This window comes from Moschus berezovskii, chromosome 11 (assembly GCF_049115385.1).
Source record: "Moschus berezovskii isolate FMDL1 chromosome 11, NW_MosBer_1.0, whole genome shotgun sequence".
Taxonomy (NCBI): Eukaryota; Metazoa; Chordata; class Mammalia; order Artiodactyla; family Moschidae; genus Moschus; species Moschus berezovskii.
In genome coordinates this window covers 38,611,868-38,756,046 of record NC_142470.1, presented here as the reverse complement: position 1 = coordinate 38,756,046, position 144,179 = coordinate 38,611,868, and the positions used below count along the sequence as shown (strand labels likewise).

The following is a 144,179-nucleotide window of genomic DNA, read 5'->3' as shown; positions in this document are numbered from 1 at the left end:
TGGGTAGGCCAGGTCACCTCTCTGGGGCATTGAGGCTGGCCACTCCCTCAGCATTGCCCTAAGAGAAGGATGTGTGGCCTTTGGTCTCTGACTCCAACTGCCCTCCTGATGGACACATTATGTCCTCAAGGTAAACTAATGGCCACAGATGGGCACCTAAGCACACCTGAGAGCCTTAACTCGCCTTGTGATGACTGTGGTCTGATTTGATTGTTTATCTTTCTTATTTGTTGCCAAGGACCACCCACACCTGGCTCTGAGTAGGTGATTAATAATTGGTTGCTTCTGGCTTTGTTTTTCATAGGCTTATGGGGAGTTGTGATTACTGAAGACTGCATGTTCCAGAGCCCATACTCCACAACAAGAGAAGCCACTGCAATTAGGAACCAGTGTACCAAATCTAGAGAGTAGCCCCTGCTCAACACAGCTAGAGACAGTCTGAGCATAGCAACGAAGACTCAGCACAGCCAAAAATAAATAAACTTTTTAAAATAAAAAATGAGAATAGTGAGTATGGAAATGAATAGTGAGAACCATGCACATGACTGGGGTGGCCCTGATAAGAGTGTGAGAACAGCATCAAAGATGGAATCCTGGGAGCACCCGTATGTAATGACGGGCAGAGGAGAGGAGTAGTACAGAAACACAGAGAATCAGGAGAGCAGTGTCACAGGGCAAAGGCCACACATTTCAAGATGTTCAAATAGTAGATATCTAGTGAGATACTCCCCGGAGAAGGCAATGGCAACCCACTCCAGTTTTCTTGCCTGGAGAATCCCAGGGACGGAGGAGCCTGTTGGGCTGCCGTCTATGGGGTCACACAGAGTTGGACACGACTGACGCGACTTAGCAGTAGCAGCATAGGTTAGCAATTCTGAAACTACTCTCTGGGTACTTAGGATTGAGCAAATAAGTAACCTGGAGTCAGGTTTCTCACTGGAGAAAGAAGTTGCCGATATGGAAAGGAGGGAAATTAGAATAAACTCTATGGTGCTGGGTTGGAATTGGAGGTTCAGTATGAACTCAAATTTTAAATATATATATATATAGAGTGTATATATATATATATATATACATACACACACACACATATATATATTTTGAGAGATATATACAGAAGCATTGATAGATGTACTATTTTTTTCTTAGTTCTGACTACTGAGAGCATCTAAGAGTATTAACACCCTAGTAGTAACAAGCATACCCAACACTCAGCTCCTGATTTCTAAATACCAGACTCCACCTAAAGGAACCAGGGCTCTTGGAGAAATGGCCAGTTTCAGGGGTGGTTCAGGGAAGGTACAAGATGAACCTAGAACATCTTGTGACAGAAAATAAAGAAGCGCTCAGATGATGGTAGGGACATGTCCCAGGAAGACAGAAACCAGTCTAAAGAGTTTCCCAAGGCCAAATTTAAAACAATGTGAGCATCAGAATGATAGTAACAGAGTATAACTCACCAAGTAAAACAATAGTCTGTGAGTCTACAATTATTTAAATAAACAATAAACAAACAGGAGGGAAAAACTCTTCTTCAGAGTTGAGCGCCAGCTAACAAATGTAGAAGGGTAGAATTAGAAAATCACCGTTGGCAGGCCAGGTCCATCGAGGGGTCTAATAGGTGACTGATGAGAAAGGCTATTTATATAGTCTCAGAGCATCAGCCTGGAAGACACTCATTAATTATACAGGGAAGGGACTTCCCTGTGCTCCAAAGGCCAAGATTCTGCACTCTCAATGCACGGGGCCTGGATTTGATCCCTGGTCAGGGAACTAGATCCACATACTGCAACTAGGAGTATGCATGCCACAGCTAAAGAATCTTGTGTGCTGTAAATAAGACCTGGAAAAGACAAATAAATAAACAATAAAGATAAATATTTTAAAAAATTATACAGGGAAAATACATGCAGTTTACAGGGGGAAATCTGTCACCATTTTGACCAGCTAATTCAAGTTAACATCACCAGTAATGGAATAAATAGGTGTCCCACAGCACCTGATATGATCCGCTGAGAAGGATACAATATCACTTTTGGGTATTCTTACCAAAAATGCATAACCTGAATCTAATCCTGAGAGAATATCAGAGTCACCCAAATGTAGGTTCACATTCTGCAAAATAACTGACCAAGCTCTTCATGAATGTCGAGATCATGAAAGACATAGACTGAGGGCTGGTTCAGATTAAAGGAAACCAAAGAGACACGACCACGAAACGCGGTGTGTGGCTGGCTTGGATCCTGGACCAGAGAACAACTGTTTTCTGTCACTATGAAGGTCATCACTGAGCCTTCCCTGGTGGCTCAGTAGTTAAGACTCTGTGCTTCCAATGCAGGGGGTGCAGGTTCAATCCCTGGTCAGGGAACTCATTTAATTAAAAAAAAATAAAGCATGAAGAATTATCTAGCAAAGTTAGTAGAATTAGTGGGCATTTACTGTATGGTGCTTGCATGCACACTCAGTTGTGTCCAATTCTTTTGCAACCCCATGGACTGTAGCGGGCCAGGCTCCTCTGTCCATGGGATTTCCCCAGACAAGATATAATACCGGAGTGGTTGCCACTTCCTTCTTCAGGTGATCTTCCCGGCACAGGGATGGAACCCGCATCTCCTGTGACTCTTGCATTGGCAGGAGGATTCTTTTACCCCAGAGCCACCTGGGTCATTATTAAAGAGGGTGTCTGGTGGGGATCACGAGTTGCCCCTTAACTAGAGGCATCAGAAAGTTCTAGGACAGGAATTTTCAAACATTTGTGTGTGTAAGAATCACCTGGAGATTTTGTTCAGTGCAAGTTCTGCTGCATGTCTGGGTGGGGCTCAGATCCTCTGTTTCTGACAACTCCCAGGTGATGCTCACGATGCCTTTCTGCTGACCCAGGGACCACCCTTTGGGTTGCAATGAGGTGGTTACAGCTGAGATTAAGACCAGGCCTTCTCGAGCCTGGCTGCACTTCAGGACCACCATGAAGAAGCGGATTTTATTGATCCTCCCAGTGATTCTGACTGGCAGCCAGGATTAGACCTTCACAGCCTCACCTGTATCTGTCTTCTCCTATCCACTGTCTCAAGTTCAGACCGGAACTCTGAATACGGCCAGGGCTGCCAAGCTGAATTTGCTGCTGCTCCTCTACTCTGTCCTGTTCCCAGAAGCCAGGTGAATCTTGCTGCTCCTTCACAGTCCAAACACTTTCATACAGGTGAGGTGCAACTCCCCACCCAGAGATCAAGCCCTCTGAGATGTGTGGCCGAAACCCACTGTACCCCGCTGCTCACCACCCTCCCCCTCAACACTCTGCCCCCAGAAAGCAGCGTCCCCATCCTGCAACCCAGGTTCCCTTCACACACACAGCACCTGTCTTGTTTCAGTCCAGTCTCCAGGTAAGAGGAACCATCTCTCAGTACCTTGCTCCAGGAGGCCTGTGCTGTGATGTCAGTCTGGCTGGGTCCACCCGGGTGCTCGCTTCCCCCAGGAGAGAGAGCTGGCTGAGAGCCTGGTGACTCGGACTCACTCACAGCAGGGGACGAAGGGTCTCTGTGGCGGGAATACAGGTCATCCTGCTCCTACTCATACAGGCAGGGCTCTGCAGCCTGCGTCCATGGGGAATCACAGGGAGGGGACAACTTGGGTGTTGCCCTGAAATTCTAGCCTGGCACCCAACTCCCCATTCACCTGTTCCCCTCCCACCCACTCTTTTCCTTTCCTCCTCCAGCCCAGCAGGTGGCTAGGATCTGAGGGACCTAGAGGAAAATAGGTCACAGGGAGGTGCCACCTAGGTTGTCCCCTCTGGGGAGGGTTTGGCCTAGGAGAGAAGATGTATTTGTCAGGTGTTGAAAAACAAATTTGAGATGGGGGGTGGGAGACCTGAATGCCATGAGACCACCTCCTTCTCCCCTTCCCCTTGGCTCCAAGGCAAGGGCCAGGGCTGGGCCGCCACTTCTCTGGTCCTCACATTCCTAAGGAAGAACTTTCTCTCAATCCAGCACCCGCTGCTGCCCCACGCACCCTGAGGCTGATGTAGCCGATCACTGTTAGGCTTCATAATCAAGGGGATTAGGGGACTGGGAGTGCCGCAGTTTCCAGGAGAATCATAGCTGGAATCTGAGGGAGTAGCAACCACTCTCGGCTCAGACAGGTTCAAGGTCAAGGCCCCAAAGTCTTCTGAGAATAAAGCTCATCCCCACCTCTGACTCCCATCTCAGGCTGTTCCCCTCTCCCTCATGAATGTCCAGATGGAAACTCCCAGGAGAGGCTCATTCCACCCTCATGTAGGGAGAAGACCCTAACCACCTCCCATCAACTTTCTTGAAGCTTTGCACCCTTAGTCTCCCTTTGGACCAGGGAGTTTTCAGAGTCCCAGTCCCGCTGAGTTCTAGAGAGAGGGGCAGGAACCTGGATGCAAATATGAAGTAGATCCCCTAAGAGAGAGGTACCCCATTCCTGGATCTGGAGTGTCCTCCCCCCCACCCCGCCTCCACTATCCTGCAGAATGTCCTTGGGCTGCCCCAGGCAGGGTAACACTTGGCCCCCAATCATGCTTTCTGCCTCCAAGTCCTGGCTCCCAGGTGGCTGTAAGAACCTACTTTCCAGGCAGAGACTTTATCGGTTGTTTACAATAACCATAATCTTCCAATCCCCAATCAAGACCATGACTTGAGGGTAGCTCTGGGGTATAAAGGGCAAGTTGGATAGTAAAATATTGCAGTTTGTAATGATTAGAGGAATCAGGATTAGATTAGACATGACAAGAATTATGGAGGAAATAAGTCAAGCTATTTGAAATCGAGGTTGTCTCGGAAAATCCAAGCATCTCTCTACATGTATTCTTTTCTGTTTTCTAGTGAGACCCTCTGAAAATACTTGAACCTTTCTTCCCTTCACCACTCATTCCCGTTTTCCCCAACCTCTCACATCCATTGCATTCATCCCCAATCAACACACTACATGGTTTTTCCATGAGTCATCCTTTATTGCTGTTTGAAGTCATGAATTATTGGCACAAGACGCAGTGGGTTTCAAAGCAAATGACAGAAGGAAACACAGTTTGCAGGTGGGAAGACCCAACAGTGAAGAATCCCAGAGCAGCCATGACCCTGGCCTTGAGGGTTGGATCTTACTTGTAAGGACCCTACAGCCAAGACCTAGCCCAGTGGAGTCAGACTACCTGGCCCACAGGTGATCGAGCCACATCTCGGGGGAAGGGGTCCCCCAGTCCTCTCTCGAAGACCATCATTGTAGCCTTCTTGGAACCTTCTTCGAGCCTCCAAGTCTTTGCCACCAACAGCAGTGTGACAACCACAAGGACCGTCTCCCCTCTGAGATAGCCAACTTGCTCTCCTCACCTGTTCCTTTTACAGTGGAAGCTTCCCCTAACCAGGGCAGATAAAGGCCCCGGCAGGGGGAGGAGTGGGGAGGGGAGCAAGAGAGGGGGAGTTGGTTTCAGAGGGTGGGCCAAGTCCAGTGACCCCCTAAGGAGACGTGCCTGTCCCCTCCACCACGGTGGGTCCTCCCGCCAATATCTGAGGAGTGAGGCAAAGGGGGCTTCTCAGCAAGAGAGTTGCTGCCCGCCCTCCTCTGAGGAGGGCTCCTCCTCTATGAGCTCCAGGTCGAACTCATCTTCCAGGGACCCTCCCACCGGCAGAAGGCGGAACTTCTTCCCTTTAAGCGTGCATGTGCGATGCTCGAAGTCCAGGACGGCGTTGTGATCCTGGAGCACGTCGGTCCCAATGATGGCTTCCTCCGCACTCGCGTTGGCCACTAGGAAGGCTGCCTTCAGCTTCAGCTTGCCCAGGGACACCACTGTATCCCAGACGCCCAAGATCTTCATTTCGGCCCCGTTGGCCACTTTCACCACATTCTCAAAGGGCCGCAGCGTATCCAAGTCGCCATCGGTGACCTCCTCCCACAAGCTCGGGTGGACCACGGAGACCTGGGCCCCGGAGTCCACCAGGAACCTCACGGGCACTTTGCCAATTTTCCCCTTGAGGTAGTAGCCCTTACCCATGCTGTTGGCAAAGACGATCTCCTTGGGCTGGTGGCTGTGGGCAGCCTCGGGCCCCCCAAAGGTCTTCAGGAGGGTCTCTTTCACAGCCCCGTAGTTTCCCTGGTCCTCAGGACTGAGACCATTGAAGGCCCCCAGGGCGTCTCCCCTGAGGGACTCTTTCAGGAACCTCAGCTTGGTGATGTGGTCCCAGTGGTTGAGGTCGTTGATGACCTCAAAGCGATGCAGCCAGAGGTGTGGGGCCACACTGACTCCATCGAAAGGCTCTGGGACGAAGGCACGCTTCTGGCTCCTGGCTCCGCTCCCGGCCATCCCTCTGCTCCCTTCTGGAACTGCAGCAACAACCCACGGCCCGCAGAGAAAGCCACAGAGCAGTGTCAGCGCAATCACGCTGGAGAACAAGGCTTCTCTAAGCAGACTGTTGCTGGGTGCCCGCTGTTGGCAGGCTGGAGGGACCAGGCAAAGGCTGTCTGACGGACTGCTGGGTGCAGAGCTGTGGCCTGCTCACTCGGCACAGCCTTTTTGATACCCAGCCTGGGCCCCCAGGGCTCCGCATTCGCCTTTGTTCTGGGAGCTCCGCCCCTGCTCCTCCCACCCGCCCCCCTCCCTCCAGCATCCTGTTCGACGGGCAGGATCAGTGCCCCGCCCTTCTGCATCCATCAGCGGGACAGGCCGCGGGCAGCCCACGTTGCAAGGAAGGCCAGCCTGGGTCAGAGGGGGCCTCCTCGGGTACCCTCCCCAGCCAGTGTCCCAGAATAACAGATGAGGACAGGACGACGTTACGACATCCAGGTGTTTGTCATCAGCTAAAGGAAGGTGGTGTCAGGAACCAGATGCAGGGACCAGGGACCATCAGCTTCTAGACTGCTCTCGACTTCGAGTGACTCCCTTTGAGTGGTTAAGGGGAAGGAGCTTACATTTACTGTGTTTCTGCTCTGATTGAAGTGAGGGGCTGGGTGTTTCTCATGAGCTCTGAACCAAGTACAGAATCCCATAAGATTCTCTGGAGAGAGTCCCCAGAATCAAGAATGCCCATAGTTTATTTAAATGAGGGAACACATGCACACATTTTTCCGTGAGTGCAATTGCTACAGTAGCTTTCCCTGGTTGATCACACCTAATTTAGAGTCGTTCTGCCTTCTGGGAGTGGGTGCCAGCATCTGGAGTCAGGCTCCGACTCTAGCTCTGACTAGGCCCCTCCTCAGCTTCTCCTCTCTCACCTTCCAGAAGCCTTTATACGAGTCTGTTCCCCAGGTTCTTCAGACCACCTCTTCATCTGGACATTTGTGGAAAGAGCAGCCAGAGAATTCCACTCCTTTTTATTCCAAGACGGGGAAGCATCCTCTGTGTTGGCAGAGCCAGCAGTGAGAGTCTGGGTGGCTTTGGATGGAGGAGGCTGGCTGTGGGACCTCCTGCTGAGCTTGGAGTTGGGAGGGTGGAGGGCCGTCCCAGGGCACCCCATGGATACCCAGAAGACAGATCTGGGAGTTCATGGCTGGAGTCTGACTTGGGCTTGTGCAGGATGACTGGGGCTATTGGGTGCCCCACATTTATGACCCTGTTTAAATGTCACCCCTCCACAGAGCCCTCTACTCTGGTCTCACCAATGTGCCCACTCCCAGGTGACAACCACGGCAGTGTGCTGTGTGGTTCATTCCTAAGTCTGTGTTCTGCCCATGTACGACTGCCTCCAGGCCCAGTAGAAACTGACTCTGGGGCAAGTAGGCGCTCTTCACTGGGCTCCAAGCCTGCTGAGTGCTGTCACCAGACAGGAGAGATGAAGACAGGAGAGGAGCAAGAGCCAGCATCACACCTGTGGCTCTGGGCTGTTTTTCCTGGCCCAGAGCCTGTCTTTCACCAACTCCCTGTCCCACTGATCACCCGGTGCCTGGTTGAATTCCAGAGGACCCTGGCTCCAGTCCTGCCCCTGGTTGGTACCAGGGCCTCCGACTATGCCAGAAGACCCTTAGCCCCTGTGGCTGTGTCAGCCCCTTGCACCTGACACGGTGAGCCAGCACAGAGGCAGCTGGGTCAACACGTCTCATCACAGCTGCCTGGCTGAGGTGGGGCCATCGTGCCATTCCAGAAACCCAGAGGAGGGGGAAGTGGAGTCACTGGGCCGGTGGGTCTCCTAGAGGATTGCACAATGCAAAACCTGCACCCAGAGAAACGGCCCTGCACCCACAAGACCAGGAAGCCCCTTCTGCAAGTGGATGTTTGTGGATAGACTCCCAGTCCCTGGAACGGGTGTTGTTCTGTGGCCCAGGTAACTGACCTTAGTGACTTTGTGGCTCCCTGGTATTCATCACCTTGAACCCTTGGTCCCCTGGAAGTGGGAATGAGTTAGGAGGCTGGCTTGTGACCGAGGGAAGTAAGAAGTAAGGTGGTTTCTCAACTGACAACTAGCACTGCTGGATGCCCCCACTGTGGCCTTTCAGACCATCATGGCGGACAGTGAGGTCAGGTCTCCCTGTTGCCGTTGTCTGGAAATAGGAGGTCCCTGGGACCTGGGTCATGGCCCTCACTTGATTGGGTCTGGTGTTCACTTTGGCCAAATCATTCAATGTCTATCCCCCCAGTGAGCATCAGGACAACCTGCAGGACAGACCAGCCGTCGTATTCTACCATTCTGAAAAACAAGGAGCTTGAATGGCTAAATGGCTTTTCTCAGGCCCAAGCTGCCCAGGGCAAGTAAGGGCATTTTGCAAATAAAGGCAGGGTTGGGCTCAGAGAGGCATCCGGCTAGGTCCTGGGGCTTTGCTATTGATGGCCTCTGAAGGGGCAGTGATCTAGCGGGCAGTGAGAGCTGATGGCTAAATATTGGAGAATTTTCTGAGTTAGTCTTAAACCAACTGGTAGCTTGAAACCAGACCTGGTGGTAGCATTAATACCACAGAAATTGGCAAATTCTAAATCAAGCCCCCCTTTTTCTGGAAAGCCAGCTTGTCATCACATTCCTGCCTGCAGACCTTGGTCACTCTCTCTGACGCAGGCAAAGCACCACAGCCACTGGTTAATAAGCTTCTAGCATCTCCACTCCTGCCCAACCACTTGTGCCCAAGTCCCCTCTCTAGCCCCCCTTGCATCACACTCCCCCACAGCACTTATTCTTCTGGGTCCTTGGGCCTGAGGCCCTCCTCAGAGAACCCCTCCAGGCTAGCTGTCCACACAGTCCCACCTAGGGTCCCCAAGACAGAAGCACACAGGGGATCTCATGGTTACTAGGCGAGCTGGCAAGGATTGAGATTAGGGAGATTCTCTCGTGAAGATCAGGAAAATGGTGACCTCAGTTCTCCAGTTCCCTTCAGTCTTGGGAGAGGCCCGTCCCTGGGACACCTCAGAACCACTCAGGAACCTTGGGATTGCCGTGTCAGTGTTGAACTGATGCGCTAGCCCAGCTAGGGCAGGACAGGCGCCACTGCCTCCTCCCAGGACCCAGGAAATCGTGGTTAATTATTAACAAATATAGGTATTGGGGCGGGAACACCCTCATTATTACGCATTGGCATCTCCAAAGTGTGCTTGGAGGCAGGCACTTATCCCAACAGGAGGTAAATCAGGACAATAAACAGGAAGGGCTTACGGGGTCCCCACCCTCCACACCCCTCATTGAGATTTTGGGGCTCTGAGCTCTGCTGGCCCCACTCCCTGCCTCCCCTTTGCCATTTCAACCCTCCCCTGCCCTAGGGGTGGGGGGGTGGCGTGTGACGCATCATAAGCCCATGAAAAGGCCCATCGGGGGCCCCTGAGAATTGAAGCTCTTGGTGAGCTGTGGGGACACCCCAGAAGCTGCATGCCCCTTCTCTTTACTGTTTCTTCTGCCTGACCACTTCTGGGGCCCAGTGGGGCCCAGAGAGGAGCCCAACCCCTCAAGTTCTGAGATTAGGGGGCTCCTGGGGTGCAGGGTGGGCAGTGGGGGGGGGGCCTGGGAGGGGACCTGGGCATTCTCAGGAGGTCATTTTGAGCAAAGAGCCTAGAGACACCCTACAGATTCCAGGGCTCTGGGTGAGGCCCAGATGTAACACCAGGAGGGGCAGAAAAGGTGCCACCAGCCATTGCTGTGCCCATATAAGGGGCTCTGCAGCTCCTCTCCAGCTGCCTCTGGCCGGCGCCCTGTACTCCCAAGATCAAGATCACCCTGGGAACTGGATGGGGTGAGAGCAGACATGAATTTAACGAGTTTTCAAGGCAACAAAGAAGGCTGAGGGGAGACAGAAGGTGCACTCTCTCTAAGCGGGGACAGCTTCATGAGCATCCAACCTGTCCCAGGGACTCTGCTCTCAGAAAGGCCAGGGTTGGTCTGATGTGCTGCTGACTTTAAATTCCCAGTAGTTTGGAACAAGGAGCCCCACGCTTATTTTTTCCAGGCCCTATAAATTATGTAGCTGGTTGTGTCTCCAACCCATCTGATGGGACTTCACACACATGGACATATACACACATGTACATACACACACGCACACCCTTCTTACCACATATCACACATATATGCTGTCACTCAGTTGTATCCAACTCTTTGTGACACCACGGACTGAAGCCTGCCAGGCTCCTCTGTCCATAGGATTCTGCAGGCAAGAATACTGAAGTGTGTTTCCATTTCCTATTTCAGGGGATCTTCCCGATCCAGGGATCAAACCTGCTTCCCAGGTGGCAGTGGTGGTAAAGAACCCTCCTGCCAAGGCGGGAGACGTAAGAGACGCAGGTTTGCGCCCGGGGTTGGGAAGATTGCCTGCAGGAGGGCACAGCAACCCACTCCAGTATGGGTTGGAGTGCAAAGTCAGACATGACTGAAATGATTTAGCACACACAAACACACACGTAACCCACACACATACTACACACCCTCCTTACCACACATCACACAAGTATGCTCAGTCACTCAGTTGTGTCCGACTCTTTGCGACCCCGTGGACTGAAGCCTGCCAGGCTCCTCTGTCCAAGGGATTTTCCAGGCCAGAATACTGGAGTGGGTTGCTATTTCCTACTCCAGGGGATCTTCCTGACCCAGGGATGGAACCCACGTCTCTTGCTTCTCCTGCTTTACCACTAGCACCACCTGGGAAGCCCTCGCACATATACACATGTCCACAAAAACGCACCCCCACACACACTGTGCTCACGTCCTGTACATATAAAACCCACACCGAACACACAGTCACACCACACAGTTCTCAGTTCAAAACGACTAAGCAATTGTGTAACATGCATATAGAGCTCAGCTTCCACCTTTCATTTCACAGATTTCTTTGCACACACGTTTACAGTAAGTATTAAAACCATATTTATTGGAGGCACCTGCAGTTTATTAGCCCCTGGGCATACTTACTGGCCCAGAAAACTAGGCAGGTCCCATCACCGTGGCTTACATGCTAATGAAAACAGGATACAGCTGGTTAACAGCCTGGTTTTGAAGAGTTTAAGACCAACGTGTGTGTTCAGGCTGACCACTTGAAGCAGCCACAGTCACAGCCACACTTTTTCGAAAGTAGGTCACACCGCCGTCTGCCCCCACCCACTGCCCTCACTGTGCGGGGCCAAAGACACGATGCCCTCTATTCCTCCTACCTCCGGGCTCTCCCACCACAAGCAAACTCCCCCAGGCCTTCCTCGCTCCTTGCAGCTCCCACCTGGCCTGTTCCTCCCAAGGCCCTGTCCTAGGGTTGATGTGAATGTGGGGTTGGGGAGGGTTGATGGCACAGCTCCTGGGATGTGGGGACCCAGCTGCTTCCAGTGTCCTGCTTCAGTGGGTGGTGGCATCAGGTCCTCAAGCTGAAAAGAGGGGCAGAGCGGTGAACTGTGCATGAAAATCTAGTTAGGGATTCAGATCAGAATCCAAGGGCATCTGGGTGGGCTCTGACCAAAGCCAGGCATGTGGGGAAATCCACGGCACTGGCAGGTGCCTTAACCGCAAACCACAGCCCCTGGACTGCCAGTCCTGCTGTTCTGAGTGGGAATGCCACACCTGGCATTCACATCACCTGTGGCCAAAGGCGCAAGGGCAGGATAGCTTTTCCTTGTGTGTTTCCCACCCTGGGTCCTGGGCACAGCTCGGGGAGAGAGAGTATTCCTGCCCCGGGTCCCTGCCCCAGTTCTTCACTGTTCCAGAACCACCTTCTCCCATTTGCGTCCCCCTCGACACTCATCTACCACCTGGTTTAAAAGCCTTCCACCTTGGTCGGGGTTTCGTACATAGCAGAGCAGCTCCCTCGCTGCGATCTATTGAAAGTCAGCCCTCGACACAAGGGTATTTTTGTTTTTTGTTTTTTTTAAAAAAAGCCTTCTACCTGCATGCTGCCCAGCTCAACCCACCAGCTGAACTCCCCTTGTCAGCAGCCTGCAAGACCGTCACACTGGAGGGTCCCAGAGATATTTAGGGAGCAGTGATCCCAGGCCTAAAGCCACTGCCAGCCCTCCAGACCCAGGGTCAAGGCCAGGACCAACCAACAGTTGGTCAGAACAAGTTTCTGGCAGACTCCCTAGAAGTTCAATATGCCAAAACCAGTTCTTCCCCTGATTTTATCTTTCAGTCAACTATGAAGATTACTTAAGGTGTTTGGAAGGCTTCCCCACTCCCCTCCTCCCAACCCAGACCCTCCAAATTAGAGTCCTGCCTTCTTCCCAATTCCTGGTGCCCCCACCCTGGACCAAGCCCTCATCCCTTCCTTCTCTGATTTCTGCCACCCTCCCTAGGGGCAGGGGTTCTACCTGGTGACAGGGACTGGCTCCAAGGGAAGACCCCAGAAGAGCCCCCTCTTTCCCATCCCCATGGTCCCCTCCATTTAACTGAGGTTGGCAGCAGAACTCATCAGGTAATCCAAATAGCTCTGGAGACATGAACTCACTTTTAACAAATAGTCCAGAAATTTATGAAACATTCACAAAAATCAAAATATACAGATTGTAGTCTCCAAGTACAAGTGGGCTTCTAATGACATCAGGACACTCAACCTAAAGCTAGACATGTGGAGGACTTTTGTCCAACTTAAAATACCTCAAAGGCAGCTTTGAACTGATCCCAAAATAGTTTTAATTGCTGCTAATGATAACTGGTATCTTGAGGAATGCAAACATATAAAACAGCCTTGGCACAGGAGCTGCTGCTTTGGAATCCACTGCCAACTCAGCTTTGCTCCTGACTTACAGAAGACAGGGGACAAAAGGTGGCCCCTTCTGTCTGACGTGTCAAAGTGGTCTCTGCTTTACCATCCAGAAGAAGGAGGGGAAGGCAGAAAAGGGAAGATGGAAACACCAGGGGAGCCCTGACACGGATGGAAATCTCCAGGTTATTAGTAGCAGCAGTAATAGCCATTTATCGAGCACCAACCCTGGGCCACACACCATGCTGGCGGCTGTGAGTGTAAGGCTCTGAGTCTAGTCTGAAGCTAGATGGGAATGGGCAGTGCCGAAGAAGCTGGTTGATTCCATTCCAGACCTATTTCTTGAGGCTAAATCTGCTTCACGTTGGGTGATGAATCAGATCTGAGCCCTGCCCTCACAGAGTTCTCAGGTGAGTGGGGAAGAAAGACTCAGACACGGGGGACCTAATTCCGGAGAGAAGAGAATGGGAGGCGGGCAAGATGGTGGTCCAAGGAGCACTGGGCACCTCATCCCACCAGAAATCTACTAGTATTACCCAAGAGAAACAAAAAGTAAAGGGATGCTAGAGAGGAGAGAATGAGCTGAAACCAGGGAATGAGGGCAATCACACATCACAAGTTCAGATGGACTGCTGTTGCTCTCAGCTCACTCTGCAGGGATTTGGGGGCGAAGGCCCCCGAGCTAACACACAGACAGGAAGGCAGTTAGTCTCTAGATATAGCAACCCAATTGAAAATGTGTGTATGAACATGGAAAAAAGACTGGAAGAAAATACTAGCTTGGCCAAAAAGTTGGTTCAGGTTTTTTTAACATCTTATGGAAAAATCCAAACAACCTTCTGGGCCAACCCAATACGACAAAACAAGGACAGTACCTTTTTCTGGGTGATGGGATCCTGAGGACCTTAATTTTCTTCTATATTCATTCTGAGAATATATTCTCTGATTAAAAGATTATTTAAAAATAAACAAACTTGTTCTTGCAAGTTCTATAAGTTTGAAATTATTTTCAAGTAATAAAGTTTTTAACAGGGAGTACATGAGAAACCTGTTTCTTCCACTCAGTTTTGCTATGAATCTAAAACGGCTCTAAAAAATGGTCTATTCTTTTTTTTTTTAACTTTTAAAAGGTACTTAAATGACCAGCCTAGATAGCATATTAAAAAGCAGAGACATTACTTTGCCAGCAAAGGTCCGTCTAGTCAAGGCTATGGTTTTTCCCGTGGTCGTGTATGGATGTGAGAGTTGAACTGTGAAGAAAGCTGATCGCCGAAGAATTGATGCTTTTGAACTATGGTGCTGGTGAAGACTCTTGAGAATTCCTTGGACTGCAAGGAAATCCAACCAATCCATTCTAAAGGAGATCAGTCCTGGGTGTTCATTGGAAGGACTGATGCTAAAGCTGAAATTCCAATACTTTGGCCACCTCATGCGACGAGTTGACTCACTGGAAAAGAGTCTGATGCTAGGAGGGATTGGGGGCGGGAGGAGAAGGGGATGACGGAGAATGAGATGGCTGGATGGCATCACCGACTCGATGGACATGAGTTTGAGTGAACTCCGGGAGTTGGTGATGGACAGGGAGGCCTGGCGTGCTGTGATTAATGGGGTCGCAAAGAGTCGGACACGACTGAGCGACTGAACTGAAGTGAAGTGAAGTGAAAGTCACTCAGTCGTGTCCGACTCTTTGTGACCCCAGGGACTATACAGTCCGTGGAATTCTCCAGGCTAGGATACTGGTGGGTAGCCTTTCCCTTCTCCAGGGGATCTTCCCAACCCAGGAATCGAACCCAGGTCTCCTGCATTGCGGGCAGCTTTTTAACCAGCTGAGCCACAAGGGAAGAACTGAACTGAAAGAAGGGATAATAACATTCACAATAGTAATAACTGTTGAAACTAAATGATAGGTATGAGAGTTTGAGTTCCCCACAACTTTGGGGTGTGTCCAAAAATATAAGTAAAATTGTAACTAAACAAGGGACTTCCCTGGTGATCAGAGCTAAGACTCCATGCTCCCAATGCAGGGAGCCAGGGTTCGACCCCTCGTCAGGAAACTAGATTCCACACGCCTCAACTAAAAATCCTGCATGCCACAACTAAGACCTTGCACAACCAAAAATAAATAAATAAACTAAAGCTCTGTGCCAAGACCATCCCCAGCCTGGCCTACCCAATTCTAGACCCACTGCCCGGCGGTCTGTGTGTCACCCAGTCGTGGGCACTGGAGCCACTGGTGACCCAGAACAGGCAGGGTCGGTGTCCCTACTGGGCATCCTCTCCCCAGCCCCAAAGCAGAGGTTCTCAGCTAACTCCTGTCCGCAGCACCGCTGACACACGGGGCCCTAGGCTCCAGGCTCAACACACAATCCTGCTCCCCGTCGGCACCCAGCCCCCCAAACTCATGGCAACAACACTAGCCTTGACCCTCCTGCCAGGGCTGCCACCCAGCTTCCTGCAGGCTGCAGGCTCCTGTCCTGCACTCTTTCCTCATGGACTCTCCTCCTTCGTCTGAGTCAGCTGGCACCAGGCTCTCACATCCTAAAAGGAGCCCCTCGCTGGTCCAGCATCCCCCTTGGTTAGTGACCATTCCTCTCCTTCCTCCCCAGTCAGGTTCTAGAAGGGCTGGTCCACACTCGCAGGACCAAGGCCTGCACGTGCCCCACTGTGGGCACATGGGGCTCAAGGCCACCTGTGTCCCTCTGTCACCAAGCTGGTCTACCTCGCACAAGGCACCATACAGTCTAGAGCAACCTTGCTTCCCTCTGTTTCACTGTGTCCGTGCCACTCACTCCCCAAGCCCCTGGCTTCTGCCCCATCCTCCCGGGGCTGCACCCTTGCCAAGGGCATCAGTGGCTTCCCAATGGCCTCATCCCAGGAGCCCCTCAGGGACTCTGCTTTTCCTCCTAGGTCTCTCCTGCCCCATTGGTTCCTGGGACCCAAGTTTTTTGATCTGTGCCTCAAAGAGCACTCCCCTAGTCTTTCATGGCGCCTTTCTCCCCGAGGCTCCCTCCACCGCCCTTCCCCGTCATTCTACACTCTCCCCAGCCTGTACCCCTGACCTAACTCTCTGCTCCGCTGCCACGTGCACCCCACAAGTCCACTCTCAACAATAAACATATTGTCTTCCCAGACCTGCTCTGCCTCATGTGTTCTTTCTTTATCTGGGCAAAAGGCACCACCGTGGAGCCAGTTTCCCGAATCATTCATCCTCACCGCCCGCCTCCTCTGCTGGCTCCTCCTGAGTCCCTACCCCAACTCCTACACCCCCATCTCCATCCGCACCCCCATCCCAGGTCCATCTGCCCTCTACACGACCACTGCCCTACTTCAAGCCCGACTACTGTAATAGTTGTCCCATGGGTCTCCATCCCAGCTGTCCCCTCCCTGGTAATCTACTCTCCTGGGGATGCCAGAGTCCTGAGATGGAAGGCTACCCATGTCATTCTTCTGCCCCAAATTCCTCCATGGCTCCTCAGGCCAAAACCAAATCCTGACTCTCAGCAGGGCACGTGAGGCCCCTCCCTAGCTCATGGTCCACCTTCACCAAATGACTTGTAGTTCCCCAAGTGTGAGAGGCTTTTTCATGCCTTTTCACAAGACTCTCACTTGGCTGGGCAAGCCTTCCCCACAGCCCTATTCTCCTGGTGAACTCTAACTCTTCCTTCAGAAGTCAGCAAAGCTACTGCCACCTCCTGGAAGTCTTCCTTGATTTCCCTGACAAGACTTAAGGGCTCCCTCCTCTAAGCTCCCATCTCAGGGGCTATAGTCTTCATGCCATCTGCAAGCTTCCAGAAGCCAGGGACAGACCAGTTCCTAGTTGGAGCACCAGCACAATCTAAGCATGAAGGACGTGTTCTTTGAGGGTCTTTGCTCCTATCAGTCCTTCTGCTCATTCATCCTCTAGACCCTGCTCACCTTCCCTCATTTACCCGGAAGCACTACCCGCTCTCCCTCAACAATCACCTCTCCTCTGTGACTTTGCAAGTCAGGCTGGCAGTGCTGTCTTTACCAGGTAGACTGGTGTTACCAAACCTGTTACTGTGATCATAGTAAGGAAGACATTTTTCACCATACTCCAGCATACATATGCATTATAACATGAAAAACACATTGTATGTGCTGTGCTTAGTTGCTCAGTTGCGTGCACCCTTGCCAAGGGCATCAGTGGCTTCCCAGTGACCGCATCCCAGGAGCCCTTCAGGGAATCTGCTTTTCCTCCTAGGTCTCTCTTCCTAACCCCATGGACTATAGCCCACCAGGATCCTCTGTCCATGAGGATTCTCCAGGCAAGAATACTGGAGTGGGTTGCCATGCCCTCCTCCAGAGGATCATCCCAACCCAGGGATTGAACCCAGGTCTCCCACACTGCAGGCAGATTCTTTACCATCTGAGCCACCAGGGAAGCCCAAGTATACTAGAGTGGATAGCCTATCCCTTCTCCAGGGGAGCTTCTCAAGACAGGAATAGAACTGGGTCTCCTGAACTGCAGGCAGATTCTTAACCAGCTGAGCTACCAGGGAAGCCCATATATATATATATATATATATATATATATATATATATATATATATATATAAAAGCAAAATTCATTTACCATATGTGATACACTCATGTTTTCTATTTTACTCCACTTTTTCTTTTTTAAATGCTGGCAATGACACACTAAATTAAGCTCCCAACCATGAACTGGTCCCCTGCCCCCACCATTAAAATCTCTGCTGTAGCCAGAGAGGATCACTAAGGGTTTCCTGCAAGGGAGCAATATGATTAGAAGGGTGCGTTAGGACAGTGCTTCTCAAATGTATGAAAGTGAAGGCTCAATTTTGTGCATTTACAATCCATCCTATACTTTACTTTTAAAAAATACAATAAAAATGAATTATTAGAAAAACAAAAATATAAAAAATAACACAAGCCCCTACTGGCTGTAATAAAAAAATATATCCTTTGTAGACACTGTGGATGTCAGGAGTATGCTGGGAGGTAGATGCTCGGCTGGGACCAGAGATGTAAGGTGACTTTGCCAGGCCTGTTCGCCAGGCAATGCATTTGAGCCCTTGACATGTGCCACACCTGCACTGCCAACCTCTCTCCCAGGGCACTTCCAATTTGCACAGTCTGAAGGGCTTTGCTAAGGCGACAAGCACTGCTCTGCAGGCTCCTTGTCTATGGATCCACCCTGCTTACATTCGAATCCCAACTCAGCCACTAAGCAGCTGTGGGCCATGAACAAAGGACTTAGCCTCTCCCAACCTCTGTTTCCTCTTGGAATCATCCTGGAAGATTAATAAAACAAACTGTCCTATAGGGAGGGGCCCAGAACTGGAACCTGGTTGACACCCCTGCTTCTGACGCTCACGGTTAGGATTCTGCTGTCCTGGTCCCCTGTCTTTCTGAGTTAGCCTCATCCTTGCAGGTCCCTTCTCTGCCCCTCACTGATCAGTGCAGCCAAACCACCTCAGCTCCTTGCTTCCTCTCTGTCTCATGCTCTCAGAAGATGGCTTGCATCCTACAAGGCAGAGAGAATAGTAAGATCCAGGTTCTGTCCACTCCTGCTCCTTTCTCAGGGACTCTGTGCCCATCAGACTAATCCCTCCCCCTGAGTCTCACTCACCCACCCCTCCTCTCTACGTTGATGGAGCTTCTTTCCACCGATTATTCCCTCCCTCTTCCGAGCATCCTTCCAAAGAGTCAAGTCTCTGATCACTCCTCAGCCTAAGGAAATCTGCCCTGTGGTGTGCTGATAAATGTTAAACAGACCCGCTAGAGAAAATAATGCATGCATATATACACGTATATGAGTTTATTATACATTTTATTGACATAAAATATGTTTAGCAATTTATAAATAATAATAAAAATACCATATTCTTTATTGTCAACTGAATATAGCAAATGGAGTCTTACAGAATGCTTTCATTGATTTTTACCAAACCCTTGACTCCATAAACTGTGGTGTTGGAGAAGACTCTTGAGAGTCCCTTGTACTGCAAGGAGATCCAACCAGTTCATTCTAAAGGAGATCAATCCTGGGTGTTCATTGGAAGGACTGATGCTAAAGCTGAAACTGCAATACTTTGGCCACCTCATGCGACAGGTTGACTCACTAGAAAAGACTCTGATGCTGGGAAAGGTTGGGGGCAGGAGGAGAAGGGGACGCAGAGAATGAGATGGCTGGATGGCATCACTGACTCTGTGGACATGAGTTTGAGTGAACTCCGGGAGTTGGTGATGGACAGGGAGGCCTGACGTGCTGTGATTCATGGGGTTGCGGAGAGTCGGACACGACTGAGCGACTGAACTGAACTGACTCTATAAGCAACCTAAAATTATAATTGAAAAGTGAGTGTAGTTCCATCATGAATGGTGTTTGATAGCTTTGTTTGTGCTATCTAGTAAGAAAAAAGTGAAACAATAAAAATATATGTTGGAATTTCACTCATTTGTCTATGGTGGGACCAATTTCCTTACTGAATCAGATAATAGTTTTTGAATACTGGAAGAACATGTGTCCAAATTTTTTTGTGCCATTCATAATGTAGGGGCTATTGGCAAACCATACATTTAAATTTAATTTAATCTGCCTTGTTAACATTTCCTTTATAAATTTCTTATGTCTAGGTAGTCAACAATACAATAAATCAAGCTCTGATTTGTGGTATTTATGAATTTCATTGGTGCAAATATTCCCACCATGGCCAGTTTCAAGCTACCAATGGGATGTCACTGAATTCAGAGCTGGGAAGAAAAGCACAATAACACATTATATAGTATTTCCACAGACATAAGAGGTAAAAAGAAAAAGCATAAACAGTAAAACCTAGTAAAATTCTTAGGAGATGATGAGTTTTGAGTATTTATCTTTGTTTTTTAACATAACTTATTTCATTGTAATTTTATTTAGCTTCACTTTTTAATAATAGCTAGGTTTAACAACTGACTCACAAAGTTTCTAAAAATTTAGGAATTTAGCCCTTAGGAGCCGATCTGATCTGAACACATGTGGATCTGACCCCTCCCCCCAGCTCTGCCTTGAATGGGATCTCCAGAAAGTTCTCCCAGCCTGATGGCCCCTTCCAATGTATGTTTCAGGTCCTATCTTGTAAGCAAAACTGAACTAATTTTCTTGCTCTCAAACTTGCTCCACTCTAGGGCTACCATCTTGGTGAAGGGCTTCTCCATCCACTGAGGAACCCAGGCCAGAAACCACTGTGTGATTCAGTCTGATTAGCCCTCAAGGGTCAAGAGAAGCCCACAGAGAAAGGCATGACCCAGGATTTTAATTGGCACATAGAGAAAATTTGATAAATGGTGATGAAGGCAATGGGGAGCAATGAAATTCTTCCTTATCCAGAATTACAGGCCTTTCTGAAGGATCAATTTGAGAAATATAATGGAGAGATACAGAGTACAGGGTTAAGTGATGAAATCAGAAGTACAATTAACAAATGCTTAAGGCACGGTGATTCTGGGGATGATTAGGGAGGAGGACAGCTTAGGAAGGAATGCAGGAGTACCTGGTGACAACCTGGAAGGGATGACTGAGGGGGCTGCCCGGTTCCTGGCCTGGGTGTCTTGGAGGACAGTGGCAGAACTCTCTGGAGACTGAGAAGGAATGACTCTGTGGGGTGACTATGAACTCATCCTGGGGTGTTCTGGGTTTGAGGTCCATGTTCAACCAAATGGAAAAGTCCCTTTGTCAGTTGGATATCTGAATCTGGACTTCAGGAAAAAGTCATGATCGAAAGATGGAATTTGAGACCAGTATTTAGGAACCATCTCCCCTTGGAGAGAGGGAACTGGCTGGGAAGAGGACCCCGCCTCAGGCCTGGGGACACCAGGATTGGAGGGGTGGCCATGGGCCCGGAGACGGAGAAGCAGTGAGAGAGGCCGGAGGCCAAAAGCAGGGTGGGGGCCGGAGATACAGAAGGGACAATTCTGGGAGGAGGGCGCGCTTAGCGCTGGCCAAGGGTGGGAAGGATGGAAATTATTGCTGAGCATTTTAGCAACCTGGTGGCCCAGGGACATGGGTCGAAGGAAGGCCAGCTGGTGAGGACAAGGGCAGGGCAGCGGAGGGAAGGAGAAGGTTAGGAAGAGGGGATGCTGGCTCCCAGGAGCGTGGGGCCTGAGGGGGACAAATGAGGGCGGCATCCACAGCCCCGCTGGAAGGGTTAGCCTTGGGCGGGCAAGGAGCTGTGTCTCAGGAGGTGCGCAGGGGAACACCAAGGCGAGCCAGGAAGGCGGGGTGTCCGTCCAGATTCCCTGGGAAGCAGATGCTGAATGGAGTTAGGAGTGACGAGATTCAGTGGGGAGACACCTGTGAGAGAGAGGGATGGGAGCAGGAGGAGGCAGAGAAGGCTGGGAGCAGGCAGGAGACACCCCACCCCTGGGGAAGAAGCGGGGGCCCTCCCTGCCCTGCGGCCTCAGCACTGGCTACACCTTGGGCGCAGCTCCCCCCACAGCCCTCAGTCTCCCTCCCAGGACTGAGCAGTGTGCCTCCATGACGGCCACAGCAGGGGCTCCCCATCTCTCAGAGACGTGGGGTTGGGGTTGTTTGGCAGGTGTGGGGTGGAAAATGGCAGAGAGGGCTTGGGACAGTTCCAGGGGAGGAGACTAATGCTGGAGACCTGAGGTGTGGCTGTGTGTGGAGGCCTGGAGTCTGTAATCACTTCAGTCCCCCCACAGGGGAACGAGGATAGCAGGAGGCTGGCCTGTCCTGGACCAGATGTCTAGCCCAGTCAGAGGCAGTGGAAGGACAGAGGATCAGGGGGTGGCAGGTTGGGGGAAGAGGGTGCCTGGCGTGATGAAAGGGCCTGGGCCTCTGGGTACGGGAGGGGAGGATGGGCTAGGGCGGGTGCTGGGGAACTCTGTGAGGTTGAGGACGGGGTGATGGAGTCGTGGATAAAAAGTCTGTGAGGGAGAAGACTGGGATCAGAGCGTGGGGACTGTTTTAGAGCAGAGGTGGAACAGTTCTAGGTCATGACAGTGTTGGGTGGCAGAGGAGGGCACAGTGCCATGAAGCCAGGCTGCTCCCAGGATGTGGGGTTGTGGACTGACGGCACGTTTGCAGTCCTGTCACATCCCCCGTCAGCTGGTGACCCTGTAGCCCTGTGTCTGATGGCCCCCTGAGCCCCTGGAGCAGGGCTAACCCTAGGCACAGAGCAGGCCTAACTCTCAATGCTCCCCTCGGGGCGATTCCAGGCTAAGGCTTGACCCTCAGGCAGGGTCCACCCCAGCCAGAGGCCACGGAAGGTCAAACACCCCCATCCCTGAAGGGCAGAGCTCCCTCAGACGAGACACTAGGGGCCCAAGAGGAATATAAGCGAGCATTAACAGAGGACCTGACTGCCTCCAGGCACTCAGGGAAGGCTTTCCACGTTTGAGATCTGAGGAAAAAAAGGGGTGCCCTAGGTGAAGTGGGGGGATCAAGAGGAGGCTCACAGAAAGGCCCCACTGGCCCAGCAGGAGCCCAACCTGCAAAGTCCCCTTTTCTTCCCGTCACACTGCCTTCCTTCAGGGTTTTGAAGGGCCCTTGTTACCTTCCACCACAGGCCCCTTGCACGTGCTATTCCTCACCCTGGAAAGTTCCCCTGCCCCCTCCCCCTCCTTTAAGGAATTGCTGAAAGCACCCAGAATTACTTGAGGAAGGCTCTATAGCAGATACACTTGAATTTGCCTCACGCCTCACTCAGAGGCAGAGGCCAAGTCTGTGGTTTTTCTCCCCGGGGTGCCATGTCATCATTGGTAAAGTGTGGGCCTTGCTGAGTGATAAAGGGGAAAGGAGTGAAGCTTGAAGGAGACATGAGCCTGGAGGCCCCTCACTGTGACAAGCACAAAGTAGATGCCCCAAATTATTTGCTGAATAACTGATCAGTTGGGCCCAGCCTCAGTTCAGTTCAGACTTAACATTTATTTTTAAGATGGCAGAGTAGAAGGATGTGTGCTCATCTTCTCCTTCAAGAACTCCAAAATTATAGTTCACTGCTGAACAACCATCAACAGGAGAATGTTGCATTCCACCAAAAAAATATATCCCACATCCAAGGGCAAAGGAGAAGTCCCAGCAAGATGGTAGGAGCTGCAAAATCACATTTAGAATCAAACCCCATACCTGCCAGAGACACTCAGAGGGCTCAAACAAAACCTTATGCGCACCAGGAAACTCCACAGAGACTGAGCCAGACCTGCGTTTGAGTGTTTGAGTGTCTCCTGTGGAGGTACGGGTCAGCAGCGGCCTGCCTCTGGTGCAGGGGCTATGGGTACAGCAGACATGGGTGTGGCATAAGCCCTCTTGGAGGAGGTCGCCATCAACCCCACCACAGAGCCGCCAGAACTTACACAGGACTGGGGAAACAGACTCTTGGAGGGCACAAACAAAACCTTGTGCACACCAGGACCCAGGAGAAAGGAGCAGAGACTGACAAGACCCACAAGAGACTGACCCAGACTTGCCCATGAGTGTCCAGGAGTCTCCGGCAGAGGCGTGGGTCAGCTGTGGCCTGCTGCAGGGTTGGGGGCACTGAGTGCAGCAGTGCGTGCCTGGGACCTTCTGAAGGAGGTTGCCATTATCTTCATTACCGCCACCATAGTTTGGCCTCAGGTCAAACAACAGGGAGGGAACACAGCCCCGCCCATCAACAGAAAATTAGATTAAAGATTTACTGAGCACGGCCCCGCCCATCAGAACAAGACCCAGTTTCCCCCTCAGTCAGTCTCTCCCATCAGGAAGCTTCCATAAGCCTCTTATCCTTATCCGTCAGAGGGCAGACAGAATGAAAACCACAATCAAAGAAAGCTAACCAATCTTATCACGTGGACCACAGTCTTGTCTAACTCAATGAAACTATGAGCCATGCTGTGTAGGGCCACCCAAGATAGACAGGTCATGCTGGAGAGTTCTGGCAAAATGTGGTCCACTGGAGAAGGGAATGGCAAAGCACTTCAATATTTTTGCCTTAAGAACCCCATGAACAATATGAAAGGCAAAAAGATAGGACACTGGAAGATGAACTCCCTAGGTTGGGAGGTGCCCAATATGCTACTGGAGATCAGTGGAGAAATAACTCCAGGAAGAATGAAGAGATGGAGCCAAAGCAAAAACAACACCCAGTTGTGGATGTGACTGGTGATGGAAGCAAGGTCCGATGCTGTAAAGAACAATATTGCATAGGAACCTGGAATGTTAGGTCCATGAATCAAAGTAAATGGGAAGTGGTCAAACAGGGGATGGCAGGGCCTGGCCTCAGTGGCATATTTAATGTCCATGCTTCCCCACAAACAAAGAATTTCCCTTTGACTAGACTGAACCAGGGTCAGTAGATGACCTTGAGGCCAGAGCATATGTTGGTGCCTGTGTGCCTCAGGGCACAAGGGGTTATACCTGTCCTTGCTCAAAAATTACAGGAAGTTGCTAAATGGGCCAAAAGAAGAACCTGTACATTCTATGCCCCACCTCTAGCTGTTGCTTCATGAAAGGTCAAAACAAGCAAGATAAAATCTGTCCAATTCACAGCTCCAAAGAGACAGGAGTCAGAAATGTGACCCACCCGTCCCCATCTAACTCCACCATGTGGCCAGGGGCAGCCCAACCCAGGATAGACACCCCTGAGGCGGGCGCCCCAGCCTGTGCCAGGGTCCCGGGTCTCCATCCTTACACTCTGTTCTGGTCTCTCATGAGAGCCAGACCTGGTTTCATTTCTGGACAGTGGGCCTGGTTGCTTCCATCTTCTCTGACAGAGGGTCAGGGGTATGTCAAGGAGGACTGGGGGCCCACAATCCTCCAAGCCCTGCTCCCGGCCCACTGGCTTCTCAGAGGAGCTGTGGTGGTGCTTTTTCTTGGGAGCCAGGCCAGCCCCATGGCACGTTGTTCCCTCCAATCTGATCTTGAGGAGGCAGCGGTGTGCAGGGCAGCCTTCGCCCCTACTCCAGCCCCAAGAGGCCAGGCCCCAGCCAGGAGTCTCTCTGGGGCTTTGAGGCAGAGTGGGAGCCCTCAGGCAGGCCATGGGCCCAGAGCAGACTGATTCTTTCATAGAGAGGACAGAACAGAACCAAGACATACCCTCAGGTATGAAACACGTCCCTTCTGGAACTTGACACTGGGTCTTTGCCCAGAGGTGATTTTATATCATAATTTGTTGAATCTTCTCCAGAAGTACTTGAATGAATGACACTGACACTGTCAGGCTCCTTCAAAAACTTAGACATCTCTGGGTTAAGGAAACTTTTTACCAGCCTTCTTTCCTTTTTTCCAGAGACTCCCCCTCACCCCACCAGGGCGCAACCATGGCAGACAGACACCCTTCTCCCTCAGGTCTGGAGCATCCCAGAGAGGAAGATGGCATGAGGCCTCCTTTCCTCATGGACACCGGCTGCCTCCTCCCCACACTTCAAGCCCACTCTGCTCTGTCTGTCACTGTGCCCCATGTAAGGCACACATAGAGAGCCCTCCCCCAGATCAGGCTATGTGAAGTCATCTGAGGATAGAAAGTACTAGAATACAAAATACACACACACACAGTGAAGAAGCACAAACTGGACAAAAATATAGGAATTCGATTTCACTGAAATTTTTTAAATTGTGGGATTTCCCAGTGTCTCAAAAGAAAATTACAGCCCCTCCCCCCCAGACAAGCATATTTCAGTAAACAACATAAAAACACTGGCAACAAGCCCACTGTGGGTGGGAAATCACCAGCAAGGGGAACTCTCCTCCCCATGAAAGTTCTGTAATTGTTCCACAGGTGCCTTTCCTGCATCTCCAACCAGAGTGTAAGTTGTGTAAGATGCTGTCGAAAGAGCAACGGGGCCAAAGGGCAGGAACCTAAGTGGCTGTGTGACCTTGGCTGAGCTCCTTAGTGTCTCTGGGCTATCCTCTTTCCACCTGTAAAATAAAGGCTGGCCTTTAGAACTTCTGTTGCACTCACAGCGCCTGGCCCAGTACCACCTTGGAAGGGCTTTTAATAAATACAAATGGAAAGAAATGGTCCAACATGATTTATGAGTTAACATAACCCCAAATCTGAATTAAGATTTGGATGAAGGTATCATTTCCCAACAAATTCTTCAGGAAAGTTGGATAGAATTCATCTTTGGAGGATCATAAGAGATCTTCTCTTTTTTGACAACCAATTTTTCAGCCCCTGGGGTGAAGGGGAGAGAGGTTGAAATTAGTAGGAGTAACTCTGTGGGGGCAGTGGAGAGACTCATGTGACAGAGCCACTAAGCAGGGTCTTACTGTGTCACTGCACCACTGCAGGCTGGCTTGCACCTGTCCCTAGGTGGTGAGCCCCAGATGTGGATCACTGCCCTTGGTGGGTACATGATAACAATGCGTGTGTCTGCCCACTGACTGGATGCAAGTCCAGATGTCACCACCACTCTGGCCTAAGGAGGAAGCAGGGGAGGTACCCTGGACCCCATTTGCAGAAACACAGGAGAAACGAGGAGAGCCCTCCGCAGGACAGGTGTGCAGGCAGGTCCTGGGTCTTCTGTCCAGGCAGAGACCCCAGAACTCTGAGAGATGCTTGCTGTCACCCTCAGAGAACCCTCTTCCCCAGGAGTCCTGACTCTCCTCCCAGTACTCTCTCCCTATCTGTTCAGGACGCAGGGGGACATGGGAACCTAGGAGTCTCCTCAGGAGGATTGTCCTAGATTGGTTTCTGGGATGGTCACACGTGCCTCCCAGGACATTTGCCCTCAGGTTCCCTCTGCCCCAGAGGGGACACAACCCAGTTGGCTGGAATCCTTAGCACAGTATCTAGAATTCTTAGCCTAGAATCCTCAGTCAGTGGCCTCTGTCTCCCAGCTTATAACATGAAAGATAGGACCAACCCAACACACATTAATGAGAATTAAATGAGATAGTGTACCGAGAGCACTGGCCAACCCAGAGCTACAGCATATTTACCATGAAGATCACACAGAGCTGCACACCCCTCACAGATCAGACCAACAGCAGGAAGTCTGTCAGCCACGCTGCTAAAGGACTCCTGGTCAGGTCACGTGACGGACTGGGACAGGCCAGGAACATCACAAAAAAGGAAAACCTGCCCCCTCCCAGGACTGGCAGACTCTAGGACAGTGAGTGTCCACAGCTGCTGTAGAGGTTATGAAACCACACACTCATTGCACAGCTAAGGAAACATTCTCAGAGACCATGGGTGACATGCCAGAGGCCACACTACAAGTTTATGACTGCGTTTGGACAAGAGAACATGTGTTCCAGTGTCTTCTCAGCGTGGTCAGATTACCTTCTCGGATATTAACTTGTGTATAAATGGTTGTGTTCTTCCTCTCTCTTGCCATTCCAGGAAGGTCTTGGATCTGTCTTCTTTGAGCTTCAGGACCAGACACCTGATCCTGGGCACAGAAGCCTGACCTGGAGGCAGAGGCAGAGCCTCACAGGGCACTGGGGCCCAAGCGAGTGGACAGCCCATAGGAGGCTGCTTCCTGCGGCACCATAAGCCTCCTGGATTCCAGGGTGACCCTCACTGGGAAGGGCCCTAGAATGACCACAGTGGCATTTCCTCCCCGTCAGACCTGATGGGAGCTCAGGTGTGGAAATGAGTTGATCTCAGGAGGGTGGTGGATTGAGATTCACACTGTCTACACAAGGCACTGCTCAGTCCCCTTCACTACACGGTTCTCTCTGACCACATCACCCGTTTGTACAGCGCTTGACCAGGTGCCTTCACAACTGTCCATTCAGTCCCTGAGATTCTGCCCATTAACCAGAGGGAAAAAACTGGAGCTCGGTAAATGGACCGCACTTGCTCAGGTCACATAAGTAGTAAGAGAAGCAGGACAAAACCCAATTCTCCTGACCCCACGCCAGAGCTCTGACAACACGTCACTGCCTGCCCTGTCCTGCTGTTTGCATACAGTGGTCTCCTGGCCACTGGTTGAGCCCAATCTCAGAGAGCATACCTCATGTCACCTGGTTCCATGACCCAGGCCAGGCCTCTGTGGGAGAAACAGGCCTGTAGAAGGGCATCCAGGGGGCCCACCCTTCCTGGGGACCCCTGCCTTGGTGACTTGGTAGGATGCAATGATGACTTTCTAGAAACTCACCTGACACTGGTATGATGTCAGCTTGGGTGGAAGCCAAAGGCCTAGACATGGACAAAAACCCCTACAGGTGATTGGAAACCAAAAACGAAAAGTACAACTGGCCACCAAATATGAACAAATCTGTAAACCCACTAACAATTAAGAAATGCATGTTAGGGAAATTGCGTGGCAGTCCAGCAGATTCTCCACTTTCACTACCAAGGGCTTGGGTTCAGTCCCTGGTCAGGGAACTAAGAGCCCACAAGCCATGTGACATGGTCAGAAAAAAGCCTGTTAAAATCACATTCCTATTTTTGCTCTTACGTCTATTAGATTGGCAAAATTTTTTTCCTTCTATACTATTCATGAGAATAAAAACTGATACAACGTTTCTACATACACACACACACACACACACCCAAAGCCTTAAAAGTATTCATTTCCTAAATACAATAGGAATTTGAATTTTTCATGGAATGGAAAAAGAACATTAGTAAGCTATGTATACCTATGGCTGATTCATATTGCTGTTTGACAGAAAACAATAAAATTCTGTAAAGCAATTATCCTTCAATTTAAAAATAAATGAATTTTTTAAAAAAGAACATTGGTAAGAAAACTGGTCAAAGCCAAATAAAGTCTGGAGTTTAGTTAACAGTAGCATACCAGTGTTAACTGATTAGTTTCAACAAATATACTCTGGCTGGTAAGATACTAACATGAAGGACACTGGATGAAGGGAATATGGGAACTAGCTGTACTATCTTTGCAAATTTTCTGCAAATCTAAAATTATTTCAAAGTGAAAGCTTTTTTTTTTAAATGCTCACATTCTTTTACCCAGAATTTCACTTCTAAGATTTTATCTCAAAACTTATCAGAGATGCAGATGGACGTTTACGTACCAGATATTGCAATTGTGATAATCATAGAAATGTGGAAAAGAATACGCCCAAGAACAGCATGTTGAGTAAATAAGTTATGGTGCATCCAATGATGATAGAGTGTGGTCAGAAAGAATCACACTATAATAATACGTATTGACATTGAAAATGCTTATAATAGAAGGCAAAGTGAAAGAATTAGGATACAAGACTATGTATATTTTAAGCACAGTACAATTTTTAAATGATGTACATAAGCAAACACACCAATATATTCATGTTAAAGTCATACAACATCATGTTAATATATTCAGTTCAGTTCAGTTGCTCAGTCATGTCTGACTCTCCGCGACCCCATGAATCACAGCACGCCAGGCCTCCCTGTCCATCACCAACTCCCGGAGTTCACTCAAACTCATGTCCACAGAGTCGGTGATACCATCCAGCCATCTCATTCTCGGTCGTCCCCTTCTCCTCCCGCCCCCAACCTTTCCTAGCATCAGAGTCTTTTCCAGTGAGTCAACTCATCGCATGAGGTGACCAAAGTATTGCAGTTTCAGCTTTAGCATCAGTCCTTCCAATGAACACCCAGGATTGATCTCCTTTAGAATGGACTGGTTGGATCTCCTTGCAGTCCAAGGGACTCTCAAGAGTCTTCTCCAACACCACAGTTCAAAAGCATCAATTCTTTGGCGATCAGCTTTCTTCACAGTCCAACTCTCACATCCATACATGACCACTGGAAAAACCATAGCCTTGACTAGACGGACTTTTGTTGGCAAAATAATGTCTCTGCTTTTTAATATACTATCAAGGTTGGTCATAACTTTCCTTCCAAGGAGTAAGCGTCTTTTAATTTCATGGCTGCAATCAGCATCTGCAGTGATTTTGAAGCCCAAAAAAATAAAGTCTGACACTGTTTCCAATGTTTTTCCATCTATTTCCCATGAAGTGATGGGACCAGTTGCCATGATCTTTGTTTTCTGAATGTTGAGCTTCAAGCCAACCTTTTCACTCTCCTCTTTCACTTTCATCAAGAGACTTTTTAGTTCCTCTTCACTTTCTGCCGTAAGGGTAGTGTCATCTGCATATCTGAGGTTATTGATATTTCTCCCAGCAATCTTGATTCCAGCCTGTGCTTCTTCCAGCCCAGCGGTCCTCATGATGTACTTTGCAGAGAAGTTAAATAAGCAGGGTGACAATATACAGCCTTGACGTACTCCTTTTCCTATTTGGAACCAGTCTGTTGTTCCAGGTACAGTTCTGACTGTTGCTTCCTGACCTGCATACAGGTTTCTCAAGAGGCAGGTCAGGTGGTCTGGTATTCCCATCTCTTTCAGAATTTTCCACAGTTTATTGTGATCCACACAGTCAAAGGCTTTGGCATAGTCAATGAAGCAGAAATCGATGTTTTTCTGGAACTCTCTTGCTTTCTCCATGATCCAGCAGATGTTGGCCATTTGATCTCTGGTACCTCTGCCTTTTCTAAAACCTGCTTGAACATCTTGGAGTTCACGGTTCACATATTGCTGAAGCCTGGCTTGGAGAATTTTGAGCATGACTTTACTAGCGTGTGAGATGAGTGCAATTGTGCAGTCATTTGAGCATTCTTTGGCATTGCCTTTCTTTGGGATTGGAATGAAAACTGACCTTTTCCAGTCCTGTGGCCACTGCTGAGTTTTCCAAATTTGCTGGCATATTGAGTGCAGCACTTTCACAGCATCATCTTTCAAGATTTGAAATAGCTCAACTGAAATTCCATCACCTCCACTAGCTTTGTTCATAGTGATGCTTTCTAAGGCCCACTTGACTTCACATTCCAAGATGTCTGGCTCTAGGTCAGTGATCACGTTATCGTGACTATCTTGGTCGTGAAGATCTTTTTTGTACAGTTCTTCTGTGTATTCTTGCCACCTCTTCTTAATATCTTCTGCTTCTGTTAGGTCCATACCATTTCTGTCTTTTATTGAGCCCATCTTTGCATGAAATGTTCCCTTGGAATCTCTAATTTTCTTGAAGAGATCTCTTGTTTTTCCTATTCTGTTGTTTTCCTCTATTTCTTTGCATTGATCACTGAGGAAGGCTTTCTTATCTCTCCTTGCTATTCTTTGGAACTCTGCATTCAGATGCTTATATCTTTCCTTTTCTCCTTTGCTTTTCGCTTCTCTTCTTTTCACAGCTATTTGTAAGGCTTCCTCCGACAGCCATTTTGCTTTTTTGCATGTCTTTTCCATGGGGATGGTCTTGGTCCCTGTCTCCTGTACAATGTCACGAACCTCCGTCCAGAGTTCATCAGGCACTCTATCTATCAGATCTAGTCCCTTAAATCTATTTCTCACTTCCACTGTATAATCATAAGGGATTTGATTTAGGTCATATCTGAATGGTCTACTGGTTTTCCCTACTTTCTTCAATTTAAGTCTGAATTTGGCAATAATAGGTTATTAATATAGTTATTAATATAATTAGAGTGACCCTAAGCTGCTTCTTGGGCTTCTCTGGTAGCTCAACTAGCAAAGAATCTGCCTGCAATGCGGGAGACGTGGGTTCAATCCCTGGGTCAGGAAGAGCCCCTGGAGAAGGGAATGGCTACCAATTCCAGTATTCTGGCCTGGAGAATTCCACAGGCTGTATAGGATACAGGGTCACAAAGAGTCAGACACAACTGAGCAACTTTCACTTCACTTAAGCTGCTTCTTAAATACATTAATGTATATTATAAATTCTCTACAGTGAACGTATATTACATTTATAATCAGGGAAAAATGCTATCAAAAATCCCCCAACCCATGGCAGTTCCTCAAAAATTTAAACACAGTTACCAAATGACTGAGCAACTCCACTGTGAGATGTGTACTCAAGAGAACTGAAAACATATATCCACAAAAAATAACTTCTATGTGAATGTACACAGCAATATTACTTATAATAGCCAAAAAAATGGAAACAATCCACACACCCCTCATGACAAATGAAATGTGGTATATCCAGCCAATGGAATATTTTCCAGCAATAAGCAGAATGAATTACTGACACGTATAACATGGGTGAACCTTGAAAATATTGTGTTAAGTGAAAGACGCCAGACAAAAATGACACTGACTGTATGATTCTATTCACATGAAATGTCCAGAATAAGTAAATCCATAGCAACAGAAAGTAGGTTAGTGGCTGGCAGTGGGGCACAGGGAGTGACTGCTAATGGGTGAGGTGAAGAAAATGTTTTGGAATTAAATAGTGATGATAGTTCTGCTACTTTTTTTATACTAAAAACAACTAAATTATACACTTTAAAGGGTAAACATTGTGGTTTGTGGATTATTATATCTCAAAAAAAAGAGAGAGAGAAAGAAAAAGAAAAAAAATTCCCCTACCCAAATGTTACATTTCACTGCTTCTCATCAATTCAACAATTTATTTTCCTTACTTTTCAAAGAAAACTCAAGACAGTAGAGCCCAGCTGCCCCCAAAATGCCAAGCCTTTGTAGGCAGAGCAGGTGGCCATCTGTTTATGGGGTGAACGGAATTCTGAGAAAGTAACAAGAAATCACTCCCCATCAGATCCTTCCTTCCACCAGTTAGTCCTCGCGCCCTCCCCTGCCCCCTCTCTCCCTCTCGCCATCCCTCAGGCATGAGAACTACCCTGCCCAGGGAACCCCACAATAAGGAGCTAATCCTTCAAGTCACGCTTCGAGATGGACATTCTCTATTAAATCTCCCCTATAAAACACAAGTTTTCTGAGATTTTAAATGCACCACCTGTTTGGGAATTAACTGATGAGACCTCCCAACATACATACAGCTGGCTGAAAGGGAAGGCAACCCAGGAGAGAGAACTTTGCTAAGGGCTTGCCGAGGTTCACAGAAGCAGGGCCTCCTGGGATGGACAAGCCTTGGTGGGCACGAGGGCACTGGTGCTAGGAACCCTCGAAGAAGGAATGTGGACAAGGGCATCAAGGCAAATACACCACCTTCCCAGTCCTGAGCAGCTAAATGTGCTTCTCAACCTCCTCAGGCCTGGAGGCCTTAAAAGTGAAGAGGAGCAGAAAGGGCAGGCACAGCTGGTGGTGGGTCTCTCCCCCAGACCCTCCCCTCCCGTGGCCCCACGGAAGGCTCGGCACCTGAGGACACTTGGCGATCTCAGTACTTGTCTTCTCAGTTGGTCTCAATTGAGCTTCTTGTTTGGTTGGAAGGCCAAGTTCTCTCGCTGCTGCTGCTGCTAAGTCACTTCAGTCGTGTCCGACTCTGTGTGACCCCATAGACGGAAGCCCACCAGGCTCCCCCATCCCTGGGATTCTCCAGGCAAGAACACCGGAGTGGGTTGCCATTTCCTTCTCCAATGTGTGAAAGTGAAAAGTGAAAGTGAAGTCGCTCAGTCGTGTCCGACCCTCAGCGACCCCATGGACTGCAGCCCACCAGGCTCCTCCATCCATGGGATTTTCTAGGCAAGAGTACTGGAGTGGCTTGCCATTGCCTTCTCCAAGTTCTCTCGCAGCCTTCCCAAAAACATAACAGGGCCAAGAGTAAAGTAAAAAGAAAGAGTCAGTTTCAAAAAAAGCATACTTGAAAGTTTAAAAACTGGCCTGAGGACTTCCCTAGTGGCTCAGTGGTTAAGACTCTCCATTCCCACTGCAGTGGGCATGGGTTCCATCCCTAGTCAGGAAGCTAAGAGCTCGCAGGCTGTGTGGTACAGCCAAAACAAATTTTTGAATTAGAAAATTAATGAATAAAAAGTGGCCTGAGGTTTTTTCCACAGAGTGTACAGAATTTAGCAAAGAGCAGGTGAGTATATGGGCTGGAATTCTTGCGGAGGATGGGGCAGAGGTGGGAGGTCCTGGGCACCTAGTCTCTGGGGACACAATCATGAACAAGAGATTAAAAACCCTGCCATGATGGCAAGAACATGGAGAAACTGGAACCTTTGTACATTGCCAGTGGGAACGTAAGACGGTATGTCCTTTGTGGAAAATGGCATGGAGTTTCCTCAAACAATTAAACATAGAATCATGTGGCATATACATACCATGGAATGGAATATTATTCAGCCTTAAAAAGGAAGGAAATCTGACACATGCTACCACATGCCTGAACCTTAAAGACGTTATGCTAAATGAGATAAGCCAAACTCAAAAAGACAAACATTGTATGACTCCAATTATGAGGCACCAAGAATAGACAAATTCACAGAGACAGAGTAGAATGGTGACCGCCAGAATCTAGGGGGAGGGAAGATGGGAGTTATTGTTTAATGGGTGGAGAGATTCTGTTTAGGGATGATGAAAAAGTTCTGGAAATGGATGGTGGTGATAGTTGAGGAACAATGTGATTGTACTTTAACGCCACTGAACTGTACACTCAAAAAATGGTTAAAATGGCAAATTTTGTGTTCTGTATGCTTTATAATATTTATTTTTTAAAACCTGGCACATGGAACTCAGTTTCTAGAGGCACAACCTGGAGCAGAGCTCATTAACAAAGGGTAGCGCTAACTGTCCCCATCTCAGATCAGGGGCATAAACTACATCCGGGAGCTTCAGAATCTGGGTGGGGCAGTAGAAGAGGGTCGAGAGAGAGGAGGGCAGGCACAGGTCCCCACGTGTCCTCTTCACACAGAATATCTGTTTTCAATGTCAAGTCTGTTCAGATAAAACTCTGGGGGAAGCAAGGCCACCACATAGATTCATCAGTTGTAACAAATAAATGGATTCTGTAGGAAATGCTGGTGCTGGGGGAGCCTGTTGTATACGTGGAGTCAGGGCGTATACGGGAAAACTCTACCTTCCTCTTAAGTTTGTTGTGGACGTAAAACTGTTTCTTTATAAAAATGTCTTTCAGTTCAGTTCAGTCGCTCAGTCGTGTCCGACTCTTTCCGACCCCATGAATCACAGCACGCCAGGCCTCCCTGTCCATCACCAACTCCCAGAGTTCACTCAAACTCATGTCCATCGAGTCGGTGATGCCATCCAGCCATCCCATTCTCTGTCATCCCCATCTCCTCCCGCCCCCAATCCCTCCCAGCATCAGAGTTTTTTCCAGTGAGTCAACTCTTCGCATGAGGTGGCCAAAGTATTGGAGTTTCAGCTTTAGCAACAGTCCTTCCAGTGAACACCCAGGACTGATCTCCTTGAGAATGGACTGGTTGGATCTCCTTGCAGTCCAAGGGACTCTCAAGAGTCTTCTCCAGCACCACAGTTCAAAAGCACCACCACTGCTTAAAAACAGGTCTTTTTCCTAAACTACCGCCTTCTTTCTCTAAAATGATCACTAGTTGAGAGATGTTTCCTTGAAGAGTGAGCGGGCAGGGACCACTTGGCAGGAGGATCCCCTGAACCGGCGTTCCCAGACAGGCACTGGCTTTGTGGGGGGATCCCATGACGAGGCAGGGATCCGGGGAGCAGGAGACAGGACTGGCAGGGTGGGGCTCTCAGAGCCCTCAGGCCCCTCCCCTGGCTGGAGTAGTCAGTTATCAGACGTCTGGCTCCAGCTCCTCTGGAGGGCAGAGTTCCCGGCTGAGTCACCTCGGGTCTTGCCCAGGGTGAGGTATGGAAATGGCACCCAATTTTGGCTTTGGAAACCTTGGGTCCAAGTCGTGGCCCCGCCCTTTATAAGACACTTAAGGTCCCAGCCTGTTTGCTTAGCTGTAAAATGGGGATGACGGATACCAATACCACCTGTCTCCCGGGATACGATGTGCCACGACTGCCCTGGGAGGCGCCCAGGGGGCTTAGCATTTGGGGCCCTAGAGTTCAGGAAGAGGGTCTGTGGGTCCCTGCTGTGCTGGGGGGCCCTGGGGCACCCCTAGACCCTTGGACCTGCCAAGCCAGCCTGGCCAGTCCCAGCATTGATGGGATGCAGAAGGGGCCCTCATGCACGGCCACCATCCCCAAAGCCAGCAGCCAGGGAGAGCACCGGATTGACAAGACAGCAGCCCTGGGACACCTGAAAATGCTCCGGAACCAAGTCAGGGTTTCAGAAGCTAGCTGCAGAGGAAGGAGGCCCCAGCCTGCCATACCCCCGCCCAAGCCTTGCCCTGTACCGCCCAAACCCCTTCTCCACCTTCCACACTGGGCTTTGAGTTCTGGGAGGCAGGGACCCAAAGTGCTCACCTCTACCCCCCCAGCCCAGAGATCAGCAGATTAGTAATTGTGTGACAGACTGGGGGGGTGGGGGCGGTGACATCGCGTAGATGACAATCACAGAGGTTATCTGGTACACAACCCTTAGCAAGGCTGTGGCGTGGTTCTAAGGGCCTCACTTTCACTCACATAAACTTCACAAGAGTCCTAGCAGGCGTGTGCTATTGCCATGATCCATGTGTTTAATGAAGGGACCAAGGTGTAGAGAGTAACAGGCAGAGTGGCAGAAGCAGGACTTGAACCTGAGGCCTCAGTTTGCCCCTTGCTCCAAAGTGCCTGGGCCAAGTTGCTCTCTGCGGACTCCTCATCCATGGCAAAGAGGATCTGCAGGCCACCTGGAGAGGAATCTGCAGGCCCCGAGATGTCCCTGCAGGGAGGCCATCCCAAGGCTGCGCAAAGTTTTCATTGACCGGGAAGACACAACCTCCTCAGACAGAGCCTAGGCCTGCTTCCCTCTCACTGGGCCCACCCTCTGGACATACAGCTTTGTCCCCTCCTTCACTCTCAGGTGGCTCTCAAGTATTTGGACTCTTCCCCAAGCTGACGGTCCTGGGCTCAACACCCTGGGCTCCGAGGTGCCCAGACCCTCTCCATCCTGATGGCCCATCCCAGATATTTCCTTCTTGGTGTGCACTCCTGGTCTACAGGGAGCCTAGGCAAAATCAGCCTCTTCATGCCCCTCCACAAGCCCATCTCAGGCTCCCCCAGTACCTACTTGGATGACTAACTTCGTTGAACCCAAATATAAAATACTACCTTTTCCCTTACAAAATTCCTTCCTCTTTTTCCACCCGGATAAGGCTGTTTAAAACCCTCACTTTGTCACCCCAAAGCCATCTACCAGAGCTGTCATCTTTAGCTTAGAGCAGACCCTACCCAGTGGGTCTTTATTGATTTAAAATTGCTGAAAAGGACAAAAACTGAAAAGTTTTCAGTTTCCTTATCTGTGTTTAAATCTAGGACTAATAAACGGATCTGTCTCTGGATAGACTGCCTCTCCCTGGAAGTACTATTTCAGGGACATGAGTCAACCAAGATAGGGAAATGTGACAGGTGGACTTTGCTCTGGGGAAGCGGGTTCCATTACCATCTCCTCTACTGTTGGGAGCTTCATTTCATTCCATATGATGTTTGTTACTTTTTCTCCCCAGCCTGGGGACTATTCTCAAGGGAGGCAGAGTTGGGAGTAAATGGGAATTGGCAGATTTTTTTTTCCTCTGTGACATGAATACTCTGCCCATCCCCTCTAGCAGAGGGCCTGTCTTTGCCTTATTCCTCTTCTTGACTTCAGTAAGGAAGCAGACAGGCAACTTTTGTGCTGGTTGGGATTCCTGTACAATCTCTTCTAATTCTGGAGTTGGCTCCTTCTGGACATTCTCACATGCGTGTACCACACACCAAGTACCCCATACATGTGCAAAAACAGTGGGTTCATTGAAAATCTAAGCTCATGGGTCTTCTTTTGCTGATGCCCCTTCTTTTCCCTGTTAAAATCATTTGTGATTTCATCATCAGAATCTAATTTCCACTAGTTAGAGTGCTTAAGCTTAAGTGGTTTTTTTCTCTATCCTTCACATTATATTCCTAATTAAAAAAAAAAAGAAAAGAATTCCACTAAGCAGCATCTCAGAACCACCACCTGACCAAGCCCAAATTCATTTCAGGCCTTGGGGACACATCAGTGAATGACTTTGCAAACTCCTGAAATCTTTTCAAAGATTTGTGGTATTGTCATTTTAGTTTATTGTTATTCTCCCCATGGGGAGACATGGTATCATCATTTTATAGTCAAACAGCATTTGCAAATATCAATAATAGAATTGTATTATGCATGAATACTATGTATAATCTATTGTTAAGACAGAAACCTCAGACTTCCCTGGTGGTCCAGTGATTAAGAATCTGCCTGCCAGTGCAGGGGACACAGGTTTGATCCCTGGTCCAGCAACATTTCACATGCCACAGGGCAACCAAGCCCATGTGTCACAGCTACTGAGCTTGAGAGCCCTAAAGCCAGTGTTCTACAACAAGGGAAGCCACCGCAATGAGAAGCCTGCACACGGCCACGAAGAGTAGCCCCTACTCATCGCAACTAGAGAAAAGCCTGCACATAGCAATGAAGACCCAGCACAGGCAAAAATAGCAAATAAATAAGTAAGACAGAAACCTCCTAGGGGTGTGACAAACCACCAACTCCACTGCTTTCTACTCAAAGGTAGCTTTCTCAAATGGTGTGGAATAAGTGATCTTTGTCTCAGAAATAACCTGGCTTTTCTTTAAGCCCCCTTACCCTTTGGGGCACTCCTGCAGTCACTCAGGGTGACTCACAGAAGCAGATTTGGGAATAAGTGGCCAGTGAGCCTCAAAAGCAGAAACCTGGCTCTGTCTCAGTGAGTGAGCCGTCTTCAAGCAAAGTAGTGAAAAGGGTAGAACTCGGCCCCCCCACTGCTCCCTAAAAACTCATCCCAGCCCCAATCCCAGGAGTTTTGTCCCACCCTCTGGTCAATCCTAAAGGAAATAAACCCTGAACATTCATTGGAAGGACTGATGCTGAAACTGAAGCTCCAATACTTGGCCATCTGATGCCAAGAGCCAACTCACTGGAAAAGACCCTGATACTGGGAAAGATAGAAGATGAAAGGAGAAGGGGGCAGCAGAGGATGAGATGGTTAGATAGCATCACCAACTCAGCGGACATGAACTTGAGCAAACTCTGGGAGACAGTAGAGGACAGAGGAGCCTGGTCTGCTACAGTCCATGGGGCCACAGAGTCAGACATAACAGTGACTTAACAACAACTAGTCCTTCAGGCCACTCCATCAGGTCCTGCCCCACCCCATCCTCAGGGAAGTGTCCCATTCAGTCCCCTCTGTACACCTCCCTTCAGAATATCAGTGCGCCACAATTGTGTCAAGAAGCTTTCAGGATGGAAAGAGTTTATTCACAAATTCACACTGATGGAAAAAGGAACCTGACTAACAGTAATGGAGGGGGTTCAGACTAGGGCTGGATTGGGAGGGCTTGCCCATGAACCCAAGCTTACAGCATGCCTCAAACCCCTAACTAGCCCTGATCAGGGGCAGTTCAACAGAAATTAGGGGCACCTAATTTCCAGAATAACTGAGGTTCCCATGAATATGTTTTCTGAAAATTGAAACTTCAACAACCAAAACACTATTTTAACCACTTTAAAGTGGTTGCTCAAATGTGGCCCATAGTTTTCTAATGCTTTTAAAAAAATGCCCTTTTCCCACTGAGGTGGTCATCATTAGGAGCTTTCCCTAAGGAACAAGATAACCACAGGATTGTGGTTACTGTTTACTGTTTCTCTCTCCCTCCCCATGGCTTTCACTTTCCTGTTACCTACACATCCCTCTCTCTAGAAAAGACCTACCACCAACACCTTTCCGGGCAATTTATTTTCTTCTTCAGTGGGTTGAGAAATCAGATAGCCGCTTTTCTTAGAAAAGTGTACTAAGTAAATGTCAACAGACTTTGAGGCTCTCAGAGAGATAAAGCAATCAGCTTAAATGCAGGGGTTTTGAGGTAGTTACTCCTATGGGTTCTGTTTTCACTAACATCCAGTTCCAGAGGGAGAGGGGGCTCCAAGATTCACTGCACCTGGAATGTTCCCTGTGTATGGATGGATTTATCATCCATCCTCTGGCCAGTAAGAGCCATCACTTCTATCGTTGTTATTATGCTGCTTGCAGGAGCCCCATGTTTTGCTCTTATTCTATGTGTTATTTGTAGCCCTGTTGGTGAGGAGGGCTTCCTGGCTCTCACTAGTGGTAAAGAATCCGTCTGCCAATGCAGATGACTCAAGAGAAGTAGGTTTGATCCCTGGGTAGGGAAGACGCCCTGGAGGAGGAAATAGCAACCTGCTGTAGTATTCTTGCCGGGAAAATTCCATGGACAGAGGAGCCTGATGGGCTACAGTCCATGGGGTCGCAAAGAGTCCGACACAACTGAGCAACTGAGCCAGGTGAGCAGCACCATGAGCCCCAGAGGGGCTGGAAGCTTTGCCTCCACGAGGAGCCTCATCTAATGGATGAGACACACCGCCCTGTGACACTTGACACTGAGCTGGCATCTTGCTGTCAGGCGTCTGGAGTGCTTCATAGACTTCCACCTCTCAGCACTGACAAAGTATCTGTGCCCATGGCCACTTTATGGCACAACAAGGGCCCTGAAAGGAGACTCCACGGAGAGAGCAGAGCACTTGCCCAGTGGAACGCCACCAGGGGCACACGGCTGTCAGCGCCATCATCTGCCCGCTCGTGGAGGAACCGAAGGGCAACATTTGGAGAGGGTCCCCTGGCTGCGTTTGGAGTTGTTCTGAGCACTAATGATTTTACTCTGCATCTTTCACCCTGTTGGGTTGGGACCCATGACTGGGTTGTGAAATCAGTTTAAGGGGCTGCAACCAGCAATTTTCTTTAAAAAATAAACGGGACAGAAAATACCCAAATGGATCACACAGAGTGAATGTTATTTTTACAAAACTTTTGCTTCGGTTTTATATATCTGTTTGTAGGTGGAGGCAGTGACCTTGTGAACATCCTTCCTGAGACCCATCTTCCTGAGATCCATCCCTGCCACCCCCAGGCCCAACTGGGAAGCCAGTGGGAATCTGTTCAGAGCCCCACATCTGGCTTCACCTGGAAGGGATGGGAGTCAGGGAAGTCTTCTTGGAGGAGGCAGGGCTTACCATGGCACAAGCAGGAATAGAGAGGGGGTGGCAGGGCAGAAGGAAAGGTATTGGCAGTGGCCTATGGTAATGAGTGAGGCGAACTAGGCCTGGGAGAGACCTGAGAGTACAGCCTGCTCCCTTGGAGAGGTGGGAAAAGAAAGCCCATTTGATTTCAAAGACCCATTTTCTTTCCTTTTTAAAAAAATCACATACATATTTAATCAAGAAACTAATCCTGGAATGGCTTAAACTCTTACTAAAGCATAACTGGTTGATATCAAGGGCCTGAAGAAAGCCAGAGAATGTGCTGTCTGAGGATGCTGGTGGAGGATTAAGCTCTTCCATCAGCAGATGAGGAAAACCTTGAGACCTGTGAGGAAAGGAAGTGACCCACAGTGATTACCCATCCTCAAGTGAGAAGACTGATTTTATTTCCCAGCAGTCCTCAGCAACGGGATGGTTACATGAGAAATAAGCATTTCTGTTTTGAGGAAGGGAGTAAGCAGTGGATAGACCCACGCCTTCCCAGAGGTGAATGATTGTGAACTCGGCCCTCTCCTGCCTTCTGCATTCACTCTACGACCAGGCACATGGCTTGATCTCTCTCCTTCCCACCAGTGACTCCCTGAAAACACCACTGGTCCAGGCCTGGAGATCCACATACTTGCTTGGTGTTTCCACCAGAAGCCTCCATTCAACAATCCCAAGAAGAATTATAACTATCTCTGGCCCACTCCCCACCCCACTTCCTGTATTCCTGATTCTGGCTCATCCTCTACCTACTCAAGCCGCCATCCAGGTCAGCACCCTGTGAGTCACCCCGACTCCTTCCCCTCCCTCCTTGCTCCCCACCCAAGGTCATCATCCTGGCGACCTCTCCACTCTGCCTTGAATCTGTCCAGCTCAATCCCCTCCTGCCCTCACTATTGCAGCAGCCACTCACTGATCTCCCTGCGTCCTGCCATGGCCGCCTCCAGCCAAGTGGTTCTTAACCAAGATAAGCAACAGAATGACTTGGGGAGGTAGTCAAAATCTAGACTCTGACTCAGTACATCTGGCCAGATTGAACATGTATATTTTTGCAAAAGTGCTCCCAGATGATTCTGATCTGTACCCTTCATTAAGAAACACTGCCTCCTCCTCCTCCTTGTTATTAATAACAACAAAAACAACAATTAACGTTTTTGGGGGCACTGACAGGTACTTCCTTGTGTAATCTTCATGACAAGCTGGTGAGGTAAGAGCTATCACCTACTCCCATTTTACAGTTATTGACACTGAGGTACATAAGTCCCATGGCTGGTAAGGGGGATGACCAAACCATGACCCATCACTCCTAACCATTCTGCTCTCCACACTACTGTATAGTCTTGGTGGGAGGCTCCCTCCTTAAACCTCTTTAAAGACAGTTCTAGGAAAAGATGGCAGCTTGGGGACACACTCATGATTTCCGTTTCCATGCAACCTCCCACCAACAGCTTCTTAACTCTGAAAGAATTATCTTGATCAGTGTGGTAGTTCCATGGTGTACAGATATGAAAAAAACTCACTGAGATGTATGCTTAGAATTTGTGACTTCATGTTCATTACTCCTCAATAAAAACGGACCCTGGAAAAGTCACTTAAAAAAAAACAAACCACTAGCAAATGTGAAAGAGGAGGAAAATTGAATAAACAGAAGAAACTAGGCAGAAGCCGTCACAATGCTGGCAATTATGAAGAACTCTCTTGAAGAAAAACACATTTAAGAGCCAATTAAGGAAAGATCCCCAGGGCTAACCTACAAGAAATCACTAGAGAAGGCTTGGAGCAGGCAATGACTGAAGACAGGATTCCCTGCAAGATGAAGAATAAAAAGACAGGCTGACTTGTCTACAGTGGGGAGCATATAGCTGGGAGCTGTAGCAGCCACAGCAGCAAGGACACGGGGGCTCTGAGAGTTCACAGGAGTGTCCTTGGGCCAGAGAATGGGGGATGCCCCCAAGACAATAGCAGTGAGGGGCTCTTCCTAAAGAAACCTCATGTGATTTCTGTACCAGTAAGCAAGTCCAGCCTCATCAAACCCAGTTCCTGGTATATTTGGTGCTGATGAATACAAAGGGTCCCACTGGGGTCACCGTTGTTTCCAGCTCCCACGGCGCAGTCGAAGGGAGCAGGGCCTGACACAATGACGTTGAAGTCCATCCTAAAAGAGCAAAAATTCTGAGAGAAAAAAAAAAAGTGTGAAGTATACTTTATCACTAGCACCAATCAGATATATTGGGTTGGCCAAAAAGTTCACTTGGGTTTTTCTGTAACATCATACAAGAAAACCTAAATGAATTTTTTGGTCAACCCAATATTTAAAGAAAATGTGATCAGGACATATGGTACTGGTGTAGGACAAAACAATTCACCGGGACACACCAGAGAATCCTGGGGCAGACTCGGGTATATACATGGAGATCTACTGTAAGATGCAGGTGGTATTTCAGACCAGGGAGGGGCAAGGATAAATAGGATTATCTATCTATCCTTAGGGAAAAGCAAGTCAAATCTTTAACTCACAACTCAGGAAAATACAACAAATTCATCCAGATTTTAATGTAAAAAAAAAATCCCCAAAAGATGAAATTAAAAGTATTAAGAGAATTTATCTAAATCTATGATTCTGTAGCAGAGAAAGCCTCTCTGAGTTTGACACAAAGACAGAAACCAGGCCAGGCCTAGAGATCCGGAGACTCCATCAACAGTCCCTGCCCCTCCCCCCAGCCCCTCCTCTTTCTCCCCATTCCGGCTCATCCTCTGCCTGCTCCCTCTGCCCTCCATCAGCACCCTGTGAGCCAGCCCAGGCTCCTCTCCCTCCCTCTTCACTCCCTCACCAGGGTCGCCACATCTTGGCCACCTCTACTCTGGCTGTAACTGCACAACTCAGTTCCCTCCAGGCGGCCTCACTGTGGGCCGTGTCTTGCCACCTTGGTACCAGTGCAAGGGCCACCAATGGGCCTCCCTGCTCCCAGCCTTGGCCACCTCCACCTAGTGGCTTGGAAATCCTATACAGACTACCTCGATTGCATGGGCATTTTAGTTTTACAAATGCTTAAATAGTGAACAAAACTAAATGGCAAATGACGATCTAGGATAAAATATTTGTAATATAAAATAGACAAAGAGTTAATAGTCTGAATATACATTGAGTACTCTTTTCAATCAATAAGACAGAAAGAATAAACCACATTAAAATTTTTTTTAAAATGCGACCCCATGGACTGTAGCCCACCAGGCTCCCCTGTCCATGGAATTCTCCAGGCAAGAGTACTGGGAGTGGGTCGCCATTCCCTTCTCCAGGGGATCTTCTTGACCCAGGGATCGAACCCAGGTCTCTGGCATTGCAGGCAGATTCTTTATCATTTGAGCCACCAGGGAAGCCCCTAGTAACACTAAATAATAAAATACAAATGAAATTTAAAAAAAGAATATACCGATAGAAAACTAGATTGAGTATATAATCAAACAATTTGTCAAGAGAATCACCAATGACTAACTGGCCTGTAAAAAAAAAGTCCAAAACAAAGTCCAAGTAATAAAATAATAATAATAAGTAAAAATAAACAGTAACAATGAAACACTATTTTTGCTTGTCAAATCTGCAACTAAAAAAAATAATATCTAATGTTCGGAAAGATGTAGTGAAAGAGATAGTCTCACAGGACTACAGAGCCTAAGTTGATATAAACTTTCTGAAAGGCAACTGGGCAATGTATCAAAATCACTGAAAGTGTGCATATCCTTTGATCCAACAATTCTATTTAAAGACTATAACCTCAAGGACACGCACAGAGTCAGTATCATATATAGGCCACCTCAGGGACAATAATAAGGAATTGGTTAAATCGTGGTAGGTATATAGTGAAATGACAGAGTCATTAATTTATTGACAAGGAAAACTGTCAGCAATGTACTGCGGAGTATAAAAAGTAAGTCCCAGAACAGTATGTAACATATGAGTGCATGAACCCGCTTGTGTAACGGGATCTGTAATGTGTATTTACACCCATGTATGTACACAGATCTTAAAGGATATAACCAAAATAGCTTACAACATATATCTCTGACAAGCATTATTAATTATGATTTATTTTCTTCTTTGTGTTTCCTACTTCTTTTACAAGAAACACACCGGTGTGATACAGACCTCTCCCGTCACCTGGTCTAGAATTCCCATTTGGCTCTGAGGGCCCATATATGTAATATACAGCCCTCCTTATCTGCAAATCCAACAAGCCAAGGATTGAAAATATTCAGGGGGGGAACAAAATCCATAAAAATCAAAACTTGAAATTGTCCTCTCACTGGCACTCATTTACACAGCACATACACTGTAAGTGCTTACAGCTTACAACTTACAACTATTTACATAGTATTTCCATTGTATTAGTTACTGTAAGTACTCTAGAGATGCTTTAAAGCATACTGGAATTCCTGGAGGTCCACTGGTTAGGACTCCGTGTTTTCACTGTCGAGGCCTGGGTTCAATTCCTACTTGGGGAACTAAGATCTCACAAGCCACGCAGCGTGGCCAAAAAAAAAAAAAAAGGATGTGGGAAGATGTGCATAGGTTACACACAAATACTACACCATTTTATACAGGGGACTTGAGCATCCATGAATTTTGGTAACTCCAGGGATGAGGGGAGAGCTCCTGGAACCAAGGCCTGGACATGGAGGGACAACGCTGTATATTTCTGTGCTATTACAACTTCTCGAACTTAATGCTGTCTACTCAGTTCTCTTGACTGTGGGTACGGTCTGTGTCTTACATTTCTTCTGTGTTCTTCTCAGTGCCTGAAAGAAAAAGTGTGGGACTGTCAGTCGCTCAGTCATGTCGGACTCTTTGCGACCCCACAGACTGTAGCCCACCAGGCTCCTCTCTGTCCATGGAATTTTCCAGCAAGAATACTGGAATGGGTAGCTGTTCCTTTCTCCAGGGGGTCTTCTTGGGCCAGGGATCAAACCTGGGTCTTCCACAAGGCAGGCACATTCCTTACCGTCCAAGCCACGAGGGAGGCCCCTTCTCAGTACCTAGTACATAGCAAGTTTCCAGCAAACAGCCCAAGGATGAATATGTCATTTCTGTGTCAGTACCTCTTGGGCTGCTCAAGCATGGCCTGACTGGCTCCACAGGTGTAGCATCCAAGCCCAGTTCCCGGCCAGGCTTGAGGCTGTGTGTTGTGGGCCACCTGTCAATCTGGTCTTGTGAAGATGCCTATTGTTGCTGCTAATTACTGTTGAGTGACGGGGCTGTTTGTTTAAAGCAAAGGTTACTGCTCCCACACTCAGAGGCATAGCCAATCCTGTGGCATCCTATAATTAATAAGTATTCCCTATGGTGAAAAGTTGGCTTTGATCCAACAGATCCCTTCCCACTCCTTCCGCCATCCTCATCCTATTTACAGCTTCCCTTCTTGGCCGTTGGAGGCCTCGTCTGGATAAGCACCCCCTTTATCCAAACTATGGGCCTCGTCAGAATAGCCCAGCGTCCCTAGTGTCCCTAACCTGACTCACCAGCTCCTCCTTGTCCTCCTAGATGATAAAGTTTGCTCTCGTGTTTAAGCAAATCTACTTCCCAAGCAGTTCAGCCTTCCCAAGCAGTAAGCCCAGAGGTTGAAAGAGTCCTAAGAGACCGCTGGAGGAGTGACATGAGGAATTTTTTTCGCGTAAACTCAACAAGGAAATTTTCAAGGTTGTCCATAATTTCTGCCCTCAGTACTCATTTCAGTTAAATTCTCTGGAGAAAAAAAATACAAATGCCATTGGAAACAGAGGTGTCAGAGTCAAAGAGATGACCAGTTGACTGCTTTTCTTCTCTTTGTACAGATATAAACAATCCCTGGTGCTCCCAAGGTTCTGGAAGAAGCAGAGAGAGAAGGAAAGTCCTGGAGCACTTGCCATGAGCACTTGTGAGAGGCCAAGCTTAGATGCCACCATGGGAACCTTGAGCTAGTAGTTTACAGCCCCGTGCCTCAGTTCCTCATCTGTAAATGGGGCGATAACAGTGGAACTTGTTTCATAGACTTGTGGGGATTAAATGAGTTCATGGGTATAAACCACTTTAAAACAGTGGCAAGCTACAGGTGAACACGATGTTAAGTGTTTGCCACTGATAATGTCATGGTGACAGCCATGTGCTGGGCACCGTCTGCCCTTCCGTAGCCCAGGATTTCTCACCTCAACACTGCTGACATTTTAGGCTGGATAACTCTTTGTCATGAACAGCTGTCCTGTGCCTTCATTGAGAGGATGTTTAGCAGCATCCGTGGCCTCTCTCTATCCACTGGATGCCAGCAGCACACCCCACCTCACCCCCTCACCAAGTTGTGACAATGAAAAACATCCCCAAACATTGGCAAATATCCCCTGCTGGTGCCGGTGAGGGCAAAATGGCCCCCATTTGAGAACCACTGACATAGTCCTAGGGCTTCCCTGGTGGCTCGGCGGTAAAGAATCCACCTGCAATGCTGGAGACTCAGGTTCAATCCCTGGGTCAGGAAGATCCCCTGGAGTAGGAAATGGCAATCCACTCCAGTATTCTTGCCTGGGAAATCCCATGGACAGAGGAGCCTGGTGGGCTACAGTCCATGGTGTTGCAGAGTCAGACATGACTGAGTGACTAAACATTCATGACACAGTCCTATAAAAACCACTGCCAAAGAAAAGCCATACCACGTACTCTGGTCTCACACTTCTGTGCAGGTCCAGTGTGGATCCAGACCTGGAAGCCCCTCGTTGACGCCTCTTGTAGTCAGATGTAGGAGCTTCAGGTGGGGAAGTAAACAGTGGCCAACTTGTTTCTCTAGATGGTTACCCTCTTCTCTTCTTTCAGATAAACAGGAAGCTGGAGTCTGGGCCATCTCCTAGCAGGGAGGTACCCTCCCCCTTGAGAGATGAAGGGGGCACAGGGAGGAAAGGAGTCCAGGGGCTGACTTCTCTGGCAGCCTGTGGCTGTGGCCTTAGTTAAAAGGCACAGACATGGCTACCAAGGCTCCTGGGAGCATAGTCTAGCCCAGAGAGAAGGCCAGATTAGGAGGCAGAACTGAAGCCCTCACCACGGCAGAGAAAACACCCTTCCCTAGTGAAGTATCTGGGAACAAGAGGTGTAGCCCTTTCTCTTCTCAGGAAACAAGTGGCCTCTGCACTTGATTCTGAAAAGAAGCACATTGCTCTCTTCATAAAATAGGCTTCTAACCACTTAGCACTGTTGAAGTTTATTGTGCATTTATTTTGACCCAGCACTTGCAACTTCTACAAGCCCATCTATGGAGATACTAGCACAGGTGTACCGCATTCACATGGAGCTGTGGTATACTTAAGTTTAGGCTTGGGACCTGATGCCTGGTTCGAATTCCAGACATAGCACCACCAGATATGTGACCAAGAGAAAGTTAGTGACCTCTTTTGTGGCTTAGTCCCTTTATTTGTGAAGCAGGGGCAATAACAGGGCCTATACCTCAATGGGCTGTTATAAGGGTTGACTTCCCGTATGCTAAGAACACTATCTGTGATCAACAAATACTAGCTATTGTGATATTCATCGTGCCCTTGATTAGTAATAGCTAAAAATCTGAAAATTTATGAATCAACTGGTTAAAAACATGTGGCACATCCATTCTAGGAATACTGGGCATTACTGAAAGAAAGTTGAACTGTATCTATTTATATAATATAACATTTAACGATAAAGGTCAAATTGTTAAATAAAGAATCAAAAGAATTGCAGATAAGTTTCTGTAGCTTGAGATTATTTGTATAGAAAAAGAGCTATATAGAAATGGACAAGTCTTTATCTTCATGGGAAATTTCTAGAACACTCAAGAAGCTGTTAGCAGTAGTTATATCTAGGGAGTGGGAATAGATGACTGGGGAATTTTTGCTTTCTCCTGCAGTATTGTTAGAATTTCCTACTATGAGCCTGTATTTTTAAAAAAGTAATAGTTTTTTATTTTTTAAAGAAAGGATAAATATGTATCTACTTCTGTGGAAATATTTTCAAGATATATTGTGAAATCATCTTCACAAATGGCAAAATATGAATGGTACAAGCCACAGGAACAAATCTTAGTTCACAAATTCAGATGTACAAGAAATCAAACTTTAGTTTCTATAACTCAACAGTGTTTATGGTGTTTTCGTCCTGCCAACAGGAAGCTTAATGCTAGGTAAGTTTGAACACTGAGAAGTGCCAGACATGGGACACTAGAGGCAGCTGTGAAGCGGGTTGAGGCCAGATCGAGTAACCTCTGTTGCTCTGGGCCGCTATGGGCAGCCAGGACTCTTGGACTAGGCTGACTGTGTCCCCCCAGTTTGGCCTGCCATGAGACCATCACTCGCTGGGACCTCACTCCTGCCTGCCCAGGTGAGCAGCTAGAAGGCGGGGCAGGGCTCCGGACACCTCAGATCTGTCTCCCCTATGTCTCCTGCCCCCATCTGGTCTGCAGAGGGTAAGGCTGCAAAGAGTTGGGATCTTGCCACTAAGGTGAAATCATTCTTCCATCTTGTTTCTAACCAAAGCATTCATCTTGAGGAAGAGAATCCTTTTTCTTCCCTGAGCTACTCTACACATCCTAAAGTTTCCCTAAGTGTGTAAGCTATTTGACACACAAAAGCTAGAGACAACCGAGGGATGATTCCTTTTTCTAATCTGGACAGCTGACTCAAGAGGAAATCAGCTCCATGAATGTGAGAGTGGAAAGGGGGAAAATCCAGGGAGGAAAAAAGATTCCTTTCTCAAGTTTTATGCAAGCCACACATATGTGTAAATGCAAAGCAGAAAGTCTGAACATTTCCAGCAGATAATTAACCTACCAGTACCTACCAGGAATGTAAACTTTAAGACAGGGGTAGGGATGGAAAAGGAGCTTTAGCAGTATTATACTATGAATCTCTAAGCTGCTTGGATTTGTAGTGATTAAGCTATATTCAGTACTGTTTATATAATCTATTATTTTAAATAAATAATATCCATACATTTTTTTACCTTGAGGCTGGGGATGGAAGGTGATGAAGGTGACACCTGTCTGGCCCACTGGTGCCTTGGGAAGCTATTTGCATGATGGATTGAGGCGCCTGTTGGGAAATAACTCTTTCTAAAGGAAGGAGGAGATAGGTACAATGAGCTGACCCAGAGACAAAAGCTTTGCTCTGTGGAATGGAGGAGGTAATTCTAAGCTAGGATGGTAGTTGTGATTTAGATGTATCTGTGGAGCTGAAACTGATGGCTCTGTAAGGCAGCAGGGGTACCAGAAGCCCCATGGCCCTGCTCTGATATGAGAGAGCTGGCTGACTTCATGCCAACAGGACTGTCAATGGCTCTTAGCAGGTGCAGTGTGCCCGATGGGTGTGGTAATGTCAAGTAGATCTGATAGCTCCATGGGGTGTGGCAGGGGCAAAGGGAGGTTGCAGAGCCAGACAAAGGGAAAAGATAGTGGGAGTGGGGGTAGGGCGTTAAGCTAACCTTATCCATCAGCACATGGGAGACACACACCCTGAGGATCCACAAAATGATCATGGGGTGAGCGAGTAGGAACCAGACAGGACCTAGGCTCTCGCACTGGCAAGTAGGAGCATGGGTCAGAGACATTCGGCTGGGCTCAAATGACGTGATAAATGAACACGAGTCCAGGTGTGTGCACAGGTGGGGAGCACAGGCGATGGAGCCACAGTGTCTATACGGGAGAGGTCAGGGAAGGTCTCCTGAGTCAGCTGACACAGGTAGCTCAGAGTGGGTGGGAAGGGTGGAGGATGTGAGGAATCCTGTATGCAAAGGCCAGGAACTGTGAGGGAGTGAGCCGGGGTTTAGGGGAACTGAAAGCCGCTCGGGGTGAATACAGGGTAATGGTTACGAGGCCACAGAGTTTGTGTTCCATGGTAAGGAATTTGAACTTTATCCTACAGGCAGTGGTGACGCTCAGAAGGGCACTTTAAGCAGGGAAACGGGATGATCAAGTCACTAGAAAGCTTTCCACCACCACACTCCCACCACTCCTAGCGAACTCCCACCCAGTTGAGCAGTCTGAGTGTTCCTTCCTCCAGGAAGTTGCTCTTTGGCCACCCCTTGAACTTAGCCAACCCTCAATTAAAGCTTCTAGAGGTTCCCAAGCACCCCCCAATCTCTGAACAGTGTCATGCTTTCCTGAGTCCTCTATTTTTTTCTCTCCCCTCATACACTCACGGTATGCTGAAGGCAATGGATTGTGCCTTGTCTTTTCTATGTTGTATCCCCAGGATCCGGCACAATGCCTGACATGTGTGTACACAATATGAATTTAATGGGAAAACAAAAACTTGTATGGTTTCCAGCCTAAGGTGGAGTATGGGTTTGAAACGGAGGACAGGGGACCAGGGAGAGGGTTCTTGCAAAAGAAATGATGAGGGCCTGTCCAAGGCAGTAGTGGAAGAACTGGAGAGCAGGAAGTGACTGTGGAAATTTTTAGGGAGCAGAACCAATAGGCCTGGGTGATTAGAAGATAGAAGCAAGGGAACTGGATAATGGGGGAAGAGCTCCTGGTTAAGTGGTTAGGTGGACGAAGGATTAACCAAGACTGGCTATTCTGGAAGAGAAGGCAATGTGTGGAGGAAAATGATGAAATCTGCCAGTGACATGCCTATAAGCACACTGGTGAACAGGTACCAAGGGAAGCTGGAATCATAGAACTGGAGCCCAGGGCAGACAGCTGGACTATAGAGATTTGGAAGCTGACAGCCTGCAGGTGACGGTTAAAGACCAGGGAAGGGATAAGATCACCCAGGGAGTGAAGGAGCACATGAAACAAGACACCCACCTATTTAAGAGGTGGGCTGAGGGGGCGCTATGGAGAGGAAGTCAGACATGAGAGAGGGAGAGAGGAGAGAGAGTTGCAGCACAGCTGCTGGGGGAGAAGCGGCTCCAAGGACTAGCAAATAGGGTCCAACAGTATGGAGAAACTAAGTACCCAATCAGGCCCCTCATGCAGTTGAAGAAACATACCCAGGAAGGCTGACTGAGGTGCTGGAGCCCACAAGCCATCACTGCCCATGATCACACAGGTCAATGGCTGTTGTATTATGATCTCTGGACTCCTGAGGGTTGGGGGGCAGGGGGCGCAGGGGGAGTCCATAATAATACCAAGACTTTTTCTTTTTTAATAATAACAAGACTTTTGTGCAGTGTTCACTGTGTTGACATTTTTACTAACACAAAAGCAACAGGAGATAAAACTGCTGGGGCCTTAACACAAATCAACAGTCATCTTCTTCATTCCCAAGCACTTGTTTTAATAAAAAGGTCAACTTCACCTAAGAAAGTCTACAGTGGAGAAATAATTATTAATCTTATTAAAACATGACCCATGAGCACACATCTTGTTATGAGCCTGTGCACAGATCACTTGTGCTGAAGTACTGAATGCATTTATGTTATTGTTTGCATGGAGAGCTAAACTACCTGTTTTTGGGGGGGCACATCATTTTTATTAGAAAGAACAATTGACAAACTTTGATAATTCAGACTTGGGTACTGGAAGACGTGTTCTCAAAAATGAATGAAGTGAGCCTGTCAAATCAAGAAACCTCTAGTATTTTTTGCCGATAAAATTTGAGCTGTCAAGTGAAAACTATTGACAGAATGACCTTGACAGCTTCCCAATATCTAGACTTGGTGATGAAATTAGTGGCAATAATAACAAATGTGGTATTACAAACTAAAATGTGTCTACATTTGGAAGATTTGCATAAATCACTGAGCCATTATTTTCCAATGACCAACGCACGATGTTAGAAAATCAGGCATGAATAAAAGACCCATTCAATGCACAAGACAGACCAACAGACTTTAATATAGTTGCTGTTTAGTCATTAAGAAGTATCTGACTCTTTGCGACCCTATGAACTGTAGCCTGCCAGGCTCCTCTGTCCATGGGATTTTCCAGGCAAAAACAGTGGAGTGGATTGTCATTTCCTTCTCCAAGGCATCCTCCTGACCCAGGGATCGAACTTATGCCTCCTGCACTGCAGACGGATACTTTACTGCTGAGCCACAAGGAAGCCCTAATATAACTGAGTATGAGAAATTCACTGATATGGTTTCAGATCTCACACTGCAACTAACCTTTCAGAATATGCCACCTGTCCAATTCTGGTGACATATCAAAAATGATATCCACAGAGTAGGAAATAGCAACCCACTCCAGTATTCTTGCCTGGAAAATTACATGGGCGGAGGAACCTGGCAGACTACAGTCCAGGGGGTCACAAAAGAGTTGGCCATCAGTTAATGACTGAGCCCACACACACACAATGTATAAAATATAATTTTTACTGCTGTGTAAAGCAAATAAAGGTCTTTATCAAAATATTATGACTTCGAATAAAAAGATACCCACAAATATCTGAAAAGGCTCTTAAAATACTTTTACTTTTTCCAAATACAAATCTATATTAAGTTGAATTTCATTCATCTACTTCAAGGAAAGCAATATATCACTGAATACAAAAGCAGGCATGAGAATCCAGCTGTCTTCTATTAGGCTATTCGTTAAATAGATTTGCTGGGACTTCCTTGATGGTCCTGTGATCCATGCTTCCAATGAAGGGGGTGTGGGTTCGACCCCTGGTCTAGAAACTAAGATCCCACATACTACATGGAGCAGCCTGGGGGAAAAAAAAAAAAAGAGAGAGATTTGCAAAACTATAAAACAATACAACTGTTCTTTTTTCTTTTAGAAAATATATTTTTATAAGAAGTATGTTAACATGTAAAAGATTTGTTACTGTTATTTTAAAATAATAAACAACTAATTTTAAAGCCTCAGTTTTTAATAATTTTTTTCATATTTGTACTATGGTAAATATCTGTAGTTACAATCCACATAAACAAAAGTATTTAAAGTCCTCAATAATTTTGAAGAGCATAAAAAGGGTCCCAAGACCAAAACATTTGAGAACTGCAGATACAGACCACCTGGTTCCTGACTCCCAGTTCTTTGGGCTTGTTTCCAGCACACCTACCCCTGCTACTCACTTCTCCACGGAAAAAGAGTTATAAAACACCTAAAAATAAAATCAATAACAAAACCTAGCTGAAGAAGAGATAAGGAAGCAGGCAAAAGCTAAAGAGAGAATAAGATACTTTCCTTCCCTTCAATATAATGTTCCTTTAAGGCTACACACCAGAGCCTGGTAAGGCAGTCCTCCCAGGCGAGGCCGGGTTCACCCACAACCCCTCCATGCCACCTGCAGTAGCAGACAGACTGGGGACAGAGCGAAGACAGCAAGTTCATGTGTTTTATCTCCCTGACACTCAGAATCTGAATTGATACAGCGAATGATTAAGACAGGTGGGGCCATTTTTTATTAGTCACGATTTACCAGGGAGGAAGCAGAGGGCTGTACCTTGACTAATACCAGTAACTAAATCACAGGTGGGAGCAGCCGCCGCCAGGCTGCAATCCAGGTTTCCCTCCACGGGACACTCACTCTAAGATGTCTCCCATCCCCACTCAAGCCCAGAGGTCCACCATTAAGATGCATTATTTTACCTGTAAGTAAGGTCTTTTCCTATAAGTCACATAGAATTCTTTTTTAATCTTTTGTCCATTCTTTTGGGTAACTGGCCTTTTTAATAAGATGAAAATGATCCTTTGTATTATTTTTCAACTACAAAACTAGTTTAAAACTGATTAAAAAGTAAAACAATGAAATAGAAGACAAAAAAATAGAGATAACACAAAAGCTGGTTATTAGAAAATAGACCTCGAACAAAACTAATCGTAAACAAAAGGACTTCCCTGGCAGTCCAGTGGTTAAGATGTCATGCTTCCACTGCAGGGGGTGTGAGTTCCATCCCTGGGTGAGAAACTAAGACCCCATACGGGGCACACTGTGGCCAAAAAAAAAAAAATTATGGGAATGAAGAAAGAAGATTAAATACAGTATATATGGAAATTTTATGCTAATAGCTTTAAGGGTTTTTTTTTTTACTTTTTATAAAAAATTTTAAATGACCAAAACTGACTAGAGGAGAAGTTAACATTTTTAGTGATACTAATAGTAATAATATTCTGAAAGTGTCTTTTTAAAATGCAAACCCCTGGGACTTTCCTGGTGGTCCAGTGGCTAAGACTCCATGCTCCCAATGCAGGGGCCCTGGGTTTGATCCCTGGTCAGGGAACTTGATCCCACACACCACAACGAAGACCCAGTGCAGCCAGATAATTAAATAAAAACTTAAAAAAATAAAAATGCAAACCCCTCAGGGCAGAGTGCTAGTGAGTTGTTCCTCATCTTTCCTTTTGTGACAAAACAAGAGCTTTTGGAGCCTAGGCCTGTCTGTCTGGTTGGAAGGAAAGAGGGTACAGAGGAGGGGCTAGCATGGCTCTATGTTTAGCAACCCTGGTTAGCCTGGATTCAGATTATCCCAAGGCCGAAGGTGGCTGCCAGCACATCCCTGCTGACTTTCCCAAACCTAGCACGTCAAACACTTGAATCTCAGTTCCAGAAGGAAACAGAGTCTCAGTCCTGGTGGAAACAGAGACATCCCTGTCAATCTGGCTCTGCCCAGCTTCAAGGCCCTGGATCCAGGCCCCTTCCCTCCCGTCCCTTCTCCCTCTCTCCTTCCTCCCCCTCTTCCTCCCTCTCTTGCCTCCCTCCCCCCAACCCCATACCCTGCTGGGTGACAGAGTAGCTCAAGGTGTGGCTGCAGTCATATCAGGTGCTACACCACCTCTCCTCACTCCCAGCCAGAGGAGTTGTGACAAACAGGTGGAGTCCTGAGACCAAACCCTCAGCCTGTCTTGGCTCATTTCCCAAACTTATTTCTGAATCTGACGTCAGAATCAGACCAAGAAGAGGTCTGAGGGGTGTGGCACTATGTGAGGTAAAGGGAGATAGCTGCTGAGCTCTGACCCTGGTCATGGAAGTTACTGCAAGAGATCTACCATTTACACCTTGCTCTGTGGCTCATATGAATGTCCCATGTTACAGAAGCACTACTGTGTCTCAAATCTGTCAATGCAGCCAGATAAATAAAAATTAAATCTATTTAAACGTTGACCCTGGCTTGTGACTGCAGCCATGAAACTTGCTCCTTGGAAGAAAAGCTATGACAAACCTAGACAGCATATTAAAAAGCAGAGACATTACTTTGCCAACAAAGGTCCGTATAATCAAAAGCTATGGTTTTTCCAGTAGTCATGTATGGATGTGAGAGCTGGACCATAAAGAAGGCTGAGCACTGAAGAATTGATGTTTCTGAACTGTGGTGTTGGAGAAGACTCTTGAGAGTCCCTTGGATAGCAAGATCAAACCAGTCAATCCTAAAGGAAATCAGTCCTGAATATTCATTGGAAGGACTAAAGCTGAAGCTCCAATACTTTGACCACCTGATGCAAAGAACTGACTCACTGGAAAAGACACTGATGCTGGGAAAGGCTGAAGGCAGGAGAAGGGGACAACAGAGGATGAGATGGTTGGATAGCATGACCGACTCAATGGACGTTGAGTCTGAGCAAGCTCCGGGAGCTGCTTATAGACAGGGGAGCCTGGCGTGCTGCAGTCCATGGGGTCACAAAGAGTCGAACATGACTGAGCGACTGAATTGAAGTGTTACCCAGTCCATACCAGCTTGTGACTACTAGTACTATCTTAAGCAACAGACACTAGAAGCACCCCCTCTATGTGTGCACACATGTCTGTGTGTTTGTGTGTGGAGGGGTGAAAATACCTTGGATATTTTAATGAGAGAAAAGGTGACCCCTTCAGAAAAAGGATAGGGACGACTAGTGTACCCAACTAGCTGGGACCAGTTATTCTGAGTTGCTGACACTCTCTTCCACCCCCAGTGCAGATGAAGGCTATAAGAATGAAGTGTGATGGGGGAGGTACTGTGGCCAAGTTACGATGTCTCATTATGGTCTTATCCATGGGGGTGGGAATGGGGAGAAGGACACAGCACAGAGTTGAGTTTAGGCAGAAAGGGCTCCTTTGTGAACTCTGCTAATGATTTAGTCCTGCCCTGACTTGAGCCCCTGGCAGCCCCTAAGGCAGGTGCTTCAGTGGACTCCTTACCTTGCCAAAGTCTCAGGAGTGGGATGGGATGTGGAAGGCAGATACTCACTGTGACCTCCAACTTCTGCTGACTGCCTGGTCTGGAGTGACCAGCCCGTCCAGATAACAGATGACTGATGCAGCACTGACCCTGACCACACCCAAGGCCAGGAACTTGATCAGGCAGGTTCAAGGGCATTAATGGACATAGTGGGTTGGAAGAATTAAAATCTGGATCATATCAGATGTTTGGCAGTCCTTACCAAAGTCAGACTCTGGTGAGAATGTGAACAGGAATCCAGAATCAAAGACCTAAAAACTAACAAAAAACCTGCCAACCCACGGACATTTCCCAGTCCAGGTTGGTATTATGATTTGAAAGGTCCTAAGGACATGACTGAGCAACTGAACTGAACTGAACTGAAGGAAGGTCCCCAGGTTCCCCTTCCTATCTAGTGAAATGATGCCTAAAATTCACAAATGAGATCCCTCTTCCTTTCACTGCACTCCCTCTACTTTGGGCAGGCTGGGTGGAGTTGGGTAGAGCTGGGACCAGTGTTATTCTGAGTTGCTGACACTCTCTTCCACCCCCAGTGCAGATGAAGGCTCTGAGAATGAAGTGTGATGGGGCAGGTGCAAGAGTCGACAGAAGTAATAATGAGGAAGTAACTTTCTAATAATGCCTGCACCTGATTCTATTGACAATCTAGACTTTTAGGTCTCTCTCCCTAACCCCACCAAACACATCTGGGTTCACTCTTTGGAAACAGTGAGCTGCTTCTTCAAAGTACCCATCACTCCCTGCCACCCAAGACCTACGAGGTAGGATACTTTCAGGATAGGCTCTTTGTAGGCTCAAAGACTATGTATTAGTGATTAACTCAAAACCTCCCTCTGTGGTTTCCTCTGTATAAATGGTGACATAGTAGAAAGCCTGGTGTATTTTGATGTGATCTGTCAGACTCTTAGAAGTCCTCCTTCCAAAAATATCCTCCTTGCTCCAGACCCACCTGGCACCTAAAATTTCACCATTAGAGGTACTTAAAGTAATTCAGTAGGTCTCTTGGAAAACAAAAAGATTTCCTGATTCAGGGTAAGGGTGGGGGATTAGCGAGGAGAAGTCACGTAAGAACAAATCAGTGGTAGCCTCTGAATTCCTATGCACCACCTGAAGGGTTTAGAGGTAGCAATCCAGTGTGGGAAGAGGAGTTGGGGTGGGAAAGCAGGAGGGCTGTAGGGTCTATTCATTTTTCACAGTGAATACAGGGGTTTCAATTACATTATATATTTATTTGGGATGGCTTTGGCAAGGGACTGAGAAAGACCTGGGATGCTAAAGACTCCTCCATAAACCATCCTGTGATGCTAACACTGCAACAAAAGAAACAAGCAGAGCTCTAAGACCTTGGAAATCAAGACACAGGAGTCCTGGACTTGGGGTCGGGAGTGAGTGGGTAGGGTGAGAAGGGGGCACGGATGGAAGAGAACACCAAATTCAATCCCTCCCCCTCTTGGTCACTTTGCTTGTCAGAGGCAGGCAAACACCCCAAGGCTCAGCTGAGGAATACCCAAGAGGGTCTTGAGTCCTCAGAATTCTCTGCAGGGTACCCTCTCTGGAGGAGGCCTTGAATAGAAGTGCGGACCCGGGCCAAGAAAGACAGAAGGGCAGAGTAAACTGTGGGCTGGACTGTCTGGTCACGTGATGAGATCTCACTGCTTCTGGTCCTGTAATTTCTGTCCCCCTCCTCCTCTGGTCTTCTCCCTCTCCTCCTTTCCCCTCCCTCTGCTCTATTTTCATTTGGTTAAAATAGATGCAAACTCTGGTCTTTTCTATTTTTAATACCTAGCCATTACATAATCCACACTGTAATTGCTGACTTGAAAAAGTACTGGCAACAGTAGAAAATCCCCCGAGTTTTAAACAGGAAAAGGATTATTACAGCACAAAAGCCTTTGGCAGTTTTACTGACTGGTAAACCGTCTGTAGTCGTCACTTGCCAGTGGAAGTCACATGGGCCTTGGGAAACACTCCCCATCGCAGGGAAAGCAGGCTGGGGGAAGGGAAGAACCACAGCCTTGGCTGGGAGGGGGAGGCTTTGTGTGGCGAGGTGGGGGTGGGACCATGCCCTGGAGCTCCTGCTGGGCCCTGTCCAGAGGGGAGGGAGGAAGGAGTGAGGTTCAGGATACCCGTCCCCTCCTCCCAGGGCCACCTTTTATTGCTTTTGTTTCTGGTTAAGACAGTCAAGTCTCCAATATCCCCAACCTCTCCCTCATTGACTGCCTGGGTCTTCTTACAGTCTCCAACATGTTTCTGGGCAAGCCTGAGTGAGGGTGGACTATCCCAGTTAAATAGATGATTTCATAAAAACAAAGGAGCAAGCAAGACTGCATGTTAATCACACAGATCTGACCCACTCCTCTGCAAAGCTTTCCACAGATTAAGTCAACCACCACACTATTTAATTCCTCAATAAAATGCTCTAATAACAACATAAGCACTAAAGGTTTGATAAAGGGCTTCCCAACCAAATTGAAATTAACTATCTCATTTAAGACAAAAATTCTGTGTGTTGGTGGTGTGGGTAGTGTAGGAAATACAAAGGGGATAGGGACCGCTTTCCCCGCTTTTGCCAATTCTGCCACAATCCTAACCCCAATAATCAAGGAGCATCAGTCCAATCTGTGTAACTATTCATGTCAATTCATTCCATAAACATCTGCTGAATGCCACATGATGGACTAGTTGTTGGGGATATAACATTTAGTAAAATCACTGCCCTCATAGAACTGCCAGGTCAATGAGGGAGACAGAGACATTAATCAAAATATTGCATGCACATATCATTATTAACTATGATGATGTATTATAAGGAAAAAGCATAGAACACTAGGGGCACTTAGAACAGAAAGACCAGATAGGTACCTAGGGACTGCAGGGTTCTTTAAATTCAGCATCCCATCTTCCTTCCCATTCCCTCCCTCCTTCCCGTTTTTTCCATATAGAGAAGATAATGCTAGGTTCCTTATGGGCTACTTGATACACAGAGCAAACTAAAAATTTAGCACTGTAAGACAAAAGGTCATGTTAAGAAAAGCCAAACCACACTTTACAATGAGAACTACACATAATTCATGACACGAAGTAAGACTCAATCAGCTGCAGGTGTCAAAAATCCAAATCAAACTTTCAAAATGAAAAAAAGGGGGTGGGAGGAAGCCTCAGTTCAGTTCAGTTCAGTCGCTCAGTCATGTCTGACTCTTTGTGACCCCATGAATCACAGCAAGCCAGGCCTCCCTGTCCATCACCAACTCCCGGAGTTCACTCAAACTCATGCCCACAGAGTCGGTGATGCCATCCAGCCATCTCATTCTCGGTCGTCCCTGTCTCCTCCTACCCCCAATCCCTCCTAGCATCAAGACTCTTTTCCAGTGAGTCAACTCGTCGCATGAGGTGGCCAAAGTATTGTAGTTTCAGCTTTAGCATCAGTCCTTCCAATGAACACCCAGGATTGATCCCTTTAGAATGGACTGGCTGGATCTCCTCGCAGTACAAGGGACTCTCAAGAGTCTTCTCCGAGCACCACAGTTCAAAAGCATCAATTCTTCGGCGATCAGCTTTCTTCACAGTCCAACTCTCACATCCATACGTGACCACTGGAAAAACCATAGCCTTGACTAGACGGACCCTTGGTTGGCAAAGTAATGTCTCTGCTTTTTAATATGCTATCTAGGTTGGTCATAACTTTCCTTCCCAGGAGTAAGCGTCTTTTAATTTCCTGGCTGCAATCAGCATCTGTAGTGATTTTGGAGCCCAAAAAAAATAAAGTCTGACACTGTTTCCACTGTTTCCCCATCTACTTCCCATGAAGTGATAGGACCAGATGCCATGATCTTCGTTTTCTGAATGTTGAGCTTCAAGCCAAACTTTTCACTCTCCTTTTTCACCCTCATCAAGAGGCCTTTGAGTTCCTCTTCACTTTCTGCCATAAGGGTGGTGTCATCTGCATATCTGAGATTATTGATATTTCTCCCGGCAGCCTAGACCCACGTAAATGAGATACCCAGACTTAAGACTAGCTTCAGGCATGATTAGATCTCTGGTGCTCGAAAGATGTCATTAGTCTCCATTTCTAGATCTTGCAGCTCAGCTTTCACCTGTGTTGTCTTCAGAATTCCCCCTGAGGTACCAAGATGGTCACCAACAACCTCAGGATTACATACATTCCAGAGGCTTAGCAACCCAGTTGGAAAAGAAATGAGAATTCATTTAACAGTTTCAATGAAAATCCAGAGTCCCAACTGGCCTGTATTTGAGACCATGCCCTTCTCAGACTGGCACAGTCAGGTGTCCTCCACCTAGAACCAAAGAATGGACTCAACTCCATCATAACTGATCTGAGAATAGGAAGGAGGTGATCCCTCAAAGGAAAATCGAGGTGCTCTTACCTAAGAAAGGAGAATGATGCTGGGCAGTCAAAGCCCATGATCTCTACTGTCCTCAAAGTTTGTAATTAAGTGGATGTTAAGAAGAAACAACAGGTTCTTCCATCAACTGGGTCTTTCTTCCTGAGGAATGAGCAAGAGTGCTTATTTAGTGTGGCACTGACTGGATCTGCCCTGTTCCCAATCCAGCTACATGGAGACCTTGGCATCTTTAGGGCACTCAATGGAATCTTAATATTCACTGAGGTACTTGCTCAGAGCAGTCTTCAAGTCTCACACCTCGTGAAAGACTTCTCCTTCTCCTCCCTTCACTCCCTACTCAGTGCTGGCAGGGCTGTGAAGGCCACAGCTCTCTTTGGCTTTGACAAGTGTCCTCAGGGTCTGTGTAAATTACATGAAAGAAAGGGAATGACAAGCCCTTTGTTGGGAAGTTTTGCTTCCCTTTTGGAGTCTGAATTGAAAACAGCTTCCTGCTGGGCAGGAAGGGGAGTATCAGGATAGTTCCTGGAGCACCCAACCAATAGACCCCCACAGAAGATTTTGGGGTGGGGGGTGGATCACTGTCAAACATTCTACAAGTTACACAGCACTACAGCAATCATATGTCAGCTGCAACCACCTTGTCCATGTCCTTATAAAAGCTGCCTGGGCCCCCCTATCCAATACCCTCCCACAATTTCTGCAAATTCCCAGCAGCTAATGCTTTTTTCCTCGCCATGGGCTCCGAAATCACTGCAGATGGTGACTGAAGCCATGAAATTAAAAAGACGCTTGCTCCTTGGAAGAAAAGCTATGACAAACCTAGACAGCATATTAAAATGCAGAGACATTACTTTGCCAACAAATGTCCGTCCAGTCAAAGCTATGGTTTTTCCGTAGTCACATATGGATGTGAGAGTTGGACCATAAAGAAAGCTGAGTGCCGAGGAACTGATGCTTTTGAACTGTTGGAGAAGACTCTTGAGAGTCCCTTGGACTGCAAGGAGATCAAATTAGTCAATCCTAAAGGAAATCTGCAGTCCATGGGGTTGCTACAAGTCAGACATGACTGAGCGACTTCACTTTCACTTTTCACTTTCAGGCATTGGAGAAGGAAATGGCAACCCACTCCAGTGTTCTTGCCTGGAGAATCCCAGGGACGGTGGAGCCTGGTGGGCTGCCATCTATGGGGTCGCACAGAGTCGGACACGACTGAAGTGACTTAGCAGCAGCAGCAAAGGAAATCAACCCTGAATGTTCATTGGAAGGACTAATGCTGAAACTGAAGCTCCAGTACTTTGGCCACCTGATGCAAAGAGCCAACTCATTAGAGAAGACCCTGATGCTGGGAAAGATTGGAGGACAGGAGAAGCTGATGACAGAGGATGAGATGGTTGGATGGCATCACCAACTCAAAGGACATGGGTCTGAGCAAGCTCCAGGAGGTGGTGAAGGACAGGGAAGCCTGGCGTGCTGCAGTCCGTGGGGTCACACAGAGTTGGACACAACTGAGCAACTGAACAACAACAAGAGAAGCCATCACAATTAGAAGTCCATGTCCCTCAACAAAGAACAGCCCGTGTGTAGCAATGACGATTCAGCAAAGCCAAAAATAAATAAAAATAAATGAATACAATTAAAAAAAAAAGAATACAGCCTTAAATATTGTGTAACCTAAAGGAATCCTCTAACAAAATTTAAGACAAGATGAATACATTCCAAATCAAATAAATGAGAACATTAAAAATAAATAAGTAAATACGGAGGGGTCTTCCCTGGCAGTCCAGTGGTTAAGAATCCACTTTGCAATTCAAGGGATACTGGTTCAAACCCTGGTTCAGGATGATCCCACATACTGTGGAGCAACTAAGCCTAAGAGTTACGACTGTTGAGCCCATACACTGGAACTACCGAGCCCGCATGCCTAGAGCCTGTGCACCACAAGAGAAGCCACCACAATGAGAAATCCACAAACTGCGATGAAGAGTGGCCCTGCTCGCTGCAACCAGAGAAAGCCTGTGTGTAGCAAACAGACCTCCCACAGCCAAAAAGCAAAATAAGTAAATAGATCTTTTAAAAAATAAATACATAAATAGGAACATTCTGGTCATATTGCTCTGTACTTGCTTTTTTCTTTTTTAGGGGTGGTGGATATGAATTTATTTACATTCAGGCCTTACACAGGTATAAAAGTCACGTTTTGTGACAAATTTAAAATGAAAACAAAGTTGGAAATGTCCCCAAAAAACTCAGAACCCCTATTTCCACTGACCCCTATTTTCACAGTCCTGTGGGGTATACTTGCTTTTTTCACTGATAGAGAAGCTATTGTTATGTTTTCATGGCCACACAGCATTTCAGTCCCTACTCATGGATATTTACCAATGCAAGGAGCATTCTCATCCAGAGAACACTGTGCTCAAGAATAAGCACTTCTTTAAGTGAAACTTAGTTTGCCCCACTGTGACTTGTCTACTTGTATTCTTTGCCCATTTTCTACAGTCTGTTGTCTTATCGTTATTGATTTTTAGAAACCCTTTATATATTAATTAATTCACTATTACATACATCCTAAAAATTCCTCCCAGCCTGTTGACTGTCTTCTATCTTTGTTTATGTTAGCTGTGTCACACAGTAGTTTCTCATTTTTATTTGGCAAAAGCAATCACGAACAATTTAGAAAGTACTGTCATGGGTGCAATGCGCTTGAAGCTCTGAGCCACACAGCCTCTTCTGCTGGGGACCACAGAGCTGTGCTTAGTAGGTTCCTGTGGTGAAATGGCTGAGTAAGCAATCATTTTCTGGCTGTACATACCTGCTTTTACAGCCACGATGGTGGTGTACATTAGTCAAGAAAAAAGCAAAAGAAATGTGAAAATTTTACTTGCTTGCTCATTTTCATCTATTAGAAGGCTTCTTTCTTAAACGTTTGAGTAATGTACTAACAATGTCAAAGAAATCCTGAGCCACTGAAAATCCAAAAACATCTTTATAAACAATAATCTAAGTATTTCCAGACCCTTTCAAACTGTGGGCTTTAGGGCATTATTTGCTGTCACTGCAGAGGGAAAAAATACATTCCAAACCCCACAGGAATAGAAGGCTCAAGAGTCCAATAACTCCTAGTATTTCAAGCAAGAAACCATTAAAGTTTCCCCTCAGCCTTTCACAGAAGATAAGCATTGGCCCCACACTGATCCTTTACTGTTAATAAACCCTAGTGGCCAAAAGGGATTTTTCCCTGCAAGAGTACTTAGTACTTGCTGCAAAGTCTGCCTACAGACCCAGTACTCTGTGGAGGCCGTCCCATTTGGCCAGAACTACCTGCCTCCCCAGTGCTAAAACTCTGTGGTATTCAGCCAGCTGTGCAGAAGGCAGGACTAAAAGATGCTTCTGGACATCTTTTCCCTAGTTGAAACCTGACACTCCTTAAGGAACTTGGTTTCTGGACAATGAAGATTCTGCCGTAAGATCATCCTTCAGTACCCAGTGGTATCCAAAGGAGAAACAGATGGTCTGTCTCAGTGTTGTTTTATTCCTATAACTTAAAAAAAAAAAAAAAAACCTCCCTTGGCTGAGGTCTATACCAAACAACTATGCTCTTCCTCCTCACTGTTACTAACCTCTTTCTCATCAAGGACTTTGCCTCCTTGATCAGTCTGCCTTTCCACTTCAAGTCAGACCTTCTGCCTGCTCACGATCTCCTATGTCTTCCGATATATAGGACCTCTTCTCATCTCATCTACGGCTGCTTCTTCAACTTCACTGAGGCTTCCAGCCTTTCGATACCCACCTCCCTCATCACTTTGCTGCCTATCAATCCTCTCCTAGATTCACTTCTTTCTCTAGTCAACTAGATGACCACTCTGCTACTAATATCCCAGATTCCTCCTACTCCAAGTCTTTCATTTGCCTACAGAACACAGCTCCTATCTGAATATGAATATACTCTGCTTTAACCCCCAAGTTGCTGAGTGGGCATTGCTAAAGCAATCATTAGATATGAGGGCTGCTCCCTCCAGAAAGTTGCTGCTTCCAATATTAATTGGGTCTTCAGCACTGTTCAGTTATCCTCCCACGTGTCTCCAGATCACTCCATGAGCACGACAGCTTTTAAAAACCATGCCGCTATCCCCACTCTCCCACCTGCTCCTGGCAGATGACCTCAATTTCTGCTGCCCAGAGAACACATAGCCCAACAGAAGGAAAATGTCTCTCCAAAATCTTACCAAACCCTTCTGCCCATCACACCCCTCGCCCCAACACCATGCCCCTCGCCCTGATCAAATGAGACTTGACAGTGCTCAACAGAGTGCTAGCAAAAGGTAGGAAAGCAATAGATGGTGGTGTGGTGGTGATACAGTTAAAATCAGCAACGGCCTTGTCTTTTGTTCAGTTCAAGTTTAATCTCCCTACCGGTGCTTTGGATACAGCAGACCCTTCTCCCCAGGAGACTTGCTCAACAATTGTTATTCTCTTTTCTATCTTCAACTTCTCCTTCTCTACTTTTTCCCCACAGCACAAGATCATGCTTAGGTCTCAAAAAATAAATAGACCTCCCTAGATCCTGTGTCCCCCCTTCCCTAACACTCCTCTCTTCAAACAAGCTTCTTGAAAGAGCAGCCTCCCTGACTAGGTCCACCCTTGCCCCCAGCTGCCAGCGGTAGAGATACTATCTAATAAAAGAGAGTGGACTCCTCTTATTTACCAAAGGTCTGTTCTTTGGAAAACTGCTTTAGAGATTAGCAAAGAAACAGTGAAAAGAAATATACTGTGTTGCTATTGATTCTGAATTTTAATAATATGAATGAGGAGAATAGATTTCCCTTTGTAATGAACACCACCTCTGACTAGGGTGCAAACAAGTTTATTTAGTGTTAGACAAACCGGTTTTCACAAAACTTCCCTGATTGTCTAGATCCAAAAGCTAAACATAATCTTTCCTCTCTGAGTTCCCACAGCATTAGTCTTACACCTGTCATACCCTATCACTTTATATCAAATTATCACATAACTCTACAGTTAATAAGTAATTGATAAATGCGTAAACTTTACAAGTATAGACTGGATAATTTTAACAATAAATCAATCTACTCAACCAATTAACTCAGGATCCTTGAAGATCCTCCATGACATTTTGCTAACTTAGTAAAGTTGCATTCAGTCATTCACAACCCGTAATAAAGGTTTTCACTTATTTAAAGTCGTCTTAAGAATATCAAATACTAAGACGTTACCATGTCATTTGGTGTTCAGACTGAAAAGACCAAGGTAAAAATCAATGGGGGCAGGAATTACCCAATCTGAGGGATGTGAGCAGAGCATTCCAGGGGAAGGAACGCATTTTTCCCTCCCTTACCTGAAAAATGGCCCAAGAAATGTTCCTCAAGCAGGGACTGAGACTTCCCCTCGCGCAGTGTCTGCTTCAATTCCTTTCACATAATCTGAGCATTCGAAGCACAGGCGCCACTTCGCCATTCCTAGACCTCCCGTAGTTTTGTTCATTTCTGAAACAAGGAAATTTGTCTAGAAAATCTCCAACATTTTTCCTGATGCAAATAACTGCACATTATTTAAAGCATGAAAATAAAATCTGATTTTGAAAAGCAGGTTTAATGCTTAAAAAAAAAAACACAGTGGTAAATCCTTTTGTGAATATGAAAAATCTCCATGTCCTTGTCTCCCAACCACCCTCAACATGAGATCATCTGTATGAAATTGGTAATTCTCCTAAAGCACAACACAGGGACTGGCGTCAGATACTTCACTACTGAAGTACTGACATTCCTGCGCCCACAGTCCCTCTGGAGAAGCCAGGCTTTAATCCTCACCAAGGCAGAAATATGGGCTTGGAGGACTGTGTAAAGGTAAGAAGGTGGCCAGGAAAGCATGCCAGGAAACACAGGGCAGGGCCAGGTGACAGGCCCCGGTCCCCCTGGAGCCAGAGCCTCCTGCTTTAACCTTGTAGAGGGCATAATTTCCAGCCAGGCCAAAAATCACCAGGGGCACACAGCCAGAGGGCAGCGCCAGGCTGGGTAAGCAAACGCCAGGGATGAGCCTAAGAGGCTCCTGATTTAGAATCCAAGCAGTGAGGAGGGAAGGGTGGTGGAGAGCCTCCTACAGACGATTTATAAAGTAGCTGCCTTCTTTGAGAAAGATCCAGGTTGCCAACAGGAATTCTCCTACCTCCATGGGCCTCTCACTTGCCCCACAGACCATCTGAGCAGGCTGATTTTCTTTAGGAGGAGAGATCATGTGACTGTGACTCAAGTCACACTAGCATACTGACTTTGGAAATGTCCTTCTCTGTGGAGTCACCAGCTCAGAGCAGAAGCTTCCCATGGTGCCATTTCCTCCCTCCCTGCTACAAAATCTTGAGTCTTAAGACTTGTCCCCAAACCACTTAGCCAAGTTATAATATGAGGTTGTAGGAAGAATGCTCTACACAACTCAGCATGCCTTGGGCAAAAGATTCCTTCAGCCCTTCACACGATCGCTCTCTCACTCACTTATCCACTCAACCACCCACTGTTTCCAAGCACTATGACTGCCCACTATGCTCCAAGCACTCAGCTGCAAGGATGCCCTACAGGACTCGTAGCAGACAGCAGTCTGTCAACTGCCTAAGAACATCTCTAAAGTGGACCCTGGTGACCCAGAACTTCTGACAGAAGACAACTGCTTTTTGTGTCTATGCTATCAGGACCAGTTAAACAATTTCATCCCATAAATATGATTGTCAGTTGGGAAACTGAAATGACTTAAGAGACGTCTGATTTTCTACTCATTGAAGTCAGTCTTTTTTGGCTCTCTACGAGCTAGTGCATACATAAGTAAGTTACCATGTCATTACAAAAGTAAACAAACCTAATGATGTCACACACACACAAAGAAACTCTTTTTTTCATGTAATTAGTTAAGCTTCTTCATGTAATTAGTTAAGTTCCTTCATGAATCTAAGTAAATATGCTTTTATTGTAATGCTCTCAAAAGAATGAAGCCAGAATCTCATGAACTACCAAGTTACCACACAAACTCTGCTGTAAGCAAACTGCAACCTTACTTAAAATACTTCAAGCTATTTATGAATAGATTAGGACTTTTCCCCCTTGAATTCAATGGAACATCCAACGTTCTCTGGTTAGAGGACTATCAGGGCCGACAAGGGATAGGGGACAGGGCAGTGACTATGAATACCATGGTGTCTTCCCTGGTTCTCATCTTCCTCCCACCTCTTAATCGTAGGTACCACTATACCCAGGCTACAGCTTTTGCTCTAGTTTTTCCCTCTTTGGAAAATTCATCTCTAAGTGACAGAGAGTGAAGACATGAGAAATGGAATTTGAGGCCTGTATCCTATGGCTCAGTGGGTAAAGAATCTGCCTGCAATGCAGGAGACACAGGAGATGCAGGTTTGATCCCTGAGTCAGGAAGATCCCCTGGAGGAGGAAATGGCAACCCGCTCCAGTATCCTTGCCTGAAAAATCCCACAGTTAAGAGGAGCCTGGCAGGCTACATCCAAAAGTTGCAAAGAGTCAGATGTGAGTGAGCACACACATACTAGATCTCTGGGCTTCACTGATAGCTCAGTTGGTAAAGAATCCACCTGCAATGCAGCAGGTGGATTCCTGGGCCAGGAAGACCTGCTGGAGAAAGGACAGGCTACCCGTTCCAGCATTCTTTGGCTTCCCTTGTGGCTCAGTTGGTAGAATCCACCTGCAATGTGGGAGAGCTGGGTTCGATCCCTGGGTTGGCAAGACCCCCTGGAGGAGGGAAAGGCTACCCACTCCAGGATTCCGGCCTGGATCGTATAGTCCATGGGATCACAAAGAGTTGGACACGTCTGAGCGGCTTTCACTTCGCATACCTTAGTTTGGGCTTTACAGGTGGTGCCAGTGATAAAGAACCTGCCTGCCAATGCAAGATATATAAGAGACATGGGTTCAGCCCCTGGGTCAGGAAGATCTTCTGGAGGAGGGTATGGCAACCCACCCCAGTATTCTTGCCTGGAGAATCCCAATGGCCAGAGAAGCCTGATGGAAAGGAGGAGCCATAAGGTCACAAAGAGTCAGATACAACTCAAGTGACTGAGCACGCAAGCATACCTTAGTTAGTCCTAATTTTACTAACTGAACTTCAGTTCTATGAAGGAGTAAAAAAAAAATAACATAGTATACAGGATTGTGTTAAATAAGCTGCTGCACATAATGGCCTTTGTAAATGGCAGAGATTTTAAGTAACGATATTACTGCCCAATCCTACCTCTCCTCAAGCTCTGTTCTTAGGTTCCAAATGAGACCAATGCCACATTCCTCTCCAGAGTCTCTCAAGAATGCTGACAGGAAAGGTATAACCAAGTACGACCCACCCCATCCCCAAGAATTTCAAGTGTGTCAAATTTAGAGCCCCCACTTTCACCTATTACCTCTCTTTTTACATGTAATTTTTTCTTTAAATGGGAATCCCCAGCCTTAAGAACATTTCCTTTCAGATGTACCTCGAGCCCTTCAAGTTCAACCCCAAGAAACAAGTTTGTCTCCTCTTCTAGAAAGAGTGCTTCTCCTTTCCAGTTACCCCTGTATCTGTCACTACGAGTAGTTGTCCAACTTCACAGGGTAAACAGACACCTTGGCATTATCAGTGACTTATTTTTTCTTCTTTATCCACTTCCTGCCTGAGAGATGATCGGATCAGTGGTTTCTTCTATGAAGTGCCCTTCAGATTAGTTCTTTTCCTTATAATCCCACTGTTTACCCCAGTTGATGCCTTATTATTTCATATTTCAGGCCTACACTGCCACTATAGCTTCCTAACTTGTTTCCCTAACCGAATTTTTCACTTCATTCATTTCATACATTCACACTATAAAACTTTCTACTTTTATCACCACTATTCATTACCCAGCTCAACAAGGTTAAAAAAAAACAACACAAAAACTGCCCGGTTTCAGCCCACCCTCAAGTCAGAATCTATTTACTATTTCAGATATTGTTATAATTGTTCTATTTCTAAAATTTATTTTAAAATTTATTTAAAATTGCAGGATAACTGCTTTACAATGTTGTATTGGTCTCTGCCACAGAACAACATGCATCAGCCATGTATACTTCTGTCCCCTCTCTGCTGAACTCCCCCCACCCTCCCGGCCCATCCTCCAGGCTGTCACAGAGCCAGGCTGATTACACTACAATTTACCACTAGTTTTCCCTGTGTTACACTGCAATTTACCACTAGTTTTCTGTTTTACACATGGTAATGTACATGTTTCAATGCTACTCTCTCAACTCGTTATTTCCTAATTTTTTTTTAAGTGGCTATTTTTTTCTGAATCAGAAAAGATAATTTGTTAATGCGTTGCATGATTTTTAAAATATATCTGCATAGTCATGACTATATCTCAACTGAAACAGGTTCATATGCTATACATTTTTTCATGCATCTGTTATAGCCATCTTTCTGTGTCAATAATTAAAGATTTACTTCATGTATCATTATATGGACATACCACAATTGATTTGACCAATCCCTTACCAATGGCTATTTCGATTGCTTTATAGACTCTGTAATAGTAAATATCCTCAAATATGTATCTCTATACATTTACCATTGGATGAATACCTAGAATTTGAATTGCTGGTTTAAGACCAGGTGTACCTTAAATCTGATACGTATCACCAAACTGAACTTCAGAGAAAATGTGTTAATATTCATTCCCAGCAACAGAATGTAAGTTCTTCTTTCCTCCAGCCCTCACCAGCAATAAATATTTTCTTCTTTTTAAATTTATCAGTCTAAATATAGAATGATATTGAAAAATGGTATCTCATTTCTGTTTTTGTTTTCTGGATTATAAATGAAACAACCTTTCTCCATATTCTTTATTAATCACTTGTACTTATTTTTCTATGACTTTTCTCACTTTCTTGTGTTTTTTTCCTATTTATAAGAGTTTACAAAAAAAAAAAAAGAGTTTACAAATTAAGAATTTTGCACACATTAGAAATATGCTGAAAACTCTTTTTAACCAGTTAACATCTACTTCTTATTTTGCTTATGGTGTTTATTGTGATTTTTAAAAACTAATTCACCACATTTTTTCCTTTATGGTTTCTGCCTTTGTTACCACACTAAAAAAACTATTTTCAAGTACAATTATCACTTTATGTAAAAATCTTTAACACAACACTGCAAATCAACTATACTCCAGTAAAAATTACTTTTAAAAATAAAATAAAAATAAATATCAGGTTGGCCAAAAAGTTCTTTTGGGTTTTTCCATAAGATTTTATGAACAAACTTTTTGGCCAACCCAATAATAAGAAATAAAAGTAAATAAAAGTATTTATCCAGAATTTATTTTACTAGAAGGTGACAGAGATTTTCTCTGAAATGGTTAGATATTTGTCCAAAACACTATCCCTTCCCACTGAATGTAGGTCCGTTTCTGGACTTCCTAATCTATGCTGAGCACCACTCCCTAACAAGAATTCTTCTTTCCAGTTAGACGAGTTCTTTCATTGCCCACAATAGGTTTTATGTAGGTTTCTGCTTATATTCACATTGTTGCCCTTTCTCTTATACCTCCTCTGCACAGATCCTTCAAAGCAAAACCATTTCTGGGTTAAGAAGAAGTAAACACTATTTAAAACAAGAAATAGTTCCAAACAAGAAAAGATAATGTACATATAAGAGGTTCTAAAAATCCTTTGTGTGGCTAAGCAGATGAGCTTTTTATTAAGCGGAGTCCTTCAGTGGATCTTGGCTATACGAGGTGAATTTGGGAGGGCGAGTTAAGAGTTAAATTATTTTGCATAATAGGAGTAAGTATCTGCAGTGCTTAGTAGTAACAGAGTAAGGATGGTTTGCAAAGGAAAGAGAGAGAAGATTGTAAGAGACACCAAGGCCACATACAGTAATAATGATGGATCTCTAATACAAAGGTGGGCAAAGTACTTTAAGGGACAGGGGGAGTCAGTGTTAGAATTCAAGTTGCTTACTTTGCTGAAACGTAAATACTCTCCACTACGCCAAACTTTAACAAAATCTGCTACACACACAAAGCTGGGAGATATCGGAGTTCTACCATCCGAGTCAATGTGGATGGAAACAGGAACAGCAACTTGAGACACTAAGACCATCTACAATCTGAACGAATTTAATGGAAGCAAGAACTCAAAATCAGTGACCATAAATGTAAGAGTTCCCAGGAACATGGTGAATTCTGGGTGAAGGAATCAGAGTTCCCACAAGTTGCACGATGACACTTCGAGCCAAAAGTTTAAAGGAAAAGACAGTTCTAGGCTAACTAACAGATTACACTAGGACATTCAAGTCCTCAGAACCTTTTGAACAGAATCAAACTGCACAAGGTACATTAGTGCCGAGCAGAAGCAGCTCATGGGGGAGGTGATAATTACTCAACCTGCACAAGAAACAAACTGCGAGTTACTTGCCCCATCCCTCTACCATTGCACACGCTTCCAAAGAGGTCTTCCGGTCCCTAACCCACCTCAGGTGTCCTTAGTCAACTCTCACCTCTTTAACGAAGCTTCCTCTCGAAGGGTTGTAGCCCTCGGATGCTTCCTTTCCAGAACTTCCATTTTACTTAAAATCTAAATCTCACATTACCTTTAATTATTTTTTCTGTTAACTTCTCTATGGAATTCAACTATACATGCCGTGTAGACAAGAAATTTAAGAAAAGGAAAAGAAAAAATAAACAAACCATCTAGACACATCCTAAACATTATTCTCAGAGCCTATTAAATTCCTGGTAGGGGAACAGCACAAAACAGTGATTCAGAAGCAAGTTTACTAATCACCCTGGATGGCGATGCTCCTAAATCAAGGATCAAAGGAAGAGGAGTAGGGATAAGAAGAAATGAGGGAACAGGGAAAAGAGGATGCTTTGATGACCAATGTAATTTGACTTGGGACATGTAGAGTTTAAAAAGGCTAAGAGCTATCCAGGTTATGGTATCAATAGTGTTTGGTAATCTTGAGTCAGGAACTAAGAGAGACTTAAATTGGAGATAAGAGATCTGATAAGTTTTTGATAAGCATCAGTTCAGTTCAGTCGCTCAGTCGTGTCCGACTCTCCGCGACCCCATGAATCACAGCACGCCAGACCTCCCTGTCCATCACCAACTCCCGGAGTTCACTCAAACTCATGTCCACAGAGTCGGTGATGCCATCCAGCCATCTCATTCTCCGTCGTCCCCTTTTCCTCCCGCCCCCAACCTTTCCCAGCATCAGAGTCTTTTCCAGTGAGTCAACTCGTCGCATGAGGTGGCCAAAGTATTGCAGTTTCAGCTTTAGCATCAGTCCCTCCAATGAACATCCAGGATTGATCTCCTCTAGAATGGACTGGTTGGATCTCCTTGCAGTATAAGGGACTCTCAAAAGTCTTCTCTAACACCACAGTTCAAAAGCATTGATTCTTCGGCGGTCAGCCTTCTTCCCAGTCCAACTCTCACATCCATACATGACCACTGGAAAAACCATTGCCTTGACTAGACGGACCTTGGTTGGCAAAGTAATGTCTCTGCTTTTTAATATACTATCTAGGTTGGTCATAACTTTCCTTCCAAGGAGCAAGCGTCTTTTAATTTCATGGCTGCAATCAGCATCTGCAGTGATTTTGGAGCCCAAAAAAACAAAGTCTGACACTGTTTCCACTGTTTTTCCATCTATTTCCCATGAAGTGATGGGACCAGATGCCATGATCTTTGTTTTCTGAATGTTGAGCTTCAAGCCAACCTTTTCACTCTCCTCTTTCACTTTCATCAAGAGGCTTTTGAGTTCCTCTTCACTTTCTGCCATAAGGGTAGTGTCATCTGCATATCTGAGGTTATTGATATTTCTCCCGGCAATCTTGATTCCAGCTTGTGCTTCTTCCAGCCCAGCGTTCCTCATGATGTACTCTGCATATAAGTTAAATAAGCAAGGTGACAATATACAACCTTGACGTACACCTTTTCCTATTTGGAACCAGTCTGTTGCTCCATGTCCAGTTCTAACAGTTGCTTCCTGACCTGCATACAGGTTTCTCAAGAGGCAGGTCAGGTGGTCTGGGATTCCCATCTCTTTCAGAATGTTCCACAGTTTATTGTGATCGACACAGTCAAAGGCTTTGGCATAGTCAATAAAGCAGAAATAGATGTTTTTCTGAAACTCTCTTGCTTTCTCCATGATCCAGCGGATGTTGGCAATTTGATCTCTGGTGCCTCTGCCTTTTCTAAAACCTGCTTGAACATCTGGGAGTTCACGGTTTATATACTGCTGAAGCCTGGCTTGATAGCATAGATGACATCAACCAGGGATAGTTTATGAAGGGAGCACAGAAATGGACCAAGGAAAGAATCTTAGGAAATGTCTTTATCACAGGAAAGACTAGTTGGAGAAAGTAAGCCTTCTGCAATTATAGACCAACTAATAATTATAAATACCTACAGACTGACCAAATAACTGACTGACTCTATTTAAGATCTTTAAATGTCCATTACAAGCCCTTTCCCACTTCCTGCAAGTGAACTCACTCCCTGATCTTCACAGTTAAAACCATGGTCTTTCACAGGACGTGGTAGAAATGCACAATTGACAACAGGCCTTCAAGGCCTCTAAGGTGGGGCTTTGTGGATGGAGGATGCTATCTGTTGCTGTTCAGAGAACACCAAACCTAAGGGAAGGTTCAACACTGAGCCTTTCCATCTAGTTTATGATTAGCTCAGCCAACTGAGTTAATAAGGCCAGCCAACCAAAGATCTCACTGATGACAGTAAAGACATATATACCAGGGTCCCAAAAGGCCTGAATCAGGAGTCTTAGTGATTTATATCTGCTTCAAGTGGTCTTTTCCTATCCTGGCTGAGAATAATATTCACAGGGAGTAACTGACTTCCTTTTCCAGCTATGTCCTTTGCACTCAGTCACCCACCCTGGCAGATTTAAATGAGCCTTCACCTGCAAGACTGCCCTGCCCAGAACATGGGTTTATCTTCACTGAAGGGGTGAAAAAAATTATTATAGTCTGGACTGCCCATGAGCTATAAAAGAAGAGGGATTTCATAGGCAAAGTAGAAAATTTATAATGTCATCCGTTCAGTTCAGTCGCTCAGTCGTGTCCGACTCTTTGTGACCCCATGAATCACAGCACGCCAGGCCTCCCTGTACACCACCAACTCCCGGAGTTCACTCAAACTCATGTCCATCGAGTCGGTGATGCCATACAGCCATCTCATTCTCTGTCGTCCCCTTCTCCTCCTGCCCCCAATCCCTCCCAGCATCAGGGTCTTTTCCAATGAGTCAACTCATCGCATGAGATGGCCAAAGTATTGGAGTTTCAGCTTTAGCATCAGTCCTTCCAATGAACACCCACGACTGATCTCCTTTAGGATGGACTGGTTGGATCTCCTTGCAGTCCAAGGGACTCTCAAGAGTCTTCTCCAGCACCATAGTTCAAAAGCATCAATTCTTCGGCAATCAGCTTTCTTCACAGTCCAACTCTCACATCCACACATGACCACTGGAAAAACCATAGCCTTGACTAGACAGACCTTTGTTGGCAAAGTAACGTCTCTGCTTTTTAATATGCTGTCCAGGTTGGTCATAACTTTCCTTCCAAGGAGTAAGCATCTTTTAATTTCACGGCTGCAGTCAGCATCCGCAGTGATTTGGAGCCCCCCAAAATTAAGTCTGACACTGTTTCCACTGTTTCCCCATCTATTGCCCATGAAATGATGGGACCAGATGTCATGATCTTAGTTTTCTGAATGTTGAGCTTGAAGCCAACTTTTTCACTCTCCTCTTTCACTTTCATCAAGAGGCTTTTTAGTTCCTCTTCACTTTCTGCCATGAGGGTGATGTCATCTGCATATCTGAGGTTATTGATATTTCTCCCGGCAATCTTGATTCCAGCTTGTGCTTCTTCCAGCCCAGCGTTTCTCATGATGTACTCTTCGTATAAGTTAAATAAGCAGGGTGATAATATACAGCCTTGACGTACCCCTTTTCCTATTTGGAACCAGTCCATTGTTCCATGTCCAGTTCTGTTGCTTCCTGACCTGCATATAGGTTTCTCAAGAGGCAGGTCGGGTGGTCTGGTATTCCCATCTCTTTCAGAATTTTCCAGTTTGTTGTGATCCACACAGTCAAAGACTTTGGCATAGTCAATAAAGCAGAAATAGATGCTTTTCTGGAACTCTCTTGCTTTCTCCATGATCCAGCGGATGTTGGCAATTTGATCTCTGGTGCCTCTGCCTTTTCTAAAACCTGCTTGAACATCTGGGAGTTCACAGTTCACCTATTGCTGAAGCCTGGCTTGGAGAATTTTGAGCATGACTTTACTAGCTGTGTGAGATGAGTGCAGTTGTGCGGTAGTTTGAGCATTCTTTGGCATTGCCTTTCTTTGGGATTGGAATGAAAACTGACCTTTTCCAGTCCTGTGGCCACTGCTGAGTTTTCCAAATTTGCTGGCATATTGAGTATAGCACTTTCACAGCATCATCTTTCAGGATTTGAAATAGCTCAACTGGAATTCCATCACCTCCACTAACTTTGTTTGCAGTGATGCTTTCTAAGTCATATACATTCCATACGAATGAGCTCCGTCCCACTTAGCACTGATGCCCATATGTAAAGTAAAATCCTGAACTAGCAGTGAGACTGGAGACTAGTGCGGAGATGAACTAGTGCCAGAGTGGGGGACATGGGATGCTCAAAAGTGCTACAGAAATCCCAGAAGAGGTCAAAGCCAGGGAAAAAGCCTCAGAGAAGCCCTCCTTCCTTGGATCTAGAAGCCAGTGGTTTCTGTGGCCATGATGGCATTATCCATTTCAACTGGATGAAAGGAGAAGAGGATGTAAAAGTGGGAGAAATAATGTAGCATCCCTACCTTCTTCTCCACCTGGGGCTCCACTCCAGATCAGAGCTGGCCTTATGCAGACACACAGTAAGCAATCAAACACATGATGTGATTCCAGCAGAGAGACGGATGGGTAGCAGGTGCTCAGAGGACATTTGTTGAATGAGGAGCCCCAGGAGAGATTTCCCTACCCAAGAGAATTTTTCTCATTGACTGTCACATTACCTTCACCTAGAATTCCTTCATTTAACATCCACTGGTTTGGGATAAAGTCTTGTACTTTCCGAAAACTGTGCCCCACCAAACACTATATTCTGTCAGATTTTAACAAACATTCCTTCAGTCAAAGAAAAAAAAAAAGGTTCTTTAGTTAAGTCAGTCTAGAAAATGCTGTATTCTCCATCTCCCTTTTTGAGCTTTATAAATGCATATTAAAAGCTCTTTCTGAGGCAGAGGCAGCTGGAGAGCTAACACGAAATTCAGGACAAGGGCTTGGCTACGCCTAAGAGCTTTGTTCCAGAAGCACAACTAAACAGATCAGCAAGACGTCCGATCAGCCCAAAGAGCAGCAGACAAAGTTCAGAGTAGTCAACACGAGGAGATCAGTGCATGGGCAGAACTTTACCTGCCGAAGTCTACCTGTAAGAAAAGGAAAAGGGACCCGGCCTGAAAGAGGCTGGAAAGCAAAGGCCACAGTCCCTGTGTTGTAGTCCTGGACAGGGCTAGTGGCTCCTCCGGGAAAAGCCAAAATACAGGTCAAATGGAGAAGAGGCAGAGACTAGCAGACCAGACCTATCACTCAGGGCATATGCCCAGGAGTCCCTCCCTAGGGGAGCACTGGCTTCAAAATTCTTATGGTCAGCAGATCCAACTACATGACTAGATCTTGCATGTGAGGCTGAGGTGGTTGGAGAGAGAGGTAGACGTGTGGTATAACCAGAAACTTCCAAAAAGTTGTGCTCATTCCAGTAAGGAACATGATCCATTCTAAATCAAACTTTAGGGGGTGAGGGGTGGAGACCACTCTTTAGGTGGTCCTCTAGGGAAATGTTCCAAAAGAAGTAAGAACTTCAGAGGCCTGAATGGAGCCAAAAGTCTGATCCAAAGAAAATGCTCTGGAAATATGGGTAGAAATGTGGACAGAGTTAAAGTTGAAGCCTGAGGGTGAATGGCATCCATGAATTCAATTGTGAGGAGTTGAGAAAAGCACTGAGATTTGAGCTGTCAAAGACTCCCTGGGATGTGTGGATTACCAATTACAAAGGCATTTTGAGAGGCTTTGTAAATGGTAAATGAAAAATGAACAGTCAACCAGGAGTGAATTCAATTCAGAACAGTTAAAGATCTAACTCATAGGTGCTATGCTGGCATCTCTAGCTTAGTTATTTTGGCTCCACAAATTAGTGAACAAGGGGAAACTGCACCTTTGTATTGACGCCTCAATTGCTTTGTCACTGCTGTGGCCATGGCTTATTTTACTTCCTGGTAAAGCCTGATCTCAGCACAGTGCATTGGGAAATCAAGACCAGAAGCTGTCCATGACCAGTGGCCACAGAGGAAGCGCCCTACCTATGTCATCATCAGTGGCTTCTTTTGCGCCACCATTTTACACCGTTTCTGGGAAGCTGCCTCCTGCTTCCTAAGATCTGTGATGGCCTTGTCTGAGGACATCAGAGAAAACCACAGACTCAAAGGCCCTACATGCCTTGTCACATTCTGCTCGTCAGCTGTTCTCCAGACAACATCATGACTGCACAGCCGGGAAACTGGTGGGGAAAGCTCAAACCCAGCTCCTCCTCGAGCACGAGAGCCTCCATTCTCACCACTTTCAGCATCTTGTCTTTCCTCAGGCAAAACTGTAAAGAACACAAAATGGTTCTTGGGGACCCAACCTCTCCTTTCAGGGCCCTAATTTCAATTTCAATGGTGAATCCTTCCCATCACTATGACTAGGGGCACAATCCTTTCTCCCCTCTGTTCGTGCCTTAGTCTAGTTCTCAGAAATCAATCTTAAGAACTCATTCATACTTCCACTTACATGACCAAGATGTTTCATAATCAAACCCTTCCCTGGAGTCTTTTCATTTTTAATAGGGTCTCAAAAAGCTTACATCAAGGGGGAAAAATATCACTGGTAGAATTCCAAGCAATAACAAATAGTTGAGAAGTCTTTGAGGGGCAAGATGTATTCTTAGTGCCCCCTGAAATTATATCACTTGACAGACCAGCCATCTCTTCTTATTTCATCACCTGACACTAAAGCTGTCTCCTCTGCCAGCCCAGAGGCCAGGCTCCCCTGGATCTGGGCCAACACTCACCGCCATCTGGTCTCCCTTGGAAAGGCAAAAGAGAGACACCTCTTGTTTACTCAGTAATAATTCACTGTAATAGTCATGTAACAGGTGCCACCAGCTCCCAATACACGCAGTAAGGCCACACCACACCCTCATCTCTGCCGCCATCACGGCATCTTCCCTAGAACACACCAACATATTTTATTTGGATGATAGGAAGGCCCTCTTAAACTGTACACCAGTGTTACCAGTGGTGTTTTGACAGTGTAAGTTACACTACAATGAAGACCTAAAGGCAAAGAACAAAGGCTTTTTTTTTAATCCTTCCCTACAGTCAACTGGTGACTTTCCCACGTAAGTTGTTGCAGCACATCTACATACAGAACCCAGTCCTATTCTACAAACAGGGTGCTCTGGCTAAACACGTCTAAACAAGCAGAACTGTGAAGTAAAGAAAGGTGGCATCTTCCGATCTTCTCTTCTTTCCCTACCCTCCTTTCTCCAATCTTGTCAGAGACAGAAGAGCTCTATGAAAACAGTGTGGGCTTTGGAACTGGACAGACCTGGGGAGAATCAAATCCTAACTCAGGCTTTCATAAGCTGTCTGACCTTGGGCAAGTTACCTAACTCCTTTGACTTTCAGTTTGCCCATGTGCAAAAATGGAGATAATATTTCATTGATTTGCATTATGATAACTAAATGAAAACATATACAAAACCCTCTAATTTATGTCTGGCTCTCCAGAGATATGTTTGTTCTTCCTAATCTGGCTCAGTAAGTACGTGGTCCCTTCATGTTCCTTTCTGGTTGTCCAAGGTGTGTGCCCCACACAAACTTTCCCTTCCTTTTCCTAAACCCTATCAAAGTTCCCATTCCTCACAAGAGCTGATCTAAATCACTCTGCTAAAAGGAAAGCAATTCTGATAAAATGAACTCAAGTAAAACACGGATGATACTGCTGGGGTTCCTATATTAACTCTGTGGGGGATGTTTCTCCATTTTAAAAAAAGTACGGAAGTTCAAATGAAAGGGAGGATTTCTAATAATGAGACTCTCTGAGAGGACAGGAAACCAGCGTGTTGGCCTCTTTCCCTGCAAGCACAAACTCTTGTGCTAAGGATGAGAAACCTTAGCACTACAGAACACCATCTCCAATTGCTGAACATCACACCTCAAATCAACAGGTCCAGAATAGAACTTGGGAGCCCTGGTTACTCCTTCTGCTCTGGCCAGCACATACTACTTCCTCAGCCAAGAAGTTACGGTGGAGCTTTTTTTCCTAGGAGGTTTCCAACCCTATTTTAAACTCTATGGAATCAAGCAGTAACAGGATGTGATTACATTTATAGCTTTGGAACAGCCTATTTGAGGCCTGAGCTCCACTTCCAAATGGTCTCAACAAGCCCATATTAATATAGGGGCAAAGTGGGCCTGAATCTTGACTTCTTTCTCAGTGATCTAGGAAGGAAGGACAAAGGGAAATTTCTGGACTTTCCACATACAGAATCATGAAAGCAGATTACATTTCATTTATTATAGATTTAATTTACTACAATGAAAAATGGCCTAAGTGTAATCACTTGGCAATGCTAAGGTAAGGACTTCTCTGATAGCGCAATGGGTAAGAATCTGCCTGCCAATGCAGGGGACATGGGTTCGATCCCTGGTCTGGGAAGATTCTACATGCCACAGAGCAACAAAGCCTGTGGACTACACCTTCTGAGCTATCGCTCTAGAGCCTGCAAGCCGCAACTACTGAAACCCATGTACTCTAAGGCCTGTGAACCGCCAACTACTGAGCCCGTGTATGGCCACTACTAAAGCCCTTGCACCCTAGAACCTGTGTTCCACAAAAAGAGAAACCACCACAGTGAGAAGCTCAGGCACTGCAACAAAGAGACAGCCCACCCGCCACAACTAGAGAAAGCCCATGTGCAGCAACAAAGACCCAGTGCAACCAAAAATAAAACAAACAGAACTTTTAAAATGCTATGCTGACTCTAAATCCCAATTCAGCATGGGAATTCTCACTGTGAGGAGCCCTGTAGCAGTGTACACGTTCTATGTGACTTTCTTGACAAGTCCCCAGGGAGCCCAGAGCACTAGACCAGGCTGGGCTCTCAGAGGTCTGGACACCATTGGGGGATGAAAAGGGCTGGCTGGTAGGTTCAGCAGATGGAATTACGAGGAAATGAAGGTGAAACTCAGGGCCAGGGAAGAGCTGATTCAGGCAGTATTACCTGACAGCACATGCTCAGGGAACTGGGAAAGCAGAAACAACAATAACAAATGTTTTAAATTATTTTCTATTCATCCAGGTAGTCATTATGGTAAATATCAAAATTTTGCTGGATTTCCCTTATACTTTGCTAGACCTCCTTATACTTATTTTGTGTTTAATATTGTTTCTGAAATATATACTGAGGGCTGAAATTATGAGGAACGTCATAATCTTCCAATGAACATTAATCTGAGCAAACTCCAAAAGAAAGTGAAAAGACAGGGAAGACTGGCATGCTGCAGTCCATGGGGTCCCGAAGAATCAGACATGACTTAGCAACTGAACAACAACAACAGTAACAACCATAATCTTCCCATTGCTTAGCCTCTAAAGCTCTAAATCTGGTCCCTGGCTTCAGCATGAAGCAAGAAAAAGCAGGATTCCAAAACTTTGTGGTCAATATTCACTCCTTCATTCAATAAACATTTCTTGATGGGCTAATAAGTGCCAAGTCTTTACTCAGTCCTGGGATACAGCAGCAAACAAAACAGACACACAGTCTAGTAAGAGGAGCTGAGAATAAGATTAGGATCTGAAGAAAAAGATCTACACAAGAAAACAGGCAGCATTCTGTGGCCAGCATTGGGATGCAAAGGGAGGAAACCTCTTCTGGAATGCCAGCAGTAGAGACCACGGCACACAAGGTGCTGTTCAGGGAGATGAGCAGGGTCAAACAATGCCCTTATCCTCCCATTCCTTTTATCAAGGGAGAGAGTCACTGCAGTGGGTTGAGTTTATCAAGAACAAGTGATCAGGGTCCTCACAGTGCTACCAAGAAGCTGCACCTTCTCTGCTCACAGCCATAGACTGTGAGATGTGGCATGTAAACTATGTGTGAGATCCTGAAAGCGCCGAAGAAAAACAAGACTTGAGCTCTCTACTGGCAGGAATTCTAGGAAATACAGCAGGCCAGAAATGGAAGCATAAAACTTGCCAGAAGAAGCTTGGTGACCCTCCCCTGACCTGTCCCTGATATTTCCCTGACATTGCAAGGAAATGAAAAGAAAAGTCTGATTTCACCTGCAGGGGTACGGCCAGGAAGAGACCTGCTGAAATCATCAGGCTTCAACCAAAAGCCTCCTGAGAGGTATGCATTTCTGCTTTAGAGTGGGAAGAGGGCAAGAGGGGGAAGAGGAAGCCTTCCATAAGAGGAAGGCTGTAGTGAAGGTGCAGAGCTGATAAGAACAACAGCAAAAGATGTAGAGTGAATGCCCAGGCATCAGAGCAGTGACCTAAAGAGATTTCCAAGTATTTGACCTCTCCAGGGCTCAGTTTCCTTATCTGAAAACAGAGATGACAGTAAGAGCATGCATTGGTTTCCTAGAGTTGTCATAACAAATACTATAAACTGGGTGGCTTTAAACAATAGAAATTTATCCTCTCACAGTTCTAGAGGCTGCTGCTGCTAAGTTGCTTCAGTTGTGCCCGACTCTGTACGACCCCATAGATGGCAGCCCACCCAGCTCAGCCGTCCATGGGATTTTCCAGGCAAGAGTACTGGAGTGGGTTGCCATTGCCTTCTCCAGTTCTAGAGGCTAGAAGTCTAAAATATAGGTGTCAGCACGGCCACACTCCCTCTAAAGGCTCTAAGGAAGAATCCTTCCTTGCCTCTTCCAGCTTCCAGTAGGTGCCAGTAAACCCTGCCTACATCTCAACATGATTGTCTTCTGTGTTGTCTCCCACTTATTATAAGAATACCAGGCACTGGATTATAGCCCAGTCAAGCAATGACTTCATAACTTGATTATATCTTACAAAGACCCTATTTCCAAATAAAATCACATTCTGGGTGGATATGAATTTTTAGGGGAACACTATGCAACCCAGTACAAAGCACCTACCACATAAAGAGTTTATATATGTAAGGCGCATAGAACAGTTGCTGGGATATGCCATGTATGAGTTAGCTACGTTTTGTCATTGTCTCCGGCAGATAGTAGCGGCCATGAAATATGTGGATGCTTTGTTGTATATGAATCACCCTCCTTCCATTTTGAGGCAAGAAACTGGATGGGATGAGGGTTCCAAACAGAGCAGATGAGGACAGAGCTGGAACATGCTGGGTGTACTGCCACTCAACAGCCCCCAGCCAATGCCCTGTCAATACACCCAGGCTGGACGGAGGAAACACCTGCTACAGTCACATGTTTTTTGAACAGAACTTATCATTCCAAACTAACAACAGCCCTATCAAAGCAGTCTCCAAATAAGGACCCACTTAGGAGGAGCTTCCAGAGCCAGGAGAGATGCTACACCAGTGAGCCCGGCAGCTTCATCACATAGTCAACTGAGTTCTGATCCCCAACTGCTTTATACAGCATATTCATCCCAGAGTAATGCAGATCCGGGAACTTCCCTGGCAGTCCAGTGGTTAAGACTCTGTGCCTCTATTGCAAGGGGCATGGGTTCAATCCCTGGTCAGGAAACTGAGATCCCGTGCATGGCATGTGGTGTGGCTGAAATGATATACAAATGATATACAATGAACCAAAGTGAAAGGAGCTGAAACAAAACAAAATAAAATGGTGCTTTGCTATTTGCAATAGCTAGGATACCTTACTTTCAAATTAGGGGAGGGGAGAACAGATTAAAGGCTCCTGTTCTTACTCCTTAAATTGCCAACATCCGCTGGATCATGGAAAAAGCAAGGGAGTTCCAGAAAAACATCTATTTCTGCTTTACTGACTATGCCAAAGCCTTTGACTGTATGGATCACAACAAACTGGAAAATTCTGAAAGAGATAGGAATACCAGACCACCTGACCTGCCTGTTGAGAAACCTATATGCAGGTCAGGAAGCAACAGTTAGAACTGGACATGGAACAACGGACTGGTTCCAAATAGGAAAAGGAGTACATCAAGGTTGTATATTGTCACCCTGCTTATTTAACTTATATGCAGAATACATCATGAGGAACGCTGGGCTGGAAAAAGCACAGGCTGGAATCAAGATTGCTGGGAGAAATATCAATAACCTCAGATATGCAGATGACACTACCCTTATGGCAGAAAGTGAAGAGGAACTAAGAAGCCTCTTGATGAAAGTAAAAGAGGAGAGTGAAAAAGCTGGCTTTAAGCTAAACATTCAGAAAACTAAGATCATGGCATCTGGTCCCATCACTTCATGGGAAATAGATGGAAAAACAGTGGAAACAGCGTCAGACTTTATGTTTTTGGGTTCCAAAATCACTGAAGATACTGACTGCAGCCAGGAAATTAAAAGATGCTTACTCCTTGGAAGGAAAGTTATGACCAACCTAGATAGCATATTAAAAAGCAGAGACATCACTCTGCCAACAAAGATCCATCTAGTCAAGGCTATGGTTTTTCCAGTGGTCATGTATGGATGTGAGAGTCGGACTGTGAAGAAAGCTGATCGCCGAAGAATTGATGCTTTTGAACTGTGGTGCTGGAGAAGACTCTTGAGAGTCCCTTGGACTGCAAGGAGATCCAACCAGTCCATTCTAAAGGAGATCAGTCCTGGGTGTTCATTGGAAGGACTGATGCTAAAGCTGAAGCTCCAATACTTTGGCCACCTCACGCGAAGAGTTGACTCACTAGAAAAGACTCTGATGCTGGGAGGGACTGGGGGCAGGAGGAGAAGGGGACGACAGAGAATGAGATGGCTGGATGGCATCACCGACTGGATGGACATGAGTTTGAGTGAATTCCGGGAGTTGGTGATGGACTGGGAGGCCTGGCGTGCTGTGATTCATGGGGTCGCAAAGAGTCGGACAGGACTGAGCAACTGAACTGAACTGAGCTGAACTGAAAGGGGTTTGGGACACTACTGAAAAGAAAGAAGAGCCAGATCAACTGCTATCTTCATATCAAAATAAATTCCAGATGGATCAAAGATTTAAAAATATATATCCATATAAAGTACTCAAAGACAATAACTGTTTTTATAATTCTGAAGTCGGAAAGAATGCCTTTTCTAAACATTGGCCTAGCAGCAAATATAAGGGAAAAGATTATCTTTGACTACCTGAAAATGTCAAACTCTTACAAACAGATAAAAAACTGCACAAAGGTGAAAAACGAAAGACAAACTGGGAACAATATCTGCACCATATACAACTGTGAACACTTTAGCTCTTACAAATTATTTAAAAATATACTAGTAGGGAAAAAAAAAATACTAGTAGGAAAATGTGCAAAGGACATGACATGAATGAGTGATTTAAAAAATATATACATGTGCCCAAAAGAATGGATTTGTATTTATAAAAGATGTTTAATCTTTAATATTCACAGAAATGTACACTAAATCATATTTATTGCCATGTCTCAGTGACTATTCAAAGCATTTTACTTGGGCTAACTATTTCTCATGAAACACGTGCGATCATTAATCCTACTTTAGAGAAGTTATATGACTTACCCAAGGTCACATAATAAGTGATGGGAGTCAGAATTCAGGCCCCATCAGGCTAGCTCCTGAGTCACAGCCTCAACTACCACATTACAGTGACAAGACCACGAGTCATCTGTCAGGTGTGGAAGACAAAAAACACACAAGCCAGAGTTACTGATGATATGGAGAAACAAGCAACCCCATGCACTGCTGGTGTGAACATTCCTAAGTGTAGTTTGGCTCCATGAACCAGCATTTTAACTGTGCATATCCTTTAACTCAGTCATTCCATTTCTTGAAATTTATCCGAAGGAGACACACAGACAAGAGTATAAAGGTTAGATACCAAAGTATTTTCTAAAGAATGTATATAATATCACAAATAAAAACCTCAGTGGGCATACCAAAAATCCAACAAATTCATTCATGCATTCAACAAATATTTATTGAGCACCACCTGTATACCTGGAGCTGGTACTAAGCTACAGGTACAGAAAAAGTAGATTAAAAAAAAAAATCCCTATTTTCATGAAGCCTACATTCTAATGAAGGGTGTTAGGCAATAAACAAGAAAAAAAAGTAGTATAGCATGTTGAGATAAACACTATAAAGAAACGTAAAGGAGAGAAGGGAGAGGGTAAAGGAAGGGGGTACAACGTGAAGTAAGAGCATCAGGGAAGGCCCCGCTGATTAGAGATGAGATAAGCAGATTAAATACTAAGTAATATGCATCCCATGGACAGAGAAGCCTGGTAGGCTACAGTCCACGGGGTCACAAAGAGTCAGACATGACTAAGAGACAGAACGGAACGGAATGGAATATGCATTATGGTATATCCACACGTGGAAATATAATTCAGCCATTAATTCTATGTTTACTGACATGAAAAGATGTCTACAACACACAATCCAACAAAAAAAGATTCTCACTAGACACAAAAAATAGGTAACTATGTAAGACAATGAATGTGTTAACCATATTGGGGTAATCATATCAAATCATCACACTGCATACCTTAAACATACACAATGTTATATGTCAATTACATCTCAATAAAACTAGGGGAAAAAAGGAGAAAAGGATTACAGAACAGTTTTAAAGAAGAAAAACAGTATTAAGGTATGGATCCATTCATGTGAAATTATTAATACATGTGTGCATATGGTTATGCTCTAAATGGGAACAAAAACAACACAGAAAGAGGTTGATAATACCAAGGAAGGGTCTAGGCTGAGTGCCAGATAAGTGGTACAGGCAGCATATGTTTGTTCTCCCACCTGCTCATTCACCCTCTTCTGCACACCTATGCTTTGATCCAGAAAGGATTATAAGGACAGCAAATCCACAGAGCCCCACAAGTTCATTAACTCTCCCCGTCCTCCTGCTCTTCCCAGAAGCCAGGACAGTGATAGTGTGAAAGGAATAAAAGCTTAAGATGAAGAAAAGCTGAGAGGTCATAACAGGGATGGAGAGAAGCCCCCAGAGATTCAGATTCCTCTACCTCAGCACACAGGAAACATCCTGGGAGGTGTACTTCCTCCCTGCAAATCTCTAGGATTTGAAGCAAGTCTATCTGATTTAGATTCTCTAGTCCAGTTCCTACTATACCCAAATGCCTTGCAGGGCAGCCAAGAGCAAGACTGACTCATTCATAGGGCGGTGACAAGCCACAGCAGGCCAGAACACTGCCCCTGGCATACCAGTGCCCACATCTTCCTTGGAGCAGAAAATGACACAGAGCTGAGCCCTTTTTGCCCCCTACTTATCCCTCCCTCCATGCATGGATCCAGCAAGCTACCCTGGCTATGCCATGACACTCTAGAGATAAAGACTTCCCCACTAAGATTCTCAGGCCAGGTCTCCACCAAGAAAGCTGCCCAAGGTGACCAGCCATGCCAGTGTGATAGGAACATGTTCAGCTGGGATGCAGTTTCCAGTATAATCCTAGGTCCAGATATTTTGCTCTCAAATATGTGGAAGCAGAATACACTTCTGGTTTGAGCATAAGGACACAAACAAGAAACTGGCAACTTCCTAAAGGTGGAATCCATGTTGCTATTCCCTATTTCTTTAGCCTGAGGGTAACCATGGAGGCACATGAATAGAGATAGGGGATGTAGGGAAAGATTTGATTATTTCAAAATATTTCTCAAACACATCTGTTCGCCTCTTGGATACCTACTCTATGCTAGGCCCTACGTTAAGAGTTTTCATATACTTACACCAAAAATGACAAATTACTTTTATCAAACATTCCTATTATACGCTACCAAATTTAGACACTTAAGGCACATATAGGTCCAACTACCCAGGTGACAGCTGAATATCCAGGCTTGAAATTAGGTTGAGGGTAAAAATCTGAGACTCTCCTCCAGGCTAAAACACAGAAGAATCACTATATTACTACTATCAGGCCACAGCCTCAGGGCCCCATTCCAGTTTCTGCTCTCTCTCCTGGGCTTTCAGAAGGTAACATCACACACACAGACACATACAAACAAATCTTAAATACATTTAGTCTGCAAGTGGAAGAAATTCTTCACTAGTGAAGAGTGTAAGGTGAATCAGAGAAAAACCAAAGCAATCATCCCTTCAGCAGAAGAGTCTCTTTCTCTCTTTCTCTACCTCTCTCTAGTCTTTCCTGAATATGCAGTTTATTGAGAAGCTTCTATTATGCTTATCGCTACAGGATATAATCATAAAACATGCCTCCTGCTTGCAAGAATTTACTCCATTTAGAAAGACAAAATCAACACACAAGAAACCTGTCACTGAAGAAGGCAACTCCAGTGTATATGTAAAACTGAAGCAGACTGACAGATACAGAAGACAAACTAGTGGTTACCAAAGAGAAGAGGGACGAATTTAGGGATTACAGATAGAAACTACTATGTATAAAGTAGATGAGCAAAAAGGATACATTGCATGCCACAAGGAATTACAGCCACTATAATAGCCATCTTAAAATGGAGTATAATCTGCAGACATTATATAATACGTAACTCAACTTTACTTCAGTAAGGAGGGGAGGAACACTCAGATCTCCAGTGCAAGAGTGGTGCAAGGAACACACATGGAGGGGTAAATGATATTAGACAAATGGTACACATAGGCACCTTCAATTTCAAGCACAATCTCCCCTTTTTTTGTCCTATTCTTAGTAGAAATGTGTCTCACTTCAAGAAAAATCTGAAATACAAAACTCCATGACATAAAATTGGGAATCATTCACTAGAAAAAAAGACTTATTTGCTGTAAAGTTTAAGACGGATAAGACAGTAAATTTTACATTTTTATCACAATTTTTTTTAAGGCAATGTATATAGGGGTTAGAAATTTCAGCAACACAGTAAGATTAAAAAAACACAGAAACAAACCTCCAGAGGTAGTCTGTTTCTAGCAAGTATATAGACTCCTCTCCTTTTTTCATACAAATACTAATACTAGGATGCCATAAACTCTTGCTTGCTTTAGTCTTCTCTTAACAATAGACCTTAGAGATTGCTCCGTATCTGCGTATGTGTGTGCGTGCACGCGTGTGTGTGAGAAGGTAGATATATCTTTCTTTTTAACGGCTATATAATATGGTGCTATCCACCATATCAACTAGTCCCTTATCAACATACAGTAAGATATTTTTTATGAAAATGTGTTAACGGCTTTGTACACCAATTTTTGCACATTTTTCCCATAAACAAAAATGTTCAGATTTCACCCTTCATAATACTTCCAAGCAACTGTGCTGTGTGCTAAGTCGTTTCAGTCGTGTAAAACACTGTGCAATGCTAGGGACTGCAGCCTGCCAGGCTTCTCTGTCCACGGGATTCTCCAGGCAAGAATACTGGTGTGGGTTGCCATGCCCTTCTCCAGGGGATCTTTCCAACCCAGGGATTGAACCCACATCTCTTATGTCTCCTGCATTGGCAATCAGGTTCTTTACTTCTAGCGCCACCTGGGAGACCCAACTATGAATGATAACTGACACTTGCTTTAGTTTGAATTTAACAGTGCTTCACTTAGGCTCATCTCTACTAGATTGTATGCTGCGGTTGTCACAAGGAATCACCAAAGATATGACTGATGAACAAATGGAATACACACACCATCCTCTGAATAATTTGTTCATCCTTCACTTTATCATCTGTCTTTATAAATGGTTTGTCAATGATACAGCAGTCCTCCCTTATCTGTGTGGGATACATTCCAAATCTTGGAACCATGGACAATACCGAACCCTATATATACTATGTTTTTTCCTATGGCATACACAGCGTAGGTATGCTGAACTAAAAATGATTCACATCCTGGAAGGAGAAGGATGGCACAAGATTTCATCACATTACTCAGAACAGCATGCAATTAAAAACTGATGAATTGTTTATTTTTTATTTCTGGAGCTTTCCATTTAATATTCTCAGACCTGAAGTAACTGAAACTGCAAAAAGCGAAACCTCTGATAAGGGGGAACTACTTCTACCCTTTACTGTGTTTAATGCTCAGAAAATTAAAAATATACGTACATACATACACACACATATTCATTACTTAAGTAATTTTTTCTAAAAACACCTCCTGCACTTCAGAGTCTCTGAGTTTGCTATTTGGTGTCTTTTAGAGAAAGCACAGTAAGACAGAACTACTGAGGGCTCTATAGACTCACAGGGTTTCAATCTCGGTTATTCCAAGTTAATCCACTTCTCAGAGCCTCTGGCTTGTCATCTGTAGACCAAGGGCAATGCCATGTATCTCCCACATAAGGAAAATCACCATACAAGGTGAAAAGTCCATTCAAGAGGACCAAAGTACTTTCTCTATTGAATTAGAACTGCCTGGGGAAGTCCAGGAATTGCTCAGAGAAGTGGTAAACAACAAGAAGGAATCTGATCAGTCAGTGAGAGAAACGGTGCCTCTGGCAGAGGTAACAACACACACGCCAAGAGTAAGAACTGTGCAGAGCCACAAAGTACCAATGCAGGTACTAATAAGAAGTAGTAGTAGTAGTAAAGTTGCTCAGTCGTGTCCGACTCTTTGCAACCCCGTGGACGGTAGCCTACCAGGCTTCTCCGTCCATGGGATTCTCCAGGCAAGAATACTGGAGTGGGTTACCATTTCCTTCTCCAGGGGATCTTCCCGACCCAGGGATCGAACCCGGGTCTCCTGCATTGGAGGCAGACGCTTTAACCTCTGAGCCACCAGGGAAGGTGAAAGGCTATTTAGTCAACAAGTCCTTACGGGGCACCTCTGCACACTAGGCACTGAAGACAGAATCATGAGCAAGAAGGTCCCTGCCCTCACGGAGCTTACAGTGCAGTAAGAGAGAAACACAAATGAGTAAAAAGCAGTAAGCGGTCTAGTGGAAGTAAACAGGGTGCTATGATAATGTCGTGTTGCTTTACACAGAGGCCAAAAAAGACCTCCAAAATGAGATCATGCTCAACTGAAACTTAAAGGCAAAGGATAATGAGGTGAAGAACAGGGTCAACAGTATTCTAGGCAAAGGCCCTGAAGCCAGAGAACTGAAAGCAGGTAATGATGCATGCAGGAGATAAGGGGAAGAGGGGCTTGGAATGAGACTTGAAATACAGGGAGGGACCAGATCTTACTAGGTCTTGTAGGCCACAATTTGAGTCAAAATGTGCAAGATTTTATTCCAACCTGAGACATCTGGACTTGACTGCATAGGTAACATGAATGCAACACGGGATTTTAAAAGGGGAGACAAGGCTGGGTTGTTTTATAGAAGGACAGTAGAAGCTTTCTAGAGGATGGCTGCAAGAGGGAGTGACAACAGCTTGGAGACCAAAAGACAGCCTACATTAGGGCACGGTCACTGTGTACAGAAAAAGAAGCATCCCAGAGGCAAATCTGAGGTGCAGGTAGCAGCCTTCAAAGTCTATGTTCCATCCTGCTTTCTCAGTCCAAAGCCTAAGTCCCCAGTATATTCCAGAGCTACTGACCTGCAGTCTACCGGGTCATTAAGGCCCTCTTACGAGGTAGAGTCTGCCTCACTGGGAATGTGTGCCTACCACCAGCAATGAGAAGATGAGGTACACAGAGACAGTTTTCCACTGTCCCCACTGGATGACATGTGACAGTCTAAGTTTCCTGGGACCTCAGGATCCAAGTAAAGAGTTCAAATCCTTTTCCTTCCCCTTTAGGGGAGGGGTAAGGGGAAGGTGGTCAAAAGAGTCCTCTAAGTCAGAGTTTCTCCAAATATGATCTGTAGATGATGACTGGTGTCGGAGTCACCTAGAAGGCCAATCAAAATGCAGATTCCTGGTTACCACCCATACCAATTTAATCAGGATAGCAGGAATAAAGACCAGGAATTTGCCTTTTTTATTTTATACTGGAGTATAGCCAGCCGGTTAACAATGTTGTGACAGTTCTTGGTGCACAAGAGTGACTCAGCCGTACATATACATGTGTCCATTCTCCCAGGAATCTGCATTTTAAATAAGTATCCAACTCCTCAACACTTGCCTCCATGGGTAATTCTGATATATTAAAGCCTCAAAACTGTAGCTCTATGAATAGGGCTAATGGAGGAAAGCTGACTGGCAATGTCAAAACAAAGGGACCGCATAGAGCTAAGGCTCAAGCTGGGCAGGAAATAAACTAAAAAAGGAGTCAGAAGGGCTTATGAAATTTGAAGGACCCCAAAGCAGAAAATAGAAGGCAGGACATCAGAGCATGGGGATTGGAGAGCAGAAGAGTCAAAGACAGGTAGCACTCTTGGGGCAATCGCTAACGATGGCCATGATCTCCAGCTGCCTTAGGTTGGGTTTTCCCAGGAAGCACTAGGAGGGGAGTGCAGAGGATTCATCTCACACAGACCAGCTGACTGGGCCTTGGGATGTCCAGTATGTGCATACAATCACTCCATCCAGCCATCATAAAGGGGACAACACCACTAATCAGTAAATACTGCTTCTATCCCAGTGATTCCCCTTCAGCATCCACCACGATGCCAGCTATTGGTTAGGCTGTAGAAGAGTACCAGGCTATGCAGAAAAACATACAGAACACCTCTAAAGGGTAATGACTAGCCCTACTCACCAAGATTCCTTCCTTGGCACATCAGAGCTCTCTAACATTGCCATAAACTCTAGGACAACTCCAGGTAAGAAACTTTGAAGCCCACTGCCTTCAACCTTCAGATCCTACCATCCATGCACACCCAGCCAGCCTTTCACTACTCTTTACTAGGTCTCACCAAGAGAGTCCCACCCTATATTCTACACTCCCATGTCCCTCCTCAAACTTCAGAGAGAAATTCCACAGATTCAGGTTAGGCAGGAAGTCCTAAACTCCTGAGGCTAGCTCCTATGCTTAATTTGGAGGGAGGAGGTAACCTGAAGGAGTGCTCACCATACCTGAAGGGAGTACCCTCAGCCTACCAGAAGGGAGCACCAAGATTGCTGAAGGCTTCTGTACAGGAAACTTATTTAAAATATGAGCGAGTTGAGCCTAATGCATTTAAAAGGAGGGAAGGTAAGCTCCTGGAAGCAGAAATTAAAGCAGGGGCAGGGTGAGGTAAGATAGGATTTCTGGGGATTTGACTTTAAATAGCATATAAAACACAAATCAATACAAACTTTAGTTCAAACTTTTATGTGTTAACTACCTGATCCTTCCTATAATCCAACAGCTGGTTTTACACTAAAAGTAACAATGCTAGAAGATAATTTTAGTAATCCCAGAGATTATTTATGGCTTTAATCCTGAACTGCTTGCCCTGTCCCTTCTTACACTCCACCCATGATCCTGATTCTCTAGGTTTTTCACCTAATGATTCAGCTTCCAACTTCATCCTTGCCTCATCTTATTATCCCTAAGGCCTTTTGCTTTTTTCCTTGCTTGCGAAGGACTGCACTTCACTCTCAGCTATTCTGCCATCAAACACTCAAATAATCCACCTATTCAGATCCTCAACCTTGATCCTAGGTACTCATTTCCCGTTCATGGCCAAGTCCCCTTGGCCGTGGCCAAGGATCGATAGGAGATACGCAAGCAGTGGCAGGGCCTTTAAGGAAGCACATTCTAGGCAGATTAAACAGCCTATGTAAAGTCCCTGCAGCAAGAAAGCTTAACTGATGAGCTGGGGAGGTCAAGGCAGAGAGCACACGATAGCAGATGATGCTGGAGAGACCAAGAAGGAGGGTCTTATAAGAAATATGAAGCTGTTTTATCATTCTCTTAACAAGTATTCACTAAGTGCTTACAATGTGCCAGGCACTGTCCTATTTTACTGATGTAAATAAAACAGACAATATCCCTATTCTCAGAGAATTTACATTCCAACTGGTGGAAACTATAAACAAATATGTGACTAAACTAGAAAAATATCACTTATTAGCAACTGCTATGTAAAGAAATAAATAGGTGATGTGCTGGAAAGAACGTATGTAAGTGGCTACTTCATAATCATTAGGTGATCAGGGGAAAGCCTCTCTGAGGAGATGACATTTACAAGTAGGTAGCCAGGGACTTCCAGGTGGTCCGGTGGTTAAGACTCTGCACTTTCAATGCAGGGGGTGGAGATTCAATACCTGGTTGGGGAACTAACATCCCATATGGCACATGGCACAGTCAAAAATTTTTTAAATAATAAAAAAAGAAAAGTAGGTGTATCTAAATAAAAAGGAATGAGCCATTCAAAAATCAAGGGAAAAAGCATTCTAAGTGTGGTAACAGTACACACATGCATTGGAGTTAGATCATGATCATTCCTACATTTTATAAAGATCACTCTGGCTGCAGTCTGGAGAATGGAATCAAGGTAGAGGAGAATAAAATCAGGACTGGAGACAGAAATGAAAGTGGATGGCCATGGGTTTGGGTGGACTCTGGGAGTTGGTGATGGACAGGGAGGCCTGGCGGTTCATGGTGTCTTTCAAAGAGTCGGACTGAGCGACTGAACTGAATTGAACTGAACATTAAGAGGAAGAAAAAGCAGACAATAACAATGATGATAATAGCTAATATTCACAGCACATTCTAGATGCCTATCCATTGTTCTAAGCATTTTACATACATTAATTCATTTAAATCCTCACAAATACTATATTTTATGAATTAGAAAACTAAAGTACAGGATGGTGGCAAGGAAGAAGAAAGCAACTGGATCCAAGAAATACTAGGGAAGACAAGTCCTATGACAGGCTGGCTGTCAGCTATGGGAAGGGGAGGGAGGACTTAGAATGACTACTAGGCTTTGGGCCCAGCAACTACATGGGTGGTGGTGCTATTTACCACGTGACAGGACACTGGAGGAGGAGGAAGAGGGGAAGAGCAGGAGCTGCATTCTGCTAAGTCTTCAAAACGTCCCAGTGAAGTTGTCTGTGTGAACAACTGGATAGTCTGGTCTGGAGAGCAATCTGGGCATCATCAATGTGCAGTTAGTAACTGAAGTGGTCAGAGAGGCTGAGACCACCTAGTGTGTATAGGAAGAAAAGAAAAGGGAAAAAAAGGCCTAGAAACAGAATAATGACTTTTAAATCACAAAAAGTTCAATAAAAAATAAAAAAATAAAAATTTTAAAACTACCTAAGAAAAAAGAAAAACCAAAAAAAGTTTTAAAAAGCACAAAAAGAATCACTGACAACAGAAAATTAGAAATACCTTAAATGTCCCTCAAGAGGAAAAAAGGTAAATAAAATATAATACATCTAGTCTATGAAATACTATACGGCAGCCAAAAAGAATGAGACCTATCTTCATGTACCAATATAGAATACTGTCAAGGTACATTACTGAATCAAAGAAAGAAATACATGAATGATACACAAAATGTGACCCCATTTGTGTAAATAAATAAAACACAAAAATAGCACTTCGAATTTTTTCTGGGTTCATACATATGCATGAAAACACAAAGTCTTGGAGGTACATTCTAAACAGGTTGCCTCTGGGAATACAGAAATAACTGAAACAGGGGAGCAGGAGTATTTAAAATACCTATAATGTTTTGAAATTAACAGTTTTCAATATATTCATATTTTAATTCACAACAGAAAAAGGTGCTCCAAAACTGTAAATTCATACTTGTGTAAATCACGGAAGATTTTAAATGTGGTGTGATTTCGACAATGTTTTAAATTTTAGTCACATTTTATTCTGATGAGAATTTTTATCAAGATGTTGAGCTTCTGTTTTTGAAACTAGTTTGTCAAAACATATAGTACATAATCATAGCATTTATTTTCTAACATAACTGTGAATGTGTAGACTTAAATTACTGCTAAAAGAACAATTATTTGTAAAATAATATTAAGTCCAGTATTAGCTGTCTCGGCAAAGGCAACAGCAAGCCACTCCAGTACTCTTGCCTAGAAAATCACATGGACAGAGGAGCCTGGTGGGCTGGAGTCCATGGGGTTGCTACTAGTCGGACACGACTGAGCAACTTCACTTTCACTTTTCACTTTCACACACTGGAGAAGGAAATGGCAACCCACTCCAGTGTTCTTGCCTGGAGAATCCCAGGGATGGTGAAGCCTGGTCGGCTGCCGTCTATGGGGTCACACAGAGTTGGACACGACTGAAGCGACTTAGCAGCAGCATTAGCTGTCTATTTCAGACACTACTTGCAGAGATCTATGTTATATTTTTTAAAGAATCACCCTCACTGTCGAAAGTAAATGTACTCTTTGTTTTGGTGCAGCTATTAGGTTCTAATAAGCATGAGATTATATTAAAGTGGTGGCAGCAGGAGGATCATTTTGATTTCACTGGGAAACTTAGGTTTTCATAAACTTATTGGGAAAAGAGCTTTCCTTGTACTGCTGAAGTTCCTTTTTGGTACAGTATCTTTCTAAAAGAAAAGTGTGAAGGAGAAATTGAAGTCTGTACCTTTCCTCAAATGACCAGCATTGTATTCATGAATACTGTGTATCTTCCAAAGAACAGTGTGGAAGCTGTTCATTTTTCAATCTGAAGTAAAAGCACTTTCAAAAACTTTTTAAAAAACCTACATGTTTTGATTTTTTTAGACTATATTATTTTATTGTCTATAAAATTAAAGATCAAAGATCAATTTTTCAAAAAATAATGGGAATTCCTGTACCCTTCTTCTCAATTTTGCTATGAACCTAAAACTGTTCTAAAAAATGACTCAATTTTGAAATGCTGGAAAAGAGGGAGCCTACAAAGGACATCCTTTACTTCAAATACTAAACTTTCTGTTTCTTCCACCTTCGACCGGCCTTGATGTTTACATCTTCCGGCTTGCATCTCTCCATGTCTGAGAAGTTAACACCAAGCCCCCTAGTTCCATGCTCTAGCCTGAATCCTTGGCCCCAGACCAAGTCTGGCCACAGATCCCCTAGACTGGGCCAGAACCCCTGGAGGAGGGTGAAATGCCTAAGTCCTAAACAAATATGAGAGAATGAGTGTGAAGATGCCGGCTTCAAAGACAGGAATCAGGTGGCCTTGCTGGCCAGGAGCAACCTCAAAAGGAAAAAAGTACTTGATGATCTGGAAGCAGCTCTGAAGTACTGGGGAATGAGGCTGTGGGACAGTCAGACAAAATCAGGGGATGCGGTATGGGACAAGCTGAAGAGATTGTCAGCTCCACTCATAAAGATACCAAGCGAAGTGCGACAATATGGTGGAAACAACGTTCACAGCAAAAGGAAGAGGGGAAGCTGCATTCTATGAAGGGGCTGGGGCATGGTGGAAGGTTGTCTAGGCATATTTAGAGGAGTCACTGCAGATCAAAGCAGCAATTCCAGGAGGCATAGCATGAAAGTTTGGAAAATTTCTGGAACAGCAGAAAGAGACCAGGGACTTGGCTCCTTCCTAAAAAGATAAAAGGTTCTATAAATGAGGAGCTGCTGCTGCTGCTGCTGCTAAGTCACTTCAGTCGTGTCCGACTCTGTGCGATCCCATAGACGGCAGCCCACCAGGCTCCCCCATCTCTGGGATTCTCCAGGCAAAAACACTGGAGTGGGCTGCCATTTCCTTTTCCAATTCATGAAAGCAAGGACACTGAAATAAAGCCTTTCTTTCTTCAATAAACCAAAGGCAGAGAAATCATGACAGATCTCTGGTGATTGTGCTCTTAACTTCCTGAGGATGAAAGATGATATATTTGGTCTACATGTTTTCCTGGCTACCCAAAGAGATGACACTGCCTAGGTCTTACCCAAGAGTTGACTCACCATCAATTAGTCTCTATCTCAGCCTGCTGTGCCTCACGCATCACATACCGGACAGCTCTGAAAAGAAAACAATCTGGTGTGAGCTGTCAAAGTCCTCTCGATACCTAACCTCACCCTCTGGGCTAGGTTTCATTTCAAAACTGAAAGGGACTGAAGGGCTGGGGAAATCCAAAGATCAACATAGCCTGAGAACAGGTGGTTCCCAGCAGAAAAGGGTCCCATGCTGGAATTCAAAACAGAAACCAGACCACTGATAAGGCAGTTTATGATGTCTGTCTCCAAGCCATCAGATGCCATTTATACATTTTCCAATATTTACAACAGAGAATGAGCATGATAATCCTACTTCTGACAACTAAACATATAATTCCCCAAGGATTCAAAAAACTTCTTGGCTTTATTAAATTTTAGAGCTTTGGGGTATCTCCAATAGCTGGGGTATCAGGGGGATTTCTTAATTCTGCAGTCATTCACATGGGCCACATTTTAATAGTAACCAATTCTATCACCTCCTCTTCCTTTTTCATCTCCTCATGAACCCTCTGAAAAACTCTTGTCCCACTAAAAAATCACCAATCAGTTCATGATGGCTCTCTCACTACAGCAATATTCAATACAATGAAAGTGTACCTCATTAAAAGAGTCAGTATATTTTCTTGAGGTTCACTTTAACTACCTGAGTGACCCTTAGGTAAGTCACTTAACCTTTCTGAGCTTAGTTTCTTCATCTGCAAAATAAGGGGAGTTGGAAACAGATACAAGGAAAGCAATAAAACTTCCCTTAACTGAGAAAAAACTTAGGTTTTTAAGTCTAAAAGGTTCATCAAGTGGCAAGCAGAGTTTCTTTTTTTAAATATCATATCTAAATCTATCATGATAAAACACTAAGCATATAGAAAAAACAAACTTTCAAAGAGAGGTGGCTATTACTTACAAAGGGAAAAGAATCCTATTGACGCTGGACTTTCCATCTTAATCACTAGAAATTAGACAACAGAAAGCCGTGTGCTTCGTAGTGTGTGTGCTCAGTTACTGAGTCTTGTCCAGCTCTTTGCGACCCCATGGACTGTAGCCCGCCATGCTCCTTTGCACATGAAGTTTCCCAGGCAAGAATACTGCAGTGGCTTGCCACTTCCTACCCCAGGGCATATTCCTGACCCAAAAGTCGAACCCACGTCTCTTGCATCTCCTGCATTGGCAGGCAGATTCCTTACCACTGCACCATCTGGGAAGCCACACTTCGTAGAGATGAGGACTACAAGAATCTTAAATCTAGCTAACATCATTCACATATGAAGATACAAGATACACACACACACAAAGTAAATAAATGAATGGACCTTGAAAGTAGCATCTAGGCCCCTTTAGTTTAAAAAAAAAAAATCACTCAAAGTGTCCTAGTCAAATTAATATTTAAGGAAATTCTTCCCTGGTGGTCTAGTGGTTAGAACTCCGTGCTTCCATTGTAGGGGGCACAGATTTGATCCCTGATACAGGAATGCTATACAGAGCTGCCGCCCCCCCATTAATATTTAAAATTGAATCAAAGCTGAGAAAGACAAAGAATACATGAGACATGTTTCTCCTCCCCCCAAGAAAAACCATTTAATGAACTTTACTATGAGACTTCTGATGGTGTTTCCAAGTACAAACAGAAACTGTCCTATACACAACCCTCCCTGACAGTCGGGTTTGCGAGTTGCTCATCACCTAGTGGCCTGATGAAGTAAATGCAGTTTCATCAAGTGCCCGGATAAACTTCCCGACATTTTGTGATCTCTGGCAGTATATACGGGGGCTACAGCCTGATGGCCTAGAGATTTTGAGCAGAGAAACTGCAAACCTGCCAGACTCGCAGCGAATTGCATAGATTCAGTTCACTATCCATTCGTTTTCCAAGAATGTGGGAACGGCCCACATTCTGTGCTAACTAATCACAAGAAGTGCAAGGCTGCACTTGCAAACAGTGAGAGAGACAGATTGCTTTTGTGCTGACCAATCTGAACTGAAAGCAAGCTTACATGCTATGAGAAAACTGAAAATATCCCTTATGAATAGGAAGAGTGTCTTCAAACATTCTCACAATTGGACATGGAAGATAACAGGCTATAACCGATGAGAATACATCGCAATTAGATTTCAATTCAAAACAAGAAATAATTTTCTACCAAAAAGAGCTATTCAACAATATAATGGAAGAAACCATAAACAAAATGAAAAGATAATCTACAGAATGGGAGAAAATATTTGCAAATAACACACTCAACAAGGGCTTTATTGGCAAAATACACAAACAGCTCACACAACTCAGTGACAAAAAAACAAACAACCCAATCAAAAAATGGGCAGACCTAAACAGACATTTGTCCAAAGAAAACATACAGATGGCCAATAGGCACATGAAAAGATGTTCAACACTGCTCATTATTAAAGAAATACTCTTTGAGACCCCATGGACTAATTCTCCAGGCCAGAATACTGGCGTGAATAGTCTTTCCCTTCTCCATGGGATTGTCCCAACCCAGGGATCAAACCCAGGTCTCCCACAATGCAGGCGGATTCTCTACCAGCTGAGCCACAAGGGAAGCCCAATTATCAGAGAAATACAAATCAAAACTACAGTGAAGAGACTTCCCTGGTGGTCCAGTGGTTAAGAACCTGCCTTGCTATGCAGGAGACACCAGTTCAATCCCTGGCCAGAGAACTAAGATCCCACATGCTCCAGAGAAACTAAGCCTGTGTGCTGCAACCAAAAAGCCTGTGAGCCACCACCACTGAGCCCACAACCACTAGAAGAGTCCACACACCGCACCGATGACCCCACATGACACAACAAAGATCACGTGTGCTGCAACTAAGACCCAGTGCAGCCAAATAAATAAATACTTTTATTTAAAAACTACGAGGAAGAACTACCTCACATGGGCCAGAATGTGCCATCACTGAAAAGGTCTACAAATAACAAATGCTGGAGAGGGTATGGAGAAAAGGGAAACTTTCTACACTGTGACTGGGAACGTAAACTGGTGCAGCCACAATGGAAAACAATTGGAGGTTCCTTAAAAAACTACAGAGTTGCCACATTATTCAGCAATCCTACTCTTGGGCATATATTCAGAGAAAACTCTAATTCAAAAATATACAGGCTACTGAGTTCCAGCTGAAGTGGAATGAGGTTAAGTAAGAAGGTCTCTATACCACGGCTCATACAAAGCAGACAGCCTGCAAATTCACTTGTGGTAAAGCACCAAAGAAGCAACTGGCCACAAAAGACTCTCGCAAAGAGTACGCCCTCTACTGCAAGGGTGAAGAAATCTCATCATTACAGGCCTGGTATTGCAGCATTCCATGAAATTAGAATTATCAGAAGTCCACTGAACTCCTGATTCACAAAATTTCCTTTCAGTGTGGGAAGTTGCTCGGGACTTCAAAACAGATCTGCACTTCCAGAGTACAGCTATTGGTCCTTTGAAAGAGGCAAGTGAAATCTATCTGTGGTCGGCTGTTTTGAAGACACTACCCTATGTGTTGTCCATGCCAAACATGCAACAATTATGCCAAGTGACATCCAGCTAGCATGCCACATACGTGGAAAACATGCTTAAGAATCCACTCTGATGGGAAATATTTCATTCTTTAAAAATATTTTTTTTTCTTCTTCCTATTATTGGTAGTTCTGAACATTAGATTTTTTGTCCCCATGGGGTCAAAACATACCTAAGTATATGTTTGCAAGTGGAAAAATAGAGTACAGAAATCAGTTTTTCCATTTTCATTTCTGTGTGAATTTTTAATATAAATGCAGGGACATAAAGGCATTAATGCAAGTCAAAATGTTTCAGTGAACAAGTTTCAGCAGTTCAACTTTGTAACAATTATAAACAAACCTGTTAAATTTCTCTGGACAATGAAAAAAAAAAAAGATACAGGCACCTCAATTTTCACAGAATTACTATTTGCAATAGCCAAGACATGGAAACAACCTAAATGCCATGCCCATCAATAGATGAAGATATGTAAGTAATATATATACACAATGAAATATTACTCAGTCATTAAAAAATAATGAAATAATGCCATTTGCAGCAACATGGATGGACCTAGAGACTATCGTACTAAGTGAAGTCAGAAAGAAAAAGACAAATACCGCATGATATCACTTACATGTGGAATCTAAAATATGATACCAATGAATTTATTCACAACACAAAAACAGACTCACAGACATAGAAAACAAACTTATAGTTACCAAAAGAGAAAACAGGTAGAGGAGGGATAAATAAAGAGTTTGGGACTAGCAGATACAAACAACTATATATAAAACAGATAACGCGGTCCTACTGTATAGCACAGGACATACTCAATATCCTGTAGTAACTATAATAGAAAAGAAAAAATATATATATATACCACATATATATATAATTAGATTCCTTGAGAGTGATGAGCTTCCCAGCAACAGAACTACTCAAAAATAATTTAAATGATCATATCTGTCAGGGGACTATAGAAAGCAATCCTGTAAGTGAATGGCAGACTGGAGACAAGGAGACTGACTATATTACCTCAAAGGCCCTTTCCAACGCCAAGAGTCTATCATTCTAAATAAAGCAAACAAATAAAACAAAAACCACTACTAAACAACTAAAGAATTTTTCCTTTGCATTTTTTTTCAAGCTCTGACTGACCAAGAAGCCAGTACAATTTCGTGGATTTGGTAACACTTTTCACTTAAGTAAAAGTGGACAAATTATTTAACTCTGTTTGCTTCACTCTTATTGTCTATAAGTTTAGAACCCAAATAATAGTACCCATCTCATAAGATAACTCTTAGTAATCTTTTTAAGATTAAATATGATACTTTATAAAGTACTTAAAACAATGCCTAACAGAAACTGTATAAAACTAGCAGCTAGCTGTGGGGAATGGGGGTGGAGGGGTGGAAAGTGAAACCTAAATGTGCTGCTTGTTTTAGTTATCTGTTCCCCACTCTCAACCAAAGAATTCCTGGTTGTCGCTGGCCAGAGGCTAGGTTCCCTTGGCAACCAGCCTCAAAAAAAAGAGCTCCGATCTACCTTCCTCAGAAAGGCAGCTCATTCTTTGCCCTGAAATTGAGCATCTCCATTTGCACAAAGCAAACTCCCTCAAAGCTCACAAATACCAATGTGCCAAATCAAAGAGCTGAGCAAGTATTACCCTCTTCACTTCATATGACCAATCACAGAACAGCAGAGCCAGAAGGACTATCTCAGAGACCATCCAGAGAGACTCCTTTGTTTAATAAATGAGGACAACAGGCTGAGAAAAGTAAAGTTCTAGATGTGGCAAGCTGATGACAGAGTCAAGACAAGATCCCAGGTCTCTTTATTCTTAGCCTAGTAGTTAAAATTGCCCCATTTTTCAGTAGGACTGGCCCTACTAAGTCCCACACTACTGACCCATACTATGTACTTTAAACAGGTAAAAGAGGAATAGAAGCAGTAGAGTGTAAGGTTGCAAGCAGGGGCTCCGGAGCCAGAATGCTTATTCAAATCCCAGCTCTACCACTTACTGTGTGACTTTAAGCAAGTTTCCTAATCTCTCTGTTTCTATAAGATAGAGATAAGGATTACAGGAAAGATTCAGTTCAGTTCAGTTGCTCAGTCGTGTCCAACTCTCTGCGACCCCATGAATCACAGCACGCCAGGCCTCCCTGTCCATCACCAACTCCCAGAGTACACTCAAATTCATGTCCACAGAGTCGCTGATGCCATCCAGCCATCTCATTCTTGGTCGTCCCCTTCTCCTCCCGCCCCCAACCTTTCCCAGCATCAGAGTCTTTTCCAGTGAGTCAACTCGTCGCATGAGGTGGCCAAAGTATTGCAGTTTCAGCTTGAGCATCAGTCCTTCCAATGAACACCCAGGATCGATCTCCCTTAGAATGGACTGGTTGGATCTCCTTGCGGTACAAGGGACTCTCAAGAGTCTTCTCCAACACCACAGTTCAAAAGCATCAATTCTTCGGCAATCAGCCTTCTTCACAGTCCAACTCTCACATCCATACATGACCACGGGAAAAACCATTGCCTTGACTAGACGGACCTTGGTTGGCAAAGTAATGTCTCTGCTTTTTAATAAAGATTAGATAAGGCTATTTTAATGCTAAGAATCCACCTGCCAATGAAGGGGACACAGGTTCAATCCCTGGTACAGAAAGATCACACATGCCATGGAGCAACTAAGCCCAAGAGCCACAACTACTGAGCCTGTGTGCCACAACTACTAAAGCCCGCACGCCTAGAACCTGTGCTCCAAAACAAGAGAAGCCACCACAATGAGAAGCCCCCACACCCTAACAAAGAGTAGCCCCTGCTTGCTCCAACTACAGAAGGCCCACACAAAGCAACAAAGATGTAGTACAGCCAAAAATAAATAAATATTATTTTTTAAAGCTGTCTATTTTAAAAAATGAAAATATATTGAAGCCTTTGTTTTTAAAAATAAAATCTTCACTACTCTCATTAGAAAAGAAATATATGCTTCAGTTCAGTCGCTCGGTCGTGTCCGACTCTTTGCGACCCCATGAATCACAGCATGCCAGGCCTCCCTGTCCATCACCAGCTCCCAGAGTTCACTCAAACTCATGTCCATCGAGTTGGTGATGCCATCCATCTATCTCATTCTCTGTCGTCCCCGTCTCCTCCCGCCCCCAATCCCTCCCAGCATCAGAGTCTTTTCCAGTGAGTCAACTCGTCACATGAGGCTTATTAAGTTTTTCAAAATAAAGCACAGATATACAGTTTTTACTTTTTAAAACAATTGTTCTCTACATCCTTTCCCTTTCTACCTTCCTGTCCTCAAAACTAGTATATTATTTAGTCACTTAATCCTCACAAGTAGTAAGATTAGTGTCATTTATTGCTGTCTCCATTTGACAGGCACAGAAACTGAGGTTCAGAGAGGTTCACAACCATGTAGCTAGTGTCTGGCCAGGACCTCTGGAAAAGAATTTTCAGACATGCAGGAAGGTAGAGATAGTAAACTCCTCCTCTAATCCTGAGAGAAAGTGGTTACAATAAAAGGTTCCTGCTGCTGCTGCTGCTAAGTCACTTCAGTCGTGTCCGACTCTGTGTGACCCCATAGACGGAAGCCCACCAGGCTCCCCCATCCCTGGGATTCTCCAGGCAAGAACACTGGAGTGGGTTGCCATTTCCTTCTCCAATGTGTGAAAGTGAAAAGTGAAAGTGAAGTTGCTCAGTCGTGTCCGACCGTTAGCGACCCCACAGACTGCAGCCTACTAGGCTCCTCCATCCATGGGATTTTCTAAAAGAACCAAGACTGATTAATAGGATTTTTAAGAAACTCTTGCTCTAACAAGGCAAGATCAAAGAGACATTGTAACCCCAAAAGCCAGCCATGCAGTGAGGTATCCTACCCTCCCCAAAACAGAGCAAATTACTGATAAGCCTAACAAAGCAGGCGCCGAAGATAACCATATCACTGCACACCCATTATTACCACCCCAATTCCAAAATGATGTATCATTTTATCCCACAGTTCAAAATAAGTATTTTTTAGAGTGAGCAATTTGAAAAAGGAACAATGTCTTGTTCATACAGATCTTCCCCTCATTACCTGGTGCACAACCTTCTAATATTTATTCAATACATTTCTGTTTAAAAATGAATAAATTTATTTATTCAACTGCTATGAGCTAGGTACTGTTCTAGAAGGTGGGAATACAGCAAAGAACAAAAAAAGGGGGTGAAATTTACATTCTAATCATGGGTGGCAAATATTAAACTAGAGAAGAGAGTTCCTAAAACAGTGCCTGGCACACAGTAGGGAGCATTCAAAATATCTAAATAATGAATGCATGAACAGTGTATCAAACAGAAATAAGTTCTAAGGAGGAAAACAAAGCAGGAAGGGAAACAGGAAAGCCAGAGAGTAGAGATGGTCTTTATTATAGATAAGATGGCCAAGGAAAGCTTCACAGATTAGGTGACAGTTGAGCAGAAACCTGAAGGAGGCAAGGGAGGAGGCCATATGACATCTGGAAGAAGTGTTCCAGAAAAAAAAACTACAATGGTCCCCAGGCTTGGCCTGTTGGAGCAACTGCAGAGAGACTGGTGTGGCCAGAGCACAAGGGCAGAGTGGTAGAAGACGAAGTCAGAGCCGCTGGGAGAGGTGACACTGAAGAGCCGTGTGGCCGTGTAGATCACTTTAAGGACTGTAGTGTTTATTCTGGGTGGGACTCAGTGGATAGTATTCAGCAGAAGAGTGGCATGATTTGATATACACTTAACAAAATTACTCTGGTCGCTGTTACGATTAGACTGGGGGACCAAGAGCAAAAGGAGGAAGACTATATTCCAATAGTAACAAGGAAGCAGGTGAGAGGTGTTCAAATTCTGGATGTATTTTAAGGTAAAATAGGACCTGCTGGTGGACTGGATGATGGAAAAAAAGAGAAAAAGCAGTCAACAGGGACTTCCCTCGTGGTCCAGTAGTTAAGACACCATGCTTCCTCTGCAGGGGGTACGGGTTCAATCCCTGGTTGGGGGACTAAGATCCTGCATGCCATGCAACACAGCTACCCAAAAAGGGGGGCGGGGAAAGAATAGAGTCAAGGAAGAGTCCTCTATAAAACTGAAACTGAGGGTGGGGCGAAACTGCCATAGGTACAGGTTTGAGAGGAGTCGTTCCAGGCTTAATGTTTTGAATACGTTAAGTTCAAGAAGCTATTATTCTGTAGGCAGCTGACATTAGACTCTTTGAGTTCACAGAAAGACATTCAAGCTAGTAATATATACTTTATAATTCTCAAGGTATAAATGGTATTTAAATTCCTAAAAGAGAGAACCTAGGAAATGAGTGTACACAGAGGAGGGATCCAAGGAGTGATCTGAGTACTCCATCATTGGAGGCTGAGGAGATGAGAAAGAAATCAGCCAAAAAGTGTGTGTGTTGGGGGGTGGGGGGAGGGTGTTGCATAGGAATTTGAGAAGAAGGGGCTAGAGAGGTAGAAAGAGAACCAAGGGAGTGGCATCCTAAAAGCAAAATGAAGCTTGTGAGGAAGGAGTGTCACATACTACTGAGAGATTAAGATGACTGAGAAATGACCACAAATAAATGTACTATATTCTAAGCATTCTTCTCCAAACCACACATAACATGTTTTTATTTTAATCTATGCTAAATCCCAGTATTGCCTAAAGAATTCACATAAGGTTTCTGTTTAATGCAGCTTTATCCACATCTCAAAAAACTCTTAAATGTTCTTAGTATGGACACGACACACTTTACATGGTAAACAATGGTGAATAAATGTTTTATCTGGTTAAAATAACTGTCTCTCTGAAACAATGTCCTTAACCAAGTCTTGCTTGGGCTCAGCAGATGTTATCAGAGAAATGAGCTACTCAAACAAATTTCTTTTGTTCTGCCATAAGTAGCAATTATTCCTGAACTCCTTTCCCTACTTTCTAACCAAACATCCCAAGCAGCTAAATGAAGACCCTAAATGTCCACACACTCCCCTTTAAAAACAAAAGAAAACAAATTCAAAAGCTGAATGAGAAAGGGATATGCTGTCCATTGCAGCTGCTTTCTTCTACTGTACAAAGAAAATCATCATTTGCTAATTCAAAAGCTCTGCTTTACCTACATTTTGTCCCTAAAATTTCTAGATAGGAAATGTGACTTCTAGTATCTTCACCTTAAAAGAGAATTATTGCAACAAAATAAGAATTTTTAACTGTGCTCTAGTGAACATAGACAAGTCTCAATATCTACATTTCTGAAACAGCAGAACAATAATCACCACAAACTGAATCATGCAAATATCTTTCACGTCTCCGTGAAATGGTTACAACTTCTGAATGAACTGAGCTCTATGCCTTTGGGCTCTTGCTCCCTCTGCGTGGAATACCAATCCCTGCCCTTCACTATGCAATTTACCAACTTGGGACTCAGAGTGAATGACAACTTCTCCAAGCTGCCTCCCCAGATTCCCTCTCCAAGGCTTGAATCAAGGACCTCCTCTGAACCCGTAACACCATAGCCTGGTAAGCACCAAAGCTTACTCATATCTCAATACTTTAAGCCATTACACTGTGAATCTGTTTACTCGTCTGTCTACCTCTTCAAACCATAAACATCCTGAGGGCAGGGACAATATCTCATTCATTTTTATAGCCTCAGTGTTTGGGACATATCAAGCAATCAGTAAGTATTTGCCTAATGAAAGAATATGAAATTCTACCTCAAATACATTATATGATTTTGTAGCACATTTCCTTAGTAAACCAGGTGAACTGAGGCTAATATTAAAATTACTGGCATCGATATGATACAGCAATCCTACTCCTGGGCATACACCTGGACAAAAGTGTAATTTGAAACGATACATACATCCCTAACTTCTCAGCAGTACTATTCACAATAGCCAAAACATGGAATCAACCTAAATGTCCGTGGACAGCTGAATGGATAAAGAACAGGTGGTACACATATACAATGGAATATTACTCAGCCATAAAGCAGAATGAAATGCCATTTACAACAACATGGAAGGACTTAAGAGATTATCATATAAGTGAAGTAAGTCAGAAGGAGAAACACAAACAATATGATATCACTTACATGTGGAATTTAAAATATGAAAAAAAACCTATCTACAAAACAGAAACAGACTCATAGACACAGAAGACAGACTTGTGGTTGTCAAGAAGGAGGCAGGGCAGGCGAGAGATGAATTAAAGAGTTTGGGGTTAGCAGATGCAAACTATTATATACAAAATGGATAAACAACAAAGTCCTACTATGTAGCACAGGGGACTATATTCAATATCCTGTGAACAACCATAACAGAAAAGGATAAAAAAAGAATATATATATAAAACAGTTTCTTACTGACACACCATTGTATATAAACTATATTTCAATAAAACAATATAAAATTACTGGCATCTAATCACATTCCCAACTGATAGCAGAAACAAAGTAACTTCCCCCACCTGACACTGGAAATAGAGAAAAGATAGGTGCTGCTCAGTATCAACTCAGCAAGAATTATACTAGCTCTCTTCCTTGATTTGTCCCACACCAAAGGAGAGGTTAACAGACCTCTGGATCGCTCTTCTCACCTCCTTTCCACTGTATCCTTCTCTTCTCTCTGCCCTATTCTTTTCTCTCTCTCCTTCTCCTACCTTTTTTTCCTTCCTCATATTCTACACTTTGTATTTGCATTCGTTCTCATTTTCCCTTTAAATTTTCTCTGCACTCTGTTCTCCAGGCCGCATTTTGGTTAGAGTGACCCTGGGGAATCCCTGGGCAATGCTTTGTCCAACTGGAAGAACTTAGGCCAATTCTGGTCACTTCTGTAAAGCACACCAACAGATTTCTCCTATTATGGAGGAAACCAAGCAGTGATTCCTGAACACCAAAGGAGGATTACTGGCATATGAGGTCAAACTGTTACTACCCACAGTGGGTAAGACAAGTTTCTAAACTGCACTGTATATCATCCTGAAAAGTAATAGGGAAAAGGTCCTCTTAATTTACAGTAATTTTAAATAAAAGAGAAATGGAAAGCTAAATATGAAGAAGAAAGAGAGAAAGAAGCCATGTTTTGGGGGAAAATACTGTGTGTTGACAGGGCAAATATTAAAAGCTACAGAATAGTTGCTGAGAAAGGAAGGTTGGGGAGAGCAAAAAAAAAAAGTGGTCCCGGCCCCAAGGGAACTTAAGTCTTATTCCCACCACTTCCCAAATCCACAAATGTAAACATTAGAGAATCAGAAAGAGGAGAGTCTCTTGAACCAAAAGTGTCAGGAACCTAACATGAACGGATTGGATGTTCTGGGACAGAAAAATAATGACTGGATAGAAAACATTTTGAATTTAAGACAAAGTTATCCCATGTGTTAAAGTCAGTGACACAGTATGAGAAGCCAAGAAAAGGAAAAATCCACAATTAGGAGTCAAGAGCCCCAACTGAGGTCCTAACAAGCTGTGTAACCTTGGGCAAGTCACTTGACTACTCTGATCCAAAGACGGGTCTTTCACTGGCAAAATTGACTGTGATGATTAAAATAATACTTTGAAAAGTTTTATATAACATATCTATGTGAGGTCAAAGGAAGCAAATATCCTATGTTTCAATTTCCAAAGTGAAAGCCTGACTCAACTTCCCAACCTTGTTAAACCCTTTAACGAACCTGCAAGAGTCATGTGAGGCTCCAGGGGTGGGGTGGTGACTATTTAGTCAGTTACTCTGTATCTCAGTGGCTTCATCTGTAAAATGGGAGGTGTGGAATTCACTCACATATCCACAAGATAGTGCAGGTCTGAGAAAGGAAGTGGAAAATTTACTGTACATGAATAAAACATTTACACAACCCTCCCTCCCAGGCATAAATAACCCAGATCATCTGGATGAATTAGAAGGGGCCTTAAAAAGCATTTACTCTCCTGTTTTACAGATGGGAAAAATGAGGCTCAGATAAATGAACTTGATTGTAGAAGTCTAAAAGCTAGCCAGTGGCAGAGTTGGAGCTAGGGGCCAGAGTCACCAGTTCCCAAGTCCAGCGCCCTCTTTGCCTGATCTCAGGGTCACGCAAAACACCTGAGGCCCACAAGACACACTACAATTTCATCAACAGCTAAATGTGGGCTACCCAAGGGAAGGGCTATAAGACTCTGAAGAGGTCGGTGCTGAGAGCTGGGAAAGGGAAGGTAAGTAAAGTCCCAGACTTATTCATACATAAAGAGATTAAAGAAATATATCTGGAAGAAAAGGTTTATGACTTCCCTGGTGGCTCAGATGGTAAAGCGTCTGCCTACAATGCAGGAGACCCGGGTTCAATCCCTCAGTCAGAAAGATCTCCTTGTATTCTTGCCTGGAAAATCCCATGGACGGAAGAACCTGGTAGGCTACAGTCCATGAGGTTGCAGAGAGTCGGACTCGACTGAGCGACTTCACTTCACTAGGCCGTCTTGGGAAGAAAGACCCAGTGGATAAAATTTTCTTTAGGGAAAAGAAACAGGTGGCAGAGGACCGGAATGTTTTGAATCAGGTTAATTCTTTTTTTCTTTTTAGGATAATTTTTTATTATAATTACTGTGTAAATTGTAATTTACTCCTTCTGTTGTTTCCTAAGTTTTAACAAGGTTTTCATCTTTTAGTTTGACATGCATCTCCTTTTAAAAACAGAGAGCAGAAATTACCAGAGTACACTGCGTGTAGTATGAGTAAGTAGTTTTTGCAAATATTTTCGTTTCTTTATATAAATGTGTGTATATGTTTCAGTTATTATGCAGAACATATTTTTCATAGTGGTTTGCTTTTAAAAATGTGAGAACCACTGAAATGATGAACAAAATAAAAGTTCAAATAGTGCCCGGCATGCAGTGAGCACTTAGCACTATGACTGTCATTGTTAGCGTATGTACTTATCTATTAAAGTCATCTGTGGGACTATCTAAGGTAATGTGAAGGCCCTTTGGAGAGCCTAATACACAAGATCAGTGTAAGTGAAAAGAAGCAAAAAGCCCTTCTCTCCACCCACACAACACGGCCCTATTTAGGCACATATTTGTTGCTTGGTCCACAAGTTATTTGTTACAATGAACTGAAAAGTCCACAGACTGCGATTTATCTAACACTGTCAGGCTCAGTCAATATCTGAGAAGACAAGGAGGCCTGGCGCCAGAGTTAAGTTTATTTATTTTCACCTGGGTGGAGATTGGGGTGGGGAAGGGGGAAGTCATGCCCATGTGTAGCTAAAGGAAGCAAATGAGTCATACAGAGAAACTGTTTGCTCCCACAGAGCCAGGTAAATTCAAATGTGCCACAGACCAGGCCGGACTGACAGATACTTGAGCCTTCATGCAGGGCTGAATCACTTCCTTCTCTTTAGCCTCATCCAGACACATGGGAAAAAAAAAAAAGGCATCTGAGCCCCTTACAGGCATAGCTCACACCAGGAAAAACTGGGAATTCCCAAACAGATATAAACAGGGGATGACTATGCATCAAGAAGTTACCTGAGGGGTTCCTTTAAATGAAAAGCTTACCTAAACATCCAAATAGCATTTAAATTCTAAAACCCTGACTTAAGAGAAAAATTTGAAAATGTGCTCACCAATAAGTGTATCAGAAGGTCTGGAATCCATCCTGGACACTGTGTGACCTTCAATTAGTCACTTCATCTCTCTGGGCCTAAATGAATTCATCTGTTAAAAAAAGAGAGAACACGTACTTCAGAGAATCATCTTAAAAATTAAAGGCAGTATGCAGTAAAACAGTTAGCCAAGGATCTAGCACTGGTAAATGCACAAGAAATATCCATCCCTTCTAATCTACAAATTAATAGTTGAGGTAAACTGAGGTTCACTTGCCAAGCTGGCCTATGAAAAAGGTCATAGGTATCCTAGACGCTTCATGGAAATTGCTTTAAAAAAAGAAACTTTATAATACCATTTGTTTATCTCTCCAGCACAACAGCCTGTAAGTCTAAGAAAGCAGTAATTTCTCATCTCATTCCTTAGTGATTGCTAAATGTTTTGGTACTGCGCCCCCACTTATCCATTCATTATTAAACTTAACGAGCTAGGGACTGGATATGATGCCTACGTTCTACAATTAATCGCGGTCCTGTTGCAAATTAATAAAAGAAATGTATTAAAATTCGCCTGCTGATGGAACTTCCCTGGTGGTCCAGTGGTTAAGACTCTGTGCTCATAATGCAGGGGCCCCCGGTTCCAGCCCTGGTCAGGGAAATAAGAGTCCACATGCTGCAACTAAAGATCCTGTATGCTGCAATGACGACTGAAGATCCCACATGGCGCAATTAAGACCTGGCGCGGCCAAATAAAGAAATATTTTTTAAAAAAATCCCCCGTTGAGGTTGGGACCAGCCTACGCGGTTTCAACCCACTCGGGTCACAGCACTCGCTGCGCGGAGAAGGCCCCATACCGTGGGTGGGGTGGGAGGGGGCGCATTCTAAAGTTTTCAGGCCGACCCCAATTTCTCGTTGGCGACGAATCCAGGACACGTGTCGCCATTTTGTGTTCAGCAAAGATGGCGGCCACCCACGCGGGGAAGGGGGAGGAACTGAGGGGCCGCCACGTTAGTCGCTTTCCCTAAGGGATCCTAAAGCACGCCGCGCACTCGGCCTGTTCTGTCTGGCTCAACCGAAGGAAAAGGGAACGGGCAGAAATCACAACTGGGGCACCAACGGCCCTACGACCTTTCCTTAGCGGGAGGGCCGCTCGGCTCCACACCCTCAGGAAAGGTCCTCCAAAATGGCGGGCCCAGTTGGGGGCCGCCCCCGGACAGCGCGGGCGCGATGGCTGCGCAGAGCGGGGAAGGGGCTGAAAGGCAGTAGCGGGAGCGTAACCGGCGCGGGGAAACCGCAGGAACCCCCCCCCGAGAGCCCGAGTAAATGCACGCCATTGTCTTAAACGTGTGACGAGGCGGCAGCGATTAAAACGACACCAGCGTAGGAGGTGGGGTTTCTGCGGGCTTAAGGAAGAGAGTTGCAAAATGCAGACAAAGCATTATGTAAATGGACGCCATTCTCTTTATGGCCCCGTTTCTAGCAATTCCCAGAAACCATCAGCACAGCCGCAACTCTGATGGCGGCGGCGCGGGATGGGTTTTGGTCTTTCTCCCCACCGGCCGCCACCACAAGGCCGGGGCGGGGGTGGGGACTGGCGCGGGGCGCCCGGACGCTGAGGACGAAGGGGCCCCACGTGCCCGGCCGAGCGGGCGCCCGCCCCAAAGGCCTCGTCTCGCCTCCCCTCCCCCCCGGAAGGCCGCGGCTGCCCCTCCCGTCCGCCCCACACCCTTGCGCATGCGCTCTGGTCTCCTCACGCGCACGTTTTAAACCCGCGGCGTCCTAGCAGCCGCCTGCAGTTACGGCCAGGGCTGCCCGTGTCGCTCCGCACTCAAACCGCTTTTGTACGGCGGGAAATAATGTGTCGCTCCCAAGCACAACACTGCCATTTCCAAACGTCTGCCGGCGCCTTTTAGGGTTAATAAAATACATGTTCGTCTTAAAATTTTGCCGGAATCACAACTTCTGCCCACAGGGGCTTTATTTTCAATGCTAGCCTATTAAGAGGGTTTTTGAAAAACTACTCTATTGGGGCTGGCGCAATCTTGTGACCTAAAAAGGATGGGTCCTCATTTTTTTTTCAAGGGGTCCTGCGCAGCAAGCACTTCCGGGGTCAGAGGGTACGCGGGGTTGAAAGCGGGCTTCCCGCCCCGCCCAGACCGCCGAGGCTGCCGCCGGAGTCGCCACCGCCGCGCCCTCGCCCACCCGCCCGCCCGCCGCTCCCGGCCCCGCTCGCCCCCTCCGCCGCCGCCGCCCGCCCCTGCGACGACGCCGCGGCCTCCCTCCCGCGCCCGCTCGCTCCCGCGGCCCTCGCTCGCCTCGCGCCGGCAGTTTTGGGCCTACACCTCCCCTCCCCCCGCCAGCCACCAAAGACTTGACCACGTAACGAGCCCAACTCCCCCGAACGCCGCCCGCCGCTCGCCATGGATGCCGGTGTGACTGAAAGTGGACTAAATGTGACTCTCACCATTCGGCTGCTTATGCACGGAAAGGAAGTAGGAAGCATCATTGGGAAGAAAGGGGAGTCGGTTAAGAGGATCCGCGAGGAGAGTGGCGCGCGGATCAACATCTCGGAGGGGAATTGCCCGGAGAGAATCATCACTCTGACCGGCCCTACCAATGCCATCTTTAAGGCCTTCGCTATGATCATCGACAAGCTGGAAGAAGATATCAACAGCTCCATGACCAACAGCACGGCGGCCAGCAGGCCCCCGGTCACCCTGAGGCTGGTGGTGCCGGCCACCCAGTGCGGCTCCCTGATTGGGAAAGGCGGGTGTAAGATCAAAGAGATCCGCGAGAGTACCGGGGCCCAGGTCCAGGTGGCGGGGGATATGCTGCCCAACTCCACCGAGCGGGCCATCACCATTGCTGGCGTGCCGCAGTCTGTCACCGAGTGTGTCAAGCAGATCTGCCTGGTCATGCTGGAGACGCTCTCCCAGTCTCCGCAAGGGAGAGTCATGACCATTCCGTACCAGCCCATGCCGGCCAGCTCTCCAGTCATCTGCGCGGGCGGCCAAGATCGGTGCAGCGACGCTGCGGGCTACCCCCACGCCACCCATGACCTGGAGGGACCACCTCTAGATGCCTACTCGATTCAAGGACAACACACCATTTCTCCGCTCGATCTGGCCAAGCTGAACCAGGTGGCAAGACAACAGTCTCACTTTGCCATGATGCACGGCGGGACCGGATTCGCCGGAATTGACTCCAGCTCTCCAGAGGTGAAAGGCTATTGGGCAAGTTTGGATGCATCTACTCAAACCACCCATGAACTCACCATTCCAAATAACTTAATTGGCTGCATAATCGGGCGCCAAGGCGCCAACATTAATGAGATCCGCCAGATGTCCGGGGCCCAGATCAAAATTGCCAACCCAGTGGAAGGCTCTTCTGGTAGGCAGGTTACTATCACTGGTTCTGCTGCCAGTATTAGTCTGGCCCAATATCTAATCAATGCCAGGCTTTCTTCTGAGAAGGGCATGGGGTGCAGCTAGAACAGTGTAGGTTCTCTCATAACCCTTTCTGCTGTTTTCCCATGATCCAACTGTGTAATTTCTGGTCAGTGATTCCAGGTTTTAAATAATTTGTAAGTGTTCAGTTTCTCCACAACTTTATCATCCGCTAAGAATTTAAAAATCACATTCTCTGTTCAGCTGTTAATGCTGGGATCCATATTTAGTTTTATAAGCTTTTCCCTGTTTTTAGTTTTGTTTTGGGTTTTTGGCTCATGAATTTTATTTCTGTTTGTCGATAAGAAATGTAAGAGTGGAATGTTAATAAATTTCAGTTTAGTTCTGTAATGTCAAGAATTTAAGAATTAAAAAATGGATTGGTTAAAAAATGCTTCATATTTGAAAAAGCTGGGAACTGCTATCTTAAACTCTTTGTTGGTGCCTTTTTTTTCCTCCCCTTTTAGCGTTAGGCCTTTGTAGGAAGAAAGGTGGGCCCGTTCCTGGTATTTTCTCCAGCCCTTTTCGTCTTGTTGGTAAGATTCCATTCCCTCTCGTCCCAACAAAGGAACCCGGCAGGCTGGGCCTGCGTTGGGGTGTTTGCAGAGATGGAAGGCTCTCTTGGAGAGTGACATCCCTCCAGCTAGGTTCCAGAGAGAGGCCTCTGCCCATTTCTCTGGTAGAAAAAGCATGAGGGTTTCTCAGATTGGAAAAGTACCCCCGTTCTGTAGGACCTCTGATGAATGGTAGTGTGTCCTCCAGTCCAACCGGCCCCAGCCCCACCCCCAATCCCATGTGCAAAACTCTTAGCCAGGAACAAAAAAATGTTCTGAGGTGGGAGGAGCCTGGGGGGCCCAGAGAAGAGGTGGGGGAGGGAAGGGCTGGGCTGGGGGTGAAGGGAGGGGCTGAGGTGGAGGGAAGGGAAGGGGGCTAGGGTGGGTCTAAGGGCTTGGGAGAGGGTAGATACTGCAGGGTGGTGGTAGGCACAGAGGGTGGTGTTTGGGCAGCAGGACTGAAGGGGGATGGTACCAGCGGGGCGCACGTGTAAAGCATAGCACCTGTGGCAAGCAGCCTGTCAGAGGATGTTACTACACCTGCCAAGTGGTGTATCCAGAAACAAAGGAGGCCCAGCTTATAATTCTTCAACAGTGTGCAATGTTTAGAGAAATCATTGTACCAGGAAATAATTCTGCCTAAATGGGGCAGTCCACACTGGCAGGAATGTAGGCTGATCCGTTGACAACCGCCGAAGAATGACCTCAATGTTAAAAATGCAGATTCCTGGGTCCCACCCCAAATCTCATCAGAAGACCGCATTTTTAACAAGGTTCAGAGTTAGTGGCGCTAATTCTCTTCACCGGTGGAGAAGGAAGATTTTGCTGTAAAGGCCTAGCAGCCTCATGTTAGCCAGTAGGTCTAGGCTGAACCTGATGAGAGGAGGAAATTTTTCTACTATTAGGCAAAAACACACAAGAAACAACAGATTTGGAAAACACAATTAGGTGCCAAAGTGTGTAGTTCAAACCAGGCAATGTGGGAGATCACAGAGAAATCCCTGTGGGAGGGGAGTGTTAGCCACCATAAATACCTGTTGAGGTTTCTTCTCTGCAGGGCATCTTCTTTTTTCAGAGGTATAGACCTGGTTCCCAGGGTCCCTGGAGGTAAGATTGGGGTCTAGTATGTACTTCATATCTACTGTGAAGTCAGGCAGGTGGTAACAAGGAGCACAAATCCTGGAGTCAAACCTGAATTTAAATTTGCATTCTGCCACTGTGGCCATGGGTGAATTACTTAAGCTCTGTATAAGATGGAGCTGTTGAAATCGGCATCTCCTGGGTTTGGGGGTGGGGGGAGGGTGGGGAAAGCATGTGTAAAACAGAACAGTGCGTACAAGACAGTAAACTTCAATACAGATTATGAAAAGCCAAAGGCCCATTTCTGCCCACAATTTCTTTGGGCAGAGAAATACTGAAAGCAATGTTTACTAAATGATAAGCTGAGAGAAGGTAGTTGTCTTGGGTCAGGATAAGTTAGGGAGACCCTAGCGAAGACCCAGAAATGGGTTCAACGTCTTCTAGAAATAATGAGCTCTTGTTTGTTTAGAATAGGCGGGGATAATTAGGTTGGACCCTGAAACACCAAGCTAAATGTTTTGTGAGATGTCCTTGAAACTTGCTGGGGGAATGGTTCCAATGCCTTATAAAAAGTAGTCCTCATTTTCCTCAAACCATCCTTCTTCCCACTGCTTCAAAGGCAAAGCTGACGCTAATTTGTAGAATAATGATTTAGCTAGCAAGAATGGATAGGATAGAAAGACTGGCAGCTTAGAATAAAGGCAAGAACAGCAGTTAGAAAAATGCCTCAGGTAAGCAGGTTCTAATATTGATGGGGAAGTAGTTATCAATAGAAATTCATATAGAAGGGGCTGCCAATGCAAGAGAGATTGAAACTGCTTGAGGAGGTGAGAAAAAAAGATGTATGGAATGAGAGGTCAGACCTGGTGATTGGAGTATTTGCAGGCAGAAATACTCAACAAGTAGCTTGAAATAGAAGACAAACTGAAAGGGAATCAGCTACAGGGAGACGAGAGGAAAGGGCTGGAGACAACTTTGGGGTATAACCTGGAGGTAAAGGGATCTAGTCTAATTGTTTCCCGCTATATTTCTAGTGCCTGTCACCATACCTGACATACAACAAGGGCTCAATAAGTATTTTTGGAATGAATATGAAGGATGCAGCCAAAGAAGAAGAAATAAAGGCAGCAGGAGAGAAACCAGAATAGCACCCTTGAAAATGGTCAAGGAGGAAAGTTTCAAGGCCAGTGGAGTGACAATAAGGCAGCAATTGCAAGGTTTAGGGTTTATTGGACATCTACTAGGTGCAAAAATACTTTGAACTAAAACTCTAAGTTTTGGTACACTTGGGAGATGTGTAATAGCCCATTGTGGTTAGAGCATAGTACTTGGTAAGGGAGGGAAGGGGAGGTGGAGGAAGCCGTGGAATCATTTGAGACTAAATTATAAACAGCTTTCAATGCCAAAATAAAGGTTTGAGCTTTATCTTGAAAACCAGTTATCTCCAAATATTTTTCTTAAAGTGTACCCCTTTTATAAAAATTCCTTATTACATGCTCATTTATCAATAAATTACTTGTGTCTGTAGTCATTATGCTTATTTATAAACTATATACTTGCATAATTTGAAATATGTCTTGGAAAAGATAAAAAATGTTAATAAGATAAACTGAAGTCTAATTTGTAATAATTTTTTTTAAATCCCCTTTCCTCCAGTCACTTTGGAGATTAAAAGGGACACTGAAGAAGATAATTTCGATGTCATGAATATCCTTAGGAAACAATTTCAGAAGAGAGATACAGAGAAGCCAGATTGCTGCAAGAGAGGAGGGCCTGGGTGCCAAGGCAGTGAAGACAGGAGTGTAGATGGCTCAAATGCTTGGTACAAAAGAGGAAAAGAAATAGGACAATAACTTGATGGGGGAAAACGGGGGGAAAGGTCTCCTCTTTTTTTGTTGTTGTTTTTGAAAGAAACCTCACTAAAGGCAGAGTAATAAGGAGGCAGTAGAAAGCTGAAAATGAAAGCTGCAGGTTTAAGACTAAATAGAGCATTGGAGCAGTGACTGTCAGATGTCCCACAAGTTTGACTATTACAGTTGAATCCACTTTGTCCCCTCTCTTACGGGCACTCGCACTTCAAGAGTACTCCCCTTTCTCTTTGGGGCAGCTTGAGCCCATCCCATCCTCTTCTGGACTGAGGAATGAAAATGGATTCATACCCTCTGCAGTTGCTGTGTTTCTTCTCACAGCCCCATCATTCCTACTACCAGCTGTTAGGCCACAGCCACTGCCACAGTCTGGAGGAGGCTAAACAGCTTGACAAGCACCTGTTGTGTCATACCCCTGAAGTTGTCCCCTGTATTTAGAAGGCTAGTCTTCCCCCAACCCCTGTGCCCTCCACTGCCCGACTCCCACATGTATATCACCACCATGTACCCCACCCCAGCTACCAGAACCATTGGGCAGTGCATCACCATTTTAGGGCTCACCCCCTAAAGCAGCTACTTATTTGCTGTCATTTGTTCGCCAAGAGCTTGAGGTTTGTGAGCTGAAATCACCTCACCACCACCACCCTCACCCCACCCCCCAGCTACCCCAAGTAGTGAACCACATATGGTCCAGCATCGCTGGGCCTGTCACCTCCTGCCAAAAAGACAGCACCCAGCCAAACATATAAATAGGCAGTCACCGTCAGAGAAGCTGCCCACTGCCGAGTCCTCTGGCCACCTTGTTTGGCCTGGCCACCTGAAGATTCCAATCTGACCACATCACTCCCTTGCTTAAAGGCCATCAAGTCCCAACTCCACCCATGGTCTTCAAAAGAAAATCCAGACTCAGTGGAGTTTCCAGACCCTTTGGGATCTGTTCCCACCAGTGCAAAGCCTGCCAGCTTCTTAGAGTTCTCCAAACTCATTCTGTTTAGACATCCTTGCATTTGGAAAAGCATTTGTTTCTTCATAACCTGTCCTTGGCTGTCCTCTTCATTACTTTCCTGGGTTCTGGGGCTCCTGCTCTTTTAGCATGAAAATTCTGCAAGGAAATTTATACTGATGAGCAAGATACCTGAGTTCTAGTCCTGGCTCTAGGTGATTTTGGGCAAATTGCTCATCTTTCTGGGTTTCAATCCTTCATCTGAGATAACTGGATAAGATAATATCCACGGCTGCCTTGGGAAATGATACTGTCTTCATGCCCACCTACCTCTACTTCTCTTCCTGCCACAGGACTGACTTTTGACACATATGCCTTCTGTAAACACTCTTAAGAAAAAGGGAAGTTAACAAAAACCTGGCAGCAACAAGCCCAGCTTGGCATTTTGGGTAACTATTCAACCAGGTCTTGATGGAGGAGAAAGCAGAAAGGAACTACCAGAGACATTTGCTCTGAACATCTGAAGGTGCTCGCACCTTTAGACTTTATGGGGAAGCAGAGAGGGCAGTAGAGGGGAAGGCACAGGGGTCCGTGCCAGGGAAGGTTACACACAGGCAGGCAGAGTAAGCCGTCCCCCAGCAGACCCAGGCCCCCACACCTTCCTTCCCCTGCTCTCAGGCCCTAGCAGTGAGGGCTCTATGAAATGGCTATGGCTCCTCTGAGTGTCCCCTGGACACTAAGGAAAGGATAACTCTAGCTGCCCCCTTTTCCTCCCAGCAGCCTCTTAAGACTTCAGACATCTGCCTCGAGGCTGAGCGTGCCTTGGTGGGGAACTGAGGCAGCTCTGCTTCAGTGAGAGCAAACACATTCCCCAGTTAGTCACTTAGGTGGTGGAAGACCCCCAAATCACTTATTCCCTGAGCCATGCAGCCACAGCAAGGAGACAGATGCACTTTCTTAAACCTGCCTTCATGGAGATGAAAACCCATGCCATCATTCATTAGTTTACCTCTATTTCAGAAAGCATTTTCAGGGCTTGTTCAGTGGGTCCTTAAGAGAACCTTCTTCCACTGGCTCCCGAAAGCACGTCAGTGAGGTCAGATGTGGTCATTCTCCAGCCTGCAACCTGAGCCATGCCAGCAACATCTCCAGGACTGACTAACATTTATCAAAAGCTTGGTGTGTGCAAAGCACTGCTCCAAGCACTTTAAATGAATTAATTCCTTGAATCCACAGGGCCCTGTGAGGTACATATTATTCTGATGCCACTTTACAGGTGAGGAAACTGAGGTACGCGGCAATGAGATGACTTGTCCAAAGGCTACAGAGCCAAAGGGAGGCAGAGCCAGTATTTGAGCACAAACAATGTGGCTCGGAAGCTGCTTTCTAACCACCATTTTGCTTTTGTTTGTTTTGGGTTTTTTTTTAATGTTTATTTATTTACTTATTTCTGACCATACTGGGTCTTGATTGCTGCTACGGCTTTCTCTAGTTGTGATGCACGGTTTTCTCATTGTGGTGGCTTCTCCTGTTACAGAGCATGGGCTTTAGGGCATTAGGGTTTCAGTAGTTGGGCTCCAGGCTCTAGAGCACAAGCTCAGTAGTTGTGGCACATGGGTTTAGTTCCCCTTGGCATGTGGGATCTTCCCGGGTCAGAGATCAAACATGTGTCTCCTGCATTGGTAGGTGGATTCTTTACCTCTGAGCCATCAGGGAAGCCCCTAACCACCATTTTGGGTTGTCCCACTAGGCCAGAAAAATTGCCCCAAGAGAGTCTAAATGGTCAGAGAGTCTACACATTGTTTTGTCTTTTTTTTTTTAATTTTGAAAGTATGATAACAGATTTACAGGAGGCTTGGAAAATACAGAACAAGTTTCCATGTGGTTCCACTATATATTACAATTATTTTTAAGTAGATAAATTAAAATTTTTAGTTGGATTTTTAATATCAAACTCTCAAAAATTAATAGAATAAAAAGAATAAAAAATTAATAGAATAAATACACAGAGAAGTAGAAGGATATAGTTGACCTGAAAAGCTCTGTGAACCAATTCAACATAATTAAGATTTATACATTTTCACACAATGGTAGGATACAAATTCTATTCAAGTTCCCATAGACTGTAAACTAGGAGACACTGGGACATATCCAGGGACATAAAACAAGGTACAAAAATTTCATGGTATAAAGGTGCTGAAATCATACAGAATCTGTTCTCTTCTCACTGTGGAATTATGTTAGGTTATCAGTATCAAAAGATATTTGAAAATAACCCACATATTTTCAAGTGCAATATGACATTTACCTAGAGAGATCTTTGACTTAGTCATCAAAAGCCTCAATAAAGCTAGACTGAAAAAAAAAAACAGAGGGTGATTGCAGAGAATAAAGCATTTAAATGAGAAATTAGTATCAAATTAATATTCAAGATACTTTAAACAAAATCCCATGTATTTTATTTTGTCTTTAATAACTTTTATTGCCCAATTTTTCAATTAACACAGCAATACATATTTTATAGAACATACATAAATACTAATACATATGAAAACCCATATTACTACATTATTGTGACCAGAGGTTAACATTCTCTAGTCTTTTATATACTACTCTTAAATATATATATTAGCCTTTTAAAAATGGATTATACTCTACACACTAATTTGTATGCTATTTTCCTTTTTATTAAATTGAGATATCCTTCATATACCATAAAATTCACCATTTTAAAGTATACAATTTTGTAGGTTTTAGTATGTTCACAGCGTTGTATAATCATCACCACTATTTTATGCCAAACGTTTCACCACCTTGAAAAGAAAACCATAGCAGTCACTCATCATTCCTCACACACCCCATCTACCCTAGTGCTTGGCAACTAGGGCTCCTTCCTGACTCTACTTCCAATAATCTACTTCCTGACTCTCTGGATTTGCTTAGTCTGGATATTTCATATAGATACAGTTACCGAATATGTGACCTTTTTTGTCTAGTTTCTTTCACTTAGCATAATGTTTTCAAGGCTTCCTCCATACTGTGAAAGTGAAAGTGAAGTCGCTCAGTCGTGTCCAGCTCTTTGCGACCCCATGGACTGTAGCCTACCAGGCTCCTCCGTCCATGGGATTCTCCAGGCAAAAATACTGGAGTGGGTTGCCATTTCCTTCTCCAAGGAATCTTCCCAACCCAGTGATTGAACCGGAGTCTCCCGCATTGCAGGCAGACGCTTTAACCTCTGAGCCACCGAACACATATCAATACTTTGTTCCCTTGTATGGCTGAATATAATCCATTGTATGGCTGTAGCACAGGTTATTTATCCATTTATCAGTCAATAGACATTTGAGCTGTTTCCACTCTTTGGCTATTATAAATAATGCTGTAAGGAACATTGCTTTCTAAGTTTTTGTGTGGACATATGTTTTCATTTCTCTTGAGTATATACCTAGGAGTAGAATTGCTGGGTCATGTGGTAAATCTGTTTAACTTTTTGAGGAACTGCCAAATAGTTTAACATGGTGGCTGTACCATTTTACAGTCACACCCGCAGTGAATAAGTGTTCCAATTTTTCTACCATCTTGCTAATGCCTGTTTAGTTTTTCTGTGTTTTTTTTTTTTTTTTTTGGAGTCATCCTAGTGGGTGTGAAGTAGTACCTCATTGTGGTTTCGGTTGGCATTTCCCTAATGATTTGCATTTCCTTCGTTGAGCATTTTTTCTTGTGCTTATCAGTCATTTGAATATCTTCTTTGGAGAAATGTTTATTCAAATACTTTGCCCATCTAAAAAATTAGGTTATCTTGCTGTTGAGTTGTAAGAGTTCTTTATATATTCTATATAATAGAATCTTATCTGAGAGATGACTGTAAATATTTTCTCCCATTCTGTGGGTTGTCTCTTAACTTTCTTGATAATGTCCTTTGAAATGTAAAAGTTTTTAATTTTGTTTAATATATTTTTTTGGGCTACACCATGCACAGCTTGCAGGATCTTAGTTCCCTGACCAGGGATTGCACCCAGGCCCTGGCAGTGAAAGATCCAAGTCCTAGCCACTGGGCCACTAAGGAATTCCCAAAAAGTTTTAAATTTAGATGAAGTCCAGTTAATTTTTTTCTTTGTTGTGCCTTTGGCTGTCATAGGTAAGAAACCATTGCTTAATATACAGTCATAAAGATTTATACTAACTAAGCAGGGTTGGGCCTGGTTAGTACTTGGATGGAAGATTTATACTAATGTTTTCTTCTGAGAGTTTTATAGTTCTACCTCTTACACTATAAAACTCTTAAAAGAAAACATTAGTATAAATCTTCATGACCTTAGATTTAAGCCTTTGATCCACTCACTTTGAGCTAATTCTTGTATATGGTCTGAGTACAGATCCAAATTCCTTCTTTTGTATGTGAATATCCAATTGTCTCAGCACTATTGGTTGAAGAAAATTTTTTTTCATTATATCCTATTTCTTAACAATCAACTGTGAACATTTTCACTGCAATAAGTCAATAAATACTATTTTATAATAGTATTTTTATTAGCCATATGTGCTTCATCACATTGATATAATTTAACTAATCTCCTATCTACAGAATTTAAATTGTTTTTACATTTTACTATTTTAAACAATACAATGGTGAATATACTTAGAAAAATATCTTGAGATTCATCTCTATTTTCTTATGAAAAATTATCAAAAGAGGAAAAGCCTGGATTAAAGGGTAGCTTTATTTTCAAGGCTTTAGATACACACCATCATCTTGCTCTAGAACAGTTCTCAAACTTTTTGGTCTTGGGATCCCTTTACATTCAAAACCCACTGTGGTTCCTAACAGGCTTTTGTTTGTGTGGATTATTTTTATTCATATTAACCATCTGAGAAATTATGTGCTGTGCTGAGCGCTTCAGTCGTGTCCAATTCTCTGCGACCCTATGGACTATAGCCTGCCAGGCTCCTCTGTCCATGTGATTCTCCAGGCAAGAATACTGGAGTGGATTGCCATTCCCTTCTCCAGGGGATCTTGAAATTATAGCATTAAAAAAACTTAAATGTTTTTATACTCATTTCAAAATAAATATAATGAACCCATTAAGTGTTAACATAAGTTATATGTATTTTTATTAAAAACAATATTTTCCACAACAAAAAATGTTTAGTGAGAAAAGGGGCAGTTTGACACTTCTGCAGAGGCTTTTAATATCTGGCTTAATAGAATATTCTGGGGTGTCATATCTCCTTCTGCATCAGTCTGCTGAGATATCGAACATCAACTAGCCTCTGAAAAACTGCTCTCCACACTAATGAGAAAGAGCAAAATGGCAAATTACATCTCAGTGTTATCATGAAAATAGTTTTAAAAGACTGCGTGGCAGAGCTGAGAAATTGTTTAAAAAAAAAAATTTGTTTTTTTGACCTCTCAGACCCCTAAAGAGTCTCAAGGAGCCCTATGGATCCCTGACCACTCGTAGAAATACTGCTCTGTGGAAAAATTTTGCGAAAGTGTACTCTTAAAACTGTCTTTTTCTCTGCACTTCCACCAACACTGGGAATTACCATTTTAAAAATTTTATTTTATATTGGAATATAGTTGATTAACAATGTTGTGTTAGTTTCAGGTGTACAGCAGAGTAATTCAGTTATGCATATGCATTTATCTTTTCAAATTATTTTCCCATGGAGATTATTACAAAAGATTGAGGAGAGTTCCCTGTGCTATACAGTAGTTCCTTGTTGGGTATCAATTTTATATCTTTTTTTCATATTTACTACTTTGTTAAGCAATAAGTAGGCTCTCTTTATGATTTGAATTTGCATTCTTTAATTTCTCATAATGTTGAAACTTTTTTCATGATTTTTATTTTTTTTTTCATGATTTTTATAATTTATTATTTTCTTTTATAGATTGCCTCTTCATATCCTTTGTACATTTTCTTCCTGAGATGAATATCTTCTATGTTAATAATTCTAAGAACATTCTATATATTTAGGAGTTACCCTAAATATATAAGCTATAATTTCTAAGGCAGTTAATATGAATAAAAATAACCCACACAAGAAAAGCGTGTTAGGAACCACAATAGTTTTTGAGTGTAAAGGGATCCCAAGACCAAAAAATTTGAGAACTGTTCTACAGCACGATGATGGTGGGCATCTATTATAGCCTAAATATATGTGCATCTAAATTCCAGGGGTTGTGAATGTTGAAGTTTTTTGATGTGCATGAGTTTTTTTTCCATTTACTTTTTTACTGAAGGATAACTGTGCCTGAGTTTTGTGTTGCTTTATATAGGCAAACCTATCAGCAGTTTTAATGGTTTTATACTTTCCTTTTGCCCTGTGCTGTGCTGTGCTTAATTGCTCAATTGTGTCTGACTCTGTGACCCCATGGACTGTAGCCCGTCAGGCTCCTCTGTCCTTGGGGATTGTTCAGGCAAGAATACTGGAGCAGGTTGCCATGCCCTCTTCCAGGGAATTTTCCCAACCCAGGGATTGGACCTAGGTCTCCCACATTGCAGGCGGATTCTTTACCATCTGAGCCACCAGGGAAGCTCTCCTTTTGCCCTACCTATAGTCAAATAAATTCTCCTCTAATTTAATTTCCCACCACCACCAGGTGAATGGGCCTGTTTAGCCTAGGAAGGCATTGGGAAGTACAGGATTAGCACTTTTATAGTATTAATAGTATCTTCTTATTTTCATTTTATTGATTCTGTATTAGACAATGAAAGTGAAAGATCTTTAATGTCATCATCCCAGGACATCACCCAACCAAATGTCCTTGGGGGGAAAATATCTGCCTCCTCAGAACAAGGTGACAAAATTAAGATTTATTCTTTGTGTATCTGATGAGGTGGATCTTACCTGCTCAGAAGGCTGGAGACTAGTGAGTCTCCTGTTCCTCACTGGGGAGGAGGTAGCCCATCTGGGTGGGCCTCCTGGCCTCATGCCAACACGTTGGTGCCCAGCAGGGGGCTGTCTCAATGTACCTGAGGTGGGGCCAATTTTTACCCAAAAATTTAGCAAGGGATTTGGGTCTCTAAGAAGTCAAAACTTTATTCAGGGACAGTAGCCTAAACACTCATGACCCATTTCTTAGGAAGAGACATTTTAAAATAAGAAAAGGAAACTAGAACTTAACAGACTGACAGGATATTCTAGCTAACCACAAATTTACAGAATTATAGCTTAGCTACAGAGATCTTCTCCTTTTGCAACTTTTTGCAAATCTCTCCAGTAAATGCTACCTTCTAGAACTTGAGTGCTCTCTGAAAAAGGTAATCAGAAACCATTACAGAGTGGATTTTTGCAGCCAAGATGGCTAAACTGCATTAGCAGGGATTTCCCCAGTATTGTTTCCCATATTGTCAACCAGACTAGAGGTTTTTCTTTGCCAATCTGGCAGGTGAAAACAAATGTCATTGCATTGTGTGACTTTTCATTCCTTAGATTATTGGTGATTAAAAAAAAAAGAAAAAATTATGTTTCTCAGCTGTCTGCATTTCTCTTTTGGTGAATTACCTATTAACATCTTTTTCATTTTTTTCTATTGGAGTGGTCATATTTTTCATATTGATTGAGGAACTCATTATATAATAAAATATTAATCCATCATATACTGCATTTTTTCCCCTCAGTTTGTCAGTTTCCTTTTAACTTATGCTCTGCACAAGTTTCTAATGACTAAGAAGCTAAATCTATCAATCTTTAACTTTATGGTTTCTGCCTTTAGTGTCACGCTTGGGAAATCCTTGCCGCACCACAATTATTAGAAAGAAAAAAATCCTGTTTTTTCTTGTAGTGTTTTATATTTTCATCTTTTACATTTAAATCTAATCCATCTGAAATTGATTTTGTTATATATGGTAGAGAAAGCTAATAGTTTTTCCCCCAAACTGCTGGCTAGTTATCCCATTGATATTTCTTGAATAATCCAGGAATGACAAATATGTGCCTTAGTGTAGTTTTCTGTTCCTGGGCCCCTGGAAGACATTTCTAATCAAACTCAGAACTCCTGGCTAAGCCTAGACTAGCCCTCACAGCCCTACTAGCACTTCAGGGCAGCCACCTCCTATTCCTACCTGTGAGATTTGCTATCAAGGTGAAACTCTTTGTCATTCTCCAGACTAATCCTTAGGGCTTCCCTGGTAGCTCAGCTGGTAAAGAATCCACCTGCAATTGCAGGAGTCCACAGTTCAGTTCCTGGGTCAGGGAAGATCCCCTGGAGAAGGGATAGTTGACCCACTTCCATATTCTTGGGCTTCCCTGGTGACTAAGATGGTAAAGAATCCGCCTGCAATGCGGAAGACCTGGGTTTGATCCCTGGGTTGGGAAGATCACCTGGAGGGGGCCATAGCAACCCACTCCAGTATTCTTGCCTGGAGAATCCCCATGGACAGAGGAGGTTGGTGGACTATAGTCCGCGGGGTTGCAAAGAGTCAGACAGGACTGAGCGACTCAGCAAAGCATAGCACAGACTAATCCTTCTTCGTCCCCATTGATATGAGAAGACCTTTATCAGAAATTACATTCTTTTTTATTCTAGACTTTCCTTTCTGTCTTATCGATATGCCTGTCTCTTCCTGTGCCATCTCCGTCTTGTTTGGTTGTTACTCCCATGCCCTAGAAGGTCATGACGGGTAGCATAAGGTTTACACCCTTTGCAACACATTCTTGAATATTTTCTCTCATTTAAACTTATAAGTTTATTGAATCAAAGTGCCTCCATAATAAGTTAACAAAACTTAAAATTCCTATTCATTTAAATTTTATTTAATTCATTAATTTTAATTAAAATTTAAAATTCATTCCCAATTTAGGTACATAGTATTTCTTTCCATTTTTAAAGATTCCCTTTATGTTTCTGAGGAGTCCCTGGTGGCTCAGACAGTAAAGAATCCGCCTGCAAAGTAGGAGACCTGAGTTTGATTCCTGGGTCAGTAAGATCTCCTGGAGAAGAGAATGGCAACCCACTCCAGCATTCTTGCCTGGAGAATTCCATTAACAGAGGAGCCTGGTGGGCTACAGTACATGGGGTCACAAAGAGTTGGACACAACTGAGTGACTAACACATTTCTGAATAGTTTTATTCTAAGTCCTACACGTTACTGGTTAACTTTATTCCTAGATATTTTATATTTGTGGTGAGACTCTTTTTTTACTAATACAACATCTAACTTCTTATTACCAGAGTCTAGGCTTCATGAGAGGACTACATACCTTTTGTTCATAACTGTAGCTCCCCTGTAGGCTCTCTATAAATTTTTAAATGAGTGAAGGGATAAGAGCATAAAGCAATGCTGTGGTCTTAGTGTGTCATTAATTTGTAACAGACAACATTACTAAGTTTGATTAGCTTTGTTTTTCATGGGATTCTTTGGAATTTTCCACATTTACAAATATGACAATTATCTTCTTGCCAATATGTATTGTTCTTATTGATTTTTCTTATAAGACATTGAATTGAATAGATTTTTTTTGTCCTTTGAGAACAATCCTAAATTATAGGGATGACAGTGGGTACCTGTTTGCGTTCCTTTTATGGTAATACTTCTAGTGTTTCACTGTTAAGTATGATGACTAGAGTAAAAGCAAATTTGGTGGAAAAAATATAATGGTTCTATTCTGGACATGTTCAGAAGGGTATTAGTGTGGAGATGTCCAGTAGACAGCTGGACATGTAAGAAATCTGGGCTGGGGACAAAGATTTGGGAGTTAACTTCATGTAGGTAGGAGTTGAAGCCTTGGGATAGATAAATTCACAAAGAGAGAAGGCCAAGGATAGAACTAGGGAACATCAGTCTCAAGGCTGAGTAAAGCCAAGAGGACACCATCAAAGAGATGAGAGGAAATCAGTAAAGAAGGAGTCACAGGAGACCAAAGATGAATTTCAAGGGAGAAGAGGTGATCAACACAGCCAAACAGTGAGAAGAGGAAGATGGAAAACAGGCCACGGATTTAGTGTCTAGGAGGTCACCCATGACCTTCGCAAGTGTCAGGAGTGTCCTCATTGTGATGGAGCTGAGCTCACCTGTGGCAGGTTGGGGAGAGGTGCGAAAGTACAGACCACCATAAGGACTCCTCCAAGAAGCTTCAAAGGGAAGAGAAACCAAGAGATAGAAGACTAAATTGAAAGGGAGACAGAACTGAGGAAGGGATTCTGATTTTTCAGGTGGCAGTGACACGAGAATGTTTGTAAGTTGAAAGTAAAAAGACTATGAAACAGACTAAAAGTTTGAGAAAGAAATACAGGGAAAATATAGGCAAACAAAGCACAGAGGGTGTGGAAAGGATGGGCTCCTGGAGTGGGGACCCCGTTGGCCTCAGTCTCCGCTTTCTCTGAAGTGCAAAGAAGGATGTAAGATGGGTGAGGACTGGGCGTCTCAGGAGAAAGTAACTACCCACCTGTGTCCTTTCTGACCCTGACTGGCAGAGGAAGGAGGATGGGAGTCTGGAAGGCAGTGGGGGTGCAGAATCACAGGCTGGGCCTGCTGAATAGGGAGGCCTGAAGGGCTTCCAGGCAAACTTAGGTTTCCAGCTGAAACTGGAAATCATAAACCCACCTGTTCAGAGTAAAGACCTAAAGAGATTCCAATTTAATTGGTCTGGTGTTTAACCTGGGCATCAGGAATTAAAAAAGCTGCCCCTTGTTAAACAACAAGGTCCTACTACATAGCATAGGGAAGAAACTATGCTCAATATCCTGAGACAAACCATAATGGGAAACAATATAAAAAAGAAAGTATCTTGTATGTATAACTGAGTCACTTTGCTGGATAGCAGAAAGTAACGCAACATTGCAAATCAACTGTACATCAATAAACTAAAAATTAAATGAATGAATAAATATGTATAAATGAAAGAAAAATAAAAAAATGCCCCAGTGATTCTAATGTGCAACCATGGTTGAGTATTGCTGGGGTCAAAAAGTACCTTTGTGTGGGAATTCCCTGGCAGTCCAGTAGTTAAGATTCCATGCTTAACCAATGCAGGGGGCCCAAGTTCCATCCCTGGTCAGGGAAATGAGATCCTGTAAGCCACACTGCAAAGACAAAAAAAAAGTATATTTTGCATACAGAGACCACAAACCTAGTTGGGAGGTTAAAGAGAGGCTCGGCAGTTCTGACTGAAGCCTCAGTGTCCTGTGGAGGTGTGGACATACCCCCAGTCATAAGAGGACAGATTCCTGACTTGTTCTGCCCTTTGGTCAGGATTTGAATTCCTTTCCTGCCTTAAGTTAAAACACAGAAAGTTTCCCTGACAGAGAGAACCAGGGGCCCCTGGAATGGCAGTAGAATGCCAGGCTGAGGAATATGACAGTAGTTACAGCAAACAATATGCTTTCCCACTTAAGAACGAAGCCCTCAGCCTGGCTCACTCAGAGTATGTGTGTGTGTGTGTGTGTGTTTCAGGCTGCGTATTCAACTGAAAAACAAAAGCAGCTCTGAGACCAGAGGGGAGGTTTGAACAAGTGACCAGGATGACTCATGCTGCTTGGCTGCAGAGGTCAGGAGACTGCCACCCCTAGTGGGCGGGGCGTGGGCGGGGCCTGTGCGGGAAGAACTGCAGGTACAGTGGCTCCTGTGAACTTCCCACCCTGCCCTTGGGCAGGCTGCCTTTTGGGTCAAGCAAATATTTTTACAAAAATTAAGACAAAAAATGTAACTTTCCACTTACGGCTGCAAATTTCTGGTGGAAGCGCACAAGCTGAAGCAAGGATGAGGCCAATGGCTCTTACAAAGCCCTGGGGATGTTCACACAAAGATCAGGTTAACAACATTAAGTCAGAAACTGTGACCTTTTTCAACACAGGCTCCAATGGGAACAAGAGAAGGGCTGCAGAGCATGAATGCCCCTGTGAGGGGTCAGGAGGTAGGAACAGCCCAGAGGAGCACATTTAACGGACACTTTCAATGTGCAGGTTTTGAGACACGAAGGAAACATTGAACCTATGCTGCCCAACGCATATGTTGCCATATGTGGCTGGTGAGCAAGTGAAATGTGGCTGGTTCGAATTAGATGTCAAATGCACACCAGATTTCAAAGATGTACAGAGGGAGAAAAATGTGTAAAATAGCTCATTAATCATTTATTGATACTTTTTTATACTGACTACACAGTTGAAATAATATTTGAACATAGTAAGTAACCTGTGTTATTAAAATTAATTTCACCTGATCCATTTTACTTTTTAAAATGTAGCTATTAGCAAAGTTGAAATCACATTTGTGGCTTCCCTGATATTTCTGTTGGACAATGCTGGCATATGCCCTTCACCCAATGAAGTTTTATTGGACACCTACTTTGCCCAAGGAAGCATGAAGTTACAAAGCCATATAATATTAATAATGGCTCTAGTTTTTACAAGGTTGACTACTTGTCAGGCACTTTGCACTGATTTAGTAACTTGCCCTAGTTAAGAAAGTGCACTGACTTCCAGAACCTACATTATTAACCAGTTGGCCAAACTACCTTCCTGATGGTAAAGACCTTGGGGTCTAGTTGGGGTACATCACAGATGCCTGCCCTGACATCATAAAGAGACTGTCACACAGCCAAGAATATCCAAGTTAAAAATTCACCTTCAGGATCATGTACATTTTAGATTTTTTTTTTTAACATAATTGAAACACACAGCCATCTAGCTGCATTCTCTTTCCCCCCTCTTTTTTATTTAACAAAGATTGCCAAAATTTTTGACATGCTGGTCAGAGGAAGAGGTTCAGGATGTGACTGAGGAAAGAACAGTGGTTCTCCACTTGGCTGCCTAGTGCAATAAGCTGGGGAGCTTGGGGCAATGCTGACACCTGGGCCCCATCCTTAGAGATTCTGATGTAATTAGTCTGGTTTCGGGTCTGGGTTTGGGTTTTTTTAAAGCTGCCCAGGCAGGGGGTGGTTCTAATGTGCAATCATGGATGAGAATTACTAGAGTAAAAAGTTAACTGGTCCATATGGAGGTTGGACCGCCCAACCCCAGGCTCTCTCATTTGTTTGCTTCTGGTTCATTCTGCCCACCTGACCAGCTGAAGGTGTGCCTATGTCCTGAACTCATGACAAGGGGCTGCTGGGGTGAAGGGAGCTCAGTACAAGAAAGGGGACAAAGCCCTAGAGCTTTGTAAAGGCTGCGCATTTTGACTTGGACTTTTTCTGAACTTGTGCATTTTTTAAATACAGCTACCCTAGGGCAAACTCTGTTCCACTGTATTTACTGCTCAAGTTTTACGTATTTATAAATCTATACCCACACATATGCTAGCGGATGAAATCAGCAGGAAGTTGTGGAAAGTACACTGGACAGAAAGTCAAGAGTACTTGCAAAGAGTAGTAAATAAGCTCCAGAGATTTAATGCACAGTGTAGTAAACAGCAGACAACAGTATTGTTTTATAATCATCATATCTAATGAGAGATCAGAACTTAGAATGTCCAACCACTAAAAAGAAAGGATAATTATGTATCATTCAGTTCAGTTCAGTCGCTCAGTCGTGTCCAACTCTCCGCGACCCCATGAATCACAGAACGCCAGGCCTCCCTGTCCATCACCAACTCCCGGAGTTCACTCAAACTCATGTCCACAGAGTCGGTGATGCCATCCAGCCATCTCATTCTCGGTCGTTCCCTTCTCCTCCCGCCCCCAACCTTTCCCAGCATCAGAGTCTTTTCCAGTGAGTCAACTCGTCGCATGAGGTGACCAAAGTATTATAGTTTCAGCTTTAGCATCAGTCCTTCCAATGAACACCCAGGATTGATCTCCTTTAGAATGGACTGGTTGGATCTCCTTGCAGTACAAGGGACTCTCAAGTGTCTTCTCCAGCACCACAGTTCAAAAGCATGAATTCATTACAGAGATGCTAATTATTACTTCAATGGCAATCATTACAATATATAAAGGTACCAAATTAACATGTTGAACACCTTAAATTTACACAATCACACAGTGTTATATGTCACATATATTTCAATTGGAAAAAAATTTTTAAAAAGCCAAGAGTACTCCTTTCCAGTTCAGTCTGCCACTTCAGAGATCTTAATTTCCCCATATGTAAAATGGGTGAGTTGGCTTAGGCAGGCCTAAGACCTCTTCTTTTTCCAGTAGTCATGTATGGATGTGAGAGCTGGACTATAAAGAAAGCTGAGCACCAAAGAATTGATGCTTTTGAACTGTGGTGTTGGCCAAGACTCTTGAGAGTCCCTTGGACTGCAAGGAGATCCAATCAGTCCATCCTAAAGGAAATCAGTCCTGAATGTTCATTGGAAGGACTGATGTTGAAGCTGAAATTCCAGTACTTTGGCCACCTGATGCAAAGAGCTGACTCATTTGAAAAGACCCTGATGTTGAGAATGATTGAAGGCAAGAGGAGAAGGGGACGACAGAGGATGAGATGGTTGGATGGCATCACTGACTCAATGGACATGAGTTTGAGTAAGCTCCAGGAGTTGGTGATGGACAGGGCGGTCTGGCATGCTGCAGTCCAGTTCAGTTCAGTTCAGTTGCTCGTGTCTGACTCTTTGTGACCCCATGAACCGCAGCACGCCAGGCCTCCCTGCCCATCACCAACTCCTGGAGTTTACCCAAACTCATGTCCATTGAGTCAGTGATGCCATCTAACCATCTTATCCTCTGTCGTCCCCTTCTCCTCCTGCCTTCAATCATTCTCAACATCAGGGTCTTTTCAAATGAGTCAGCTCTTCGCATCAGGTGGCCAAAATATTGGAGTTTGCTGCAGTTCATGGGGTTGCAAAGAGTCGGACATGACAGAGCGACTGAAGTGAACTGAACTGAAGACCTCTTCTAGTGTTGAAATTCCAGAATTCTATTTATTTATTAGGCTGTGCCATGTGGCATGGGAACTCTTAACTGTGGCATGTGAGATCTAGTTCCCTGACCAGGGATGGAGCCCCAGGTCCCCACATTGGGATCTCATAATCTTAGCCACTAGACTACCAGGGAAATCCTCATTCTAGAATTCTAGATCGAGGGCAGACTCTGCCTTAAATTTTGTGTCTGATTCCCCAGGGCAGGTCCCCTCTGTACAGCAGATCCTGTGCTGCTGGCCATGATGGAGACATCACCTGTGAAACAAAAATTTCCCTCTGTATCCTGTCATGCTTATCCCACCCTCCCTACCCCCACCCTCCTCATGTAAATTAGCCTGGGGACTCAGATCTTGGAGAAACTTTGATCTCTTTATCTGGAGGCATAAAGATAGCATTGCAAAGCCTGTGGCTAGTGTGGAGGTGGCATGGTTCTGCATGCTTCACATTTTTCTGGCAAGTTTTATTCCTACCATACTCTCAGAGCAGGGACTTTCCTCCAACAAGACCCTGGGGAAACTGGTGATGGAATGTAGGGAAGAACAAGAACAGGGTGGGGGAGTCTTCTTGGAAAGGAAACATCAGCAAATTCTGATATGCAAAATTTGAAAAACCTTTCACTTCGAGGTCACTCAGAAAGAACATGGGACTGAGCTATGGACTTGGTTCTCTCACTGTATCATTTGGAAAAAGATATTTCATGTTTCCAAGCATTAGGTGCCAAAAGGTCTCTCTCCAAACCCCCGAGTCCCATTCTGGGGCCCTCGAGCCCACCATCTGTCTGCATTCTGGCAGTGCATGCTCTGAAATGCACATCTGACCATGTTCCTCCCTAGCTTAGAATCAGTCTCCAGCTTGACTCCTACCAGACCACCTCCATGACTAGTAGGAAAAAAATCAGTAATATCTAAGTTCTTCTCCATGTCCTTTGAAGCCCTTCAAAATCTGGTCCCAGGCTACAGTTTTTATTCCATCTCGTGTAGATCTGTGCCTTTCTCTACTCTTCAGCCCACCAAACCTGCTGACGTCCTACTGTCCTGTGTGTCAGATCCTGCTCTGGGCAGCATGAGCTCCAGCAGGACGGACAGTGGCTGGGCCACTCCAGCTGTGTCCACCCTCCAGCACCCATCCCTGTTCTTGGGACACAGGCTCAGTTAAGGTCTGCTGCCTAAATGACCAGCTAACTGAGTTATCATGTAAATTAAGGCCCCTGGACAAGACAATTCCTAAATTCTCTTCTGGCACTAGCTTCTGAAAACTGTTCCCCTGGGCCGAGCTCAAACCTGCTTAGAATTTGACCCAGTTCATACTAACAGTCACTGAAGTTTCCAATCCAAAAAAAACAGAGACAAGTGATCTGACAAAGGGTTTGAAAGGTTTTTGTTTATTTTTAGTAAAGCATAAAAATGTTTAGTAAATCCTCTGGTTGCATAACGTGAATGTACTTAATGCCACTGAACTGTACGCTTAAAAATGGTTAAGACAGTAATTTTATGTTACGTGTCTTTCACCACCATTTTTTCCAAAGGACCATTCTGAATGTTCAGTTGCTACCACAATGCTAAAGAAAATGGAGAAAGAGAAGATTCCTGGTTTAACAAAATGTTCAAGTGCAATGATACTCAAAGTACCCTAATACCACTAATTTCCAGAAGTTTCAGCTGTCATGCAGCCCAGATCTAAGAAATAAGCAAAAATAGCCTCTTGAGTGACCACGGTAAATGTCACTAGACTAATTAAAGAGCTGATTTTATGAGGTCGGCAATCTCCACTTCATGGTCAAGGAAATTGTGGCTTAGAAAGGGTAACTTGTCTAAATTTATACAGCTGGCCAGTTAAAGAACCAAGATTCAAGACTACTTCAGGTATGGAAAGATTTTTAAAAGAAAAAAAAAAATTCAAGTTCATGCTCTTTCCATTTCACCATGGTTTGACTTCCTGGATGCTGTAATATTTATAATGTCTTCCTTATATCACTTGGTTTGGTTTTTATTTAGTTTTGTGCCATTTTTATTGAGGTATAGTTGATTTATAATATTATATTCGTTTCAGGTGTACAACTTAGTGATTCAAAATGTTTATAGATTACACTCCATTCAAAGTTATTGTAAAATATTGGCTACATTCCCTATGCAATATATCCTTGTTGCTTATTTATTTTATACATAATAGTTTGTATGGTTTTTGTTTGGTTTTCCCAGAACAACTTTGACTGCCGGATCCAAATAGGACTTTACTGGAAGGAGACTAGGGGCTCAGAGAACTGAAGGAACGGCTAACAAACAGGGCCAGACAGGCAGGAACCAGGCGGCTAGGGGACCTTCTCTCTAGAATGCAGTGGTTCATGTGACACACACTTGAGCTTGCCAGGCGCAGAGGCTCTCTATTCAGGTTTCAAATTCTCAGGAAGGAGAATCTGGTTTCCTGCCTGGGTTAGGTGTCTCCAGATCTATCAATTAGCTCTGCCAGGGAAATGGAATTCTGGACCCCAGACTTGTCACTGAGGCTCATCCTGGGTGCTGGCTCTCTTCTCAGAGAAGTTGGGGGAGTCCCTGTGGGCCAGGCAGACCTCTAGGTGTGTCCCTAGAAGGAAATTTTCGGGGGGAGGGAAGAAGGCATCAGGAGTGCCCTGTCACCCCAAGAGGCCCCTGTGGAAATGCTCTGAGCTATATAAATTCAGCCTAAGCTTTGCATAATGTTCCATTCATGGTTTCATCATTATTCGGAGTTACAAACTTTAGCAGCATATCTGCAATTTTAACCTCATCGAACTTCTAAAAAATGTTAAAATTCATCTCACTTGTGCCAAGGTGTCTCCTCTGGGGTTTGCCTTCCAAAGGCACCCTGGGGGGGTTAGTGGGTTAGAGGGTTGCTCAGGGGAGGAAGAAATGAAGGCCTACTACAATCTAGAAAGCTCAGAGCTGCCTGGGTGGCAGGCTGTGTTCAATCTCCAGGAACTCCGGAGGGCTCTCTGAAAAAGACAATTAATATGTATTTCATGCATTTGACTCCCTTTAGCTGTGTGTGTTTGGGTTCATTGCATAGAAACCTGCTCCCACAGCCAGTCTCGTCTAGCAATAACCAAACATGGCCTAAATTCTAAAACTCATTTAAGGTTATTAGCACCATTAACTCAAGTTCAGCTTATAGGCACAGATCACTAACCACATTAAATGGCCAGCCTTTCAAAGTCAGGAAGGCCTGTGAGTGAACCTGTAGCAGCAACAACTACCCTTGCACAACAGCTTACTGCTGGTTCAACTGCATGTCTCTACAATACTGAGAAAGCTGTTATTACAACTATTGAAGGATTGAGAAAAATGAGACACAGAGGAGTTCTGACTTGGCCCTAGAACAGAATCTTGGGGAATCCCAGACAGAATGAGGACTTGAATTTAGTCTTCTGACCCCAGAGTATGTTACCTAATGATTCTCTACCTTTACATAGAGGGGCTGACTTCTCCATACAAAGGTACCTTTAAAGACTGCATTGGATTAGTTTCTCTGCCCAAGAAAATAGTGTCACCCTTTCCCTGTGCTCTGATTGCAAGAACAGCTGAGCTGGAGCAGATCCTGTTGACCATTTGTTGCCAAATCCCGGATTACACAGTAGACAAGAGGGGTTTTCTAGGACTATGTTAAAGTGAGTATAGTTAAGGTAAGGGTTTCAGGACCATGAACTAGAGAGAACCTTATTCTAAACCTCAGGATTGAAATCCAAAACCAGTTTTTACTTTTGCCTGTTAGATGTCAATCAAAGCTTAGTTCAGCTTCAGTGCTTATACACAAGGTCTTCAGTGTTCTCTATGGATTGATGATTGTCTGGCCTCTCCGTCACCCCTGGGTGTGGGAAATGAGTGAAAGTGGCATGGAAGTGGGTACGATTTGGGGAGAGAGAAAAGCAGCCTCTTCGTGGTTCTGATCTGTGTTTTACAAACCCTGGGTCAGGCTTCACTGATGGGCGAAGTCAATTTACTAAGACTGATACTTTTTTATTTTTTAAAAAATTTTGGCCACGCCATGCGGGATCTTAGTTCCCTGGCCAGGGATTGAACCCAGGCCCTAGAGATGAAGGTGCTGAGTCCTAACCACTGGACTACCAGGTACTTCCCTAAAATAATTTTTTAAAATAAACATTTTTGAGGGTAGTGGCTTGCAATGTAAAACCTCCCCCCCCCTTTATTTTTTTAACAAGTCAGTTTTTAAAAAAAGTTTAAAAGCCACTGGCTAGGTGGATTGAGAGCTGGAATGCCTAGGTTTATAATCCTCTGCATTTTATACTAGGTCTCAGCTGTCAGGGAATATCATGGGGGTTATTTAAAACTTACCATGTAAAAAAAAATAAAATAAAACTTGCCATGTAGAAGCATGAAACCAAAACCAAAAGCTGGAAAGAAAAGATTTAGAAACTTGGTTTTAAAAATATTTCTAAATTTTCTGCATTAAAAAGTACAAAAGAGAGGGTTTCCCTGGTGGCTCAGTGGTAAAGAATCACCAGCCAATGCGGGAGACACGGGTTGGATCCTTGGTCAGAGAGGATCTCACATGCCGTGCAGCAACTAAGCTCGTGGGCCACAACTGTTGAGCCTGTGTTCCGGAGCCCAGGAGCGGCAACTACTGAAGACTGCATGCCCTAGAGCTCATGCTCCACAGCCAGAGAAGAGAGTGCCATGAGAAGCCTGCACAGCACAACTAGAGAAAAATCCATGCGCCAACGGAGACACAGCACAGCCAAAAATAAATAAATAAAAATTAATTAATTAATTTAATTAGTTTTTTAAAGTATAAAATAGAATTGAAAGGTAAGAAACAAATGGAAGAAAATACTTGCACACACATTTCAGAGTCAATGTTCTTAATATAAAAATGACTATACTAACACAACCCTGTAAATCAACTATACTTCCATAAAATACATTTTTAAAATGGTTATATATAAAAGTCTGCATATTCCAATAGAAGGAAAAAGGGCAGAGGCAAATCATTCAAAAAAGGGAGAGAAATGCAAAGATGTCCAACTTCACCAATAATGTTACTTAAAACAAAATATTTTTTTCACCTCCCAGTGTTTTTTAAATACCCAGTTTTGTCAAAGATGTAAGAATATAAAAGGCATCACATACAGCTGGTGGGACTATAATTAGATAAACTGGAGGAAAAATTGGCAATCCCCACCAGAAGCCTTGAATATCATGTACCCTTTGACTCAATAATTCCTCTTCAAATAATTTATCTCAAGGAAACAATGATGGGTGTGTTCAAGGCTGCTACAATAGTAGAAACTTGGAAAACACCCTAACTGTCCAACAATAGGAACGTTAAGATCTCCTTTGTGTAAAAACTGAAATAAATAGCGTGCATAGCAGAGTATCTTAGTGAAGTCCAGCCTAGGCTTAGAGTCTGGGCCATTTGTGGGGCTGGAAGGCTGATAAATCCTCTGCAATTCATTTCCCTGAGCTGACAGGTGAAGGCAGGAGGAAGGAGAAGTTTGGGGAACACAGGATTAGGGAAAGGCAGACAATGGGACTTTGAAAAGAAATGGAAAGAGAGGTTTGAGATAGAAGCAGAAAAGCTGTTTTCATGAGGGACTTTTTAGACAAAGTTGGCACGTGGGGTTAACAATATAGATAAGTGTGGTGGTGAAAACTCTCCTGGGGAAAAGTAGAACAGATAAGAGTATAGGGAGTGTGGGTGAGGAGGGTACTGTGCAAGTTTATTTAGCGTAGGCAGGAACTGGCTGCTCGCTCAGTCGTGTCCAGCTCTTTGCAATCCCATGGACTGTAGCCCATCAAGCTCCTCAGTCCATGGGATTTCCCAGGCAAGACTACTGGAGTGGGTTGCCATTTTCTTCTTCACGAGGGTAGTCAGAGAAGACCCTTCTAATGGATTGACACTTGTCAGAGACCTGAAGGAAAGGTGAGAAATACCAAAGGAGTCTAGGCAGAAGGGACAGCAAGTGCAAAGGTCCTGAGGCATCAACACTTTTGGAAAACAGCAAAGGGGACGTGGGGCTGGAATGCAGTGAACAGAGGGGAGTGAGAGATGACAAGTCAGTGAAGTAGCCAGGTCAGGTCATGTAGGCCATTATAGACACTCTAAGGATTTGCCTTTTACTTTGAATGAGTCAGGGAGCCATAATGGGATTTTTGAGTAGAGAAGGGACACAACCTGAGTTATGCTTTTAAAGGATCCCTCTGCAGAGTGTCATGTAGACAACAGACTTTGGGGTCGGGCATGGGGGCAGAAGATAGAAACTGGAGATGGTTAGAAGGCTATAGCAATAACCCAGGCAGAAGGCAGTAACTTGGACCAGGATGATGGCAGAGGAAATGGTAAGAAGTGTTCATATCCTAGATATATTTTGGCAGGATTTGCTAATGGATGGGGTGAGATGTTGGTTTATGTGTGTTTGTGCGTGTGTGTGTGTGTACATGGGAACCCCACTTCATCCCAAGTGAATCAGATTGTCTGTATGCAGATAGTTCATGATATGTCTTAAAAGCTTCCCAAGGAGATACTAACCAGGGTTGAAAACCACAGTTCTATATTGGTCATAGGTTATAGGAGACTCTCTTCTTTAATCTTTGTTTTATTTTCTATAATAAAAGTTGTCATCAGCGGGAAAGACATTTTAAACAAAACATCTCTCCTCTCCCACTCTGGGATATAAAATATGAGTAAGGTGAAATCACAGGGCCTTATTTTAATATCTCCCATTGCCAAATTCCTACCATCCTTCCATGGCTAGCAGAAATGCTACCTCCTCTCTGGAGTCCCTTTAGCTCCCTCAAGCCCTGTGATGGCTCATTTTTGCTTATTCATTTTTGGAGCATAGTTCTTCAGATTCTGTGTGGGGAGCTGGCATTTTGACTGGAGGGAGTGGTCCTATAAACGCAATCTGGAAACTGTCAAAACAGGCCCTGGAGGGTTCTATTAGTCTGGAGGCCACAGTTCAGCTGGAAGAAGTGGTGGAGAGAAGACCCGGAATGTCAGCCAGGGGGACATAGGCGGGCCAAAGGCTGGCCCTGGATCTTGGATAGGCCGTGGCCTCCTCTGAGGCACTGGGCTCCTGGTTCATCCGTCCTGAAGCTCCAACTCTGGGGAGGCAGGGAGTGAACTATTTGTATAAGCCATGGCCCAGGAATGTATCCCAACTTCTCTAGCAGCAGGCTCCTGATTTGGAGGTCTAATAAAAAGTTACGAAGAGAAATGGAGAAATCCTCTTTCCCTCTTATACCTCTGCTCCACATGCACTGTTTAGTATCCTGCTTTATAAGCTTTCAAGTCAAATTATGACTAGTTTTCCCATGTCAGTACACATTCTTCAAAAATATAATTTTGATGATCACATATATTATTCTCGTTACCTAACCATCCTTTAATCACTCCACCATTGTTAAAGTGTAGAGTATTTCTAGCTTTTACTTCATATTAAATACTGTATATCTGATCTAAAAGGAAGAATTAGAATGCAATCCCCAAATTTTGAGACTACAACCAAGAGGAAAAGTTCTTTCATTTTTCAAAGATTTCCCTACTTTTTAAAAAAATCCTTCTTTGGAAGGGCAATCACTCTCGCCAGCATCTGAGTTATATTTGTCTTTACTATTAATATTTAGATCTGTATATAGCTCTACAGTTCATAAACCTCTTTTCCCCACGTAATCTAATGGACACAACAACACTATGAAACAGGCTGTTATTCCCATTTTACATTTGGAGAAATGAGGCTCAGAAAGGCTACATGACATGTTCAATACAACAATTATTGAGTGTCAGAACTTAGACTTGAGACCTGGTCTTGGGACTCCTAAAACCACATCCTCTACGATATGCAAAGTATTAGGCTAGGGTGTCCTGGGGGAAGAGATGGACAGACAGCAGTAGGACAGGTATGGAACAACTCTAGGAAGCAGTGTGGTGTATGCCACTGAAGACATACAGATAAAGTAGCACCAACATGGGCCTTGCAAGGACAAGGCAGTTGTCTACAGTGGGGGACACTGTAGAGGTTTTTGGAGAAAAATGACTAAAAGTCAGGTCTTTGAAGAGAAGTAGGATCTGGATATTTAGAGTAAGAAGGAGAACTTTCCAGAGGCGCAGTGAGAGCAAAAGGAAAGTGGCGGATTGTGGAAAGGAGCGGCACAGAGAGAGGTAGGTGGGGCAGAGAGGAATGGAATGGTAATTGTAGCCTCACAGAGGTTAGAGCCAGAGGGCCTTGGAGCTCATCTGCTGAGGAAACCAGAGACGGGGAATTTGCTGAAGGTAGTAGGAGGCGAGGAAAGGGCAGGTTCTCGATTCTACCCTAGCCCCTGGTCACCCAAGCCAGTGCTTCTTCCCTGCAATAAACTTGATCGATCTCCTGAATCTAAGGAGCCATTTCCGTGGCACAGTCTTTGCGATGGATGAAGGACCTGCAGCAAAATGAGAGATCAGCACCAGACCTTGGGAAGAGAGAGCCAGGAGGCTACCGCAGTGGCCTGGCAAAGTGACAGAGGAGGTCTGAAGAAGGAGGAGTCAGAGGAACAAAGAGGAGGGAATTGAGAGATAAATATTGCAAAGGTCACACAGCCAGGACCTGATCAGATAAGGGAGGGAATGGAGAAGGGACTAGATCTGAGTTTCCAACCCCTCAGAGAAGGCAGCTTGATGATGTGAGGGAGGGTGGGGGTGGGGAGAAGTCAGCGAGGAGCCAGAGAGACCAGGTAGACTTCCAAAAAATCCCGCAGCATTGCAGAGCAGTCTGCACTTCCGGCTACAGTTTGTGAAAGATATATACGTTGCTATAATTGTTTTGGAAAAATACACAAAAAAGTGGTATCACTCAGAGCCTTGGGAGAAAAATGGGTGGTTAACAGACAGCGGTCTGTCTGTCGTCTCTCCCTTTCAGATATACCTTTGGATGATGAACCACGGGCATGTAATATCTAACAGCAAAACAATTAGAAAAAGGTTTTCAAGTTGTATAGAAAATGGAAGGAAAGAAGTAAGAAAATAACACAAAGGAGTAATGGTTCTTTTTTCCTTCGGAAGGGGAGACTCGAGCACCTTGAAAATGTGAGGGGGAGGGGACAGTGAA

The 144,179-nt window shown here is 44.7% G+C and overlaps 2 protein-coding genes and 2 long non-coding RNA genes across 11 annotated transcripts; 2 read left to right on the top strand and 2 right to left on the bottom strand.

The window, feature by feature from the left end:
- Positions 1-4,947: 4,947 nt before the first annotated feature.
- Positions 4,948-6,536, bottom strand: ASPRV1 (aspartic peptidase retroviral like 1). The gene has a single exon (XM_055399752.2). The coding sequence runs from the start codon at positions 6,311-6,313 to the stop codon at positions 5,546-5,548; it is 768 nt and encodes a 255-aa protein (XP_055255727.2). The 5' UTR covers positions 6,314-6,536; the 3' UTR covers positions 4,948-5,545.
- A 46,636-nt stretch (positions 6,537-53,172) lies between these two features.
- Positions 53,173-114,105, bottom strand: LOC129539197 (uncharacterized). 8 transcript variants are annotated; one of them, XR_016038559.1, is made up of 8 exons: positions 113,260-114,105; positions 112,426-113,140; positions 110,500-110,628; positions 98,297-98,353; positions 86,159-86,264; positions 66,696-66,843; positions 61,361-61,480; positions 53,173-53,521 (listed from the first exon to the last, which is right to left on the bottom strand). It is a non-coding gene; the product is annotated as an uncharacterized LOC129539197 (long non-coding RNA). The 8 variants fall into 8 exon arrangements; XR_016038563.1 differs by lacking the exon at positions 61,361-61,480 and having other exon boundaries at positions 112,426-112,516; positions 112,761-113,140; positions 113,260-114,103; XR_016038564.1 differs by lacking the exon at positions 61,361-61,480 and having other exon boundaries at positions 112,426-112,516; positions 112,917-113,140; positions 113,260-114,102.
- LOC129539198 (uncharacterized) lies at positions 110,893-113,145 on the top strand. The gene is made up of 3 exons (XR_008682419.1): positions 110,893-111,016; positions 111,467-111,532; positions 113,033-113,145. It is a non-coding gene; the product is annotated as an uncharacterized LOC129539198 (long non-coding RNA).
- A 453-nt stretch (positions 114,106-114,558) lies between the features above and the next one.
- Positions 114,559-116,282, top strand: PCBP1 (poly(rC) binding protein 1). The gene has a single exon (XM_055399573.2). The coding sequence runs from the start codon at positions 114,826-114,828 to the stop codon at positions 115,894-115,896; it is 1,071 nt and encodes a 356-aa protein (XP_055255548.1). The 5' UTR covers positions 114,559-114,825; the 3' UTR covers positions 115,897-116,282.
- Positions 116,283-144,179: the final 27,897 nt, after the last annotated feature.

Excerpts from the sequence above, each read along its gene's own strand:
- ASPRV1 (XM_055399752.2), bottom strand. The coding sequence starts at position 6,313 with ATGGCCGGGAGCGGAGCCAGGAGCCAGAAGCGTGCCTTCGTCCCAGAG.
- PCBP1 (XM_055399573.2), top strand. The coding sequence starts at position 114,826 with ATGGATGCCGGTGTGACTGAAAGTGGACTAAATGTGACTCTCACCATT.